General features: G+C 46.0%; 3 protein-coding genes across 3 annotated transcripts; all 3 read right to left on the bottom strand.

Moving 5' to 3' along the window:
* Positions 1-264: 264 nt before the first annotated feature.
* CHSY1 (chondroitin sulfate synthase 1) lies at positions 265-77,184 on the bottom strand. Its single transcript, XM_086620418.1, has 3 exons — positions 76,922-77,184; positions 67,422-67,917; positions 265-1,868 (listed from the first exon to the last, which is right to left on the bottom strand). Exons 1-3 carry the CDS (start codon positions 77,182-77,184, stop codon positions 276-278), a joined length of 2,352 nt encoding a protein of 783 aa, XP_086476544.1. The 3' UTR covers positions 265-275.
* Positions 77,185-86,767: 9,583 nt separating this feature from the next.
* On the bottom strand, positions 86,768-93,498 carry SELENOS (selenoprotein S). The gene is made up of 6 exons (XM_086620127.1): positions 93,414-93,498; positions 93,072-93,206; positions 91,433-91,539; positions 89,542-89,631; positions 89,363-89,441; positions 86,768-87,375 (listed from the first exon to the last, which is right to left on the bottom strand). The coding sequence occupies exons 1-6, from the start codon at positions 93,496-93,498 to the stop codon at positions 87,290-87,292; spliced, it is 582 nt and encodes a 193-aa protein (XP_086476253.1). The 3' UTR covers positions 86,768-87,289.
* Positions 93,499-93,899: 401 nt separating this feature from the next.
* SNRPA1 (small nuclear ribonucleoprotein polypeptide A') lies at positions 93,900-100,402 on the bottom strand. Its single transcript, XM_086620126.1, has 9 exons — positions 100,313-100,402; positions 99,345-99,492; positions 98,420-98,498; positions 97,998-98,044; positions 97,189-97,291; positions 96,572-96,651; positions 95,235-95,310; positions 94,713-94,806; positions 93,900-94,097 (listed from the first exon to the last, which is right to left on the bottom strand). The coding sequence occupies exons 1-9, from the start codon at positions 100,392-100,394 to the stop codon at positions 94,039-94,041; spliced, it is 768 nt and encodes a 255-aa protein (XP_086476252.1). The 5' UTR covers positions 100,395-100,402; the 3' UTR covers positions 93,900-94,038.
* Between the last annotated feature and the right edge of the window lie 3,609 nt (positions 100,403-104,011).

The following is a 104,011-nucleotide window of genomic DNA, read 5'->3' as shown; positions in this document are numbered from 1 at the left end:
TCAAGTCAGATTTCTGCTGATCGGTCGGATAACTCTTAAAACAATTTTTTTTGTTTGAAGGCAAATATCGATCACAGTTTTGTTCAAAACCAAAAACACAACAACAACAAAAAAACAACGGCCTTGTTCTTCTTAAAACGAGTGCTTTGTAAGAAAACGACGATGATTTCTAAAATATATCCTGTGTGGCGTTTTAAAAGTGAATTATCAAAACACATTTTCCCAAAAATAAATTAGATAATTAAAAAAAAAGTCTTTTCCAGCATAGCTGGACATTAGGCTGTCCTCACTGAGCCATTAGTATTGCTGCTTTTCCCAAAACTTGGGTCATTTTTTTCAAACCATATTTCAGCCAGCTGTTGTGTGGACCCATAAGTTGAAGCTTTGGACCCCAAGCACATTTTATATTGTTTTGGATCAAGATTAGGGTCACAAAGAACAGGGTGATGCACATGGACTACTCCAATTTCTTGGCTTCGGAAAGTTTTTAAGCCAGCTTGAATGACTTTGTTAAACAGGTCTACGTCTTCAAGGCCCCAACCCTGGATGGAGACGTCAAAGCCACCTGATCGAAGAAGATCACCTTTGTAAATACAGGTAATACCAAAGCCATAGTTCCTCCAGAAACCTGTTTTCTGGGTGAAGGCAAAATGATTGTCACTAGGAACTTTTCCACTATAAACAATCTTTGGATCATACTGGCTAAAAATGATGGGAAAGTACACTTGTTGACCCAAAACTGTATTGGCTCTACACCGCTGGAGGAATTCTGTGGTAAACAGTAAGTCAACATCACAGAAGAAAAGTAAAGACTCGTTTTGGAACTGAGAAGATCCGACTTCCAGAGCCAGTGCCCTCGAGAACTCCCCCGACACCGGTAAAACCTGCATGTCAGCCTTGGGGTATTTGGCGTGGTAATCTCTCATCAGATCGATCTGCTTCGCTTTGTCAGGGTTGGAGTTGGAATTGAAAAGCAGGACAACCAGCTTGACATTCTGGTTTGGAATGAGGCACATCTTTTCAAAATTCCCCATGAACCTTGCAAACATGTCGAAACGTCCGGAGAGAGGAATCAGGATGTTGATCTTCTTGTCTCCGAGTTCCTTGCTCTCTGCTTTTGATCGGCTGAGCTGGAAGGGAACAAACATCTTCAGTGAGTTGGACAGGAAAGACAAGGATCCAGAATCCTGGTTGATTTTGTTGGCCAGCTCTTTGGCATCCATCTCTTCGTGCTCCATAAACTGGATCTTGCTGAAGGTCTGCTGCAAGTACGCGTGCCTCCTGACGGGGACGGTCATCTTCTTCCCCTTATGCTTTTTGTACAGAAGCAACAAGTCAAGAACGTACTCTGCCCCATACATCGGATTTACTCTGCGATAGCCGTACTGTATTTCCTTGAAATCGATGATCCTCCCCCGGGTCTTAGCGTTGGCATTGATCATCTCCATGACCTGCATAACAATGTCATCCAACGCTTCGCGCTGAGAAGAGTCCATTCCTCTCCGAGGGGGCTGCCCGTCGGCACCCGAGTACAAATACTTTCCTGTAAGAAACTCCCACTCCAAGATTTCTTCCCGGTGGCGGGGCTGGAATCGCATGAAGGAGGGTGGCATCCCCAGCTGCAGGTCATCTTTGTGGACTTCAGTATTGCTGTACTTGCTCATCAGGACAATTTCCCGGTGCAGCTGCACAGTGCGGTGGCGCAGCTCCGCTATCTTGCGGCTCAGCATGTAGCTGTGGAGTCTGTACTGGTACGGGGGGTTCTTATTGGGGTGCAGCGTTATAGCTCGGTGTATTTTGCTGTTCCTCAGGTCTCGGATGTAGCCTTTTTTGTTCTGCTCATAATTTTCATAAAACAGCTGCTGCATCTAGAAGAGAGAAAGGAGAAGTTAGTGTCTCAGCAGTGCTGTGCTTTTCAAAGTTAGCCCACGCTAACTTTTCTCCCGCTGGGAGAAAATTCCTCCTTGCTCGCAGGGCCAGAAGGCTCTCTGAATAAGCCGTTCTTGGGTTTAGGCACAGGTTGTAGCAATACCAGCTGCTGTTCAAGGAAATTAAGAGGATTATTCATTGTAAACTGGTAAAAGAAACATCTACCATGGATTTGGGATTACTACAGCCCGTTCTAGAGATATCACCATCAGCCAAACAACTGAGCAGTAAGTAGATTGTAAGCTCATTTTTTCACAATACAGCATCACCAGGAAGAAAAAACCATGAAGCGTTCACTACAAAACTCACTATTCTTCTGCCTCCCCTGGGCTTTAAGAACAATAATAGAAAAGAACAATAAATAAAAAAGGATGCCATATACATAGGAAGCAAGTGTGACGACACCTTTTTTGTTACACTCAAATACTGTTCAGGCATTAAAAATCCAGCTTGCCGAGTGTTTTAGTCAAGATGCTAAATACGTTATCTCAAGTGCTGCAATGCAAAGCTACAGTTCCCCAGTCATTTTAAAATACCAATAGAAAGTAAAATGCACCTGAGACTCCCAGCAGCAGTTCCAGAAGGCAGGTGACACAGGGTGCATACGTACACTAGAATAAAAAGCATCCTCAAGTGGCAATTGCTATTTCAAAACAAGAAGATGGCAAGCTAAGATTAGATTCAGAGCCTTCCGGAAAGCCACAACTTAAGAAAAGCAGGCAAAGCAGCTTTCCAGTTTTCAGTGGGCCAGGCAGTAGCTGATATAACTGAAAGGCAGGCGGAAAGCAGGATGATAAAATGGAAAATAAGCTGGGGAAAAACCAAAAACATCAAAAAAACCAAGAGAAAAAAACCCCAAACAAACGCCTCAAGGCCAAGGTTATATATCAGCCCAAATAATAGACATTTAAAAAGATCACGGGCTGATTCTGTGTCACAACACAAATGTCACCAACCTGCCAGAGGAGCTGACATGACAGTTTCATTTGACAGAGGATCCAATCTACCTTCTCGGCAGCAGGATTTGCCACAGGTAACACAGTCAATAAAGCACTTGTAAAAAGGCCACGAAGATTAGCAAAGCGCTAAAATCCGAAAGACAAACAGAAGAGAGGATGACTCAAATATGACAGCAAGTAAAGGGAGCACTGGGAGGAAAATCACAGGCACAGAGAGCCTCCCTTGAACAGACAGCACGAGTGATGCTTCTACCAGCTGTTCGGACTCAGCACAAGTCCTGTTTTATGAGGCCTTCACTTGCATTTTTCCCATTGTTGTGGACAGACGCTGAATCTAAGGGATAAACTCACCCCTGGATTTAATTGCCGCTATCTCAACACGCCAGATGTGCGCCCGGTGAAAAGCTGAAATTCAGCGTGTCGCTGCGGACAGCGCGGGAGCAAGCTGGAAACGGCTCGCACGGATTCAAATCCGAACAAACGAAATTCATTTCCAAGGAGGGAGGGAGGGAGGGAGGAATTTCAGCCCGACTGAGAAAGAAAGGCCATCTTTTTGACGGCTCATCACCAATCCCCCACTCCTCCATTGCTGCTCAAGTTCACCTTCTTGCCCCCTCTCCCCCAAAGTGATTCCTGCCGCTTTCGTGCTGCCTGTGAGCAATTCAGGCCAGAGGCTGCCTCTTATTATATAGATCCCATCCAGCAGCACAGCCAGCACAGCCAAAGGAGAACATCTTGGCGATGGCCTCTTGGCAAGGCACAGATGAGCTGCCTGTCAAGATATATATCCCTGCAGAAGTCATGCAAGATTTAAAAGAGTGCTACAGGCAGAGGTTAGTTGGTCTAATCCTGTGTTAGGAGAGCTAATCCAAACTGAATGAACCCCCTCCTTTCCTGAGCAGCATGTTTTCCCACTCACTCAAAGACTGTTCTTCATTTGTATCCCTGTATTGTTTCTTCTACTAATAACACTTTATTTTTATTGTCCACTGTGAACCTCGCTCCTTCTGTTAAGGGCTCTAGGAGACCTCAAATCATACCCACTTACAGTCAGTCCTGTAAGCACAATTTATTACAACAGAGAGCTCACACAGCAAGAACAAGATCAGTCCAACACTGCAAGACCCCCACACGTGTATTTCTACTGGCTCCATGGATCTACCCTCTCTAACACAACATATATATATATATATATATAACTAGAAGTATTGAATGCATATGGTACTGAGTTGGAGATTTCACTGACATTTTAACTACAATACAACTATAGGCACAGGCTTTCCCAAAAGTATTGTGACATTAGATAAAAAAATCTTAAGTTATGTCATTAGGCAACTATTATTTAAAGGAAAATTGACAATAGGACTTAATTTCAAATCTTGTTTTGAATTTATAACAAAACAAAATCAAGACCATGCAGCCATTTATTCCAAAATCACCATCTAAGGCATTCTGAACCAGCTATGAGAGGAAACCATGAGAAGCAGAAAGGCTTTTAGATTACACAACAAAGTTTTAATAGGATACCGATGGGTTGGAAATTGTTATGAAACTTCTCCATGGAAGTAAAGATTGAACCCCTAGCAAAAGGCCCCAAATAAAATTAACAAGCATATTTTAAAGCTCCAGCTTGCCATGCAGGAGGCTTGGCCAGGCTGGTTAACTTCTGAACTTTTAATACTACTTCTTGCCTCCCCCCAAAACTAGCTAACTTTGAAAACTGAACTGAAAAGAAAACGTAGCTCAGGGAGACTTCACTGGTGCTTAAACGCAAAGCAATTTACAACTGAAACATCTCTTAACGGCCACTTTGCTCCAGCCAAAAAGGTGACAACTGTAACAAACTCTGTGCTCCGGCCAACCCTGCAGAGCAACTAATGAGAAGCACTACAGTAGCCAGGCTTTTCTATAATCCTGTTTTTTCAGGAGAATGCCTTGCAAGGCTGGCACTTTCACTGTTTTTCCTATGAAGTCTGCTCCTCTGCAATTCCAGCATCCCTCTTGACTCCCCACATTTGGTGAGCTGCAGCAGGCACAGGACGTGTCGGCATCCCGCAGCCCCGATCCCCCCTCTAGGAACAGAGCTACAGCCCACACCTGTAGGAAACACACCAAAGGGTATCAGAAAGGGTTAATCAATTCCCTGCAGAGAGTAAAATGGCTTACAAACTATTCTTGCACAGTGGCATGAAGTGCTGTAAGTGAAGTCCAAGTGGCCAGCAGCCAACAGAGCCGTTTAACCCCTCCTGGGCCGAGGCACCTGTAGCCACTGACCCAACACTACAGAAGTGCTGCAATGCCCATGTGCTTTCCGTCACGATAAGGAGCCCCACGTGGACTGTGTTTTCTCACCCACATGTACACAACGTGAAAGAAGCGAGCAGTTCCCTCTGTGGAGTCTGACGGCTCCACCAACACCGATCCATTTCAATCACGATGGCAGCGCCAGCCCTTGGCACTGGGTTTGATCACTAACAAGGGCAACGCCCGACTATCGCCCATCGCTGCTAACGTAGTTTCTACCTCATCTGGGTCCAAAACACTGTGTTAAATATTACCTATTAGCACACACGAGCCTTCAACTCCACCCAATACTGGAAAGCCATAAGGAACACACAAAAAAAATCATCATTATCTCGTGTACATCATTAATAGGTGGGCGGGACAAGATGACAGAGAAAGTAATACCTGTAATTTATTTGTTCCTCTCACGTAGCAGCCATTAAACACACACATGGGGAGAGACACAAGCCCAGAACGAGCACGTCTCTAACAGACACTACGTGCAAACTCCCCCACGCCTGTTACCAGACTCTTGCGAGTTGAACTCTTGCAAACTCTTCACAGGTTTTTCTGTGATTCTTCGCAAAAAAAGAACCTTTCATGGATATTAATTTTGCAATGATTATATTCTAAGCATGCTTTATTCTAGTGCAGAGCACTGAGAGTGCAGGGATACAAAGAAGAGCCACTCTTTATTGACCACTATTTACTCTAGACCTGTTGAAGCCTTAAAAACCCTAATGTTCCCCAAACCATTAGAGACTGAATGTTTAAACTGTGGTACAGCTGTTGTGGGCACTGCTGGCCCGTGTCCAAAAAACCAACTGAAAGGAGAGAGTGTTACGTTCTTCATTTTAAATGAAGAAGTCTTTTGCAGGCCAAAAAAAGTGTACTGGAGAAAATGGACTTTAAAAATAAGACCAGTTTATGCAGAAACTGGCCCGCCGCCACGGATCGGCCCCCGAGGGCTTTCTCTCACAGCTCCAGATTGTACTACCACGGCCCAGAAAACGCAGCCCCACAAGTCTCATGAAAAGCAATCATGGACAAGACATGTTGCATGGCAGGCTTCGAAACGTCCAAGATGTGCTTTAAATACAAAGCCAAACTAATTAAAAGCTCGAAAGATGGGTGATGAGTGCATGAGCACCTCACTTAGGAGGAGACGAGTGTGCAGGTCCCTCTCCTCAGCTGGTGAGGGGCTGTTCTCCTATGGAATTAATGTGGATACCAGGGCAGCCTTTACCCTGCCCCACAGCTCTGCTGCCAAAACTACACGGGGTGCTCATCCCCATCTCCTCCTCGCTCCTCCTTCCAGAGACGCAGCCGTAGCGGTGCAAGGGGGCAGTTCCTGTTAGATGGCTGAAGTCAAATGAAAGACGTTTTGCACCCACATCCCAAGTAACTGTATGAAATAATTGTAGCTGCACTAACACAGCTTTGCCACTTCGGAGTGATTAACCAAAACAGAACACAAGATTTCTGGTTTTTAAATGTATGCAGACCCACACATTTAAAAGGAGTGGGGGGAAAGGAGCAGGGGGTCTTCGCCTGCTGCTGAGTTGCCTACAGTGGAGGAGGAGATGGCAGTGACCTCCCTGGATACACTCTGTGTATTCAGGGTTCTTATTAACGATGAGTTTTCCGTTTTAAATCCCGATGCTTTATGTGCAATCCCACGGTGAACCACTGCCATGACTGAAGTCAGTCCAGGGCAGAGTTATTATGGTGGAGACAAACACAGGGAAGTGATGGATAAACACTCATTTCCAGTCAACTTGGCCACTCGTTCATCTCTGTAACCTCCCCAGTTGTCACTACAGGAAAGGATGCAGGAAACACCACTCGGCACTGGGACATCAGACTTCTCTTTCTGTTGACAGGAGAAGCCCCGAGCTCCGGAGAACGATTAAATGATGTGATCCCTCAGACAAGGTACGTCTCACACAAATTTCATCATGTGCCACTGGTTCACATTTGCTTTGTTTCATAAATTTAAGAGGGGCAAGAAAATCAGCTGGACATCCTCAACAGCCAGTATTCAAAATTTCCGTAGCAGACTGCTAGAGAAGCAGAGGCAGATCCAGCTGTGATATACTGTGACCTCCGAATGCAATAACTCTGAAGCAAGAAGTTTATTTTGTACAACACAATTGCCTCTTCTTACACAATTCTAAGTGAAACAGCGCCTGTCTCACCCGAGAGCCTCGCAGTGCCTTCTGCACAGCGCTCCTCTCCAAAGTACTCGAGAAAGGAAGCCAAGTAGCTAAGGCAAGTTTCAAGCACAGCAAACTCAAGGTCATTGAATTCCCAAGGAATCTGTGAATTAGGAGAGTTACTGCTGGAGTTCAATCTTTTGTTAACAATACCAAGGAGCTATTTAATTATACAACTGTCCTTCTCCCAATCCTTTCTTGCTTAAGCAAGTTGAAGAGCTTAAAAATTACTTATTCATTTACACTTTCTCAAACCAACTAGCCTTTAAAGTATTCCCAGCTTGGCAACAGAAAGAAGAAAATCTACAAAAATGAATGTGTCTTCAAAACCGGCATCGTGCACTTCACCTCTGACCTTGAGCTTGACGATCTCATTACCCAAAACCTACACGTGGGAGCAATCCACAGCACTTGGGAGCTAACTGAGATCCTCCAGCTACGAAGCAGAGAATTTCCCTCCTCCTGGTCCTGCATTAAACTGAGCTTCCTCCTCTTGGTCTAAACGAGGATACAGGATCCGTGTCTCCTCTTAGTCATGAAGTAAGGATTCCTTCCTCGGGTCTCCCCTATTATAAGGGGGACAAGTTGAATCAGACCTTCTGTGTAAAGAAAAGAAACACTAGTGCAATCACATAACACTGTCAAAAGAAGATAGTTGCTCATTCAGTGAAACATCCCATCCCCTTGGGTGCATCTGACACACAAACTACCCAGGTGCCATCGTGCACTCCATAAAGTCTGGAACTGCTTCTCTACAGACACAGATTTATGGTTTTAAAGCATAAACCAGAATAGAACCTGAAAGCATTTTGTACCTTAGGAGTAACCGGCTAAACAGAATGTGCCAATTTAGGATATTTAGATTTAACTGTGCAAACCTTACGAGATCTGGATGCAATTGAAGGGTTTTCTTCCAAAAGGTTCTGATTTAACAGAAACAAAAACAAACACCGCTAAATATTAACAAATGTTCTATCCTACAGCTATTAAAGCAGCAGAACATCATAGGTGTTAATGACTAATTATCACTGCTATTGCTTGAGAAAGTGTCATCAAAATTTGTTCCTGGCATAATTTCCGAATTACGAGTCCTGGCGCAAACTGTTGTTCTGCACATGGTTCTCCCTTGCTCATGTTAAGGCTTTGACCCACAGGGCGAATGATTCAGCTCTCCCTCTCCAGCAGAGAGGGACTGCCTCTGTCCCAGATCCAAACAAAACCAGGAGTACAGCGACTCGCCGCTGATTTGTTCATTTAAAGGCCAGAGTTAGGGATGACGCCAAATTACTTGCCCACCAAATATACTGCGCCTCGGGATTTCTTCTCCTTGTTGTCAACTCCACACTTTTAGACTCTGCAGTACACGGAGAGCACAAGAAAAATTTGATTTTCATTATGACTTTCAACAGGCCCATGAAAAAAAAGAGCTGCAGTCTTGGAAGTCTGTATCTGCTGTTTCTCATGCAAAGCGTGAAGATTTCAGAGAAGCAGCACATGACTCTTGGAGAGAAGTTTCTTGGAGACAATGAGCAGAAAGCTTCTGACACCCTGGCAAATATTTTTTTTGATACCGGAAACAGAGGGATGCAGTCTCCTCTGAGCAGAGAATACAGAAGAGAAGACCTCCTCTGGACCGCTGTGCGATTTTCCACCATGTGTTCTCAAGAGGCTGTAATGTAATCATTTAGAAATACTTTTGCCCATGGAATTCAAAGATTCTTATTTGGGAGCTACTTTCCAAATCCAGTGGTTTTGTAGGAGCTGTGAGCCATGATGGATGATGAGCCTTTTTTGATTCCAAAACCCTTGGCAAGGCCACCACAAGCTGCTGCTCACAAGGGGGTGAAGAAACTCTCTGCTTGGAGAAACTTCAGCTGCAGCCTAGGCATCCACGCACCATCTCAACACCAGCCCAACATCAGAAATAAAGCTGGAGCAGTGCAGCCTCTGCCAGACTGGCTGGGGACAGCAGTCATTTTGTAGCACACACCAGACCATGTCTCCAGGTCTCTTCCAACCCCAGATCCTGAGAACTGTGGGGGAGGGCTTGATCCCAGTAGATCCAGCTGCAGGATCTGGCCCTTTCAGTCTTTCCCACATCACCAGCACCGCCTTCTTTCAATGCAAGACATTTTGGGAACCCCCACCCCTGAGCAGGTACGCGGTGCCCTACATAGAGACAATGTCACAGTCTGAAGGACAGGCAGTACTGAAGCAGTTGCACCAGCACAAAGCTCTAAATCTCTCTGATCATTGTCAATTTAATCAGGCAAAGACCTGGCCTCACAACAGCTACTGCTGCAGTTCTTTCCTGGGTGTAAAAAAGGTGTGGGTGCATTTTAAAAAATAGATTCATTTTCAGGACTTTTGGCACTTCCAGCACCGTTTTACTTGAGGAGGGACACCACTCGCTTTTTTATGGCAACAGGCCACACTTACTGTTTCTGATCCCTCGTGAAGACTCGTGGCAGCAATACATCTTTGGAAAAGGGTGAGAGGGGAGCTGGGAATGCCGAATAAAATCCCCAAGACAAGGCCAACTGCTGAACTGCCTGTGTCAAAGCTGCAGCCCTTCGAACCTGCAGTGCCAGTAACAGCCTCAAAGTGACAGAGCATCTTTCGTAACTGCATTTCGAAATTCATCTGCTTTACGCTTTCCTAAAAACCGATGGCAAAACCACTTCTCTGCCAGCAGCATCGAAATCAGCTAATGAGAATTGACAGAAAACTGGGAATATATTAGATTTCTGGTTTCTCTGCTGGCGAACCCTCCTCCAAGCTGCCACAACAGCTGCTCTTATGGGTGCTGCTGTGCTGTGCCTCTGCCAGGTGAGCAGCTGGAAAAAGGGACATTGTTCGGGACGCACTTTTGAAACCTTAGCCCCTTCCAAATCGGTGGTGACCTGTCCCAAGGAGGTGGCATCTGGCAGGGATGTCTGAAACACAGAGCAAGGCAGCATTTAAATAATCTCTGAGAGTGGGCTCATTCCACATGGACATGCTGGATCAGCGCTCGGCTCCTCTCTCATCCCACCAGTGTCACCCAGTTTGCCAAAGCACGAAGGACAAGGTGACAGCCGAATCGCTGTGGTGTTCACTGGATGACACAGCCACCTCTGTCCTCCAGGCCAGTTCAACGAGCGCTCCAACATGGTGCTCACTAGCTGCTTTTTCCTGGGTCATGCTGAAGACACCCAACGCTTAAGGTGATTTAACACCCACAGCCCTTTGGCAAAAAGGGCATGGAGCAGCTGTGAGCTTGCAGGTGATGGGGAGCTCCGCCGAGATTCAGCTGCCTTGTTACAGATGAAGAGGACCCCCATCTGACAACCAGCCCTCTTAGTAATTCAGCCCAGTTTGGAGGACACTGCCCACTCCTCCAGCTCAGCAAGCTTAGGAAATGCTGCTGTGGCTGAGCACAAGGCACCAGGGCCTGCAATTAACTACGTAACAGCCTCCCAAAAGCAGAAAGCCTCCCAGCGAGGACCATGATCTCCCCCTGCTCATGGCAGCAAGACTGCCTGCCTTTGCTGGCCACTGCCAAAGACTGGCCTGCTCCGAACGGGAGCGGAGCCGGCAGCGCCAGGCAGCGCTGGGTTTCCTGCCGGGGGCTGGTGTCAGCAGGACGCCCCTCCAAGGCATCCAGCAACAAAGTGGGAACTCACTCCACGATCCTCTGGTTGCTTCTCCTAAATTAAGCCGGATTTAAAAGAACATCAGCTTTTTTTTCCTGTTGGTGGAAAACAGGAACGAGCCGTACAGCTCGTTACAAACTCCCACAGTACCAGTGCCCAGTACAGACGTAACATTTGGGATGGAGGCGGATGGTTTCACTGCTCCTCTTTCACCACCCTGTGAGCTCGGATCGGTTCTTCATGTTCAGTCTGTTTTTTCAGCCAGAGTTACCATTTCTGGAGCTGGTTTGAAGACCGTCTACAGGGGCCTGGACTCAATCACCAGCTTGTTTCACACGGGGAGCAGTGCAGGATGACAGCTTCCAGGGTTCACTAAAGCTGCACGGCATTGTTCTGCAAGTGTGGGTTTTAAACGCGTGCGCTTTTTTTTTTTTGCCAAAAGAATTGTTCAGTAATTGCTCAGAGGAGGGAAGGGAAATAAAGCCACAAACCCTTGTTTTATGTGGAGAAGCCACATGTTTCAGCCAGCCCATGAGGATCCTACAGCTGAGCCTTGGCCCTGGGATAAGGCAGCTTTAGAAGGCTGCGATGGTGAAGAGCATCGTGTGGTAACGCTGCGGCTGCAGACAGAATTTCCACAGTGAGATGCCATGATTGCAAAAGTGTTTTTCTTGCGCTTGTATCATTACCACGCAGGACTCGAGGCCTGCCCACTATTCTATGCTGAGTTTAAAAGCAAAATCTGCCCTTTGTCTCATCGCTGGAAAACATACGGACACCGTTCAGCGTAGACGTGGCACTGCCAAAACCATAGGATGACAAGGTCTCTGACTCAAAGATTTCTATCTAAAATATGTGCAATACGTAGTAATTTGGTTATAAAAGATACAGCTCCTCAATCAACAGGAGGATCAGCAGAGGAAGTTTTCCTGTTCAGAGGGCTGATGATCTCACAAGAATTTGACTTTCACGCCCTGTATCTCAAAAGCCCCATAAATTGTGCAGTAATAGCTCCAACTACAAAGGTCAACTATTTTTATTACTTGCTTCGCTGAAGCACAAAGGATAATGCAGTCAAAGTAAGGCAGGTTTTAGGAGGAAGTAGCAATTTACTAACGTGAACTGGAGCCTCATTTGAATGGGGTTTGCCAGGTGGGTGCAGATTCAACACCCTGGAAAGAAGAGAAAAGCAGTGAAAGAAGGGAAAAGCACGGCTGCACGTGCACAGGTTTGGGACCAGCCCCTTCCTCTGCAGTTCCATGTATGCTCTGAACTAGAAGAAAGGCAACATCTTTCTACGCAGCCACAGCTTTTATTGTCCTTCTGTCAGTGGAACAACTTTCTCATTATTAAAACGAGCTGTCAGGCAGACTGGCATTTCCCTCTTGGCGGTGTCCAAGTTAGCCTGTTCGTTCAAATATGGTTAAAGATTTCACATAGTGTCGCTGGCTAACTGTATATGGTCTGAGGTTTTCTGGAAGTTTGCTGTCTGGCACAGTTTGGAAAAGTAACAAGCAGCGTAACTCCGCAGCGCTCTGTAACCAAGTGCCTCTTGCATTACACATGGTCTGTCAAACCAAGGGGCTCACCTCTGAGCGGGAGTGTTGAAGCTTTGCTGATGTACGTCATCCATCATCTAGCCTTGATAAAAAGAATATTCAACTGCTGCTTTTGTAATGCCCTAAATTAAAGCAAGAGATGTAGATACTGATAAAAGCGGTTATGCTGTGTAAATGCATTAGCCACTACCAGAAATGTAAAGGAAAAAAATACATTAAACTGCCTCAAATATTCCCCAGCTTGGTGAGGATTTGCTATTCACACAAGATACTGAACTTCCTTTTGAACATTCGCCACACACACGTGAAGAGCTTTTTGATCCTTTCCTAGGGTTTTCTTCATTCCTCTGCTTCCAGCTTGCAGGAGGACTCTTCATTCTGCTGGGCTGCAACCAAGCTGCCACAGGTACTGTTTTGGGAGAGCGGACCCAGCTCTAAAACTTGTGCCCATTACCTGTGGGCACTGCTGCTTGGTCCCTCCAACCCTCCAGCAGCCTGCAAGTCTCTGCTCACACCCAGCTAGTGCTTGCTTTCTCTTCCCTCCCCCTTGAAGGCTGCAGCTCCTCTGGATTTGGAAACTGGTCAGCTTGGAGGTATTTTAACACTTTCATTAATGACTTTCCCTTTTCCTATTGACACTTTTCACTCACGTGGGAGACAACAGTCGGTGGGAGGAGCAGGGAAACATGGTGATCTTCTGGGTGGGTTTGATCTCTGGTTCAAAGTCCTGTTGCTTCAGGAAACTTTGTCGGTGCTCGATGCTGCTGAGTACAATGGAGAACGGCAGGAAAGGAGGAAAAGCCATAGCTGAGAAAGCAGAAGGAGCTTTAGCCAATAGATGGAGAAGGCTGGTGGAGTTAGTAGCTTCGTTCACCAGACAGCAATGCCTTGTCTTCTTATGACCCATTTCTAGTTGTTGATTGAGGACATTTCAGGGATTTGACTCATGAATAGCAAATGACTTAGGCTGGGTTTGCCAAAAAGCCTTCTCCTTGCTGCAGGAAGGCAAGGCTGCTTTGAAGTAGCTCCTGAACCAAGACAATTTACAGCCTGACAGCTTAAAGGTGCATTGAAACGGGTACTCGTTTCCTTGGGGCGTTATAAATCACCGCGGTTCAGACGCAGGCGGGCCACCAGCCCAGGAGGGCAGGGTGCATGGATGGGGACTGTGTTCTTCTGCTGTCCCATGAAGGCACGTCCACGAGGGAGCCAGAGCCCTTCAATGGGGCTTTCAGAGGGACACACAGGACTACTTTCTGCTGCATTTTCCTTAGTACTCTTCTGAGATATACTTGTATCATCTGAACTGCAGGTTGTTCCCGAGTTCAGTGCGGTTTTGAGCTGGAGCTAATAAGGGCTCTGACGTGAACCCAATGAGCAAATAGGTGCGCTCCCAACTCACAGCTGACAGCCGGCTTTGAAACCGCTACTGGGAGCAAGTTTTGGCAAACAGGCTCAGCCGGCGGCAGAGGGACATGTTCCCCATTGCTGACTCAGCTGTGCGGGTAGCACTTCGTGTCAGAAAGCAAGGTGGGCACTGACACACTATTTGCATCTTAAAATAGCAGTACGGTTCCAGACAGCTCATCTGGCAGGGCCTGGAGGCACCCAGAGAGCTCATGGTGGGAGGAAGGCTCTCACTCCGCTCAAGGACATCTGTCAAGGACATACTCTATAGCAACAACCTGATTTGGGATGCCAAATCCAGCGTTATCAGGATTTTTCTCTAAAGCCTACAGAAAGAGCTTACCCAGAATGTGCGTACCCCAGGACTTGTACCCCTCACTTCACAGCTGTTTTGCCCATTGCTGTTTGGGTTTTTTTAAAGCCAAGAGCCAGCGGGGCAGGGGGCAGGGTGCTGGACCCCGCTTCTCACCAAGCCGTGCCTCTGCTGCCTTTGCCTCGCCTTGATGCGAACACCAAAGTCAAATACAATCCACCCACCCGAAACAGATGTTAGAAACCTGTCTGTCTCTCTTCAGCTGTCCTCTGAGGTCTGGCCTCCTGTCAAACGCCCAAGGGGATAGTTTTCTTTTTTATTTTTAAGGCAATGCTAATAAGTTCAAAGGCTTTTTTCTGTTTGGAGAAGGCAAATCTACACCTGGTCCAGAACTGCTTCAATACACACCAGCGAGTAACAACCCTCGATCTCAGGGAAGTTTGACCTCTTGACTTGCAAAATACTTGTTTTCTACCTTCACAGAAATTTTAACAGCTAATTCAGTAGTGCCACAGGAACACAGGTGACATATTGAGCCCAGTCTACTCAGTGTGTCACCTTTTTATTCAGCAAACTGTCAAATGAGAATTTTTTATTTTCCCCTCTGGTATGACATTTGTTTCTACAGGTCTTTAAGCCAGAAGAATACAGAGATGATCTCCTGGGCGTTTTGTTCTCCATGGAAACAGTGCATCATTATGATATTTCCCACAGATAAAAAAAAAAAAAAGAGAGGAGCAATGGATGGGCAAAGATGGAGAAGGGACAAGGCACAACGGCAGACCAGAAGAGGCAAGCTTACAGCACTGCTGCGTCGTCTTATAGTACTTTTTAAGAAAGATGCTCCTTTCGGGTATTTTATGACCTAAAAAAACTCCAAAACAAAACAGCAGTCTGCGTTGCGCAAAGATGAAAGATGGAAAGCATTATGCTAGCCTTAAAATGTAGCTCAGGGGCCTGGTGCATCACAGACTGTTTAGTATTAGCATTATCCAGAAAAGCACTGAAAAATGCATTGCAGGATATTGAAGAAATCTATATCCGGATATTAAAACTAGTATTCAGTAAACTGCTAGGAGTGACTATCGCAATACGGTCAGACCACAAGCTTAATGAAGACTAGGAAATAAAGCACCATGACTAATTTGAAGCACATTAGAAGAAATCACATACAAACTCCACTAAATCCATCAACTCAGAAAGGATTCTCCTTTGCCTTACTTAGGGCGGGCGGGGAGACAGACACATGCGATTTACACAACATGTTGTTGCATCGCTCATTGCTTTCTGTCCATTTTCAACAAAAGTACTGTCTGTTCTTGAGGGCTGGGATTTCACTCTCGGAGGATTTCTAAGAAAAAGGTTTTATGGCTGGAGCCGAAGCAACGTGGCCTGAACCTGAAGACCCGGCACACTCGGCGCCTGCCTGCTGCTGCCTTCCCGTTACGCAAAGCACTGTCCTCCTTGGCAGCAGGGATGAGTGTCCAGGTTTTGTGACCCACTAGCAGAGGAACAGCATCATCTTGGCAAATATAGCATGTTATTTGCAACGAGGCAAGAAGTAGGTCAAAGCAAGTCTTCCTGGCCCTGAAAGCCCAGCTTCCTGGGCTCCTCCTAGGTTGTTTTTTTTTCAGTGGTGTAGCCCTCCAGTCCACTTTGAGTGGGAGAGATGCCACTTTACTCATTAAATGTCAGCTTCTCCATTTTGTCAAAGAGCTAAAATACACTGGGAAAGCAAAATGACCCCACAACACCAAAAAGCAACCATATCCAAAACACCCTTCTCATCTTCATCCTTCAGACAACTCCCACTCTGTACTAATTGAGACTGCAAACTGTCCTGGAAGGACATTCACCTGAGCTGGTCTGCTCTGCTCTGGTTTTGCTTTACCTTCCATAGAAGAGCAACTACACAAGCATCAGATGAGAAAGCGTGTAGTTACAACAGCGGATGACTTGCTCAAGGGAGCAGTTGGAGCTTTACGAGCTGCAGGGGATCATACCGCAGTTCTGCACAGATACCATGTTAGATAGGGAGTTGTGTGGTAAATGCCATGCCAGCCTGGAAATTTCCTTACAAGAAAAGAGATATACTGAAGACTTGAAAAGAGCAGAAGACAGTACGGAGCCGTAGTTTATGAGAGTAGCTGGAACTACTGCTAATAGTTTGTGCCCCCAAAACGCCAGAAAAGGTGAACTATGTGAACTCACCAAGATGCAGGTTTGTAAGAGATGCACCGATTCATGTCATGTCAACTGTCAAATCCACTCCACTGCTGAGTTAACTGGCTCTACATTAAGTTTCTTTCTTCACTTGCAAGTTACAGAAACCACTACTCTGACATAATGCTTCGGGTTTTAATAGCATGAATCTTTTGGTCATAACCATGAAGAAAAAAATAATAATAATAATCTGTAAGCCTCAGTGGTGAACAAAAGAATGTAATCTTTATTCTCTTGCCCACTAAATAATTATGCTTACATCATGCTAAAATAAAAGTCCAGGTTGTGCCTTCTGTTATTAAAAAAACAAGAGATCAAACTGTCTATATATATGGAATTATAAATCCAAGTCATATATAACCCAGACCAAAGTATGTAATCAGGACATAACAAACGGAGTTTAACACTCAGAGGAAACCACAGCTCTGGAAGACATTTAAAGGAATATTTCCATTTTCCTAGGTACTATATCAGGTTCTTGGCCAGACATTTTTGATTGCACTGTACTAAAAATATAGTCCTAGTTTCAGAAGACAAAAATTTTAGAAGCATGACGAAATGTGAAAGGTAATTGCAATGCACCGCTGAGCTATTTTATTACATTATCTAACATCTTTAAAGAGCAGATTAGCTCACAGTGCAAACATTCTGGTTTCCCTGATGTTTAAGTCCTGGCACCGACACAAGCAGCAGAAACAACCGTGTCCGAAGACGGGGGAGCGGTGCTAGCGAGCTTCTGGAGCTGGTTTCCTCGGCAGAATGGGAAACACTTTCCATCCAAGAACTACGTGGAAGAGCTACAGTCTCTTTGTAAAAGCAGCCCAGGAAGATGGCTGGGAGAGGTGTGTGATCAATTGCCAAGGCCTCCTTAGCAAAACCGGAATAGCCAAATACTTACCGGCATCACGTGGGTCCCACTGCAGACATAAAACTGGGGAGAGCCAACACGAAAAGCTGTGGGAGGGCCTGCAGGAGCCCACAGAGCACACTTGCCAGTGGTCGAGAACTGCTTCCCCCCTGATCTTCCTTCATTTAATCCTACCTTCTTATCTTCCCAGAAGGAGAGGGCACAGCACTAATGTGATAACGTCTTAAGAACTAAGGTTTCCCCAAATTAGAGAGATTCAGCTCTCTAAGAAAAGGTAAAAAGCACAATTAGAAACAGCAACTGCGGATATAACAGAAGGGACTACCTACACCTGCAACAAATAACACACTGCAGTGGATGAGATTTGCACTACACAAATCCCTGTTTACCTAGGAAATCCGTATTTACAATGGCTGTGGCTATGTTTTCCTTCTGCTCTCTTTGCCCTCCCACCTGTTACAACACGAAGCAGCGGGAGCTCTCCTGCAGCCACTCCGTTATTCACTGCTACTTTCCTTTTCTCTTTGCTTTCTGGCTGATTAGTCCAAGAAATGGATCTAGTTATCGGACAAAGCGCAGGGAGATAGGTGTTAGTCTCTGTTTGTTGAGGGAAAGAATAATCACTAAACTAACTTCTGTTTCCTTTGTGCAGGCAGGCTCAAAAATTAAATAACTGCTCCCCTCCTCAAGCACAGGGTAAACCTCTAGGAAACCTGCATGCAGGTGGATCCAGCATGGCATGGGACGCAGGGAATAAGCAAACATTTATCAGGAAAGGAAAATGGAGGAGAAACACCAAGATCTTTAGTTAAAAGTACACAGTAGCTTTATGTTGCTACCATCTAGTACATAACGTTGCAGTTTATCGCTCTATAAAAGCCAGTTTTAATCCTGAAGGCTGTCTTCAAGCAGCAATCTGAATGTAGGGTTTCAAACGTGGTATCACAAAACTGAAGACTCATTTTAGACAACAGTGAATGAATTGTGTTTTGAATTTTATTTTTCTAAAAATGTACGGTCTGTCATAAAAATTAGTCAGAGAAACTGCATCCAGAATACGAGGTGTCAATGGTCAAGAGTATCCTCATTAGAGGGTGGCCAAGTGATATTTATTTAAAGTGTTATGCACTATGAATTAAACATTTATTTTGTATCACCCAGTAAAATACCTGAACCTCATTTTGGCAGCTGTGCAAATTCTACCCTGACTGCATTGATGACGAACTGTACTTCCTTTGACTTCCCTACAGTGTCTCTGCTGATTTGAAGAGAAAACCTAAAAATCAAGAATGCCAAAAATGCAAACATTCATGTATCGGCTCACAGTATGCAAAAGGAGGATGAAAGAAGATAACTCCTCAAGACATCGTCTTTATTAAGGTCGCAGATGGAATTACAGCGTGATAATTCAAGTCTTTCAAGACTTGGCAACCTTATCCTGTAAGAGTGACTCTTCTAAAAGATCTGGGAATGCAGACTTTCCGCTCCAGGATAGGTGGCTTAAACAGGGACCCTGTTAAAGATAATCTTGGAGATCTGACCAGTGGTTCCTTTATCCCCTAAGGAGAGAAGGAGCCGCTCAGATTTTGGCCAGATCCTCCTGCCCAAGGTGGCTAAAGCTAGAGATGACAGCCTGCGAGAAACTCATGTCAGCCTGCTATTAATATTTACCCAGTCTGAAAAGTGTTTTGGCATGGTTTTAACAGGATTGCAAGATTTATTCCATTTCAAACGCTCTTCGGACCATAAAGCAGAGCAGCGCTGCTGTGTGTCACTGTTTTGTTGAATCGGCAGTAGAAATGCCACTTTTTCTACCTCAGAAAAAGGTCTGCAGGGCAGAATTAGCCCCCACTTACCCCAGGAACCACAACAACAGATAAATTCGTTGATACAAAAAACTAACAATGAGAAATTGAAATAGGAGCTGTTGACACCTACTTCTCTTGGGCACAGCAAACTCAGAAGGCACGTTTTGACAGACCAACGTTACTTCAGTGCCTGGCGTGCAGAAGAATTGGCACCACACGCACTGCCCATTGTAGGCCAGTTTATGATGAGGCAGGAGTAATGGAGTGGGATGTTCTTAAAAAGCAAAGGAATGGGAAAGAGAGGGTTGCAAGCAAGACTGCTGGGATGTGCTTCGTTTTCTTTAATTGAATGGGCGTTAGCTTAAGAAGAAAAGGCATTTACAAAGGCCAAGCCACAATTTGAACACTAGGTGTGGGTAATTACTATCTGACAATAAGGAAATGAGGTTTCATTATTGATTTAAAGGTGTAACGAGATCCCAGAGCTGAAAACAAGGGCATCGCACTGTCAAAGTGGCTAAACTTTTCCACAGCTTCACCAAAATGCACGCAGTGGACAAGATAATACACTACTACCCAACTACTCCAACTTCAAAATTAGATGAAAAAGCATTTTTAAAAAAAAAAAAAAATATGCTTTATTAAAGTTTCTGGGAGCTGTTGCACAGCCTCTCTACACAGGACATCCCGACTGCTTAGATGTGACCATCCCATCTGGACCAGAACCTGCAAATTCTCCATTTAGTTCATTACTTTATGCAATTGCCTATGTCTCACTTAGCATGTTCCTACCACTCACAGCCCTGTGTTAATAAATCCTTATGACTAGATCTGACGTTTTGGAGCTTCAGCAGCAGTCTACCAGCATGAGGGAAGATTTGGTTTTGTTAAATGTATTTGTGGTAGCAAAAGATATCAGTGGAGGGGATCAGAGGGGCACAGGTGCTTTGCTCTTAAAAGTTGCTCAGTATCTCACACCAGACCAAGCCTGATGTAAGATAGAGTCCTTTTTTCTAAGAGGTCTGGCTAGTTAGCTATGCTGAAGGTCACTGTTGGTCACCAGAGCTGGTGTCAGGAACAATTCCTACCCCAGGACAGATGGGAGAATAAATCCTTCCCCTAGAGTGCTCTCCCTACTGCAACTTGGAATATGCTTCTCTCTCAGGACCACTTAAGTACCTCTCACTTAATCAATCATCTGTCTGCGGAGAAGCTCAGGAATTAACCTCTCTCTTGTCTCCCCTGAGCAAAATTGGATTAGGCTGATATTCTTGAGTTAATAGAGAGATTCCAGGGTGAAACTTAACAGTCGGTGGCACGCGCAAGATCAAATGAGCAAAGTCCAGGACAGGACATGGCTAATTGCTCTACAAGCTACGACTCTAAATGCAAGCACCACCTGCTTTTCCTATTGCTTGTGCTCCACGCAGAAAAAGTGGATTTAGAGCTGTGGCTTCCAGGCTGCAGCGTGGTGGATCTGTGTCAGCTGCAGTACTGCTCTGCCTCCCTCCCCGCCACGGGGAGCACGGCATGGCGGTGCCAACTGCCAGCATCCAATTTCGTAACGAGTAACGGCACGACAGCAGCCAGCTCCGGGCACTGCCGTGTGCTGCACCTCGTGGAAAAACCATTGTCAAACGCGGTGCAAAGCCAGTTAGTTAAACACAGCCAAGAACCAGCTGAAAGCAGGCGCAGTCTCTCCATCAACGTGGACGGGCGACTCCCATGAACCTGCAAGGACACAATATTCCTCCAGACACCAGCAAGTCCAGTGGCACATTTTATGCCGCTTCGGTAATGACACTGGTGTGAAGCCATCCAAACCTCAGCCCCAAAGGATAAGTATGTGAGAGCAGAACTCCAAGTTAAGCTGTGGGCACAAAAAACGATGTGGGATTAAGTAGAATTTCGCTTCGCTTAGACTGTTACCCTGGGTGGAGCACGGCAGCTGGTCCAGGCATCCCTGAAAGACACTTTGCTGTGCAGTACAGCTGTATCCTCCCAGCTTTGTCACTGCTGGAGACCAAAAAAATCCTAGTTTGATTTTAAAAGAGCAGCAGATAAGGAACGCTGACTCAGGATTTTAGCTTTCCCCAACACATCCCAGTAGCGCTAGAAAGGTTCCCACACCTAAAGCAAGAAGATAAGGCAAAAAAATAATTCTTTGGGCTCTTCCAACAGACAGCAGAAGACAATCCGTGAGAATGCACCAAAACTCAGCGAACTGTCATTAAAATACAGCCTGATTTGCATCCAGAGAAAAAGAGCGTTTTCTACATTTTTTTTCCCCTCTCACAAGACCTGCCAGCAGTGCACGATGCCTCAGCTGCACTGCGATGCAGGGAAGCTCGGCAGACAGCAGGATGAGCCTCAATAAATGAGAAGCAGCAGGTCCAGACCAGGGGGGAAGGGAAGGGATGAGAGAAGGAAGCAGATTACTGGCTGTGGCCAAGGATATACTCATTATATAGAAAGGAGATGAAAAGCTTTATTTAAAGTGCCAACGTCAGTTCAATGTATTTATAAGGATTCAAACAAGTCCCACTGGTGCAGAGCAGCCCGAGGGAGCTCTGCATTCATGTAATTTAATGGCTCTTTGTTCCCTGAAGTCAAAAAGCAGTGGTGGATTCCAGTGAGTCCCCGGCCAGGCCGTGCGTGGCTTCCAGGGCTAAAACAGGCATCGCTGGAGAGGGCACTGAACTATGGTGGGGCAGCTTGAATTAAAAGGCTGTTGTAAAATAAATCCTCTGATAAGAGCAATTAATGCTATCCTAACTATGTCTTTTCCCATACTCACCACTATTCGTGCTGGCTGCTGACTCGTGCAGCCACGAAGGCAACTCCTCCCAGGCGCAAATAAGAAACTACAAGCGAGGTGGGACTGTAAAAATGTACTTTTGCCAATTCCTTTTCAGTCCAGCGTACTGAATACAAGATATAAAAAAAACCCACCTCTGCAGCCTTTTGTTCTGTGATGTATGTTTATTACTGGCAAGACCATTAAGCTTGAGGTTTTCTTATTTTATCTTTGCATTCAGTTTTTTGGGATGGGGTTTTTTTTTTAGGTAATCAAAATGGCAATCGTTTATTATACGCTTTGAGGTTTCCTGCACACAAAGAAGAAAAAAAAGGCTGCGCTGCTATTCCTGTCTCTAATTCATCCCTTTTGCTTGCTCTGCTGTGGGCAAGACATCAAATCATAACCAGCAATTTCATCTGCCTCCTAGTTACCCAAAATTACTGCTGCACCCACCAGCGATTCGCAGACTGAGCGCGACACACGTGCACACACGTTTGGTACCAGGACATCCATCTGAACTAGCAGATGCCTGGCAGCTATATCTTCCCTTCATTAAAACATGAAAGCAAGCCAGCCTAAAAAGTCTCCCCGATAAACTAGTGGAAAATACACATGCACTTTCAAAGGGGTTTTAGGCTGATTAGCTGGAATAATATTTTGAAGCCAAGAGGATGAGACTGGAACATTATACATCCTTGAGATACGTTATCCGAAACGTACCATTCTTTGTCAAAAACGGATGTGTCCAAAGGCAAAATCAAGGCGCTTCTATGAGAAATGTATCTGCCAGAATATCTGGTTATTTCTAAGACAGACACAGAAAAGGAGAGAACCTCCCCCAGCATCATTGTATTTAAACAAAACTCCAGCTCCAGCCAGCCAGGATGTCCCTCAACCTGTCTGGAAGATGACTCTCCAGTAAGGCATGGTTCAGCATCCCCCTCAAACACACTCCAAGTATTGCTTAATACCAAGCTGTATCAAGCCATCTTCCATACAGTGTTTGTAGAAGAACACGCTCATTTGCATCCCCAGAACAATAGAGAAATTAATGGAGATGACTGCAATTCATACAGCCTTGTGTCTGCAGCAGTGGAAAGGTCAAACAAATTAAGGCTCTGAATTCTGGGCAGAGATTTCAAGCTGGCTCTCTAACATTTGCAACACAAGGGAATAATTAGAAAACATCCATCAGCTCCATTTCCGTTAGAAAGCCCGTTTCTGTTAGCACGGTGATGAGCTGTCTTCTGCATAGCTAGATCTGCTCTCAGATTATGGTCAATTATTTCTCCTCAAGTATTTCAACTCACAAACACAGATTTTACTTCCTTCAGCGCTCAGATCTCCAGACACCCCGACCACACACAACAACCCTCGTAGAAAGAGCACCGAAGCCCCTGCAGAAAACCACTGCAGCTCCCAAGGACATCAATGAGGAGGAAATGGTCCCTGCACTAAGAAAACCTCTAGGTACTTGAAAAAAAAATTAAAAATCACAGGATTTCCACGCTGAACACACAAACCCCGCAGCACCTCCCTCCTCATAATTGTGAAGCCTTATTCAAATGCTCAGTCCTCTTTTAAAAGGAAGCATCCTGCTGAGCCCATGGGATGTTTTTAGATCAGGGAACAGGAGAAATACAGGACACCGCAGCTTAAAGAGCACATTTTTTATGAGCTGTTCCACATGAGAGCTTGCACACCCAGACGTTTCGCTCCCCACGGAGCCAGCACGACCTTATTTTTAACAGACCAAACCAACCTGTCCCCCCTGGGACGCAGACGGCTGCTCAGAAGAGATCTGCTGTTTTGGCACGGCCTTGGGACTCCAGGATTTTGTACCTCATAGCAGAGAAGGTGACTGCCAATTTCTGGAAATCTGGGTAGGGATCCATAAACCTGAGCAATGTCTCCAGCTACGCTGCGGGGAAGGTGCCAGGAAAGATTCAATGCAGAAGTCTCATCAGCATGACCGAAACGGGACAAAATCCCTCGCCAGCCACCCTGGCAAGAAGAAAAACAAGATCTGAAGAGATGATTTAATATCAAAGCCTCTTCCGCCCCAGGAGAGCTCTCAGAGAGAGATCATGGGGGAAGAAGAGACAGGAGGGGCCCACGTGAACGATTTCCCCACTGTGCTGCCGTGCAGGCAGCGATGGGACACGCGTACCTGCTCATGACACGGCTGATCTGAGTGAGGAACAGAGCTGCTTTCTGCAGGGTGTTGATGGTGAGCTGGCACTGAACCAGCACCTCCTGTCATGCTCCTTATTCCTTCACGTACTAAACTTGTTTTCCAGCCCTTGACAGACACTGCCATCAGCAGCCTTCCCCTTCCCTGCTGGCTCCTCAAGTCCCACCTGGAGCATCAAGCAGCGGTCAGCTCCAGATCTCCTTGGATCCAGGATTCCCAAGAATGGGCACTTCCATTCAGCATCATCCCCATGCTGAAAGAGTCACTCTTACGCCCAATTTATTCCCTGGCACAGGAAAGCTCACAACTGACGCACATTTTTTTGTTGTAGCGTGGCTGCCAAGGCTAATACTGGTATTCGGACATAATCCTTCCTAACCCCACGGAGGGCTTTGGCAGATCAGCATGTTGCAGGAACAAGGTTTAGGGGTTAACGGGTGCTACATAAAAAACATGCCCTCAGAAGTTTTACAACATGTTTCTTCTCAAACGTTATGATGACATCTCCCACCGTGCCCTCCCCGTGCCGTCCGGCCAAGCTGCCAGCTGCAGCGCTGCCCTTATCCCACTTTCCTAGTTTGCATTTGTGTCCCTTTCCCCCCAATATTTTCTTTAATTTCATTTAAAATGTTTGTTAAGTGCTGGGTTAGCTGAAGCTCCATTACCTAGAAGTGGCACCAAAAGAAGAAAAACCCAGACTTTCCTGCCTTTGGAAATAAAAATGTTTTGGCTGCCAAAGAAAAGAAAGAGTTACACCCATGTAAAGCTTTCACTTAGGAAGAATTAATACAGCCAACTGTTTTTGGATGGACTGCCAGTTAACTGCAGGATTAAAAAAAATAAGAAGAAGAAAAGAAGAGGCCCAAGCCCTGTCCTCTCCCATTAGACTCACTCTAGATTCTAGCTTCTGCTGGGTTCCTGTTCCGAGGGAAATCCTCCGTCACCTCTGTCTAGACTACTCACCTGATTTTTTACTGGAAGAAGTAGTGCTGAAAATTTATACTCTCGAGAAGCTGAGATGCAGCTTCCAGGACCAGAAGCCTTTCAAAGCACACATGCTAGAACACACATGCAAGCTACGTTTTATACACTTATAGTATTTTACATACGTATCTCTGTAGCATCAACCCTAGTGAAATTCCCTGCTATGCTATCTCCTTGCTGACCATAAATTCAAACATTTCCATCCACAAAATGCTTCAGAAAAAGTCCCTTTAAATAGTTAGAAGTCACATTTGCAGTTCCTAGCATGACTTATTCTACAGGATTCTAGCTTGATCCTAGATGCCTCCCACAGAGCCAGTTAAGCTAAAGATCTGTCCAGAAGGACACGTAATCTCACATATAATCACTGCTGAATACGTAGCTGTACTATCACAGCTAAATTCCCAGCCCGGATAATTAGAGATTTTATTCCTCTGCTGCCCAACTGCAGATTTCATTGCAGACTCTGTGAATGCCTCTCCTTTAACCTCCCTGATAATCATTAGCAATAATTAAGCAATGATGATGCAGAAGACAGAAATAAGAGGTTAATCAGAAGCGAGTGATTTTTTTTTTTCCTTTTAAACAAGTCCAGTGCCAACTTTCATGTTCCTGAGCTGCATTTTCACAACTATCCAGCAAAAACATGTAGAAGAGGAAAAGAAACCCTGGAGAAATCAGGCTTTGCTGTCCCCCCTCGGTTTTAACGCCGCGAAGCAATGCTGAGTGCACATCTCATTAGCTTGCTGTAGCCTGTGCTACGTAAGGGGATCTGCTCCAACATCTCGCCTTATGTCGACTCACAGTGCAACAGGGACACTCTGTTTCCGACTTAAACGACTTGGATTACAACATGGTGCTGGACTGGCTGTCAGAGGGGCTGGCAGCGACTGGATTTACTGGAAATAACTCATTTCACCTACACGGAGCATCCCTCACCTTGGTGCTGCAAAGGATCTCGCTGCTGCTCTCTCAGCGTTCCGTGCTTTCTGCTGTCCACCTGCTCCTTCTTCAGAAAGCAAGCTAAGGGATTTTAACATGAACTAGATCAGCTACTCAACCCTTTCTTCTGGACAAAGCAGTGAGATAAAGAGGATTCTTTGTATCAGACATAATTCTCTTCAGCAACATGAGCTGAAGGAAGCACATTAAAATGCATCACTTGCAATTAAGAGCACGCCAAGTAGAATTTTCCCACTTAAAAATAATACAGAATTCAACTCCTGAGTACGTTTCCTTTCCTTCCTCCCTGATTTGGAAGCTTCAGATTCTGAATAATCACTATTCTGAATAACTTGCCCACAGGCACAGCCCTGAAACTCCTCACAAACTAGGACATCTCAACTATATTCAAAATTCCCAAGTGCTGCTCTAACTTGCTTATCAAATGTCTGATTAAGAAGGCGGTGGAGACAAGGTCTATGCACTGGTGGCTCAAGTATTGCACACTCTTGCTTAATTTCGTCTTGTTTATTCTTCTAGTTTCCTTCAAAAAAAGGGCAAGCAGCTGTTCCAGCAGACAGCTCCCGGATTTCCCTCGATGTGCGTCAGTGGTATGATGCATCCTACTTCTCAATCTGGCGGCCATCCTTCAGACAGAAGGAAGTAAGATTGTGGTCATATCTAAGCTACTGAAAATCTTGGACGTAATCTGTAAAGTAAGCCAGACAGACAGCTTTCCGTGCTTGCACTTTCTAAAAGTGAATCACAAAAAGCCACGACAGTAGATGGAACGGTTTAAGCCAACCAGTCGAAAAAAAAGCCAAAGCAGAACAGCACTGCCAACGTTGCTCCACTGTGTCATTTCATATTCAGAAAGGTCTTAGAAACATTTGCAGAGTCTTAAATTAAGCCATCAGTACCAAACCGGACAGCATGTAGACATGGACCAACACCGCTCAGTGAAGTAGCGTGGCAAGCCTCCAAGCTTTGCCTTCCTACAGCCATTTTCTCCTTAGAGCCTTTTAACAGTGTATTTTCAATCACAACTTCACCTTTAAGTAATGCAAGATGTACCAACTGCACAATAATTCTGCATCCTCTTCTCTCCCCAAAAATATTCAGCCTGAAGGTCGGCTTATTGGCTTCATACTGAAAACCCAAGACACAGCCAAGAGTCCAAGCAGCAACTGAGCTCAGACTTCCTACATAAGGGAATCAGGCTTTCCAGCCATGCAATGACACGGCTAAGGCCATGGCAAACAGTGGAAATGCTACAAAATAGAACTATGCATCCTTGCTGGAAAATTCCAAGAGGTGCAGTATCTGTTCTGGGCCCGCTTCTTCTCACAGGGTATGACAAACTCATGCTGAAGTCAACAAAATTCGTCACACCCTGCGAAGGAAGAATTTACTCCATGAGCCAAGTGGGGAGAAGTAGCTGTCGGTCTGCCCTGACAAGGTGCAGCTGACCCAGGAGAGAAGCCAGACCCCACAGATCCTGCCATCAGCTGATAAACTCTAAATGAAACTATTTTGCCCCAAGCATTATTCCGACAGGGCAAAACCCACATGCTTAGCACTTTCTTTACCACTTGCATTGCTGGCATGCTGAGAAACGTGCACGGGTGTAACCTAAAAACCTGCTGGGTGTCAACCTGACACACACAAGAGTTTCCATCTAATAGTAGTACAGAGGGTCAAGTTAAACATCGCTCACATGGCAGGAATTTTTGCCGGAACTGCAATGGAGTATCTACGTCGCATGTGAAAACAAGATCTGTTTTGCTTCCTCGTCACCTCCTGCCTAAAAATTCAACCCAGATAACAATATCCTAAAGCTGTCCCCACTGCAGGCAAGCCCAGAGAATGTGCCTTGCTTTAATCCCTCATGCACTGGTTCCTGCCGGACATTCATTCAGATCAGGGTTAAAACATCCTCCTGCCTACATACAGAAGCCTCACCACAATCTGAATTTCAATAAAATGCAACTTTAAACCCACCACAATCAGACTCATGTTAAAGAGGTGCAAGTGGCCAAAGAGAACGACGAAGTTGTAGGCGATTTGGCCATGCAGTGACAACCCAGATGTTCCCTGTCCATGCCTGCCTCCCACCTCCTCACGGCATTAGTCACTCGGAAGACGTAAGAACAAAGCCACATTCAGGCTCACCAGATCAGGTTTTGTTTGCTTCAGGACCACAGGGGTAGACAGCTGTTGCACATTTTACCCTAAGTTTGAGTGAGCTCTTCACAAGGTAACAGAAGCTTTGATTATGAAGGACCTCTCAAGGGCTCTAGCCCAACCTTCTGCTTGAAGCGGGGCTATTGGCACAGCTTTGAACCTCCAGAGCTGCATTATGTGGCCTTTGCTCCTTTTAACACCAGGCACTACCAAAGAGTTTGGTTTCCTCATCTTCACAACTGCCTTTTCAAGTGGTTCAAGGTGGCTGTGAGATGACGCCTCACGAGGGGAAACAGCTCCCTCAGCTTCTCTTTGGAGGACATCTGTGACTTATGGGTCTCTGGCCACCTCGGTGGCCTTCTGCTAAACTGTCTTCAGTTTCTCATTGACCCTTTTGAGCTGAGAAGATAATATTTTAGATGCTTCTCACCAGTGTCAAGCAGAGGGGGAATAAGAACTTCTCTCACCCTGCTGGCCAGGCTCCCAAGGTATTTAATAAACACTTTGCTTCATCTGTGATAATTGTATTCTGGGCTTGTACTCAACCTAATGCCCACCACAACCCCTGATCTTTCCAGCCGATACTGACACAGGCATTACTCCACTCCACGTGCAGAACTTTACATTTTTATCTTCCAAACTCCACAACATTTCTGTCTGCCCAGCCTTGAGCTAACCAAAGGCCTTACACTCCCTCGAGACAAAATGAGAACAGTTGCTTCAAAACATATTCTTTGTATGATTCCCCCCTCTATCCTTCCTTGGCGTGAAAGGATCCCCCCTCCCTCAAATCCCCTAGCAATATCCTACGAAACCAGATTGAAGCGTTTCTCCTCTGTGATTCCCTTCCCGCATTTAGAAGAGACAAATACAGACACACCGATAGATACAGGCATAAAGATCTGGGTAACACAGCACTTCCCTGCCTTGAAGGCACAGCCAATGTTCAGTTAATTGGTAGGCAGCCAAAAGTAACGTGACAATATTAACATGTGTGCCTCTCCCTAACCCTGTGTTGTTTCCTGCTTCAGACAAACTGTGAAGATATTAAACATATTCAAAGCATAAGGGTCATAAACAGTTCAATTTGGAACATTTTTACTTTTAGACTATATACCAATCAGCCTTTATGTAATCAGAGAAAAAACAGGGCAGTTTAGTCTGTAATGTTTTTCTCCCCTGTAAAGAGGCATTTAATCAACAGAAGACAAAACATGGCATCCTGGAAAACCACTTAAATGATCAGATTTGGCAAGCGAAGCCCTGGTCTTCCTTACACTCTTCATTACTTTAGAAAAAGAAAGGAAAGAAAGAGGCACTGGACTTCTTTTGAGAACAGCTGTTCACCTTCAGGGGGACGTAAAGAGCCCCTGTTCCACATCACACCCTCTTTTGTGCGGTTGCTGGAGGGCTTCACACTCGGCAGCACAGCCAGGACACGGGTAACACCTCAGCCTCTTTGGTCTCATGGGCTATTTCATCTGCTGAGAAAGGAGGGGTAAACCCCCAAAACTAAACCAGGGAGGGGTGTGAGCTGCCTCTGCACCCCACCGCGCAACCGCGGCCACATGCCACATCTTGCGTTCTCGGCTCGACACTTTCAGTTGATGTCCTACAAAGGGCTATGGAGGAGAGGAGCGGAGCCCAGATGTACACATGAATCAGCTCCCCCAAAAGCAGGAGAGCCCACAGTTACAGAATCATAGAACGGTTTGGGTTGGAAGAGACCTCAAAGATCATCTAGTTCCAACCCCCCTGCCATGGGCAGGGACATCCTCCACTACACCAAGCTGTTCAACGTCTCAGTTGCGGAGGAAAGATTAAAGAAGCAATGGAGGTGGGGACAACACATCTTTCTCTCTCCTCCACCGTGCGGATACGTCTGTATGTTTTTCTCTGCAGCTTCTCCTACGTTCTTCAAAGCAGGCTCATTTCTGACTCGTACAGACTGTGCTGGGACCTGCAGGCTGGAAGCTGGTGGCCCTGGAGGCCTGTAGCCATGTTAACACCCCAGCACACACCCTGCCTTCCAGGGAGGGGACACTGGGCTGGGGAGCCTCAAGCCACAGAAGGGAAAAATCCCTGTGTCAGCCCTGCACCGCCAGCCCCAGCCCAGGAACACCTCCCCGGGCAGTACAGTACATGTGGTGCTGGATCCATGCCCTAAAGGGACGGGTTTTGACTTAAAGCTCACCCGGGTGCCCTCAGGACATCACTGCTGAGGGCTCCCATGCACCGGGCCCAGGCACTAACTGCCACGTCTCACTGCAAGGGCTTTGTTCTGTTTATGGCCTCTTGGACCAGCAGCTGTTTAAAAGTTCTTCCCTCTCCCCGGCTTTTTTTTCTTTTAAGAGGAAAAAAAAAAAAAAAAGAAGATGCTGACACTGCAAGTGACCACCCAGGCTTTCAAAGCACTGCAGGAGGCCAAAAAGGAAAGTCACCCATCAAGCTGCTTGTTAATCCTGATGTGTCTTTACAGGAAAGGCAGTTCCCACAATCAGTCCTATTTCCCGCAGGCTGTAATTTTGCCTGGGTGGCAGGACGAACTCCTTGGGACTGCTCTAGTTGCATAGGAATGCTTTTGAGGCAATATTTAAAATTAATGAAGACAGGTTTGGGGTCTCTCCCCTGCAAACATTCAACGTCCACATGCTATCAGTTTCAATGGATTTGCATGACACTTGTCAGTGCAGAACACGCAAACACTCAGCCTGATGGGGAAAAATTTTATGTGTAATAGTGCTAAAAGGGTGACAGATCTGTAACTTTTAACACCTCTGCCTCTATCTTAAGACCCCGAGCCTCAAGAACAAGCGCAATTTTACTTGGCACAAACAGGGATGACTGAGCAAGACGACACATCCGAGGAAGCCAAAGGTTTCAATCTCTGCTGAAAATCTCTGCCGTAGTAAGCCAATGACAGGGAACATATGGCTCCCAGCCATATTATTTGTTTTAGTTTATTATGCATAGCACAATATGCACAGTAACAAGTGTGTGTCAAGATGTGGCCCGTCAAATGTGTTGAAAACATTTACTGGGCTATTAGCAATGAAAAGGTTCCCTGCCCTCATATTACCCAGATAGAGGTTTACCGCACGCAACCCAAATTTGAATGCATTGCCCAATTTGCAGCCAACAGCCCCAAGTCTCAAATGTTTTATGAGTGAGCAACTTGGACTTTTCTCTTAGATACACACGAGCAATTTCAATTGGAGTTGTGTTTGCACATCCAACAGGCAACCGCTGATTGCCAAAGGACTGCAAAAGGGTTGCATCTGCCAGTGGTTTACCAAATGATAAACTCCAGCCTGAAGGCCGTTTAAGAAGCTTGAGTAACTGTAACAGAATAAATGAGGCAGGGAGCGATCTCTAGGAATCATGTAGTCCCATCATTCTGCTCAAAAGAGGGCAGCTTAAGCAGGTCATTCAGGACCCTGCCCAGTTGGGTGTTGACTGTCTCCAAGGATGGAGACTCCACAGCCTCTGTAGGCACTCAGTTGCCATGTCTGACCACCCTTGCAGTAACGAAGTTTTATCTTACATTTACACGTAATTTCCTGTACACCAGTTTGGACCTGTTGCCTCTCAAGCAGTCACTGAGCCCCACTGAGAAGAGGCTGGCTCCATCTTCCTTACCACCCCACCAGGTATTTATACATGTTGAAGAGATCCCCCTGAGCCTCCTCTCTCCAGGCTGAACAGCCTCAGCTCTCTGCACCTCTCCCCACCCACCAGATGCTCCAGTCCTCAAACCCTTCTTGAGGCCTGTCACTGGACTCACTCCAGTATGTCTATGTCTCACTTGTACTGCAGAGCCCAGCACTGGACCCACCACTCCAGGTGTGCCTCACCAGGGTTGAGCACAGGGGAAGGACCACCTCCCTCGACCTGCTGGCAACGCTCTGCCCAACGCATCCCAGGATGCTGTTGTGCCCAATGCATCCCAGGATGCTGTTGGCCATCTTTGCCACAAGGGCATATTGATGTCTCACGTGCAACTTGCTGCCCACCTGGACCCTACATCCCTTTGTCTGCAATGCTGCTTGCCAGCCAGTTGGCCCCCCAGCTATTACCTGTATAAACTCGGTAAGCAACTAGATTTCTTTCAGAACAATCCCCCTCACCCAGTCCTTATTTGCGCTCAAATAGGCCAGAAAATCCAAACACAAACAGCTGACTCGCCAAACGGATGTGGCAAAACCCCCAGTCTGCCCAGAGCCTCACCTATTGCATTGAGTTGTTAGAAAACGCCACCAGTGCAGACACCTGAAAGGTCCTTTTCTTGGTGTGAGGAAAATAGAAAGCTCAGATCAGACACGGATCAGAAAAATCAGCCTAACGTTGTAATCAGTGTAATTAAATGGGCCTTGGACCACTGAAGGAAGAGCACGTGAGGAAATAACCCTGTAAAACAACACGTAATGTCAGTGTTAGCACAGCAATTACTGTCTTCAAACCTAAAAGGGAACAGCAAGGTAACAAAGAGTGGACCACTCCAATCAAAGCTCGAGATGGCATATTAAAAAAACCCTCAACCAATCTTAAAAATGTTTCTGTTTAAATATGCATTCTCTCTCTCTCCAAGAAGATGATTATAACCTCCTGATCTTTGCAAGCAAGACAAATTATATTATTGTGATTAAAAATTCAGGGCCTTCTGTTGCACCAGTAAGTAGGACACTGTTCTGGCCCCTGCTACAAAGGTGCTGGAGATGTAGAGAGCGGCACAGCAGCATTTCTTCCCTGAGTTATCTCAGCTTCTGGACACAAAAGAGTTAAAGTCAGAAGCTGCTACGACTTAAGGGATGCTCAGCTCCTTCACCCAGAGTGCAGAGCACCATGCTGACCAACAGAGGAAATCTAGAATCAGCTCTCCCAGAGGTGACATTGAATAGCTCACGCCTATTATTTGATTTCTAGCTGCATGGGTAACAAAATTAAAAGAGGAAGGGGGAAATCAAGTTAATTTTACCAAAATCTAATTGGCAAGGGAAGCCAAGAAAGCTACCACATCTCTCCTTTTCCTTTCAGTAAAAGCTCCCTCTGTCAAAGCCTTAACATCTTGTAAGTGCATGCCAGCAAATCCATTTAAACTCACACACAGAATTTTATTCTTCTGTGCCGGCACAGCAAAAGAGATCATTCTTCCTTTGTCGTGCTGGAAGGATTTGGGCTGAAAACTGGCAAGAACCAAATTTTAAAGCTGTGTCATTACTTCCCCCTGCATTTTCATCCTGGTAGGATCTTGGTAGCAACCTTCAGTTTCAGTCAAAGGAGATTAGGGAGAGGTTCAGGAGCAGCACAGTGAGAAAACCAGAAGTATTACCTTTAATAATTACCAAGAAAGATTTTCATGGTGTTACCATAGGAATTAATCCTTATATTAATATTTAAAGCATGAACAAAGCAAGGACTCTGGAAGAAATGGTGGGGAGAAAAGTGCTAGCAGTTTGCCACTGCAATGCACAAATTGTAACCTAAAAAAAAAGATTAAAAAAAAAAGATTGAGACCCTTAAGAAAATCGTGCTGTCTGGATGACAAGGTGAGCTCAAAACCAGAACCACTTTCTTCCCCTAGACATCTTCTCAAGTGAGTAGCAAAGCCTACCCAGATTTTCACAAGTTTCCAGCACTGTACTCCATTCAACGCAGCTTTTTGGAAATACATGCCGACGACACAGAGCACTCTTAAGCAAACCATACTGATTACGAGGCAACAAGATGCAAAGAAATTCCAAATTCTGCAGGGTTGTTTGAGTAAAGACAAAGTTTGGCACCATACCAAGTCCTAAAAAACCCCAAGAAGGTGTAGGACGGAATTTTACCCTGTATCTTAAAAAGATTAACAATATCAGACATCCCCCTCGGATCACTGTTTCACAGCAAGCCTGAACAGCACCTTCTAGAATGAAGCTGGGTAACGCTCCAACAGCCACAGAAGCCAGACCTTAAAGGGACTCTGTTCCCTCTGCAGCAAGGATGACGAAACAGCCGGGCGTGCGTGCGGAAAGAGCTGTACCACTGCTGCAGAGGGCTGCGTGCACATGGTTTTAGTCAGCTCTCTGTTTCCCAGCCCTCTCAAACCAAGAGGCAGGCAAAAGCAAGCAACAGATTTGGCTTGTAGGGGTGTTGTGTGAACCTGACTGCCTTCAACAGAACAAAATCCTACATAAGTGCTGCGACACAGCAAGCGTACTAAAAATACGGGTCATGCAAGATGCATAACCACCGGAAAGGTGTGGGTCTGGGGTTAAGTCTCCCTTTAAAACCCGTTATTTCAAGAGAGCTTGCAGATTTCAACACCACTCCACGCAGGAACTGTGACCTTCAGTCTCCTTTTCCCTGCCAATTTTCCTCAGTCTTTTGTGTTGGTTTTTTTTTAAAAGAAAACTGTACACCAAATGCTGTATTTCTAAACATTGCACATTTATTCCTTGCTCTACCAGTCTCTTAAAAGGCTCCTTCTAGAGTCATTCTCAAATCATCCTAAACATTTGGAATAATTCCCATGTGGGGGAAGAGAAAAGCACTCCTGGTCCCTTCACAGACAGCTCAGAAGTGGAAAAATCCTTTAAACAGCCATTCAGATATTGAAGAACAGGCCAGGGAACAGAACACCATATTCCCTTCAACTCACAACAGAAGGTGAATGGTTCGTTTTCCCTGGCATCCTTGAAACAATCTGAATTCTGGAGTTTGTATCGTAGCTTTGAGATGTGAAGTAGCTTGCTGAAGGAGAGCAGTAAGATTTTTAGCTCTTATGGAGGCATGGATTTAAATCAGTTGCTATGGTTCAAGTGAATAATCAAATGCTCAATCTTGTGTTACAGAATACTGTAAAGAAGTTTGGGGGTGTATGCATGGAAAGGACAGGAAGACTAATTGCTAAGAGAGGTCTCCAGTTCCAATTTCCTAAAGCTGATGCCCTGAGTACTGCTATGACAGCAAAAATAACAAGTCTCTCTTTTTTTTTTTGTCCTTTCCCTGTTAGCAACGGCTATAAATGTCATCAACAGTACCAGCAGGAAACCTCCACAGAGGGTAGGATGTGAAGAAATAAGATGCTTGCTTGTTTTAGAAACCATTAAATTTGCCATTTCCACTGAACTCCTACAATCACTTCTTTCTGAGAAGTTCCGGGACTCAAAAAATAAAAAAGCCATCCTAGGAGAAAGAGAAGCTGCCTCTGCAGCGGAGGAGTGAGCAGTGATGGTCCTAACCCATCTCCTGTAGAGTCTTCCAAGTCTGATGGGATCGTGACTGGCCACTGCAGGCAGTGGAAGAGGCCAAATTCCTCTGGGTCAAGAGGTTCAGAAACTAAAGACTAAGTCCTCTGTCCTCACCAAAAAAATACAAGATGATTTCACAAGAAAGACTTCACAGTCCAAAGGACCCTGCTCTCAAATTCCCTTGAAAAATCTCGCTGCTCTGTCTAGTTGCCTAAGAGGAAGGAGTACCTTTTTGGGAATCTGTTATTTTCTACCTTCGGATACTCAGCACCACTGAATTCAGTCTATTGACTTTCTGTTTTTCTCAGAGATATGAGATAAAGTTTACAAAACCCTTTACATTTCACTTGCAAGCTTGTGTGGAACTGGAAGTCGATGGGACACAGAAGCTAAGCAACAGAAGTGCCTGTGATGGTTTTAAGTGTGCTTCTTCAGGGTTTAGGGACTGAACAAATGAACTAAGTACAATTAAAACCAATTCTAGCGAATGCCTTTTTGGGGCCAAACCTACTGCTGAAAAACAACGAGCACTCAAAAGAGGCCTGTACAAGCAACACAAGAAAAAATCAAGATGCCTCCAGCTTCTTCAAATACAAACCCTTTTACATTGCAACTCGCTGCAGGCGTATGGAGTTTTACCCTGATGGTGGGACACAAGTCGAAGCCATGCAGAACAAATAGGAGAATTTACAGCCCAGCACAGCAACACCCAGACTGCCCCAAAATACCTGAGCTAAGGCACCAGGCGCAGTTTTCCTCCGGGAAGAAAGCTTACTGCAAACGTATGCAACTGCCACAGCCCGTTTCTTTCTCATACCTTCCTACTCAGGCCCCTGCGCTACAGACGCACCCACAGGAGCTGTTATTTGTGAGCCTCTAACTACCCACTTGAAGGAAAAAAATTACAACTGTCAATGGGCTGCCAAAGATTCAAGATAATTTTAAGAGACAGTAATGTCAGTCGTGCCACTGAAAAGCAGACCACTGCATGCTCGAAAGGCAGATCTTCACAAATGCCAGGTAGCCAGATCCAGCTAATACATGGCTTCAACCCAGCAGGTTAAAAAAATTAGTTTAAAAAAGATCAGTTGAGCTGTCTCATACACCACAGATTCTGGTACACTGTCACTTTGACAAAGATTCCTTGTTCATAGAAAAAAAGCAGTGCAGCAAGAGCAGGAACCAGCTCCTCGCAGGGTGTTTAATTCTCCTGCAGCACAGTTATGGAAAGGAACAAAGCGAGGGCAGCGCTAACCTTTCCACGTTCTCCCTTCCCTGCACGTTGTGAACATGAACAAATGCATTTTGTTTTAAAGATCAGAATTTGTCACGAGAACGTTAACGGCTTCACGATCCTTAAAGCGGCACTTCTAGGCTCACCTGCTGAACGTATTTGAGAAACAGTGGTCAAGAACATAATTTCTCAGGTAATACTAAAAACCCAAGAGCAAAGAACCTGAACATTCCACAGTATCTGTGTGTTTGGAAGAAGGGGACGCTGTCCCCAGAACAACACAGCACAACCCTTCTCCCCACCACCAAGAGGGCCAGAGCAGCCCCAGGCCTGGTGGAGGCTGGATTTGCATCCCTTGCAACATGCCCACGGTATTCTGGGAGATGTGTTATTGATGTGTCTGTTCTGGAGGGATTATCAAGTCTGCTGGCAGCAAATGCTCATCAAGGCACACCACCTCGTAAAGCAGGTGAGCAACTGCTGCTATGTTACATTAGGAGCTGCTGTCCAAGACCATGTTTCAGTGCTTTCAAAAAGACAGGAAAATGCAGCTATCTATTGGAAAATAAAGAGTTTGGTGGACAACAGCACTAAATAAAGCAAAGATTCTGCAGAAACACGTAACAAGAGCTGCAGGTAACATTAGATGATGATGCAGCAGAAGCTCCAGTAACGGAAAAGCCCAGCTGCATTAAAAGGGAAAAAAGCAAAGCAAACATCTGCTGCAGGACTAGCGTTTAAACAGACTCCACCTAGACTTCAAAATGAGAGAAGTTTCCAATAACTGAAACATTAAAGGCCTCTGTATTGTCCATACTACTTTACCACCCACTTAAAAAAAGTTGGACAGCATTTCCAAACCCATCTTCATGATTTAAACGCTGTTCAGGAGTGTTATGGAAACCTGCTGAATTTGCCTAGACAGTTTTGACAAATCCAAAGCAGTGTGTTTAAATGTTTAGTGAGGAAACATTTTTCAGGAGATGTAATACCTTTTATTAGACCAACAGATACAAACAAGGAGCCTGGAGGGCTGGGAGGGCAAAGAGACTGACAAGCTTTCAGCATCTAAGTCGTCTTTTCTAGCCTGAAGAAGGGCTGTTGGCCTCAAAACCTTCCTGCTCAGACTAAATAATAGAAAAAAAATTAGAAAACTTGGCTCCTCCTCTAAACATCACTTCATTTGCACAGCCTTAAACAGTCAAGGCTTCAACATTACTTTGTTAAATGATGAATACACCTTTGGCCAGTGTATGTGAATACACCAAAAGGTCTGCAAATCCCTTCTTTATACAATGAGAAAACTTAAAACCACATCTGGGAAGTGTACAGTGTCATCTCTCACCAAGCTTTGCTTCCCTGTCCCACAACATAATGTCAGCCCTAATGCCCTTCACCAGCACATACTAGACTAGATGTGTTGAAGCCCAAGCTGTCAACGTGCTGGACTGCCAACCACTGCTCAGCTAAGCAGCCACTGAACACCAAGAAGATGCATATTCCTCCAGACTCTCTCTTTGAAAGCTTCCCAGAAAGAGCCCTTTTTTGGTTGCCTAGTAGCTAGGTTGGGCTGGGGGGAAGCAGTGCTTACAAAAGCTTGTCACCACATGCATGACATACTGGGACATGCTGCTATCCCCCAAAGAGGATGAAAGAGGGAATGCACAAAAAGTCATTTATGGAGTTCTGCTGGGATAAACACGACCTCAGTGTAACATACTCCAAGTCCGGAATTTCCTTTCTGCACCTGGAGACTGCAGCGTGCAGGAGCAGACGCTGGCCACGTGCCCTTCCCGCAGCAAGCGCTGCAGGACCAGGAGGTGTGCTCAAGGCAAGAAAGATCTCAGCTGGCTTTCTGAATGGGCCAGTCTGTATAGATCACACAAGGAGATAGATGTCTGGTCATAGGAGACATTGGAATTGCTGTAATCTAATCACCACCAAGGACAGCTACTGGTTATTTTACAAACTGTACTAAGGATATTGCTAGATATGAGGAGCTCACAAGGATCTTGACCGAAGGTCACTTTTAATGGTTTGATATGTTCCAGTAGGGTTTCACATTACGGCCTCCACCACTACTGACATTCTCTACTGGCAGGAATACAGATATATACTCCTGGCCAGTGACTCCTAGGATTTGGTCACCTTACCCAAGCAAAGCAAATTATGATACTGCCAGGAGATCCTCTCCAACAGTTAGGCATGGTTGGACAGTTCAAGCAGCAAGAAGGAGAGAAAGCAACATCAGCTTCTGCGATTTCTCAAATGAAGGAGCACAGACCACAGCAAGCTACAGCTGAGGGACAGAGAAGGAAACCCAGAACTGTGTCCATCCTGTGTCTGGTCTCACACCCAGGCAGTTCTCAGAAAAGAGTTTGATCTCCCTGCCAAGCAGGAGCCTCTGCTTCCAAGCCCAGACACAGAGAGGCTGCCCAACGTTTCGGAGACGGCTGGGCACTCAGCCTGACTGCGTGCCACACAAAGCCAGCAAGGAGGACGGCAGCGCTCCGGTCCTTGCAAGAAGGCAACGCTGCAGCAAACGGTGCTCTAAGAAACATCTGAGTCCTTGCTAGTATATTCACGTGCACCTTTTAGAAGGACCTGAAGAGTGAGAGCCAGTAACACTAGAAACACGTGCTAGGCAAAGAGTCTGCAGCAAAACTTACCAGTGTTAAACGCTTGGAAGCCAGCCATAAATAAAAGAAACCGAGATATTTTAAACACCAGCTTCTCCCACTCCTCCCTTAAAAAATGAAGCAAAACCAAGTCCAAACATCAGGACCTAATGGCTAATCCAGTGCCTTAAGAAAGGTCAATTTTACATTTGACTAGATTTTTAATATTGCATTAAAGTATATTAGATATACTTTTTTTTTGCTGTACCCCATAGTAAAAAACCTTTAAATAGATGCCTGAGGTCTTTTGGGCTGTTATTAACAACAGAGATAGAAGTCTTTGAAACACACACCCTGCAGAGATCTCTGCACACGTATCCAATTACATACATTTCTATTTCCAACATTTTTTCCTGATAAGTGTCTGGAATAATCTAAAATTTCTGCAGCACGCAAAACTTCTGGGATGAATTTAAATGAGCATCTCCAGCATTTTATGAACAATCCCTTACAAAGAGAAAAACTAAAGACAAGGCCCATAGTCCACAACAGGTTCTAGACAAGGTTTTGCCATAAAATTCTTGTATGACTTTTAGGAAATGTCCACTCCATAGCATGGATATTGGAAATGGAAATCGGACAGGTATAAGAAATTGCTCTCCCATGCATCTAATAAGCCAGATGAAAGACCATCTAAGCAGTGTTAAGGGTTGGGCAGAGCCATCTGTAACCAGGCATGCTCTGCCTGCCCCTGGGAGAGCAGGGGGTTTGGGGAGCAGAAATGCCCTACATTGTCATGTAGGCAAGACCTGAGATCACGTGCTGGAGTCAGAGAAGGGTGAAACAAATAAAAAAAAAAAGAACAAAAAGAAAAAAACAAAAGTAAAAAGTACTTGTCAAAAGATGCTTTATTACCGTGGAGCCAGAGCCAACTGTACAACAAGGATTTGCAGGAAGCAGACAGCTCTGCCAGACAGCTGTGAGAACTTCACACTCATCAACCAACCTCGGCTCTAATCACCACCTCCAGCGCTACTCCAATAAAGATCTGCTCAAAATGTGCAAGTTAAAGACAATTCTGTTTATAATTTATAGTCTTGGGATGGCCAAAGGCTCTCTTTTACCCAGATGAGAACCCATCAGGCTTGGTAACAATATGAGAAGAACAAGAAAACACAAATACCAAAAAAACCCCAACCTCTCTCTGACCTCCAAGCTTAACAACACAAAAGTAAGGTGACACACAATGGGCAAGTACAGGCAGAGCAGAGAGCACAAGGCAAAAGGTGAGGTAAAACCTCAGCATCACAGGGCAGTGGTGTCAATAAACCAAACACGTACAATTGGAAAGGACAGAGGAAATGGGGCTACGGACTGGCAATAAACAGATGAAATCTAATCAAGAAAACACAGCTCCTTCCATCTTCCACCACCCTTTAATGTGGTGGTCTTGCAGACTGAATAGGTTAAGCACACACCCTACCCACAACACTGCTGTTCACAAATACGGAGGCCAGGAAAAGACCAAAGTGATTTTCCTAAGCTTGACCCTAGAGAGATCTTTTTGTGCACCTGCTTTGACCAAACCACCCATTGGAACAATTATTTACAGCAGTGGAAGTCCAAAGGTGAAAAGGTAAAAAAGTTCCTACCAGAAAACACCCTTCAGTGTTTATTGCTCTGAGCAGCATTATCATCCTTTATTGCCCCAAACGCTGCGTTTCAGCTGTGGCAAAAATTAAGGACAGAGGTAAGATACCACCTCACGTGGGTGCACACACTTAAGAGAGTTTTGTATGCTGACAGTTTAGCAATCCTACCGTTTTTAATCACAACTGTGGTGAAAGGTAATGTAGTTGCCCATTATAGCTTACAACTGGGAAATATTTATGGAATGAGCAGCATGTTAGCATGTCTTTATTTCCAGCAGTTAAACGAGGCTTCTGAGAGTCCTCCCTAACATTGTGGACATTTGTTTCATTGCATGAGACTTCGTGCTCCAGTTTAGGATTAAACTGTCATAGGAGGATTTACTGATTTAACTGAATACTTGCTTTCTGAGAGAGAAATTCCAGTTGTCTGCTTCTCAGCTCTATCTAGCCACCAATACAAGCCAATTGCAATTTCAGGTTTCCTGAATGCCTGGATTAAAAGAAAAAAGAGGTGAAAATAAAAATCCATTTTTTCATGAAAAAAAAAAAAAAAATCATCCAAGACAACAATAACAGAACCAACAAAATAATCAAGCAACATTTAAAAAGGCATACGGATCTTCCTAAAGATAATAAGAAGTCCCCAACATAAGAAGGACATGGACCAGTTGGAGAGGGTCCAGAGGAGGGCCACGAAGATGATAAGAGGGCTGGAGCACCTTTCCTATGAGGACAGGCTGAAAGAGTTGGGGCTGTTCAGCCTGGAGAAGAGGAGGCTCCGGGGTGACCTCATAGCGGTCTTCCAGTACCTCAAGGGGGCCTACAGGAAAGATGGGGAGAGGCTGTTCAGGAGGGCCTGTTGTGATAGGACAAGGGGTAATGGTTTTAAAATAGAGGGAGGTAGATTCAGATTGGATATTAGGAAAAAATTTTTTACCATGAGAGTTGTAGAACACTGGAACAGGTTGCCCAGAGAGGTGGTGGATGCTCCATCCCTGGAGACGTTCAAGGCCCGGTTGGACGAGGCCCTGAGCAACCTGATCTAGTTGGAGATATCCCTGTTCCTTGCAGGGGGGTTGGACTAGATGACCTTTGAAGGTCCCTTCCAGCCCTAACCATTCTATGATTCTATGATTCTATGATTCTTCTGCTCAGCCTTTATTACTTCCAGCTCCCTCAAACACACAAACTTGTCAAAGTCTGACATGCAGAAGGGACTGTTGCAGGCCTGCCTTTTGTCTGCTGTCCAAACTTGTTGGATCCTCTGAGTAGCTGTAGAATGGAAATGTGGCAGAAGCTTTAGTAGCGCAGCCTTGGCTGCCTGGGGCAGATGAACACCCATAAAGCACAGGAAGGCAAGCTCCGTCTCAATAGAGCTAATCAGATCAGCAATTACTTTCCATACTGTCATGTTCAAGCATAAACATGCTTATCTTTGTGCTTAAGATACAGAAAAGGCAAAAAATCCCTTTTTCAGGTCTGATTCTGTTGCGGGAGCTATGATCCTCAATAGGAAAAAGGATTAATGACAAGGAGTAGCTTCACTCTGTGCTTAAAACTCCAGCATTTCGAAAAGTCTATGGGATTGCAAGTGTTAGTAAAATTTGGGGCTTTTTTTGCTATTTGCCTTTTCATAAGGTAAAGCAACACTATTCATTTTAAAGGTTGCAGACAAAGGAAAAAGGACATTATTATCAAGCCAATACTATAAAAATACCATGTTCCAACTACAAAAATCATTATTAACAACAATTTTTTAGGAAACAACTCCTAAGCGGTTCGCTTTTCAAAACCATTTTTCACCAAAAAAAGCCTTCGATTTACATACTCACTTCCATGACACCAGTTTAACAGACATGATGAACTACCAAATCCTCCTTCCCTTATTCCACACGAGAAACAGAACAAAACCCACAACACAAACAGAACGAGCAGCACACAGCTGGGCTGAACACCTGCCTTCTTCAGAAACACCTAGAGCTTTAAAGCCAAGATAAGATGTTTTGAATGGCATCAGAGGTAGAAAGGACTCCACAAAGGACTCTCTATCTTCTGAAGTAAGTGACACCCAAGTGTCTACAAAATTCTTGGAAAATCAGTAACTACTACAGGACTGTTCAAATCACAAAAGCCTTTGCCCTCTTTCAAAAGCCTAATTAAATTTAAGCTCTTGGTTTAAAACTAAATACTATTACAGACTGGCACCAAAGAAGGCACTTTCTGAACAAACAAATATTTCAGGCAGCCAAGGTGACAATGCCCTACCTTTCTGGCCATGCCAGCACTTAAGGGGTACCTAGTTTTCCATGAGCCATCATTTCAAGTTAGATCGGTTGGTTCAGCAGGTCAGGTCCTTCTCTGCTTTGGGGGAAGTGAGGCAGTGGGGAAAGGCCACTCCGACAGGTTCAGGAGCAGCCTGAGCCTATTTAAGATGCAGCTCACGCTGCTGGAAGAGGTCCATCTTCCTTCTCCTAGCACTGGCACATGAAGCTGTGGGACTAGCCAGCTTGGAGAGCTGATCCACCTGAAAACTAATCACTTGGTGTGGTAACTACCGACCACTTTCTCTGAGACACTGGATATTCTTTCCACTCCTTGCATGTGTCTTCTATTTCAGAAGTGCCTTAACCTGCTGTCACATCACCCTCACACAAAAGGGAGGCCAGTTTTTATGCAAGCAGGTTTCCAAGGGGTGATGGGACCGAGAGGGTGGCTCTTCCCCTGGCAGGGCCAAGCCAGCAAACGTTCCGTGCCGTCCTTGCACACCCACCTTCCTGGCATTGACACCAGCTGGGGTGTTCTGACTGACTGCAGGGCTCAAAAACCAGCACTGTAGGTTAGGCACAGTTTAACCAGCCCTGTGACTCTATTCAAAACATAGAAAGCTTTCCTGCAGGAGAGAGAAGGAACACAAATCTGACAAAAACTCTAAGAGCCGGAACCCTGATTCATCACTATTATTGATCACCATAAAACCAAACAATCTAGGCGCTGTTCTTAAATCATTAGACATCAGTAGAAAGAGCAGATGTGTCTTTCTGTCATCCCCACCTGCACACATCTAGCCTCAGGCCAAATTTCTTTAAGAAATGATATTAACTCAATGATTTCCTGGCTTCACATTGCATTGTTCAGATGTTCCTTTTCTGCTGCAGTGCCCTTTGGAGTGCTGTAAAGGACAGGGCAGATTTAAAGAGAAGGAAGAGGAAAGAAACCAGATAAGGCGTTCTAATTAAAAGCAACCCAGCCCCATCTATAAATTGAAAGTTCAACTAACAAGATTTAGAATTGCAGTCTGGTCAAGGAAGTTTTCCACCAAACACTTTGGGTTCCCATGGCACAAAGGAGGAAAGTTCAAGATTTGTTGGTGAAAACCAGGAGACAGCACGCACTCCAACAACCCAGTACTGGGTCTGGGCAATCATGCAGACCACTGAGCAGTTAAGAAACTCGAAGCCACTGACTCACCATTTCTTAATATTTCCTAAGATAGGAGGGTTCCTTTGGTCTGTTGTGTCCAAGTAATCTTTTCTCTTAAAGCAAAGACTCAATTGCCAACATCTCAGAAGTGCTTGCATAAGATTAAGATGGATATTACCGAAATACACACATTTGGATGCCCATTTCTTTTCCTAATACTGAAAATAATCCTACACCATGAAGCTTCATTAATGACTACCTTCAAATACAAAGCACCAACTTTTATTAAAGTGTTTTCACATACCAGCAGGAATGGCAATACCTGAACCAGCATTAAGCAAAGGGTAAGGAAACACTACAGATATAACCCTCTCCCACCAGCAATTAAAGAGGCTCTTCATGGAAAAGTTGCCCTTTACAATGTTTGCCCTACTTAGCATTAGCTCTCAGTTAGTAAGAGGTAATGCTCCAGAGGATGGTAGGAATCCAAAGAAAAATATTAACAGGTAGAGAGTAGAGGTTGAAGGCTGTTAAATGAGCTCACAAGATCTTCCAGGTGGCAATAAGAGAAGGAAAATGGGTTGCCGTAAACTGAACGCCACTTCTGAGTGCAAAGCACGGAGGTGAAGCAGTGCGAATCCACTACACAAAAAAAGAAAATGGCATTGAATTGCAGAGGAAGATTAAAAAGCACCAGAAATTAAAGGCTGTGGAGAAATAGGTACATGGGAGAAGATGGCCCCAAGATGCAGGGTAGCAGGACAATTTTTAAAAATCAATGCTCTTTAAGACAACATTACAAACAGAGTTTAAGCAGCAGCAGTGACACAAACCCATTGGGGGAAGGGCAAGCTCTGGAGATGGGCCCATATACTTAAACATGGAGGAAGAAACCAAAAAGTGACACCGAGCCGGTGAAAGCCTTCACTCGCATTTCTCGTGAAACAGAGAAGCTCACAGTGCTGGAAAAAAAGGGTCAGAGGAAGAGTTAATGTGTTTCATCTCGTTGCATCCCACTGACGCAGCGAAACCAGATGACACGCATCCAGAGTTTACAAGCCAGCTGGCAAACAATTTGGACAACTCAGTAAGACAGAGGCGGCACCAGAAGGAGCTTAAGAATATAAACATATAGCAGCCACGCTGCCGGACTCAAGGCCCACCTGGCTAACGTCTTGTCTGACAGCGGGCAGTTGTGAATTCCTCCAGGAAGCGTCCAAGCAGCAGGACAGACACAGGATGGTCCCTGCCCTCGTACTGCTTTCCAGCTTGCAGCAGTCGAAGAGTTTCCTCAACTGGAGATTGTATTTGGACCATTATGTTTAATAGCCCCTGACAGACCGTCCCACTAAAGGAGAGCTGTAGCGTTTTTATATCTTACAGCGTAAGCTGGAAAGCAATTTAAATCACCAGGGCACTAAAAAGGCTATTGCTTTGGGATATATTAATGGTATCCCCAAGTTCAGGGCTGGGGAACTAAAATCATACATTTACTCCAATACTGCACCTTCTGCAGATGATCCTGCCAGAAAGCCGCCGGCAAAACTAGAAGAGTTAGGGAAAAACCCAACACAGCAACAACTTGTCCAAGGATATGGCAGACCGTAGACAGATGGAAAAAGGAAAGAATAATGTCATTAGTTTGAAAGGAGCCAAGGTATGATCTACTAAAATGTTTACAAATATTAGTAAATAATAAGCAATAATCTAAATGTGAAGGGATCAATTAACAGTGTAAATAAGGTATTATTCTCTGATCCTAAGACAAAAAACTATTTGGCTATAACTTAAAGGGAAAAAACAGATCTCCCAAGTGATTAATGAAAAAGTCTCTTAAAAAGTGGCCGAGATGCACAGAAATGTCTAGAACACAGCACTTACAGGACTGGCAAGGTGGAAGCCTTGGGCTCTCCCTTGAGATTTCAAGGGAAAGAAAAGATAAAGATTACAGACATCATCTCCTGCCTCATTCCATTTCGGAAATTTCAATTTTACTGCATAATTATTTTTTCCTGTTACTTTTCCCATCTGTAGGTCAAAGCCCACACCAGATGCCCAATGCTTTACACACGCTTCAGCCTGAAATTTATGCATCCAATTAGTGCATACTTACAACTCTGGCGATTTACATCTCAATTTACCTGACAATGTGCACCAGACACCTGTTAATTTCCTATCGTCTAAGTACCAAACCAGTCAGTTGTAGAGAACGACTGCATGAACCACAGCTGTGTTTTCATTCACACCTGCCTTGTAACATCTGATACACTCAAAAAACGACAATTCTCAAAACCCATTACACTCGTATTCGCTCTGCTCAACTGCTGTACGAATAATGGGAAAATGATCAATGGGCTGCAGTTCTCAGAGTATTAACATTTACCAAAAAATAAATGCAAAAATAATTAAAATTGAGTAGAACTAGAAGATTTGTGGTTGGAGCCAGTTTAACCAGCAAAAAAAAAGGATTTTCAAAGGATGGGTCCATGTTCAATCAGCAATACAATGCTGATACAAATCAGCGTTGCTTGTACTTCAGAAAACACTTCCTGCCCTACGGAAATAAGGTTCTTCACTCATTATTTGCATGTCTGAATTAACACATGGCAAACAATGCACAAAAACTCAATGTAGTTATCTAAGGGTTGGAGGAAAGTATTTCTTCAAGTTACAGTAATCTTGGAGACTTTAATGTTACATGTGCGTTTTATAAGAAATGTAATTTATCAAGGGTTTTATCTGTGTAATAACATTTTTCACATCTGTAATTTCTCTTTTCTTTCCCTCACTTAATTTAACTCCCAAACAGCAAATCTAACATCCTAATATCACGACGACAGTGCTATCTCTCCACCTGCCAATGGAGACAGCAGGCAAAACAGGTAACAACCCGTAATAAAATTGCTCCTCCTACCTCTCCAAACACAATATTTACTAAATTCCCTTTTCTTCCCAAGTCACAGTATATGCAAGATGTTACTGACATCTCCTACCAACAGCAGATCTTACATAGTCAATAAAAATCAGACATCTTACAGCTCGACACCCCACCCCACCCTCATTTATAAAGCGCTTTCTGCATTTCAAAGGGAGATTCCCAGCTAGATAATGGAAGAGTCATTACTGGAGCCCAGTCCTGCAAAAGCCCAAGACACTGAGCTTTAAAGTCTTGCCAATCTTATGTACAGAATAGCTATTTTGGGTAATTACAGAAGTTGTAATAATGCCTTTGGAGTTCCATGAAGTTGAGCTCACTAAGACATGCAGTCTTGCAGGCAGAAGCTTTTTCAAAAGGGACTCAAATTTGTTTTAATAAAATCCTGAACAAAAACATCCTTTAGATCTTACTATTTTCTTGTAGTACTCGTACGTGGTAGTACGTGTATGTAGACACACACAAGACGCCTAAGCCTCATCCGTAGCTGATGTAAATCAGCACAACCTTGCTACCTGATCAAGTTACACCCATTTACATCAGAGGAAAATCCAACCTTATGCCAGGTCTTATTTATAAGTAGCTCTTGTAACTCACTTGCGTTTCACTTTTAGTATAAATAATATTTTTAAAAAATAATGTTAAATACTATCCAATGCAGCGCCTGCTGGTTTGAACTGAGCTCTTTATTATACTAGAATTAATTTCCTTTTGTGGATACAGTAAAGAAAGTTCAATCCAAATGGATTGAGGCATGTCTGTACAAAGTGCAAGACAAACATTTATAACTAGGAAGCTGTTTTTTAAGCACAAGGAACCAGAGTGCCAAACCACTCCTTTTGCTACAGGACAGGTGAAGGACAAAGGCCTCTGTACAGCCAGTGAGCACTGGGGCTGTAAGAAGTGGATCAGAGCTCTTCCTCCTGGTCATTCATGTACCAGCTCATGGAATACGTCTTTGCTCTCCAAATCTGTAGGGAGGTTGTGCACCACATTTTTAGTTTCTGAAAAGCTGCACACGGGTGTGGAACACACCCCCATGCCTTCGTCCGTGGGTACATTTTGTGCTGGTACGTGAATTTTCGGGTGTTCACTCGAAAGCCCAGAGGCTTCAGCCTTAGAGCCAGTTAGGGCTCTCCAGAGATGAGAAGACTTTGCTCTCTCCTTGGGAGGGAACGGTCTGTTCTTTGAGCAAGCAAAAAGTAGTGAAAGCCAGCAAGAAAGCAAAAAAAACGTCTTAAGTATGATAAAATACTAAAAGCTTGTCAGCTACTGTGCACCTTGATTTTCACTGACGTCTTTAGTGCAGCCTCCACGTTTTCAAGTCCCTTCTGTTAAGCGGGCATGATTAATTCCCCTTCAGTTTTCCAAGCCTGCTTCTGCTTGGGAGCCAATTTAGCAATTAAATTAATCGTCAAATATTTCTTGCCAGAGAATAAAAACGGAGTTCCACCTCGCCTGGGCAAAACACAATTCCCAAAGGATTTGAGAAGCTAATGAGCAGAACAGTTACAAAAAAATGTAAAAACTGGCAAATCAGACAGCCAAGAAAGAGACAGGAAGTGACAGACCTAAGAAAATACCTCTAAAGTAGAGGAAATGAGTCGTCCTTTAAGAAGAAATCATACACATAAAGCACATAAAACAGAGTAGTCTTTGTAAACTTGACTGAAGGAAAGAAAAAAAAATATTTTTTTTAAAAAAAAAGAAGAGAGACACATCCTGAATAGCATTAAAAGCAAGACAGCTTCAGTGGTTAGCCTCATCTAGTTAAGATGGAAATTTGAACAATTTTACAAGCAGTGGCCAAAACCTATCCATTAAACAAAAAAAGAGGGGAAAAAAAAGAGGAAAAAAAACCAACTAAACACACAGAGAGAAGTGACTCGAGCCAGCAAGCGGACACACAGCTGCTCCCCTTAAGCAAAGAGAGCACCACTGCGCTGTGCCTGCTCTGTGCACGGCAGGTAAAGTCCTACGGGTCATACTCCCAAATGGATAAAAGGAATTTTTTCAAAAATACAATACGCATATAGGCTCCTCGTGGGAGACACGCGCTGAGAACAGCCTTGTGTTGAGTTTCTACTCAGATGAAGTTCTTCTCCACTGAAAGGCTTCTTCAATGAGTTACAAACTGGAGAGCTTGGCTGTAGCAAAGGGGCACGATGCACAGCTTGGGGAGTACATAAAGATACACCTTTATCACACACAACAGGCAGTTCCCCAAACTCACAACACTGCCTGGATGCATCCACCAAGCTCACGGATATCCCACACACCAGGTCTGGCAGCAATGCTGAGGAAGGCATTAAGGGCTTGTTAAGTGACAGCAACATTTTAAAAAGGAAGCTCAAGCTAAGTACAGCCTTGTTTATGTGAAGCTAAGTCTTCCTTAAACACTTCTATATTTTTTTTTAAAAGCTAGTTGCTATAATGCAGGAAATATCATGTATAAAAAGAGCTTTATCTGAGTGCAAACACCTTACAGGGCAAGTTTAACCTCAGAGATTGTGTGTTCATCCCTACAAAAGAACATTCATTGTCCAGACATGTCCAGCAAGGTTTTGCTGGGAGAGAGAAGAGGGGAAGAAAATGCAGAAGGAGAAAAAAAAAATCTTGCTCAATTTTACGACTGTAAAAGGCATTTCTAAGACATTTCTGCATAGCTACAGAAATTTTCTGTGTATAATACGTAATATTGTCTCTCATAATAATGTTGTCTCATTAAATATAAATTTACCTGGATCCGATTCTTTATTTTTGGAAAGACTTTAGACTTTTTTCACTATGTAGAGAAATTAGACCAATTAATAAACCTGAAAGCCTTTGGCCACAAGGATTTCCCCTGAAAGGGCTTTAAGAGCAAATTTAGCACCGAACTGCTCCAAGCAAGCTCACCGCCCGGTTTTCCCTGGCTATAAAGGCAGCAGCAGTTTCACTGTGTAACAAGCCTGCTACTGTAATACATCACCCATCACAGCCTAACTGGCATGATAAAGTGTTTGCTCGTGAGGGGATTGTGCGGCCAGTCCAAACAAAGACCGCTTCATCTTGCATTTCCTAGAAATCTTTTTTTTTTTTTTAAAAAAAAAAAAAAGCTCACATCCTGAGCTGTGCCTATGGAGAGCACTGAGAAGCCTGAGCCACTCCCCAGCCTTTTTTCTTCCTCCACAAAGCAGAGAGCTGCCTGGCTGCCCTTTCATACAACTGCTCTGTTGCAGCCATCCCCTATGTATTTCATTCAGTTATAAATGAAACAATATTATAATCATTTGCGTTTTTATTACTGTTACCTGGAAACATTGCCAGCAGTTTCCTCCAGCAGCTTGCTGAGTGGATGAGATTTGCAGCAAACCTAAATCAATCAAGCCAGCAAGGTCATCTTTATTGCAGAACGGGAAATAAAGCCGGGATGAGCCTCACACATTATTCCACCCCTCGCCCTCCTCATTTCCCCGCTCCTCCCGACAGCTCCAGTTCTGGAGAGCTCCCAGGGAGAAAACGTAGGGGAACCACTGGGAGAGCATCACCCCACCACTGATGGTGGTGCACCTTCTCCCTTCAGGGGTGCATCTCTCTCTCAATATATGTATCTCTCGTGCACATGTGCAAATTTCTAATTGTTCCAGCATTTCCCCACAAATAGAAGACAGAGAAACAACTAGAGTGATCTACCATCTCTGCAAACCATTATTCTGTTAAATTTGCTGTGGTTTGGGCAAGCGGGGATTTACCCACCGGATGAAGCCCTGCGCAGTGGTAACTCTGTTTTGAAATGTACGACCCAGAGATGAACATGCCCCAGTGCTCTCTGTGCCCTTACGTTTCAATTCCCCTTCAGATCTCATGAATTCCTACTTCCACTGACATTACATGGCAGTGAGTTTCCCCAGCTATCCTGGCTGGAAAAGCAGCCCTCTCAGCCCTCACCTACAACTGCTGGAGGGCAAGAGAGAAGGTGTGTTTGGCCACCCAACACGGATCCTTCCTCTTGCCCTTTCGGGAAGCCGGTGTGACATTTGCTTTACCTTACACCTGGGAGGGTTGCCATCCCAGCCTGGTTAACCAGTATGTTTGAGCCCTCAATCTCAAAGACTAAAGGACAACTGCCAAAAGCTGGCAACTTAGAGCAAAGGCATGGGACAGAAGGTGCCAGCCTTCCCCATGCTACATGCCTTGTTCAAGTATCTTCTTACATCCAAGAGCCACAGGATAACTTATCCCCAACCTCTGAGAGCCTGCAGGCCCACTGGCCTGCCTCCTTCTGTGGCTGGGTTTCCAGTGAGCCCAGGCTCACTCCCAGCAGAGCTCCTACAGAGAACTCACCCCAGATCCCATGGAAGACCCAAGGTAGCCACTCCACAGCAGCACACATGGGAGGTGACAAGACAAACGGGGCAGATGAGAGTTAAGGGGGACCCAAAGCACCCAGCTCGACCAAGAGGGCAGCCAGGGAGCTCTCCTAAAGCACAGACAAGAAGTTCCCTCTTTACCAAACTGCTTGTCTAAATTGAATTTGGTTTAACTTAAAACATCATTAACGATATCTGCATCTATTCTTGCTCACTTAATACTGCCCACGGTACTGTGTGGTGTCCTGCCATTTCCTGCACCTCTCTTAAATCTCTTGGCATGTGAGCTTTCCAAGGCTAAGGCTGCAGCACACAGCCCTCTGCACTTTCTGCACAACACAGACTACCAGCAGGGACGCAGCAACCTTTACGGGACTACAGACTCCACATGGCAGCAGATCAGACATAGAAGGAACTCTCCACACCACCAGTCTGTCACCTTCAGCCCAGGACCACTCTCAGGGAATGAAAAATAACCCAAATTGGATCATACATATAACCACAGAACCACGGGCCAACGTGGATACTGCCCTAACAGGATACGGCGCCAGCAACTTCTCTGGCAGGATGGGCTCAAATCCACCGGGCAACTGGATCTAAGAAGAACGGACAATCCCATGGTTTGTTTGAAATGTTATAGAAGACACAGGTTGAATGTTAATCAGAAAGAAAAAAGTACTGATCATCAACATATCAATGGGCTCAGTTTAGCTTTCAGTGCTCATTATTGTCTGGTGTGAGATGCAGGACTGAGTCTGTACGGCTATTTCCAAGTTTCAAAGTTATAGCTATGGTTTATTCCCAAAGGCTGATGTAGAAAGGACTGCAGCAACTCTACAAAACACTTCAGGATTTAAAAATTAAAAAGAAACCACACCTGCAATAGCATCATCCAAGTGACAATGCTCAGGAACAGGGTCTGGAATATTTTACAGTGATGCTGTTACATTCCAGCACACACAAGGATGTGAACGTTTACTTCAGCTGACCACAGTGCACACGAGCACACACAGTGACACGAAAAGTGGTGCTTTGCAATGTATGGCCATTGGGGCAGCCTAACCAGAATATTAAGAGATAGCCATATTTTACTATTATTTACCATCGAGGCACCACAAGAACCATTGCAGCTCCTTTCTTCTGCACATAATCATCATATTGATAAAACTGGCACCAACCCCAAACTGGACACGGCTTTTTTTGTCCCACCACACAAAGAGAGGCAGACACAAAGACAACCAGTGACGTTATATTGGCTACCAAAGAAAACAAAATCCAAGCCACTGTTCTTCACTGCACACCCTCTGTTTGGACAGGAAGAAAACATACTCTGAGAAGTCACTTTCAAACCTCGTTTTTGGATGAAGAGTTGGCTGTTTTGCATGGTAACCAGGCATGAAATTATACCAGCTACAATGCAGGCAGCTCAGTGTTTTTTCTATGTTGGCCATCAGTCAGGTGCATGAGTGCTCCCACTCAGATTTAACTCGGATGCCGTGCCACAACACGTCCCATCAGCATCACACTTGTCACTTCAGCACAGGATGGTTTTGCTGGCATGCCAAAGCAGCTGAGTCTCAGAGTGCATTGCTTTCTTGGCAGGTATTCCTCCTTGCCTAGGGGAGACAGACATCGGGGAGTTCTACATCTAGAAAGAATAAGATTATTGTAGCCCATCAGATATGATTTCCGGCTTTAAGGATTACAGCGAGAGCCAGGGCAAACAGCAGGTTGTTCCTTAGCTTGCACCTTGCAACATTTTACTGTTTACTTGCACTTATTTTAGACTGATTTCCTTTCTGAAAGCGTATCTCAGTCCTTCTCTGCCTACCCCCACCACACACCCAGCTTCCATACTCTCACTAGAGAGCCTGCCTGCAACTAAGGTTAAGCAAATTTAAGGTTCACGTTGCCCTCACACTCTTCAAGGAGAGGGTTTCTTCAGCAACTGCCAAGTGACTGCTTCTCCTCCACTCCCACCTCTTCCGACCTCAACTTTTCTCACTGTGCTGACCCTCTGGAAAGGTGAGCACCTGCGAAACAGCTCCCTGATTTACACAGGCAGCTGGACTTTCCCTCATGGCAAGAAACTTTGAGCAGCACTTACAAAAGGAGCAACATCTGCTCCATAACCACTCAGTAGAGCATTGCACAAGAGCAGTTACTTTAGCCAGCCTGATATTGCAAATGCCAAAGGAATTTGGTTCCCTCGTATCTCTACTCACAGGACCTCTGTTTAGAATATTTGAAATTACTTGGACTCCACTACACTACTTAAGACCCCCCCGGGCTTCACTCCAGCTCTCCTGCTATTGCTGCCTTTCACCTTTCAGAGGTTCTACCCCATTCCTCCACTTTGCTCCCCAGTGCCGGCAAAGAGTCTCATCTGCACCCCTGCTTGCTCGGCTCCCCTCAGCTTTTTTAAGAAATCATCTTCAATGAGTGCTCTGGGCCACGGTTCAGAAAGGCTGATGGAGAACTGCAGGTTTGTCTCTGCAGGGCTCTTCGCTTCCGGCTCAATTCATTCACTCTTTGATGCCCTCTGGGAACTGAAGCAGAAAATGCTGATTATTTTTGCAATTTGTGCCTTTGACTTTTCTGCACCTAACTGGTAGGGAGGGGATGTTTCCCGAGCCCGCTCTGGGAAAAGGCCCATTCCAGCAGAAAATTCGGTTCTCCCTCTCCCTCCTGAAAACAAGTCTGCTCCTGCCTCCCCTCACTTCAGCCCTGACGGTGGAATTTTAATTGAAGTGACTGGCGAAGGAGAGGAGGGAAGGTGTGGTTTGGCTGCAGGACACAGAGTCGGGACAGGACCTCTTACACTCTACTCCTTGCCCTGACGGTACCTCCTCCTGTGCCCTGGGGATAACCCCATGCCATGCTGGGAGAGCTGTCGTTCCACGGGGTGGAGGGAGCATGGGAAAGGTTTGCAAAGCACTTTGATGCTGAAGCACAAAAATTCCAGACCCGAGGTAACAGTTCCCTCAATGTACTGGGAAATCAGGTTCCTCCAAGTTTCCCTGCAAGCAAGGTCAAAACCACATTTCTTCAAGCTTGCTCGAGAATGACAGCCAGTCTAAAATTAGGTTGAATAGTAACTTCTCACCCTCTTGTGAAAGAGGCCACAAAAAGTCTAAATGCATCTTCAAAGTCTAAGCAGATCTTCAACGAGAAATACTCCCCAGAGAGGAGAGCAAGTACGGCCACGTGTTCACAAGCCAGAGCTGGGTGCTGACGCCAGGGCCTGGGCAGGGCAGAGCTGCTGCTCTCGAGGGACAGGGACTCAGTGGTGGAACATACCATGGACCTGCCCCAAGTCTCCTTTTGCCACACTCAGCTACCAGATTTCAATATTTATCTACACTAATGGAGCAGAAGAGAACATCAATGTCAAAGCAGAAGAGCTTAACGTGAAACGAGGCACATCCTCTTGTGCTCTTCCTTTACTCCATGAGATCTATCTCATGATATTTGATGAGAAGTTGTTTTTCCACCCAAGCTCTACTTTGAGTCAAGAAGCCAGCAGTGACAGCATCAGAATGCTATTTGGGAACGGAACTGAAGAGCCGTTACATAGCTTTGTGGGGTTAAAAAAAAAAAACAAAACCCACAACATAGAAAACCAAACACAGGAGCCAGGAGATGGCAAACCTTAAGATGTCTGAAATCCAAAGGTGACAGAGATTCAGAACTCACTGGGACTTTGTCAGCTTACACAGCTCCCTCTCACTCCCTTCCCTACATTTCAAAAGATGAGTGCGCATTTCTGGGTAGGACTGGTTTCAGCAAAGTCTCTCTGTGAAATGAGCACGAGGACATACACAGGAGACAAAAAATAATCAGTGGGGTGGGGAGGTGGGCAGAGAAGATGGTGAAACTAATCCAGAGGCTGCAATACAGTACAAAAACTTCAGGAAGTCAGGGGGTTTTCTCAGCTGTTAAGTGCCCTGTGAAGGACAGGAGTGTCTCTGTGCTGGGGCACGTACTGTCTTTCAAGCCAAGTCTGTCTCTGGAGCACAAATTCAACACACTTTTCCCCAAAGTTCTATTGTCCTGCGGCCACATTGCCAAATTCAGACATCTAATTCCAAGTGTGAAGCAGAAGGATTCCAGTCCTGCTTTTAAAGGGAAGAATCTCTAGGCTACCACTCCATCACATAACTAACCCCAACTTTGTTCCGGCAGGACACAGCACAGCTCCCTATCCTCAAAAGGAAAAGGAGGCAACATATAAACAACATATCCCTGTACATCACAGCCTCAGAGCCTGCATACCTCAACCAGTAACCAGTGCTAACAGTCTGAGGCACCTCAGCAGACGTATAGCCAAGCAGCTATAAAAGAGCCTTTGTGCTGGCTGCACAGGAACAAGGCATTTCTGTAAGGGCAGACGGCCTTGACCACCTAGCAGAATAAACGGGGTTACACATTTCACACTTCCTCTGCACCAGGAACTGCGAGGGCAGATGGCACAAAGCAGACGCCGTGGGCTGGAGAAATGATCTGTTCGCTCTGCGGGGCCACACCAGGGATGTGGAGGAGCCACGTTACAACCCGAAGGAAGATGACATTGCCCTCACCTTCCATCTTCCTCGGCTGCAGTTCCCGTATCAGAACTAAACCACTTGATTTAAACTTCAGCAGACCTGTGATTCAGCAGAGACCTGTCCCTGCAGTAGTGTCCATGCAAAAGATCATCACAACTACTTGATTCACCACCCTCCAGACAAAGGCTTTTCTTCCTAATGCTTAGGCACCCAGCTCCTACTTTACACATTTTGAAATATCCTTTCACCTTCACTCTAGTTTCCAGTTCTGCAATTAGGCTAATTCTTTAAGGCTGCAGGAGCTATGGTGTTATTTTTGGCCTAGAAAAAAACTAAGAAACTATGTAGATGGTTTCTCCTCAGAACAAGCACATGCAGCAGCAATGATACCATTCCCAGACTTCAGGATTCAGCCAAATACATTATTCCACAGGACTGAAGGTGGCTTCCAGTTGGGCCCAGTAAAATGCAGCAACAAGGCAAAGTGCAACGGCAAAAGGCTCTCACATGTTTCAACTCTAAAGCGTCAGAGAGGGAAAAATAAAAGGATGATCTGAAAAAGTCAAAGAAAAATTGCTCTGTCCAAGACCTGGAAAAGCCACAGCTCACAAACATTCCCAGGGAAGCAAAAGCCCTGATGATTTATGAAGATTAAATCTGCTATTGTCTCTCAGTTGTTGGTTGGTTGTTCTTTTTAAATGAAGTTCCCAACATCTTTGGCCAAGGGGAAGTGTCTTCAATAGAGGAGGATATAGAACCAAGTATGTCAGTTAAGCAATCTGTGATAAGGTTAAACAAACAAGGTAAGGTAAGGTTTCTTGACAAATCATCTGTGATAAGGTTAAGCAAATTTCTCTTTTCTCAGGACAGCAAAGATACGCATGCAATGGAACAGTATTTTTGCTAACCTGGTCAAGGAACGTGAGATGTACATTCTGGAGCCACTCTAGTCAAACGAGACTGGTTTTAGTGAAGCATCTGGTCTGAAGGCTATATGAAACCATTAAAAAAACCTGGGTCAGGCACTTAACCCACTCTGCACCCATACATCGAGGGGGACTGGAAGAAAAACGATTTATAAAAACCTCTGACCTAAGATACAGACAGTTCCCCCATCAAGTATTTATGCAGATTTAGACAAAATACTAATTCTCAACACCCACTTACTAAGAACTTTCTTACTCCTTATTAAGGACAAAGAACATTGCCCTTATGTAGAGATGCTGATGAGTGAATTCTGCTGTCCCTTGGGCAAATGTTTTCTCTCTCTGTAAAACAGTAACACGTATTAAAAAGTATGGTTATAAGGGATTAAGGCAGCTCAGTTAATGCAAACTAGCACTCTCTCCTGCATTCCTCACTAATACAGTGGTGACATAACCAGCCAAAACATGTAGCTTTAATTCAAATAAGGTTTAAAGAAGTTACTGCCAAGTAATTACACCCATTGAAGGCCTATCAGCAGAGGAACCTTCATTCATACTCCGCTGCTATTCTCAGAGCACTTTTCTAACCAGTTGCACCAATCTGAAGTGGCAACCATGAACATGAGCAGGCAGCAAGTTTTCATGAACACACACGTGCCTGCCTTTCAGAAAGCACACCAACACAAGGTCTGAGCATGGCCAAGAGGACAGTGGGCAAGAATGCAGCACCCAAATATCGGCTGCCTCTTCAGAGAGGCTGGAGAAAGTTGAAGGTAGATGAGCTTTCTGGTAAGGTGCTTCTATTTGCAGCAGAAAGAAGGTGACAGTACCACTTCTGGAATCGCAAGCAGCTTTCTACTGCCCTTTTCCTGCTTTCTAATGAACTGCTGGCTGAGTCCAAACTATGGGTTCCCATTTATTTCATTGCTAATACTAGCCTCTGTCTAAGAACCTGTGCTTAATCCACAAAGAGTGTCGGATGCTTCTGAAGACTGCTTCCAAGAACAAAAATATAGCACTCAGCTGGAGCTCCCTAAAGCCATTCAGTAGGAAGGATTAAACTCAGAGACTTGGATGGAGCTTAGATCCAGTGGGCACGACCCTACCTGTGCTCCCTTCATTACACAAGAGCATGTCGTGCCTTTTCCTAAACCACTAGAGCCAGTGCTTTAGAATCTCACAGCTCTGCATAAACATTTCGGCCTCCCATCCTGTACCGACATGTGCTCTCAGCTACAAACCAGCACAGATGCTAAATGAAACAGTTTGCTTTACCCTAGCAATGCTCCCGGGACATCAGATCACCAAGCACAGAAGGTGGTTGCTGGAGCTTCATCTACGCTGCAGCCCTGGGAACAAGTCACTGTCGTTACGCAGGCTGCAACGCTTGCCATGAAGCAGAAAAACTGCTGGAGTGCTTACTTGGAAAAGAGAGCTTGCAGTAGTGGCTTTCCTCTTATCAGCAATACTCCACATCAAGGTACAACACTGCAGTGTGGACAAATATAAAGGAATAAACAGACATTTCCAACTCAAAGAGTCTTAAAAACCACTTTGGGTTCCTAATAGCTATTTAAATTACATGCAGACTTTGACTCTTTTACTGAAGTAGCTGTTACCACACAAGCTACAAGTAACTGGTGTGAAGTTCAATTGGTTCTCAAGAATCCCCCTGATAAAAACCAGTCACAACTTTTACTTTTGCTTCATTATTGTAATAGTATTTTTAACTTGCTCAAAACACATCTGAAAGAACCACTGACAACTAACTTGCTTCCACTGAGGACACAAGCAGAAATTCACTTTTATGTAAGAAACTAACCAGAAACAACCAGAGTTCAACTTTCAGTTCTGCAAGGACCCCCAAATAAATCCTGAAGTTTCAGATGGAAGCGTAAGAAAACAAAACCAGTGAGTTCCCCAAACCCTTCCAATTATGTTCCCAATTATGTTTGTGACACATAAAGGTCATTTTGGTCTAGGCACACAGGAAGATAATCCCCACCCTTCAGGCAATCAGGATTTCTGGCAAGATTTTAAGAGGTCTCCAGCTGATAACCATGAAAGTTCACACCAACAGGAGTCCAGATAAGCTTTTAACACAGGAAATTAGTGCTAAAATGTTTTAAGCATTTTAAGGATCAATTAAAGATGGTGCAACAATCCAGCAAAGTAGAACTAAGTTCTCTGCTTCAAATCAGATGGTTTTAGAACAGAAAACAGCAGCAGCAACTCTTCAGCCAGGAGGTGTCTACAGGAAATGAGGCTAGACAAATCCCGACAATTAATCCTCTGTGCAGGCAGATTACATACTCACATCATCCGCAGAGCCTTGAGTTAAACTGCTACCTGCCTGCTGCAAGGACTGGGTGTTGCAGGTTGTCATCTTGCATCTTCCCTGTTCATCCATGAACCAATGGTTCTCCCATCGCAGCTTAAAAAGCCAAGCTCCTTACTGATCTATGTTAAGTGCACTTGGGTACAAGGCAACTGGGAAGGCTCAAAATAAGCAGTTCTCATTAGTAATCGCACCTGCAAGCTATAAAAAAAGAAACATGGCAGCATGCTGAAGGCCATCTTTCACCTTGTCAGCACTGGGGCAGCACGAAGTTCATCGAGGACAGTGACTTCAGGAGTAGGTAACTGGGAAGTAAATGAATTGGCGGTTCCTGGGCTGAGGTGAGGACTCACCTGGTGTGTTAACAGCTCTTTTCAATAGATCTCCCAGCACCAGCAGCAGACCAGTGACTGCTGACATGGTGAACTGTCAAAACCTAATTGTACAGATCACAAAAGCACCCTGAGAGACTGCCCTCGTACGCTGCCAGCCCAGAGAGCACAGGGGGATGCTCACAGAGCAGCCGCTCAGGGCCGTGTCAAGGCAGAGTTTGCCTACTACGTACTGTCTTCTCCAAGAGCATTAGAAAAGCCTTCACAGCAAGTTAGTGCTACACACCCGTGCATCTGGCTATAACCACCTGTCTGTATTCATTCTCTCAAAGTTCAAAAGAAAATGATGTTTTATATTAAATTGGTTTTGTAAAAGTAAAAATAGATACTACAGCAAAACCCATCACCCATTTAAAAGATCCACTTTTTGTTTCTTCTCTATATTAACTCAATTGTTTCTATTAAAAAAAATCCAATTATTTCTCAAAACACCATACTCCAAGTATAATACAGCTAACACCAAAAGCATTTGAGCTGAATGTGTTTCTACCATTCCTTCAGTGACCTCAGCTAGTTTATATTAAGCCCCTTCCTCACATCAGCACTTCATTTCTATTTCCCATCACCAAACAAGTCTGGCTTTTCTCTCCCATGCTTACAGGCTCTGACACCTCCACGCTGCTGGTGCTTTAAGCTGCTCACAGAACTTGGCTCTACCAGACTGAAGGAAGAAAAGCAAATATTCTCTCCAAATTTACACAATCAACACCACCCCCCTGCAAACATCCAGGTGACAGTTACCCTCTACATATAGAGGACCTAAAAACTTCCAAACTGAGAGCCTCAGCTGAAGACACTTCATGTCCACTTCAGCTGAGAGAGACAATTATTTTTTTTTACTGTCTAGTCACATGGGATATTTCACAGAGATTCTGTTTATACAGAGGTAGCCATGGAGTGGTTTACTCTCCCACCCTCATCTTTTACACACAGAGATAAGCACTATAAAATGGAAAAGGAAACTTGCCAACTCAAGAGTTGAGTCAGACATAATTGACCCATAAGAGATAACTGACTACACAGGTAATTACTGGGCTGTATAATGATTAGGTTTGGAATTTAACTGCATCCTTCCAAGGTCTCCAGTCAGGTAGGAGTCACATACAAGAGGCAGGGCAGTGTGCAGCTCTGATCACAGCACATCATCTTCTCCAAGTACCAAGCCTCACAGCTCCAGCAAGCCGTAGAGCAAGAATCTACCCTGCAAAAGAGAGATGGCCTTCCCATCAGCTCAGAGGAGAAAAATAGATTAGAAAGCTTCTGGTCTCAGACTTACCTCCCTCTGTCTATCCCCATTGCTGCTCAACAGAACAAACTCAAATCCTCCAGTATCTTCTGTGTGCCTTAATTAAGCAACTGGGATGATGAGCTATTTTATTAGAGCTCTTTGTCCTGTCATGCTATGAAGGATTAGCCTTTCCTGACTTGTCCTCAAGATAACAACTAATCCTGCTGGCTCCCTAAACTCCTGCTGCACAGATCCTAATTTCTCATCAAACCACTGCACCTCAAGAAGACAGTAATGGAGAAAAAAAGCAATACTTTTGTTTGCTGGATTCATGGCTGGAGCTTCCTTAGAGTCTGCATGACATCATCAAAGTTCCCATTTCAGCAACCCTCAGCTTAGGCATTAGATCAAGTCATCCAGCTAACTAGGGACAGATTAACTGTGTGCTCACAAAAACTGGGTCAGCCTCTAACAGTCTCTATAGCCTGGAAAGGCATCTATGTGTAAGCACGAATCACACAGCCTCCCTCTTTTAAAATGATGGCGAGCAGAAACCAGCGAGATCCAGACTCAACTAACTTTGGTACAACACTTGGCACTATATACAAAGTGGTTCTTGATTTCTACAAGAAACCTTTACCAACTTGAGTTCAGAAGTCACTAAGAAATGACTTAGTGATGTCGAGTTTTCCCTCTCTGAAGTATCTGGTTCTCAAATATTTCATTATTTTCTGAAGTGAAAGAGCTAGGTCAGGACTTGGGTGCAGATCAGAGATCTGTCTCCTATTCCGAACCCTCCTAACCCACACCTTGGTTTCACAAATGTAAACTGCAGCCTTTGCTCTCTCCTTTGACCTCTCTGCCCTCCTCCTCAGCAAACATCACTACTAAAATTAGACCACAGTGGTCATACCACACTGCCTCCCCCACTGTCGCCACAGACTCCCTGTCACACCAGTCATGTATTTTAGTCTCACACTGAGCCCCATGTATCACCTTCCCTGCCCAGATAATGCTCTTCTCTAGTCTTACCTGTCTGTCCTCTCACAAAATGCCATTCCTCATCACCTTCAAGAAGCTCAATCGCCATCCATCCCCCGAACGGATGGCCACCCACTTCCAAGTTACTCTGAAGCCAAAAGACATCTCCAAAGTGTTTCAAAGATAAAATTGAGTGCTTAAGAAAACACAATTTATAAACATCCACCTTAAAACACTGGGCATGCTTGTATCCTCCCTCTCACGCACACACACAATTCGTATCGTACGTTTCTTGAATGAAGAGATGCAATGGGCTACGCATATGGTGAGATAAGTTATCTATTGCTGTCAGGGTTTGCCAAGTTCCTATGCTCTGACTTTGAAAAAAACATACAAGCTTTGAAGCCAGGACAAGATATAAGCATTACAGCGTCTGATTTCAGAAGTACTGCTGGATGCTCCCACCACAAAGACAAGTTGAGTCTGTCTATCTGGAGTCCAAGGCAAGGGTTGACAGTGCAAGAGCAACCAAATACCACAGTTCAACCCCACTGCCCCGCACAGACTGTGGTGAACCGAGGAACTTCAGAGCACCCTGCCCAAAGCACCTCCTCACAGATCCCATCCTGTCCTGCTGGAAACGTACAGCTCTTGCTGCTGAAGTCACTGTGTGCTGCATGCCACACATCAGCCAGCTACAAACAGACTGAATCTTCTTTTTCGTTAATGAAGGTTCTTTCTCAGAGAACAACAGCTACCCGTTGGTTCCATTGCTGTTAACAGTTGCATCTGTCTCCTGTCTTTCAGTTCTGATCAATTGCCGCAGGACTTTTATCTTTTTCTGACTTCTGGCTATCATACAGAAAACCATCAAGTTCAGTTTTGCCCATGAGAAAGTCCATTCCAGAAACAGTATGTTCTCGCACTGCCAATGTACTTGGCAGATATAACATGCACTTTAAGGGCTTTCCTAACTTTAGTGCGTTTCAGAGAAGCAATTATCTTCAATTACTCCAGACGAAAGATCACACAAAACGTTAATTCAAATCCCCCTTCTCCCAGAAGCCCCCCGCTATTCCTAGTCACCACTGCCCTACTTTTTCCCCTCGCCAAAAGGTTGGACCTGCTCTTCCTTGATGCTCATGTTTCCTTTGTCACAGCTTCTTTTCCAGGTATATTGTTAAAAATCCTGTCTCACTTCAGGACATTTAAGAGTACTTGTTGCTAGTTTGGAGGAAAACTGCCCTGTTCAAACAGACACGCTTGCTGCTTCTTACCTAACTTCTCCCACTACCTCAACCAGAACAGAAGGAAAAACAGACAAAACATCTGGGCATTTGCACCAGCGGTTAAAGGTGGCGTAAGCTGCTCCGTTGGATCCAGCTGTTTCTATTGCACTGCAGGACACAAAGCGGTTAGTATCATCTGAAAGTAATGTGTGTCAGAAAGGTTTTATTACTGAAGAAATTAATGGGCTGTGTATCAGCACTGCCTTGATTTCTAGCAGCTACAAAGATCTTGAATGAAAGTTACCAGTGCTCTTAAGGTGAGGATCTTACACACAAATTAGAACAATACTCCACAGCACCTACGAAAAAACATTGAAACAACACTAAGCTACAGAGCAATGGCTTCCTAATTCAGATGTGTTTAAAGGAAACATTAGACTCAAAACGAAAGCTGAGATCAACAATGTGTTGGGATTGTTTAAATGACAAATGAGACAGCTTGTCATCAAAGCTGAAACCTGTTCTCAGGTTGAGTAGCCAAGATCCCACACGGCACCACACAGCAGTGGATGAGAAAACAAAACTAAAACAAGCTTGCCTCTGTGACCCACCAGAACAACTACTGGCGGGAGGAAACGAGAGAAATAAGATGACTTAAATATGTGAAGTTTTTCTGAGAAAAACACTCAGCAGTGTGTTAGAAGTCCAGAATACCAATATTCATTAGAAAAGCAGAATCACCTCCTAGCAAGTTCAGTACAAGCCTTTTGTCCTCTTTAAGAGAATGGACTGTGCTCTATATCACTTCATAAATCATCAAGCTCCCACCTGTAAGCATCAGAGATTTCACAGCTCCATTCTTTTAATGATTGTTTTTTTATTCCAGTTTGCTGCATAAAATCTGTACCTTTGACTGCTCCACCCTATAGAGGGCTGAATTTTACAGCTATTTGTCAAACAGCAGTAATAATCTCAGTTTTGTTTTTACAGTGATGATAATCCTTGCCATAAAGAACTTACATTTTAAGAGGCATGTCTCATCTGTGACTCACTCGACCTCACAACTTACATGCCTGGTCACAGAAGCCTAAAATCCCTCATGGGCTCCAAACTGCTCCTGAAACTGCAGCCTGGGTGCATGAGATGAAGCTCCTCGGAGCCCAGGGAGCTTCAGTTCTCCTCAAGCTTGCACATACTGTTGTCTCTTTTCTGGGGTGAGATGAAACAGGAAGTCCAAAGAACCGTGGTGTCAATTACTTTACTGTATTTGCTGAAAAGCTCCTGACAGCAGGAAGAGCATGAACAAATCTTTTACAAGTCCTGAAACGGGCAATAACCGGGTGCCACTAATGACGTGGTCTAAGAGGCATCGCAGAGAGCAGCAAAGCGACAGAAACACAGGAAGGGAGGCAAAAAAAAGGGTTTTGAGACAGACTGCTGCGAGCCGAAAAAAAACACAGAGCCAGGCCTGGAGACGCGTTTGGGCACACCACCAGAGCCAGAGACAGGGAAGATGAGCAGTACAGTAAAGACATTGTGGGATCTAAAATCAGAGAAAGGGGGCAGTGACAGTCATGGAGATGAGTAAAATGACTCTGGGCATAGAGCCCACTGCAAGAACAGTGCAGGGAAGAAAACCACCCACACTGAGGTCCAGCAGGGCATTCCATGTCTGAGATGTTAAGAACGAAAACCAAAGAGCTGAGGGGTAACCGTAAAGACCTGAGCTCTTCGTTCGTGCTGCCGCTTCAGACCCTCCAGAATAGGAAGTGCAGGAAGTGAAGAAGTTTGAGGTTTGGGTTTTCTGAGGCCAATGCCGTTTTGTTTGCTGAGCCTCGTGCTGTCGCTGCTTCCCTTTCGACGGAAATTGTGAAGAATGTGGTGGCTGTGCCCCAGCAGAGCAGGCACAGATAAACTTTTCGCTCCATCAGAAGCTCACTGAAATACAATGCTTTGCAATTCACTTACAGTGGCCTGTTACTTGATGTTCATGAACATACAAGACATTGAAAATGTCACTTTTACACCAAGCTTTCCTAACACAGCTGTTACGACAGCTGTGTTATTTCACACAGCTATTGCTTTATCTTAAATAAAATACCAGGCACGTTTAATGTAGTTGTCTGGGCAATATGAGAAACAGAGATCAAAAAAGGAAAAGATGACAGGTTTTTAAATTGAAAAGCCTCAACTAAATGAGAGTGGATCTATTCCTTGCAGAAGCAGCGGGCTTTCATCCCCAAAACTCTTCCCTCTCTCCAAAACAGCTGAGCCTTAACATCTCTCACTCACAGGTTACTTCTGAACATCTTACAGTTTATACACTTCACACAAACCAATTTTAAGTAACTTATAGCACTCAGGAGAATCCAGCACTATGGATAATTTAACAAGAAGCTGATCAAACAAAACTGATTTTGAGAAAAGCCCAATCTAATTCTGTCAGCATTCCTAGTACAGTTGTGTGCTATCGTTAGCTATTTCAAGTCAAAATTTGATCATACTGAATTTAGGAGGTCTTTGCCAGTTTCAATAGGACCAAAATGCTGACCTTTGGTAAGTTATCAAATGCCACATTCACACCAGAAGTTATTTCAACTCAGAATGTCTAGAGTAAAAATTTTATGCTGCTAAAAACTGTGGAAAAAGTTACTGACTCCTTATGGCTAACCACGATGCTGGCAATACATAAACTAGTTCCAGGTCTGTAAGCAGGGAACGTGGAGAGCCACTGTTAGTCCAGAAAGTCTTTATGCACAAAAGACATCAATGAACTACTGCAGCTGGAAACCTCCTTCCCCTTCCTCAGAGACTCTCCTGTCACTGAACTGCGAACTGAAACAAAACAACAACATCTGGGGGCAGAAATTCAGTGTCAAAAGTTTAACCCAAGTCTTTGCGAGTGAAAGAGCAGGTCAACAGCAGTATTTGTCGTCATCCGCGACCACAGCTCCCATGTCAAGCGGGCAAAAGAATCCCCCTCTTCACCACATCTCATAAAAGGACGAAGCAATAGTTGCGAACAAGTCGTAAATGTTTGTATAAAAAGAGAAACTGTTCACCCTCTCTTCTGTTCTCAACTTCTCCCTTATTTCTGAAAGAGACTCACCAACATTTTCCCTGGTACTAGAGGAGAAACTGCAGTTCAAGCCCAGCAGGTGTTTTCAATCAGACAGTCTGTAACCACCCAGGACTCACCTCAAAGAGCCCAGTGCACCCGGGCAGGAGAAGCCCCCTTGGCCCCTGGGAGGAGCCACAAGCCCCCAGCATCCAGCAGGAAAGGCAGCAGGAAACTGCCACAAGCAGGCTGGGGACTCTCTTTGGTTTTTGCCCCGGGGTGCCAAATCTGCAGCCACATCAGCGTGGGCGGTTTTGATTTAAGAGCGATGGCTTGTCTCTGCTGGCATCAAGGACCTGCTCAGTGGGCGTCTGCAGGATGGGGCTGCCAGCAAATCCCCTGAGCAGCAGCGGATCTGGGCTGTGGGCAGGGTGATAGTGCCAGCCACCATGAGCCATCTCTGCCACGGCTGTAGTTTGGGAAAAAACTGTCACTGTCATGCCAAACATCTGTCAGCCTTGCACATGTCAACTGCAGCAAGTTGCAAGGCAATTGTATCGTCTGTTTTCTTCACTGCCACCATAACACATCCAGCTAAAGAAGATAAAAGAGGCTTGGACAGTCAAGACTGCAAGGACCTGTGGCCATTTTGATTTAAGCTTATTCCTTTTCTGCCTAAATAAAAATATCTAACTGATGAATGTTTTTCCCCTCACTCTGATGTGTCTAATGTCAGGCCCCATTTCCCTCCTCGTTGTTGCACTTCCATATTTGCGTAGGTCACTCCCAGGGTGACACTCGTAGGAAACAGAGTGTAGCAACTGTACAGTTGGATGGTCAAGTTGCAAAGAGAGGTGAGCTCTGGAGGAACTGCTGCACAGCTGTACAACAGCAATGCCCCACTGCCAGCCTCTCCCACCCTCTCCTCCACCTCCCCCAAAACACACAACTCGCCCTCCATGCCCTCGTCCTTACCTCGTAGGACCACACACACTGCACTCCCGCAAACCTCCGTACGCATCTTCCCACTTCTACATCCTCGTGGGTGGTGTACATCTCTCGCAGGCACTCGCCAATGTGGGGCACCATTCTCCGCAGCACTTCCCGGCTCATGATCACTCCTGGTCCCCCCATGCAGAAGTTCTCGCCTGGTTCCAGCGCCAGCTTCCCCATCTCGTCCGTGGTCCCGAGACCAGTCTGCCCAAGAAAGAGGGGCTCGCTGCTGTTCAGACTCCTGAGGAAGTTCTCCAGTTTGTCCCCTTTGATGTAAACGTCATCGTCAGCTCTCATAAACCATTCGTATTTGTCCAAGTAGTGGTCATGCATGTATTTGAGCATCATGAAAGATTTCTTCTGGGGTGGATAAGAGTCATCTACACCTTGAAGCGGCACGACGGGGATGGGAATAGAGGTGTCTGAACCCTGGCTGGAGAAGAATTCAACCCTGCCAGGAATGGTTTTGGACCACGTTCTAGATTGAAAAAGACAATAAAGACTAATTAATTATGCAAACCAAGGCAGGCAGAGAGTGCTAGCAGAGACCGCTCAAAGAGACTATACCTTATCTGCTTTACAAATTTTCTTTTTAAACACCTTGAAGGTTTATTTTTTTCCATGCAAACAGGGATGTTCACATGGCACACAGAAAAACTCGGGTAACACACAAAAAATTCTGACATGACAAGCATTTGAATATCATTTTTGCAGCTGTATCTGACCGAAATAATTCAAGAGTAGTAGTTGACCAGTGGCAGGCAGGCTTTCTTAAGCTCGCTTAGTATTGGTCTAACAGCTACGGGTCACAAGATACACAGCAAAGCCAAAGGGAGCCAAAATGGGCAAACAATTCACATACAACTGGATTTAATGCCTCCAAAGCTTCCCTGCAAGTCATCCAGTATCATATCCACCTCCCAATCCCCTTAGGCCTCCCAAAAGCTTGAAAGCCCGTTCAGAAGTACTGACTTCCAAAGAATAAATAGATGCAAATTTCACACGAACTTGTGAGGAATTAGTATCCTGCGGGAAACACAGAAGCAGGTAGGGCCTTGATGGAAGTAAAACGCTCCTGCCTGTTTGCGACAGCCAGAGAAGCGCAGATCATGGCAGCAACACTAACCTCAAACGGGTCTGCCCACACCAGCATAGGACTACTAGAAAAGTACTCCAAAGAGATGCATGCAAAACATGGAATCTCAAAAGATGATCTGCTGCTACCAGCACCGGCACCTCCGGCAGCTTTCCACACGCTTCAGAGCACGTTTTAGCAGAGAGGAACATCACAAAAGAGGAGCCTTTTCTGGGCGAAGCAGCACAGCGACATCTGCTCCACACCTTTTGTGCTCCCCTCTGCCAAATCCAACCCATCTGCGTGGGCAAACTGGGTCACTTGTATCGCAGGAAGAGATGTAGGATGATTCCTCAAGGCAGACTGCAGAACACTTAACCTCCTCCAGACAGGATTTGCAATCATGTAACTCTTACAGCCTTGCCCTAAAAACTATGAATTTTAAGCTTTCAGTACCATTTTCTCAAATTCTACCTGGGAAAAAGCAGAGCTCACTTATCTTTCACAGAAAACTATTTTCATTGGTAAAGCAACGCGTTTTGCCCCTTTTTGTATAGCAGGAGAATATTTCCTAATTATGTTTGGTGACCACGCTCAGAATATAACCTATATTCAAAGCAGGATGTGAAAACATTCTCAAGGAAAAGGACACAGTATTTCCTCAATTCATCACTGTCACTTTTACCAAATGCCTCTCAGCACAGGTTTCTCATCAAAAGCAGAGCAGATTTTTGGGCAGTACAGACCACCTGAAATTTGAAATCTCCAGAATTAGCTATCATCTAAAGTCTGAAATGTAAAAATATTTCAGAAGAATTATTCCTCAAGTTCCATCAGGAAACGCAGAGGTATTTAATTAGTACTAACTAAACATCAACTTGCACACCTTAACAGTTGCACACTAATTCAGCTTTGTGTCACCCAATTACTTTAAAAGCTTTGTCTTCTGGAGTTCTTACTGCTATGGGTAGTGCTCCACAGGAAGAGTTTAGATCCCAGTTTCCCAGAAGAGCACCAAGTGAAGCCAATGGAAACATTCCCGTTGACTTCACAACAGAGGTGATGAGGACTTTAATCATCAGTGATGCAATTAATGCATGGTACTACTGGTTATAAAGTCACAACCTGTTAAAGCACTGAAAACTGCCTGTTTTAAAACACAACGTGCTTATACCTTCAACTTTCACTGAGTGTTAAGGAAGTTCTGCTGTTTATTTTCTGACACCCACACTCCACATACAAATCATCTGGTCTTGCATGAAAAGACAACACGGTAAACTGCTCTTCCCATACCAACTCCCAATCTAAGTTTAAAAGATTTCTTTAATAAAGGTACTTGATGCATTCAAATTTTAATCTCACAGCATGAAAAGGCAGAAGAAGCTACTGAGAAATGCAGCTCATCTCATTCACTGTGACCAGTTCCCGAGGCAGCTTTAAGTGAACCCAGGCCACTTTCCAGACAATCATGAGGTGAAGTTATAAGCTAAAGCCTCGTGGAAATTTCTGCTTATTGACTTTTTTATTCAAAAGCAAGCAACGAATTTTCAGACTTGCTCTCGATATCCTGAAAGATCTGCCTTTGTAATGATTACGAACTCTGGACAACGCGGGATGTCTTCTGTTACTCCAAGCTTTAGCTCCTATCTGGACTCCTCAGGAGCAGTCTTCATCGTGGGGTTTTTTTGTTTTGTTTTGGGTTTGGGGGTTGTGGGTTTTTTTACACCACCACCCCTTCTGTTGGTTCCCAGTTTAAATTTGCTTCCTGCTCTCCAACCAGGTTCCCTCACCTCAGGACACCCTTAAGTATCATCAAGATAAGAGTTTCAATTCAGTGAAGGTGGAATAAAATGCATGTATATTCACGAACCCTGGCAGGTTTGATTTCCAGTCCTCATATGGCATTAAGCCTCTCAGCTCAAAGCCAGTCTGGCCTCATCTTTTCTTGGATGTGGGCCATATTTAAGTTTCATACTAAAACAGGAGTAAACCAGAGAAATGTCCCCATGAACAAGGGACATGAAACGTTACTTCAGCCTTGGGATCTCACATCGGCCGTGCCCCAGCACAGCTTGACTAAGTCTTTGTGAGTTTCCTGTGACGAGGCAATGTCTAGGAGGAGACGACTCGCCATGTAATTTGTGACTGTGGCTTTGAGCATTTGTTCAAACTCAGACAGACGAAATATGCTCCCACACTGAAAAATCGCCTGAGCGCCTGCGTCAACGCAAGTGCTGCTCAGCAGAGGCTGAAACAATGGGAGTTGCCATGTGCTGCTCCTTATGGCAAAGCCACAGCTCGCTGCTCTACGCAGCCCCTTTTAGGGCAGAGAATACACAACAGTTTGCTCAGGAAACATGTTGTTGCACCCAGCCAAAGAAGCCAAACTACGGATTGTGAGATGAACTGGAAGCACACCTTTCTGCCCACAGCTATCAGCAGAACCGAGGACTGGTAAATGCAGGGATGAATCCTGATCAAAGCTACTTTCAATTTTTTTCTCTGACACTGCAAAGAATCAGACCTGGCTCAGTCACAAGCGATCCTGCAGATTAGTGTGTTAACGGCTATGTCTCCTGCCAGTCTTCTCACCACCAGTCCAGTTTACTGGGTCTGCTCTCAGGTTATGGGCAGCAACCTGACCCCTTCAGCTCCTGAGGCACAGAGCTCTTGTCTCAACACCTTCCTACTCCTGTGGGCCCACCAGCACTCACTCCCACCAGCTGACACTGCTTTCCTGGTCAAGGCTTCTCTAACATAAGACATGTAGATTGTATCTGCAAATGAATCACACATTCGATAATAAAAAAGACCCAGGAAATTAATTTTAGCAAAACCTGACACCTTCCTTCCCCATCACCCTCAGCTGTTTAAAGGAAATGCAGTCACAACATTTCTGCCACCAGGCTCCTGCATCTACACCTGCAGAGACCACCTCCCTCCCCTGTGGAGATCGCTGACGACCTCAGCCAGCTTAAGGCCATCTCGACTCTGTCTAGAGAGAAATATCAGGTTCTGAATACAACCGATACGTGTACTGAACTGGTCATTTAAAAACCCAGCAACTGAACTGCTGTGACAGATCCCAACCTTATCTCCTCCGTGTAATCTGAATCTGCTTGGTTAAACAGGAGGATGTGCATGAATCAGGACAGCAAGGATCTCTATTACCTTTCCCTGGAGCAGCGCTGAAAGCATGCACGAGGGTGTGCGACCTGGTTTCTCTCACTGCACAGGACACAACTCCAGCAAACTAGAAGTTAGCGTTGACAAGGGAATCAAAGTGCAATTTAAACAAACATACATATAGCAAAATTTGGTAATGCTTCCTTAGAAGAAACCTTTTAGTTAGGACTGCTCCAGTATTGGTGGGTAACGAGTCAATGTTAGCGTCCCTTAACTTGTTCTGCACTTGGGGTATTCCATGTGCACCCTAATCTGAACGAAGCACAAGCAAACTGGGTGCAAAGATTTTGTCACAGCTGTCATGCAATATAGAAAAGTTTGCAGAAAAAGAGTGCTAAAAAAAGCCAGTCTTTGCCAAAAAGTGACCACTACTATAGATGTCAAATGTCATCATAAGTAATTTCTTCACTTAAAAAGAAGTTTAAAAAGCATAGCTTGGAGTAGGAGGAGCAAAGATCTGGAATGTTTTATCTTCAGTTTCCAGTGTTGATTATTTATTTGTATTACCTTGTTCTGTATCAGCTCTGCAGACCCAGCAGAAGCACAGTCAGCAACTATACGCAGACAGTGCCCCCTTTGTAGAGATCCATATTGGAAATGATTACAAAAAATGTACTTGGTTTTTGTCTGAAGCTTGAGAACCTCCTTCAGAGGAGATCAGAGAAACCATTTAAAGTTTTGAGAAACAGTCATCTTGATAATTACACTGAAGAAAATCATAATTTACAAAGAATTCAGCAAGATAATGGACTTAAAAGACTGATTTCTTGAATACATGGTCCGGATAAATTTCATGTTGAATTAGGGCCAGTTTCGCCCAAGCATTCTTCAAGATCCAATCTTTCCAGCAACACACACCAGCGATCCACAGCTTAGCCAGAAAACTGAGCACAGAAACCAGCACGCTGCTCCTGCATGTGGTACTGCAGATGACCATCATGTGAGGTCAGAAAAACAAGCTGGTTTTCAAAACTTCCAGATATGTTTAAAAGAGCTTGTCATTTAAGATCTGCATTACAGAATTCGGATTATGAGGGGGAGTTCCCTTCAAATTTTTACAGGAGGGCAAAACCAAACCCAACCAGCTTCCACAGCTCCTTTAAGTCATTTGAATTAAACTCCTCCAATTTAAAGCGATGCCGGTTTTCTGTTTGTGGACATCCATTCACGTTCCTCGTGGAAACTGAGACAAACCGATCCATTATCCACAGGCACACAAGATACTCAGTGGCCATGTGGTAATTCTGGGGTATGTAGGTGACTTCATTTCTCTTTATCCCCCCCCAAGCACCAACGCCAGTTGCTCTCGGTGCATTTGTTTCACACTGTTCTGTAAACATTCCTGCAAATTTTAGGCAACTGCTTACTGCAAGGAAAGCCCAAGCGTGTCATACTTCTGCTAAACAATACAGGAGCAGGACACACCGAGTTCTCACTAATGCAATACTGTGATATGGCCAATATGTTGGGCAAAACGTGTATCGTGCTGTCACGATGTTCAAAGTCACTTCACATGACCTCCTCCTCCCAAGTCATAAACGTGCACAGTCTGCAACCCATCATACTACCTCACTGGCAACCAGGAAGGACAAAAACTGAATACCACCCAACAGCCTCGACCTAGGCTCTGAATCTAAAAGAAGCACAAAAATGTGTTTTGTGTTACACTTCTGCAGCAGCTAGTGCAGGCTTAGACAGATAATACAAACTCCTTTAGACCCCAAATCCTTCTGGCTGCCTTTCACTTAAGCTCTTCCAAGCACTCAGGTATTTAGATTCCAGTACAGTCTGTTTCCTATAAGCCACCACGAACAGTGTGGCAGCACGTTCCAAACGGAGCCTCTCGAAGGGCATCCTTCTGCTGCAGGAGTGGGACAGCTGAGCACGAGCCCTGGCACCACAGCCTGGTACTGCAAAACGGCACCTCTCGTGCTCCTCGTGCGCATGGCCTCATGGCACGTCAAGGTGCCGTGGGGACTGTCCCAAAATGAGACTGCGTTCCTGCAGAGATACTGCCACGGGCCAGCCTTTGACATCTCACCATTAAATGTATTCATTATAGTCTCCTGCCACGTTTCCTGGGAAATGTAGTTGCTATGGAAAAAAAAAAAAAAAAAAAAAAAAAATGGGGTTAACTGCCTGATATTTCTGTTCCTGAGACAGCAGAAGACTTAAATCTTCTGGGAGACTGCTTATTCCCATCCGCTCCTTTCCGCAGTTCTTTTAGGACAACACCCCTCAACTGCAAAACCATTAGCACATACTGCTGCACTTTCCCTGAACCCCAGCCATACCTTAACTCCTTCCTGCACAGCTCTTTTCCTGACTATTTCTTGTCCTTTGATGTGACACCACAGTTGCTGCTGCTGCACTTCACTGGCCTCCTGGAAGGGAAACTCTGCTAACCTGGCTGTCACATGCAATAACTGCCGAAGCTACAAATCTGCCCTCCAGAAACCTGTAGATCTAAAGCTTATTCTCTGCCTCGCGGACTACAAAAGCATGACTGTTTCAAAGAGCCAGCATCTCCCGAAAAAACGGCCGGCCTGTTTCGCCTTGCAGTGGTCATTTTGCTCATGATTGATGTTCAGGAAGTGGATTGCTTCCCCTCTTGTTAGACCCTCGCAGCAGCAAGGATCAGCCAATGCTTTCCGCTCCACTCCCTTTTCGCTGTGTCTGTAAATGGCCTTTGAGCCACAGCAATTCGGAGGTATTCAGCCTCTGAATCCCTAATTCCTTTCAGCGCTCTGGCTAGTGTAGTATCAAGGCTCTGCACATGCTGCCACCCCGGGAATGCCTTGCTAGCAGCTTCCCATTTCACTGCTGTGCCAGCGATTCAGCTCACCAGGATGCTTTGTCAATGTAGTAATCCCAGCAATTGTCTGCTTGAGCACTTCATGGCAATCAAAGGCCATTTAAGATTTCAGGTCTGTCTTCCTCTTCCTCCCCCTCCCCACCTTCCCTCAAAGATGTCTTCCTGTCACCAGGACATTAGCTCGTTTCTTTCACCGGCGGAGGTGAGAAAAATGCATTTAGCCCTACCGCAACGTTAAGAAGTCTCTTTATTCATCCCTTCTGAGAGCGCTCATCATCTCTAGAGGTTAAATCAAAATAGCAGTGCAGTAAAAAGCGATACTCAGATCTCCTTCTGCGGGCTGAAGGAGCTTGATTCCATTAGCTGGATTTGTTAAGTTGCATCTTTAGCCATTTTTGTGTGTGTGTGAGCAGATGTTGCAGATCTGGTTCTGTAAACCCAGCTCTCTCACAGCACGGGACTGTTCAGCAAGCACGGGCAAAGCCAGGGACAAGAATCCTTCCCACACCAGCAAAGTGAAATGCTCCACAACTAACACCCATCTTGGGCAATATTGTGACAAATTTCCCTTTCATGAATTCTTGATGCAAAATCTGATGGATCCTAGACAAACTATTCTGCCATAAAACCTGTTACATGATGTCCCAACGTGACTGCAGCCTTTGTGTATGTAAATGTAAATTACACAGCTCGTGAGATTTGCAAGCCAAAATGCTGCATCCCACACGTGAAGAATACTCAACCCTGAAGAAACAGATTCTTTCACCCATTTCAAAGCATCAATCATGCACTCTCTGTAACTTAATTACAGGTCTACTGCTGAAAGAAGGAATTAAGTTTCCATTAAAACCGTTGTTGGCGGACAATATGCTTCGGATTGCCCAAATTAAGCAATCTTATTGCATCTGATGCTGATATAAAGAGAGCTACCATCTCCCAAAACTGGGGCTGGGCAGAGGGAGGAGAAGATGGTCTGTTATACACGGGTTTGCCATACTGTTCTTACTGGCCAACAGGGCCAAGTACTTTTCAACCTGGGCAGGCAGGAAACGGAGAAGGGTTTGTTCTAGTACAAGACTAAAGGGGATGTTTTATTAGAGAAAGATCCGCCCCAGAGCTCCTGGCTGCTCCTCTGACGGAACAGCAATCGGAGCCGGGGTATACCCGAGCTGACATTTTAGCTCTTAACTCTTTCAGATTTCCCAAGCAGGCTTCCCGCGCAGCCTCCCAGCCCTGCCTGCTGGCACGAACGCCGGAGTAATAAGCATATTTCAGCAGAGCGGAGAGTTTCTCCAAAGCCACAGACACGTCTCTCACAGAAGAGATGATTATTCTGATGCTGCCGAGGATTTGGACTGAAGTCCCATTAGCACGTGGCGCTTGCAGCGATACTCAGCTGTGGCTGGAGACTACGTCGTGGGCCACGGTGGCACACGGTGCAAAGCTCAAAGATGGTCCCTGCTCCAAAAACGGGTGTACTCAGGTAATAAACACACGGCTCAGAGCCCCTGGTTCCTGTGCTAGCTTCACCAGCCCAAAGCTAGGAGCGATTCACCAAAGCCGCCTTTCCCCATTCGAGCTGTTTCGCTACCTGGTCCAGCCTCAGCAGCAGCAACTACAGCAACTGGAGGCTGATTTTACTCTTTGTTCCCAGATGTGTTTTCTGGGTCTCGTTCCTAAGCACATGCTCGGCTTGGCGCAGTGGTCTCTCCTTTCCTACCCAGGTCACAGTGGTCTCCAACTTTATCACTCTTAGGCTGTCGGCTCTCTTCAGAAGCAGCAGCCAAGGACTGCACCAGTGTGCTGTGGCCGTGCCCGAGGCAGAAGCACTGAGGGACGGACGGGAGGTGCTCCCTCACTGCCGTGGGGCTGCCTGACCCACGTACCGGCTCAACCAGGCCGTGTGAGAGCATCAACGCGACTCAGCTCGACCCCTCACGTCTCTGCCGACCCGTCCGGGCAGCGGGGGAGCGCTCGGGGCACCGCTCTGCCTTCACCCCACACCCCGACCCGGCCGCCCGGCGAGTGCCCCAGCGCTGCCCGCTCTGCACCCGAGCTGGTGCGAGGAGAGCCGGGTCTGAGCGTGCCCTGAGGAGCCCCCTTCAGCTCGCTCATACCTGCTCCGGGGAAGGGCGACCGGTCCCGGGACCGGTGAGGGCATCCCGACCGCAAGGGCCCCGCCGCGGGAGACCTCCCGCCCGGCAGGGGAAACGGCCGCGCCGAGCGCAGCCGAACGTGGCCGAACCGAGCCGAGCCCGACCGAGCCCAGCCGAACCGAGCCGAGCCCGACCGAGCCCACCCTAGCCTCACCAAGCCCAGCCGAACAGAACCCAGCCGACCCGACCCGAGCTCCGCCGAACGCAGCCGAGCGGAGCCTACCCCCCCCGCCCCGCCCCGCCCGCTCACCGGTGGGCGGCCACGGCGCGGGTCCGCAGGTACTTCTGCGCCGTCATGACCCCCACGAAGAGGAAGCTCTGTGCCGGCGAGCCGGGGCGGCGCGGCGGGGCGGCGGCGGGCGCCGGGCGACAGCCCAGCGGGCGGGCTCGGCGGGGCCGCGCCGCCGCCGCCAGCTCGGAGGCGCGGGGCAGGACGAGGCGCGAGGCGAGCACGAAGCCCAGCACCAGCCCCAGCAGGACGCTGAGCCAGGCGCGGCGGCCGCGGCCCGCCATGCCCGCCCGCCCGGCGCCGCGCCGCGCAGGCCCCGCGCGGCTCCTCACAGCGCCGCCGCCGCCGCCCCGCGCTGCGCCGCCGCCGCCAGCCGCGCCGTGTCGCCCAGCGCCGCCATGGGGGAAGGGGCAGGGACGGGAAGCGAAGGGGAGGGAGGGAGGGGAAGGGAAGGGAAGGGGCGCCCGCCTCCCCGGCCCTGCCCCTCGGCACAGGCGCCGTGTGCGGCCCGCGCCGCGCTGCCCGCCGCCCGTGGCCCCGCCCGGCGGCGGCGGGGCCGGCGCGGAGCAGCCCCCGTGGCTGGCGGGGGGAGGGAGGCGGCTCGGCCCGGTCCCCTCGCAGCCGCCGGTCTCGTCCTCTCCCGCCGCGCTGGCGCACCGGGGGGCGGCCGCCGCCCGGGACGGGGACCGCGGTGGGGAGCTGGACCCTGCGGTAGGGAGAGGGACCGAGAGCCGGGATGGGACCCCGGGGCGGGGACCGGCTCCCAGAGCACCACCCTGGAGCGGGACCACAGCACAGGGACCGGCACCTTGACCCAGCTCCCCTCCCAGGGGACAGGGAGCCTGGCCCAGCATCCCACCCGGGGGACCCCAGAACCTCAGCCCGGCTGCCCAGATCAAGAGGCTGAGACAGGAGCTCAAGAGAACCTGGGGGTGCGCGGGTCCAGGGATGGTGACTGGGACCCTGGACATAACCCCAGGACAGGGACCCCAGCCCAGCACCCTGCACCGACACCCCAGAACAGGACCCTGGCTCAGGAGCCCTTCAGACCAGGGTAGGAGGGCACTGGGAGCTGGCACCTTGACCCAGGACAGGCACCTGGTGCCCGTGTCCAGTGGCAGAGGTGCATCGCCCATCCCCGCAGAGACCCAGCACGGCTCATGCTGAGCCCACATGGTCAGAAAGGCACCATTCCCATCTCTGCACGGCCGCGTCCCTGCTGCCCAGACCTGCCCTGCCTCGGCCCACAGCGCAGGCAGAGCCGGAGGGGAGGCACAGTGATGACGGGCAGCCCTCCAGCCCTGGTTTCGCCTGGTGCTGATGCATTTGTGCCAGGGCCAGCTAAAGGACGGGCAGCTCTGTTTTTTCCCACCTTGCTAATTAAACCGACCAGAAATAGGTCAGTCTATTTCCATCCCAAGGCTATAATGACTGCTCAACAGAGCAAAGACATTAGCTGTACCAGGTGAAGATTTCTTTTCTTCTTTGTCCTCACTAACTCTTCATGTGCGTTTCATCTACAGAGTGCTTCAGCTTCAAAACCCTTCACAGAAGAAACATACCTAGCACAACCCACTGACCTCCAGCTTATCATTGTGGTTTCTTCCATTCCCTACCCACTTTCGCATCTCCAATTGCCAGGCTTTCCCTTTTTAAAATTTATTTATATTGTGGCGTCATCCACAACGAGCACGGAAGAAGAAAGCCTCAGCATAACGGCAGCCTGCTCTTGAGCAAGAACCATTGTGAAAGAGGACTCTGTACCAAATTAATACTGTACTTGAAGTCAAGGAGAGCCGTACTTAACGATCCTTCTACAGTAACTGTCACATTTCTGGGAACTAGCAGATAATATCACAATCTGCTTATCTAACGAATTCGATGGTGTGTTTTGGAAGAAATGCTTTTGTGTGGGTTTTATTGCTCTCGTGATGGTACGATCCTCATACAGAGGTCAGCACCCATGAGCTCTTGTGCTGTCAGGAGCAAAGAGTTAACACACGGAAAGTGCCACCACAAGGTATGGTATTAAACAAAAATAAAATTAAATAGAAACAGAAACTAGAGAAGAAATACAAGCAATTAACAGGAAAGAAGAGCAGAAGGTCTCTTCGATTGCCCATGGGCAGAACACAGAAGTATTCAGCGAGATGTGTGTTTGTGGGAAGAGGAAGAGAAGAGCTAAATGGCAAAAGAGAGGGAAAGGAAGAAAAATCCAAGCTGAAACAGCTGGGAGGCGGGTAAAGCCAGGGAAGGACAGGAGCACCATCGCTTGGCAAAAGCCTGCTGGAACGCCGGAGAGAGGTGCTGAGGCCGAGGCTGTGTGCCATCGAGAGCTGCAGAACACCAGGGAAAGGTTAAAGATGGGAAGTAGTTCAGGTATGGTGAATGTTAAGAGCTTCCCAACAGCTTCGTGGGTGCCACCAGGCAGAGGCAAGGTTGATGAAGATCCGCAAAAGGGCTCCTCAGAGGTTGACCATGCACGAGGCGTGGAGGCATTCCCACCCCAGACAGGCATTGGACAGACCCAGGGCTGTGCCTGGATGCTGGGGCTGGCTGGAAGCCCCACGTTTGCTCTGATAAAGCCAGCACAAAGTTGCCTTTCTGGGACCTTCCTCTGGGGAACAGGGAATGGGCCCATGATCCACCTCAGTCCACCCTATTAAAATAATCCCAGACTGCTCTTCATACCAAGAAAACCTTTGCTGCTGTACTGTCCTTTCCATCCCTTCCATATGGGGAAATCCTCCCCCAACCACTACTGTAATTCCCTTCTACTTCCCAGTGTTTGCAATGCTTGACTATTATTTCTAACTACTGGTGCCCTGATCCTTTTCTACGGAGCCTGGGGTTATCCTCAGCCTGTGCCACTCTGCGCTTGTGGATCTTTTACTCCACTTTCAAAAGCTTCTTCAAAAGGGACCTCATCAAATTCTGCTTCTCCCCTAAAGCCTGATCATCACATCCTGAAATACAGGACACCAACAGACATCGAAGTAAAATAAAAAGTAAGGCCACTCCTTTCCAAATGAGGGAGATGTGGCAAGTCCGTGAGCAGGAACGGGATTACTCTCAGTGTGCTCCAAATCAGCAATAAAAATCTCCTGATTCAAGGGAAAGCCACTGTGGCCTATGAATTACAGGAAAAGGCAGAGCTAACGTGGTTAAAAGGCAATAAAAAAAGAGAAGGGTTGGGGCTGAGGATCTGTTAGTTGGCTTCTTCCCATAAAGAAAAGAAGTTAGTCATGAGAATTGAAAACTCCATGCGACTTCAGCACACATGGAAACGATGAAGCGGAGCAGCACACTCCCGTGCTGGGTCTCTGCTGCCCCAAGTTCTCGTTTGGCATGTTCCCACCTCCCTGCACCTCCACAGCAATTATGGTCCTGGACCTGGCTGTGGGCAGGGGGTGAGCAGAGAGCGCTTGGGGAAGGGGCGGGAGAAGGAAGGGGTGCTTTCTTGGTGCCAGGATTTAACCCCAAAAGGGGTAACGCCTGGGAATGCTGCGATGCTCACACCACCTCCCTACGCACATGAAAGTGCCTCCCTTTATTTCATTTATTGCGCCAAACTCACGCTGAAAAGCATTAGGTGGGCAAATACCCCTTTTACTGCTCCTGCCCCCTCCCCTGTTCTTGCACAGACCAGCTGCTGTTTCCACTATAGGAAAAAAAAGAGGAAAAAAAGGCAAATTAAGGGAAAAATTGAAGAGCACGGCTTATTTCTTCCAGCTGAATTATAACCCTGCCATTACCTGCCTAGAGTATGTTTTTAATCTGGTTGGCAGAGAAAGGTCATACTGCATAATCACATTTAAATCCCTTCCCCTATTACTACAGCTCTTAGTCTCAATAAATAGTTGACACTATATATTATGGCTACTCTATATTAAAAGGGCACGGCATTTTTCTCGTAGAACACCGCATAAACACATTTTTATGCAGTGTGTTTTCTGTTCTGCGTGGGATCGCTTGAGGAAATATTCTGAGGGCTCTCCAAAACCTGAAGAGGATGCACGTCATGCGTGCTCCATCTCCGTGCTCCCGTCCCACTCACTCGAGTGAGATTAGCACCCGGACCAGCCGGCGAGAGCCCACTTGACCGGCCCACGCTGTGTAGATTCATAATCAGATTAACAAAACAGTGATCTTGTTTTCAGACGATGAAAAAGCCAAATCCTCAAAGCGATGAGCTGTGCACCCAGAATAAATGTCGTCCTTTTGGAATAAAGTAGCTTGATACCAAAAGAAAAATGTTTCTTCCACATAAGGGACTTCCCTATAGAGGAAAAAGGGACTATCCTGCATTATAACCACTTCTTTTTCCCATTGGTTTTAATCTCCGATTTTTCCACAGTGATGAGCCCACTCTAATACTTACAGGATGTGCCTTCTACATTATATATTCCTTAGCGTGTTTTAAAATAATAGTTAAAGAAGTGAATGACTTCCCAAGTGCTCCAGAGAATTTAATTATGAATGTTCCAGTACTTAAACTGATACTTTAAAAGCTACCCAGACGCTGGAAAATGAGCATACTTCATATATTCAAGGTAACAGACTCACGGTGGAAAAAATCTAGCTGGGCAACCAGCAGCATTTGTCTCTGTCGCAGTATTTCCAGCACCGTTGCATTTTCCCAAATGATGCAGAAACTCCTTTCCCAGCTCCAGCACCCACTTTTCTTTTTTTCTATCCCCTCCCCGCCCCCCCCCCCCCCCATCCCCTTCTGGTCTTGCCACGGACCAGTCCCGACCTTTCCTCTCGGCTGAATCGCTCGGAAGATGCCAGTTCAAGGGACGTAACGCTGGAAAGCCGGACCAACATCGCCATCCCACGGCCCGGCCCCGCAGCGCAGCGGCTGCCCTGGCTCTCCTCCGCCCTTCCCAGCCAGGGAAGCCCATCTAGGGCTTTGGAGGTGTGGGAAAGGCTGGAAATCCCTCCTGCTCCCCACACAGCTCCCCTAGTTGCCTGTTCAAGCCTCCTGTTCTCATCGGCTGGGCAGTGGGGCCAGCGCTGGCGTGGTGCATCAAAGTCTTTGAGGTTTGCGTCGCGGGGGGAAGGTGATGATGAATTTTTAACGTGCTACCACCGGACAGGAGTCAACAAACTGTTAAAAAAGTCTAGAACATGTATTTAAAAAGCAAGCATCGAGACGCAACATACCTAAGAAGCAGAACAGCTAACAGAGGCAATTACATTACCTAAGAAGCAGTAGGCTAAATTTATGGGGAACGTTTCTCTCTCTAGTACGTGATAAAGTAAAGCTTTAGGACCCAGGTTTGGGCTTTGTTGGGTTTTTTAAGTGCATCTTGTAGGCCAGCTTAACAGTATCTCCCCATTTTAATGCACACAACAGAGCAGCAGAACTCGGCTGAAAGGCCAGGTATTTCGGTGTATCCATTTTCCTTCCATTCCCTTTAAGTAGAATTTTCTAAGTTCTTTTCCCTGCCAGCCCTACCTTAACTTACCCACAGTAGCAGCTCTGAAACTGAGCTCAGTAAGCAGCACACAGAAAGAATCTTAATTAGTAAACTATAGTGGGCACAGAGGGAGGAATGAAATTATTAATTTATCAATGGAGATCTTGCTCCGTGCTGAAAGCGCTTTTTAGCAGGTGTGCACTTCAAAACACAAATGATCACAGAAAAAAAAAATATACATCAGAGCAGCGTCTGCACATCTGCCAGCCCCTTCTGAGAGAAATCTGCAATGAAAATGTATCCACCACCAAAACTGAGCTGAGGAGACCTATTGCATGGCAGCCATTGGTTGCTTCATAAAAACTGATAGAAGTTTTTGAAGCCGCTGGCTCTGGAGCTGGGAATATGGGCAGGGCGTGTGTCAGGCTTGGAACAGCTGGCTTGGACGCTCACACAAAATCAGCTACAACGGTGCAACCGGGCCAGGACACCACCCAGCCAGCAGCCGTATGCTCTTCCTTTGTGGTTGCAGAGCTGTTCCAAAAGCTAAGCTTTCATTCCAAAAAGGGGGAAAAAAAACCCAAAACCACCAAACAACCCAAGTCTTCAACCTATCCAAGTCTAGACCGGCTTTTTCTACAGTTGGAAATTATATAGTTTCAGTGTTCAGTGACAGCGTGGACAGAAACATGCTGTGCCCCACTCTGGGTTAACTTGACCCCTGAAAAGGTGTCAATTTTGCAGTCTCTACAAGGACAAAAATTATCCAAAGGGTGGATCTGACCTGCTGTAGAGATGTGTGCTGATGTGCAGCCAGGCTTGAAAAAACACAGCGGCCAGAGATGGGAACTGGGAATGGCCTCCTTGAGCACAGGAGGCAGAAAGGACAGCGCTGGGATGCTTTAAATGCAGTCGTTAACCGTGGCACTGCTGGCAAAACTGCTGGCAAAAGACTGTCACGCTGGATGCCATCCTCGTTCAGAGAACTCTCTGGATGCAAGCGCTCTCTTTAGTCATCTTCCTCGGGAGGTGGAAAAAAAAAAGACACAAAACCCAAGAAAAACCAACTCAATCCAAACACCTGAGCTGAGCATCATCAGCACAGTCTAAGGAGGAAACCAGACCAGGCATAGACCAAGAGCAGAACAGCTGAATTCCTTGAGTTTTGAGTCAAAATAGTCCAGAACTGTATAAACCACAGTAGATTAGATTTGTTAGTACTAACATTTCCCACCTGCATTCAGGCTCGGCTAGGAGAGCAGTTATGGGGGTAATTATCGTTTTCATTCACACTGAGCTTTGATTAACACACAGGTAATTCTGGAACACCCCGGAACAGCTCTGCTGACAGATTCCCCATTTGCCCTCACTCCCCCAAGTCCGTCTTCTGTTGTTTATTATTAAAATTTTCCAGTATAAAAAACATTAATTTTTTTTAAACAACTAAGCGTGCAATGCAGTATCACTCTTAAAAGCCTTCCCTCATTTCACAACGTTTTTGAAAAGCATAAATAAAGCCACATAAATTTTATGAGAGTGACAACATGGGGTTTTGTTCAGTTTTGGTTCCAGTGCTCAGTATCTCCTGATGAATACTTCAGAGAACTATGCATAAACTAGACCTCATGTGCAATTTAAAGAAAATTAAAAACTTTTTTCCTCTAGCATATAAATAATCTCAAAGGTAATGAAAAATACTTAGCTGCATTTCATGTGCTACTACAATTTTCAGGATATTTTTGTGCCTCTGAACGTTTCCTTGACTTAGGATTTTTCAATACCCAAATAGATTACTCTTCAGTGGCTAAGTAACATTATACAGCAGTTTAATAGCATTGCATTAACCCTAGGTTTGTTCGTAGCTTCTTCCAGATAAAGATATTTCCAGAACATCTGCATCAGTAGAGTAAGAGGCTTCTTGCATAACTGCTCTAAGTGGAAGGGAAAAAAAAAAATCTCCTGAAGGCTTTTTAATATGATCTTTCATAATTCAAGTTCTTGGGAATTCATACCAAAGTAGGAACAATGGATTCACTAAATAGTTCACTTTCACCTAATGCCTTCTGCATGCTTTGCTCTTAAGCTATAAAGCAACAAGTAACCACCTTTCCATACTTGTTCGTGGCCAAGGGAAAGCTTTCTGTTTGAAGTCTGAGGAAAAACCCTTCCATCTGCTTGCGTGGGTCGTGAGCCAAAAGAGAAGTTTTACAAACTGAGGTTCTTCCTCCTACCCTGTTCAATAGCTTGGAAGTATCTGATCAAGAAAAACTTATGGGCTTGAGGATTAAAATAAAAAAAAATTAAGGGAGAGGGAAGGCTGAAATTTCCAAAAAAATGTAAATCTCTTCATTCTCACTGGATAAGTCTTAATAAATCTTAGAATTGGGCAAAAATCCATATCCCCAGCCCCAGACAGAAGCAAATCTTGAGACACAGAGAAAGATTAGCATATGCTCAGTTCAGACCTGCTTATTTATTTCTTAAAATGTTTTTACTGAATTACATCAACCCAACCTTACCATTTTATCAACACAAGGAATTCTGCTTCTTTAAGACAACAACCTCCTCCAGTTGTTTTTCTGAAGACACCACCTCAGTCTGTTGCCTGTTTCCCCAACACAAGGGGAAAATGTTACCCACAGGCATGAGTAAGATAACAACTTGGTCCTCTTTACTGATGGAGAATCTTCAGATCTTGAAAATACCCTTCCCCACCTCTTTTTTTTTTTTTTTTTTGCCTTATTAAAGATTAAAATCTGAAGTTACATACACTGGTCTATGCTACAGCTACAGAAATTTAAGTTTACATACCAAAATGCACAGAAGCCAGGAAATAAAAACTAGTTTCCATAGGAACATTAATAGCCTTCTCACTTCATCTTCTATATGCACTTGAACACACAAAGTAAAAGGTCCTTCACCTTTCCATTTCATGAGCTGGCAACTTCAAAACTCACTAGTAACATGCTCCTATTACCTGCATAGTCAAGAGAAAATCAGGGATCACCTGACGTACAGAGCAGTATCTATACAAACAGTGTATTCCAAGTTGGCACTCTCACTATAGATGAACACAAATGTTCTAAGCATGAGTATTTAGAAAGAAGTGTTCATGCCAATGAAACACTGATACGTACTTCAACACCTATATACAAGCTCAATAACAGGAACTGGAGACAGGGATGCTCATCGTACACTGACAGAAACCATTTCACTCTTTATCAAGGACAGTCTGGATTTTATTCATCTGCTGTATTTTGTGCTAGAGAGCATTTGAAGGGGATTGGATATTTGAAAAGCTCAGTTTTGATGACCAGCTCTAACTTCCTTTTCTATCCACAGTGCTGGGCATACACCAGAAGGTTGAAGACCACACACACTTCAGACACTTACTCCTTACAGTCCCTCACTTGCAAGTTTTACACATTTGCCAGCCAGAGGCTCCTTTCAGCACAAACCACCCTCAGCTTTTGCGCCGCAGGAGCTGGCAGCAGGGTGAGAACACACCTCAGCATCTAGCTGGGCTACTCAGGACAGCCGTGCACAGTCCTCACCCCGAGACACGTTCAGAACAGAAGGGAGTACGAAGTAAACTTCACATCCCTGAGGTGTAACCCCGACACTGCACTGCCAATGCTGCACGCAGTCCTTGCTGCCCACAACACACGGATCTCGGCGCAGTTTGCGGCTGGTCTTTTCCCTTGGAACATCTTGCAGAGTTTGAGTTGACCGTGCCTACGTACCCCCTGCTCCTCAAACCATTATTCGTCAACAGTAATTTGTAAAGAAACCCTCTCTGCTCTGTTAGAGCCAAGGCCTTTGTTCCATGTTTTCTTGATTTAGATCCAAATACAGCTGGAGCGTTTAACAACCAGTAACGCACTCTATCCAATTCCAGAATCACTTCCTGGGGGTGGGGATGAGAATGGGGAGATTCACTTTTTAAACTTGGGAAAACTTGATTTGGTCTCAACTTGAAGGTCACTCTTCTAAAATCGTTATTTGGAACACAGAAGATCCAAATAAACCAAAAAAAAAACCTGTTAAAACCCCAAAAGAACAGCTGAAAACCCCCTTTTATTTATGGAGGTAGTCAAATTAAAACTATTTCATTTGATCTCTTATCTTGCTTCATACACATTTATTGCACTAGAACATATGCCTTCTATATAAAAAGATGCTGTAGAAAACCACAAGAGTGTAAATACTAGGATTCATGACTTGTTTGCAATTATATTTAATATTAATAGTATTTTGGTTTTACAAAGCAGTTGAAATTAAAAAAAAAAAAAAGAAAAGAAAAGGAATAGCAAGAAACCCCCCATCTGCTGTCTAGCATCAGTAATCCTCACTGGTTTGTTTACCATTTATAAGGAAAACATCATTCAAGGTAGCTTGTCACAGAGACTCTTCTGCAATAACTGGCCTTCTGTGCAAATCCGTGGCGTTTGTCAGCTCGTTTGTTTTTTCTGAAAGTCCCTCCTCCTCCAACTCAAAGTACCTGCTAATGATAATGTTCTTCCCCTTTAAAGTACCTTCCAGCCAAAGACTGTAAATCTGGTAACACATGTCTGAGGATGGTAAATATCCTCATTTTACAGAGGTAAACGGGGTGTAGATAATTAAATTTGCCTGAGGCCCGTCTTTTGACTAGCCAGCCACAGAGCCCAGACCTCACAATCCCAGGTGACTCACCGTGGCTGGAGACTACGCTTCCTCTTCTATAGAGAATGAAAATTAACTGATTACACCAAAATTGTTTCCTTCTTCATCCTCTCTAAGAGGACCAGATATTTTGTAGTGTAGTGTCAGCTTCTGTGTCAATATTTGGATGTCGTGCAAATCTGTTCTCCAGTTAACGCCTGCACTAAACCCAGTCCCAAAGGAGTCACTGTGACATGCAAACTGTAGGCAGCTAGACAGTGGGTAAGATCAAGCTTGCTAGTGACATGAGACACTAGGGAGGTTAGCCTCATCCGCCTGCCGACGGGCCTCTCCGGCCTGGTCTCCAGGAACAAGTTCCACCTCCTTCTCCAGATAGGGGGTTATAGCCTAGAAGCACAGAGGAGAAATCCATGGTATTAATACTCATCCTCAATGGGCCTTCACCAACACACGAGGAACACGAAAAATAAATCTCACGATTATTTGCACCTTCTTCATACTTACTACATAGGCAGAATTTTTAAGGAAAATGAAAGCAGAGGAAAATATCCAGACTTGAGATGGTTTGTTTTTGTTGTGCTAACAGTAAACCCCATTGCAACACACATGTTTTAATTTGATCAATTTGGGTTAAATTAAATTGAAATTAATTACCATTTAATGTCTCTTAAGTCTGCATTAAAGTTTTAATGCAGCTCTGTAAACAGAGCAGTAATTCTTACAGTAAACTCTGTAAGAATGTATCTGTTCTCCAAGAGCCCTAATAGGGACTTAGCAGAATCTTCTTTCAGTCCTGCAAGAAGTACTCTGAAGGTCAAGAGGTGGATCCACTCATTACTACTGTAAGATTTTTAAAAAATAATTTCAAAAGGCAAGTGTAGGCAGTGATGCAGAGACTTTAGCTAAACCTCCTGATGTCGTAACTACAGGTGACTTCATTTCACGAGTATGTACTCGGAAAGATACAACCTGGCACACGTCCTCAATTTGTTCCATACACGGCAAAAAAAGGAGAAAACCGAAAACCCAGCAGCCTTGCTACCCGAGCAGGTTTCAAAGCAACCTGTTCCACTGAAGCTTCAAGCAACACCTCCAACTTTGAAGTTTGTTTTCCTCACACTAGCCAAGTTCTGCTTTCTAGCTTGATTCAGCAGCTGAACAGTGCAGATGGTTCTTTCACTTCGCGCCGACCTACCTCATGAGAAGATCAGAGACCTCTAATTCTATCATCTGTTACTCAAGCCAAGATTAGGATGAAACTAGGACAGGTAGCAGCTGGAAAGGTGCCTCAGCCCAGCTGCCCTGATCCTGCTTCTGAGCACTTCTCATCCCCCACAGCAGTGAGCATTCTCTGCAAGAGCTATAAAAGGTATTTGACAGTATCGAGACATTAGACTGCACTCACGTTAAACAACGTTAAGATGAATCAATTGGTCAGCTCCTTCAGATGTTGCCAACAGCTGTCAGTAAAAGTATTCAAAGCAGAAATTTCAGCACTGAACTATCACTGAGGTTTAATATGTTTAAACAAGAATCTTCAGGTTTCACACATTTAATTAAGTGACTTAATCAGCCCTGCACCCTAAGTGAGTTTCCTTTTTAGTCTGATATGATTGAGGCTGTCTAGATGAAACCCTCCACCATAGAAAACTGTAATTAAAATATTATACCCAAATTAGCACTTGCAGGTATGGCACAGGCTGTGTGGCCAAGAGGAGAGAAAGAAGAGTGGCTGCATGGCTGATATACACAGTGATCCTAACGTGGGCTTTGTAAGACCACAGAAAGCAGTTAATCATCAAGATGATTTCAGCAGTTGACAGCTTAATGATAAGACCCTCTGGCGGTTTGCAAGAGTTGATAAGAGTTTATACATGTGCAGGATTTATGTATTCAATAGGTGATTATTGTGATATCTGATAAACAAGGTCACGTTTTGCTTAATGAAGTCTTTTATCTTCCTGAATCTACATAATACAAAGTAAAATATCCTTTTCCTGCCTTTAGTCAGCACTACAGGTGATTGAAAGACAGATCAGATATTAAAATACTGGACTTTTACAATAGTGGAGGAGGGATCCCAGAAGTATTGAAAGAATCTATAATTACGAGTCACAAAAATCTCAGTAAATTACAGCAGAAGCATTTAGAAGAAAACTGAAACACTGTTTCCCTGAGGAAAATCACCACAGAATCTTCCTGCTGGGTTTTGCAAAGCAGACTACACTGGTTAGAGGTAAAGAGCTCGTTAGTCAGACACATTTTGCTTCCTCCTTGAAGGACAGAAAAACTATGTGTAGTTATGCAACAACTATGTGCACAGCTGGATAAATGCTGTTTCAAGCTCAGAATACCTTAAGGTTTTCATACTTACCACCTCCTCGCAAGGGCTTTTTGTTTGGTTTAGATTTTGGGACTGCTGATGAGGTGGAGGCACCAGATTCTGCTTCTTGCTGTTCACAAAAGCAAAAGTTACTCAGAATCCAATCAATGTGAATTTCAGCTACTCTAATCACACAAACATAATTGTAACCTGATTAACACAGTTGTTACCTGATTCAGTTTCAGGTTTCCTTTATAGCTTTTTCCTTCTTGCATGCTTTCCCACATTGCTATCTTCTGCCTTCGCTTCTCTTCTTCAAGCTAGGGAACAAACCCAGGATATGCAAGACTAAGACTTCAGGACTAACAGAATCACCAGGGCTACAAAAACAGCTGCAAAAGATGCATCAAAACCCAAGGGATCTATCTTTATCTAATGCAATATCTCTGAGTTTATGGAAGTATTTACTTTTTTAAACACCCACGTCTTCACAACCACCTCTGCTCAATATATACAGACTGCATCTGCAGCTTCTTTTGACCACTTGATCCTTTAAAACATTTTGAAAGTAAAGCAGAACCAAGTGGCAAGCTTAAATCCTGAGTAAAGAATATTGCACATGGCAGCAATTTAATGCACCATGTAGGGTTCTGCAGAAGAAAGTGTCTTTTTCAAATGAACAAGACAGCCAGCCACATATTTACATCCTAATACACATTATCAATAGTTCTCCCAGCTCTCTTCTAAGGCAATTTATCCACAAAACCAAATAAATTAATGGTTAAGACTGACTGCTGCCTTCTCAGCAAACAGAAAGGAAATGAAGTAGCTACTCCATCCAGTCAAATAAAGCAAAGCTCCCCGAGTCCAAGCACATTAGACCTACATTTTCTACACAGTGCCTCTTTTCTTCCACAATATGACTCTACATTCATTTTTAACTGCCAATATTTCTGGCAGCATCAGCTATAAACTGAGGTCTGAGCGTAGCCGACTGCAAAAGCCAAAACGGAAGAGCTGGGATTAATGAGCAGTATTGTTGTTAGACTGATCACATCCACTCTTCTACGCTGCCCCACACAGCAGCATGCTGCTCCTCATTGCCTCAAGCTGTAGTTGGAACTATGAAGTTACAGCAACGCTAAGCTACGTTTCTAAGAACTTCCTCCAGCCCCTGACTGCGTACACAACTAAGTCTCTGCAGGTACAGATTTACCTGTGAAAGAAAAAGAGATCAGGCCCACAGTGTCCCACACACTCAATTACTGGTGGAGAAGCAAGTGCCACAGAGATTAGTTACTTCAGGAAGGAGCAGAACACTACACGTATCAATCATGCTCATCAAGGAAGAGCACCAAGACATCAGATCAGCACAACGTATGAGTATGTTGTGCTCATATGTGAGTACGTTGTGCCCCAACACAAGAAGGACATGGAGCTGCTGGAGCGGGTCCAGAGGAGGCCACGAAGATGATCTGAGGGCTGGAGCACCTCTGCTATGAAGACAGGCTGAAAGAGTTGGCGCTGTTCAGCCTGGAGAAGAGAACGCTCTGGGGTGATCTTATAGCAGCCTTCCAGTACCTAAAGAGGCTATAGGAAAGCTGGAGAGGAGCTTTTTACAAGGGCGTGTAGTGACAGGACAAGGGGCAATGGCTTTAAACTGAAAGAGGGGAGATTTCGATTGGATATAAGGAAGAAATTCTTCACTCTGAGGGTGGTGAGGCACTAGAACAGGTTGCCCAGAGAAGCTGTGGCTGCCCCATCCCTGGCAGTGTTCAAGGCCAGGTTGGATGAGGCTTTGGGCAACCTGGTGTAGTGGAGGGTGTCCCTGTCCATGGCAGGGGGGTTGGAACTAGATGATCTTTGAGGTCCCTTCCAACCCAAACCATTCTATATTCTATGTGCTTCCATCACCAGAGGTCCATCATGATACCTACTGCTCATTACTCCTCTGGATCAAACCCTACCAAAAGTGGTTCAGGTAATGAAGGGAGGAAAAAAAAACACCACCCACATTCCAGCAGAGAGAGCGAGTCTCCTGTTCCAGTATCTAGCACGGAACAAACCTTTCTATAACAGCAGCAAAGTACATGATGACAAATCTATGAGTTAGAGAGTCACCTGTCTTTGTCTTTCTTTGTATCTTTCTGCTTGTGCGTTCAACTCCTCTTGCATCCTGAGACGAGCTGCTGCCAGCGCTTCCTGCCTTCTGACCACCATGTCGGGTTCTAGGAAATTGGGAAAGAGTTTGCAAAGCTATTCAAAATAAATTCTATACGGTCTCCTCGAGGAATCGTATTAAGGAAAGGCTCACATCTCTCCCTGCAGCTGTTCTGCAAAAAAATCACAGCTCCGGTTCAGTTTCCAGCTAATCTTTTACAGTAATTTATATGCTGATTTAAATTTCATAACATTTTAACATTTTAAATGTTAATATTAAATGTTAATTTATGTTAATAATTAAATATTTTAATAAGATTTTAATGAATAAGGACACTGATGTAATGAACCCGTAAAAAAAATTAAAATTCACACTTCTAGGATACTTGCTTCTACTTCTGAAGAATTTGTTTGTTCCAAATAATCTCTGAAATATCACCCATGATTTGCAGGGGATTCCATTTTTACCCAAAGAACTTCTTTTACGCAGAAGCATGAGGCAACCGGCCCACATTCACTCCTACTCCTCCTGGCAACTGGTCCTGCTTGTTTCCTTATGGCAGTGAAGCAGTGGCAGATTTAACACGCTCCATCAGTGGACAAATTCCTTACAAATATCACACATATCTCAAAAGAAAACTAGCAGTCTCTGAAAATCTGCACTGAGTAACCACTTCTCTTCATGGTCGGCCTTTAGGAGAAATCAAAATAAAAATTATTTCCAAACAAAGGCAAATATTGCTCTCTTTTCTTCCAGTAGCTGAAGTATCTCCACATTTGTCTGCCTCCTTACATGTTTGCTACTGCCCAATGACAAATATGTAAAAGAAATCTCAGTACTTTCAGTAATTTCGTTTTACAAGCAGTTAAATCAAGATTTAATTAGCATTACAAAAGACCACCAGTAGGAGAAGGGAACATGAGTAATATTTTCCAGAGCCCCACGTACTGCCACGCCAACGTGCCAATGGAATTGATGCCAAGCACTTATTGCTTTGGCAGATACGTAGTAGAGTCTGTGCTTTACGGCAGCAGGAGGGAGGATGAGGACTGTGTGAGATGAACAACCTGTGCCACGCTCTAAAAGATAACACAGACGGGAGGCAGTTACATCCCAAAAGTATCCAACCCTGCCAGAGCAGGAGCTGCGAAGGAATCGCTGAAAAGGAGAGAGACAACAAATGTTGATCAAAAATGAATACTGATCAAAAGTGGTTCCCCCAGTGTTTAGATTTCAGTGTTTTGTTTTATTTTGATGAACCTGAGAGTTATTTGATAACCGACCCCAACTCATTTGGGACCAGATGGTTCTCTCAGCTTCTGCACCATCCAAGACCAGTCATTCCCTTGTTCTGCAACGCCCTGCTCCTTCTCTCCCAACCACAGCACTCTGGGACACAATCCTTCCCCAGCACCACCTTTTATAACCCTTCTCTTGCTCTCAGAACCTCTTTTTGGCTGATATTAAATAACGCCGCCGCGTGCGCGGATCCGAGCAGCTCCGGACACCCCATGGCGGCTGCGGACCGCTCGCAGGAGCCTAGAGGAGACACAAGCACCACCCGAGACAGCTCCGAGGAACACGCGAAGCTTTACTCACCCACGGCCGCGCCAGCTGCTCCCGGGCGGCTGCTCGGCCGGGCCGCCAGGCTCTGGGACACCTTCTGGATGAGGAGATAGATGGCGACGGCAGCCAGGAGGATGTACCAGCCATAGCTGGACAGCAGAGAGCCCACTGCGACGGGGACAAGCCGTGGGTCAGAGCGGGCAGCCCGAGGGGGAGAAGGAGGAGGACGCCCGGGCCGTACCCGGCTTCTCCTCAACGGGCGGGCGGCTCCGCCGGGCCCTCCTCAGCCCCGCCCGCCCTCCCTCCCGCCCTCCCTCCCTCCCTCCCTCCCTCCCTCCCGCCGGCCGGGACACCCCCGCCCCGGCGGCCGCTCACCCGTGTGCTGCAGGAAGTCGAGGCCGCCCCGGCCCAGCGCCGCCTGCCCGGGGCCCGGCGCCGGCCCGCCGCCCCCCAGCTCCATCGCCCGCCGCCGCCGCCACCGCCTCACGTCCGGGAGCCGCCCGGCGCGCTGCGCCAATCACAGCCCTCCTCGTCCTCCAGCACACCGGGGCCAGAGAACCAATCAGGAAGCGACACTTCCCCTCGCGGGCCAATGGGAAAGCGGTAACGAGTAGAGAGGGTGACATAATGGCTACGCTGGCCAATGAGAGAAGAGGAGAGGGGCCCAAGGCAGCCAATTAGGGCGTGCACGAAAGACCCCCTCCCCCTCGCGCCGCCGTGGCCGTCCCGGCCCCTTTCGCGGGCCCCGCCCCCTTCGCGGGCCCCGCCCCCTTCGCGGGCCCCGCCCCCTTCGCGGGCCCCGCCCCCTTCGCGGGCCCCGCCCCCTTCGCGGGCCCGGAACGCGACACCGGACCGAGGGGAGAAAAAGGAAACGTTCGTTTATTGGACGCCGAAATGCGCAAGGGCAGGGTACGGGGGCCGCTGCCCCCCTGCAGGGACAGCAGAGTGGCGGCAGGACGGGGCTCCGGGAGAAGCGATGGACCTCGGGCACGGTCCGGGCTCAGGACCCGTTGGGAACCGTGTCTTCCTCCATCTCTTCCTCAGCATCCTCCGATGGGCCTGGAAAGGGCACGGCAGAGTGTCAGGGCACGTACTGCAAACGTCACTGCTCTTTCCCACAGGGGCAATGTTAATTTTCGTCCCTCGGAAGAGGGGCAGTAATGAGGTGAATTAAAAACCACTACAGGAAAAAAAAAAATCCAAATAGCTCCAATATACAGGAAAGAAGCAATATTGCCAGGCTGCAGTTCAGATTCAGAGACCTCGCGGAGATCGCAGAGGCACTCCTGCACCTGCCCCGAGCCACTGATGTCCAGAACAAGAGTTCACTTTGTAATTAATCCCATTTTTTTTAAATAACTGCGATGAACTGTTCGGGGTTAGCCAAGAAAACGGAGCACTGAGGGCTGACGTTTGGCACCTTGCTCTCAAGAGTCCAGGCGAACAGCCCTGGTCTGTTCCCTAGAGGCCAGGCAGGTAATATGCCAAATTGGAGCCCCTCACGGATGCCATCCTCAATTACACCAACCATAAAGTCACGCTCGTTTTAAACAGTTCTTTCAGCTTCCTGTTGGACTCTTCCAATGTCACTCCCTACTGAGACCACACAAAGCACCAGGAAGCAGTGAAGAGCTGCGGATTTGGGAAACAAAAGTAATAAAAGCATAGAGTGACCTGATTTTCGCTCTCTGCCAGGAATCTGGCCAGCCTGTAGTAAGCCTTTCAGCCGCTCCACTTCAGCCAAAGTCGTGGCGTTCGCTATAGCGGTCTGAAAAACACACAAAAGGACACGATGAACCTTAACACGCAGATGTCAGTCTGTTTAGAACAAACACAACAACAAGATATTTTCCAGTTAAGTGATGCTAAGCTTCTATAGAAAGCTCTACAAAATTCCAGCTCCAGAAAATTCTACAGATGACAAAGCACAAGCGTAGTTCACCCCTTATTAAACAACCTGCTCTATCCCAGGAGAACTCTAAGCTCAGACCAACGTTTCATTTAAGTTCCCAAAAACCAGGTATGTCGTAACAGAAGAAAAATTACAGAAAAAACACCTAGAACAAAGTTAGGACACACTGTTCTATTCGTCTGAAGAGTCAGGGGTTGCCAGGAGAAAGGAAACATTTGTTCAATTCAGATCCACGACAGTTTTTCTCCTGGTTTTGCCTACGTGTGCTGTCCTGACATTTTTACCTTAATTGCCTCAACGTCCCCGGGGGAGGGCCCAGCTTTCTTTTTGTCAGTTGGCAGACCAGCACCTGGATTGAAGCTTCAAAGGAAAAATAAAGACCCATTACACCTGTTGAAGTGTACGTGCTTCTCTAACTTCCAAACCAGGTTTGGAAGCATTCCATTCAATCAAGTGTAGTATCTTATCTTTGTTAACAAACTGATACAGTGAAGAATTGCCTCCTTCAGAAACACCAGCAGCTTGTCCTTGCTGTCCCATTCCCCACCACCACCTTTTTCACCTCCTCAGAAAGAGAGGCAGACCTTAACTTTATAAGTTAAGCAGTTGACAAAAGCTGTTCGATTTGGATGTTGTTGAACACTCAGGTGATCTGTCGCCACTACAAAAGCAGGGTGGATAACGAAAGAGTAGCTGAAATTGGGTTTCCTGTTCTTTTATGTCCAATATGATATTACATTAGCTTATATTAAAGCCTACGCTAGACTGGGTGCAATCTTAACACTCAAAAGAAAAAGGTTATCTGATGCTGCTTTAAGAAAAAAAAAAAAAAGAAAAATCTGTAGTCTGTGAAAATGGCTGTAATCGGCTGAAAAGAATTTCCTGAAGTGCTGACTCTGCATTAGAGCACCGCAACCCTTTTCACACCTACTGGAAGATTTTCTTCACATCTCTTCATTGAGCTATTTAGTTCAGTCACCTACTAGTTCTATCGCAGGCCTGAATCTCTTCCCACTCATAAACTAGAGCTAGAGTCCCTCTGTTACAGTTTTAAATGCTAAACATGTTCAAGATATTCTTTTATTTAACTAGGAATTTGGAAATGCTGTTGTCATACCTGATCCCAATTCTGATTTCCAAATAGGATGATGAAAGATTACATAAAACAGATGACATACCACTTCAGAATTAAACTAAATAAGCATATACTTGTAATAGCTTAACTAAAGATTTTCACCTGCATTTAGCCTCCTAATTACAGTTTGTATTCCCTGGCAAAACAAAAAATTTTAGTTACAATTATTTAGGGTGAAAAAACCCAAAATAAACAGTGGCCAACCTCTCTGCAGTGAAATAACAAAAAGAAAAAATAAAATTAAGGTTTCCTGCTTGTTGACTTAAATGAATCCACTCTGACCAAACATCTCTTTCAAAAACATTTCTGAGATCTATTCACCACCATCCAAAAATTGGGATGCTTGGACAAGGCGCTTCTGGCTACCAAAGCTCTGAAGGCGCCCTGCCAGCAGCTGGTATTTCAGTTTACTGCCTGATACTGCACACAAAGCAAGTGGTGTTTCTGAAGGAGAATGCCAGTGTAAATTTGGGGTTTTTATCTTACGTTTTTGTTCTCCTGGCAATATCCTTTGCAAGCTGTGCACCCCGTTTGCCCTTGAACATTTTCTCTGCCTCCTGTCGCTCCTACAGCGATACCACACACACAAAATTAATTTCAGAACAATGCATTTTGCAAAGCTTCTGTCCTTGCAAAGAAAGATGCTTTGGCTCATCCTCACCAGTGAACATGGGTAGGTGGAAACCAGGAGTAAGAACAAGCACATAAACATTGCCCACACGTTCAAGGCACGTCAGCCCAATGCTCTTAAAGGTAAGAGCTCTTTCCCACACATCTCCATCGAAAGCAGAGGGCTCTGCTGCCATTGCTCACTTCTTTGTCTACAAGTCTTTCGACCAACAACACCAGAGGGCCAGAAAAGAATCACACTAAACAAACAAAGGTAGTAAAAAATAATTGCACACAATTAAACAGACTATACCCTGAACGGAATGAAATCATGAAAGAAAACAAAGAGTGTGTTTGAGAGCCACTTATGGTAACATAGTTTTGATAAAATTTACAACTATGGCAAAAAGCTTTCTGTTACCGCTGAATTTCCAAGAGTGTAACAAGCAAAAAAGGTGTTTGTCTTGTGCTGAATCAGAAGACAGTAGACTTACTTTCAGTTTCACTTTTTGAAAATCCAGCACTCTGACCTGGGGAACTTTGTGGATTACATACAATCTGTAATGCTTCTTATTTGTTACAGGGTTCCTTAAAATGCTACAAAGTAAATAAAGGTTATGAAGAGATTCTTAATGTGAAATATTTTAAAATACACTTCTTTGAAATACATTAATATACTTCAAACGTATTCATGTACCCTCTGCTAAAACAGACAACAAATAACACCATGCAATAAGCCTGGTGACAGTGCTCTTTCATATTATGAAAACTATAGTAAAAACTTGCACTTTAACTTATCAATTAAGTAGATTTTACTAAAGAATAACACAAAGAACAACCTCAAAATATAAAACAAACAACTAAACCATCACATTTCCTACCTGGACACCGAACAACTGAAAAAATCACGGGACAAACTGCTTTTCTATGTCCCTCACACTGAACGTAACGTTACTACAAAATTATTCTTTATGTGCATTTTAAAATATTTTGTAACAACAGTTTAAACCTTTAGTTTTTCAGGTTTTAAAGGTCAAGGTTACTTCAACACTTGCATATTGCTTTAGAGAGATGTTACATTTCACTGGTCCAACAGTCTGTCAGTAGTATAAAGCCTCACCCACTAAATACCCGTTACTACTGGACCATACTGGAAACACCGTTTATCGATTCCATTTTTAAGCATAAAGAATCTGCCGCAGCTCTTCAAAAGGAGAGCATTCCAGATGAGAGCAAACAGCCAGGCCAGCAGCAGAGCTCCACCAGCAGAGGAAGAGCAGCTTTTCTTTTCAAGACTACATACCTCAGGTAAGTCAGCGATTTAATAGTTGCTAACGGATCCAGTTCACCCTGCACAATGGGAACACAGTAAGAAATCGTAAGTCTGGTTACTGAGAATCAAGCATTTGAAAACAAAGCTCCTGAACTTCCACCTATTTTAGAGATCATTTAGAATTACTAATTGGTACTAATTAGAACTACTGCAATTAATTTAACAGGAAACCCACTATGACTTTGTGACTGCTGTCCCACTGCATGCTGCACATTCTGTTCATTAAGACACGCACACCATTAACCACTGCCAAAACCACACGATACCACCCCAAAAGAGAAAGAACCAATTATTGCCAAAAGCACGTGACGCTACTCTCAGGGAAAAGGTTAATTACAACAACAAACACAAAATCTAAGCTTGTTTCGATTTCTCCCGTGTCAATAGCTTACCAACTCAGCAATGTTGTTGTTGGTAAGAATGAGCTCCGTCAAGCTGGGCAGAGCCTGTTCCAGGTTTTCACCAATTCGACTGAAGAAGAACAAAAATCGAAGGGTTAACTAAGACCAGAAATTAGCAATCATAGAATCACAGAATCACACAATGGTTTGGGTTGGAAGGGACCTCAAAGGTCATCTAGTTCCAACCCCTCTGCCATGGGCAGGGAAACCCTCCACTACACCAGGTTGCCCAAAGCCTCATCCAGCCTGGCCTTGAACACTGCCAGGGATGGGGCATCTACAACTTCTCTGGGCAACCTGTTCCAGTGCCTCACCACCCTCAGAGTGAAAAATTTCTTCCTTAGATCTAATCTAAATCTCCCCTCTTTCAGTTTAAATCCATTACCCCTTGTCCCATCACTACACACCCTTGGAAAAAGTCCCTCTCCAATGGTGAAAAGACACGCAGAAACACGGTAACATAGAGGATCTCCCTACAAAACAACCCAGTCTGGCACTGGCAGAAGTTTGGGTCAGCATCCACTGCGATGCTTTTTCTGATAAAGCTGGCAACAAATTCCAGCTGTCACTGTCAGAGCATTAGATACAGCGTGAGATTTATGTTCATTCCCTTGCAGGTATCCCCATTTTCTTGTCTTTATGGGGACGGTTTCTGACATCCCAAGTTCCAAACAAATTCCAAACTCTGCATCTCATCATCCTGTCTGAAAAATGAAAACTGACCTGAGACAGACTTTTGCAGTGAAAAGTCGGGCAACTTGAAAAGGGCCTAAACAACAGTCAGTGATGATTTTCTTTTTTCCATAAAACAAACACTTCTACACCTCCCCAGCACTGAAAGACACACGCACACTTCTCTCCCAAGAGCATCTTCCTCTGCCCTAGGGTCCTATCTGGCCAAAATATGACTGCTTACCAAATCCTGTTGTTATTCATCAGCAGAGTTTTCAGCCTTCTCAACAGAGGGAATCCGTCCAGTTTACGGATCTCATTGTCAGAGAAATCGATTGCATCAAACTGGTCCAGGGTGGCACCCAAGTTCTCAATAACAGGGATTTTATAGCCTGGGGAGAGAGAGCAAGACAGGAATTAGACGGTGTCTACAAGAGAGCAGAACAAAGCGAGACAGTGCGTAGGGAGCATATCTGGATGTACTGAGGATGCAGATAGTCTCAGCCAAAACACCTCCGGAATGTCCCTCCTCCACATCCCACACAGACCAAACTCTCCCCCTCCCTCAAAGCCAACAGCCCCCACAGTCTATTCAAAGCACCCCCCTTCCTCCCCCTCAGCAAACACCCCAAGACCCTCCCTGTGTGTGTCCCCTCTGCGCAAATCCACCTTTCCGGCACATCCCTCGTGTGTCCCACCCCCACCACTGCAGGTTCCTTTGACGTTTCCCTCCAAATCCCCCCTCCCAGGTTCCCCTGCCACTGGATCCCCTTTAACCACCCCTCCCCAAGGCTTCCTGCAGCCCCTCTAACCCCCCAGCCACTGCAGGCCCCATCCCAGACCTCCCAGGCCCCATCCCAGACCCCTCGGGCTCCATCCCAGACCCCCCGGGCTCCATCCCAGACCCCCCCGGCCCCACCACAGACCCCCCAGGCCCCTCTAGGCCCCATCACAGACCCCCTCAGACCCCACCACAGACCCCCCCAGACCCCACCACAGACCCCCGGGCCCCATCCCAGACTCCCGGATCCTATCGCAGACCCCCCAGGCCCCAGCCCAGGCCGCAGCCCAGACTCCCCCGGGCCCCACCACAGACCCCCCAGCCCTCCCCGCCCCCGCAGGCCCCTTCCCGGCACAGGCCGCATCGCCTCCCCGCGCCCCCCCCCCCCCGACACAGGCCCCGCCGGTCAGAGCCCCGCCGCGCCGGCGCACCGCGCAGGTCGAGCTCGCGGTCGCGCACGGCGTTGGTGTACTGCGCCGCCTGCTCGATCAGCTCCGCCGTGAGTTTCACCATCCCGCCGGGCCGGGCCCCGCCGCGCCGCTCTGCTCCGCTCCGCCGCCAGGCCGCGCCGCGCCAGGCCAACCCGCCGAGCGCCGAGCGCGGCCAGGCCGAGCAGCCGAGCGCCGACGCAGCGAAGGGCGGGCACCGCCCCCCGGCCCGCCCGCTCCTCCCCGAGCCCGGAGCGGGGCGGCCGCGGGTGCCGCCGCTCCCCTGCGCTCCGGCGGCAGCAGCCGGGCCGTTCTCCGCCGTCCGTGGTCCCCTCTCAGCCTCACCCCCTTAGCGGTCTTTTGACGGCAGTTTCCGTGCAGCCGGAGGGCCGGGGCCGTGCGCCGCGGGCAGCAGCTCTCCCCCCGCAATGGCCGCACAGCGCTGCGGCGGCTCGTCAGCAGAGGGACCCGGTGTCCTGCGAACGCCGCTGCCCTCGGCGAAAGCGGCCCCGAGCGGCCTGGGGTGCTCCCCGGGCCCCGCACCCCCGCAGCGGGCTGGGGTGGCCGCAGCAGCGCTGTGCGGAGGGCGGCCATCCCTGCGGGGGGGCTGCTGGCAGCAGGACCTCTCCTGGCCGGCGTGAGGTTCCTCCGTGCTGCCCTCCCGGGGAGACGTGCTGCCCTCGGCCAGCCCGGGCCGCCCCGCAGCTGGGCCAGGGCAGCGGGCAGGGCGGCAGCCAGCCCGGTGTGTGAGCGCAGCGAGCGGCAAACCGAGCAGGGCCTGGCTTTGCTCTCAGTGGTGCCCTAAAACAGCGTAAGATCGTAGAATCATGGAATGGTTTGGGTTGGAGGGGACCTCAAAGATCATCTAGTTCCAACCCCCCTGCCATGGGCAGGGAAACCCTCCACTACACCAGGTTGCCCGAAGCCTCATCCAACCTGGCCTTGAACACTTCTAGGGATGGGGCAGCCACAACTTCTCTGGGCAACCTGTTCTAGTGCCTCACCACCCTCAGAGTGAAGAATTTCTTCCTTAGATCCAATCGAAATCTCCCCTCTTTCAGTTTAAAGCCGTTGCCCCTTGTCCTATCACTACACGCCCTTGTAAAAAAGTCCCTCTCCAGCTTTCCTGTAGGCCCCCTTTAGGTACTGGAAGGCTGCAGTAAGATCACCCCGGAGCCTTCTCTTCTCCAGGCTGAACAGCCCCAGCTGCCTCAGCCTGTCTCCAGAGCAGAGGTGCTCCAGCCCTCGGATCATCTTCGTGGCCTCCTCTGGACTCGCTCCAGCAGCTCCATGTCACCAGAGGTTCCCTCGAAGCTTCTGGTGTTCAGAAGCGCAGACTAAATCCGCAGAAATGGAGGCAGAGCAAGCTGGGAACCTGCTTCATGCAGACCGCTGGCAGCAAGCAGGCTGCTTTCCTTCGGACAGAGTTGGCTCCTGTGCACTCAGCTGGTGGGACCGTGCTTGTTCAAACACATGCTGCTGCCTTCCTGCTACACAGCCAGGACAGCCGCCCGCAGCAATTACAGCTCTTGGTGCTTTCTCTCCTCCAACCAAGCAGCAGCTCAGACTTTGCTCCTGGACATAGGGTGGCCCATAAACACCTTCCCCCTGCAGCACTTGAGCCAGTTACTCTGGCGCTTCCACATGGGTTCCTGGTCTCAGAGAAGCCATGAAGGGCTGGGAACGCGCCGCAGGCTGCGGTATGACATTCGCCCTTTGCCTGCAAGAGAAAACGCGCTTTCAAGTGTCACTACATCCCCTCTTACCCACTTTAGGGATTTGGAGAACAGCAAGGAAGAGCTGGTGGTAGTGCTGGGGTTGCTGAGATGGCTCAGGCTGCTGTGGCTGGCCAGGCAACTCCACTTCAACGTAAAGCAGGTCACTAGGTCCAAGGCTGGCACCCTGCCCGCTGTCACTGTTGGGGTGCTGCGGCCGAGGCGCTTGGCCTGGCTGGCAGGGCTCGACTGGTGGCAGTAGAACTTTGCAGATGAGTGAAGCACAGTGCAGACATGGTCTGATGACATGGACTGAAGGTGGCATGCAAAGGGAAGTGATGGACCACCCCCAGGTCCCAAATCCTCCTGAATATCACCGAGCCACCACTTCTTTGGCGCTGGAGAAATACTTCTCCAGCCCTCAAGGCCTCCCGAGTGAGATGAGGCAGAATAATTCCTGGTTCCACTGCTATTGAGGGAAGGATTTTTTTGTGAGCCGTGACATTTCTGTGAACCCAGAGGATGCGATAATAGGTTAAACGCTGCAGCCATGTTTGGCACTGCATGATGATGGCTCATGCTTTTCTTTTGGGAGCATCTAGCAGCAACACCCCGAGAGTGCTGCCTGGCTCCTTCCCCAGGACTACAGCGTCAGAGCTGGCTCTGTTCTGGCTGGCAATCCCTGCAGAGGCCTCAGCTGGGGTCAGGCAGCTCCTGTGCTGCCTACCTTGAAAAACACCCTCACCAAAGTACACAGTCAAGTTTTTATAACATCTGCATCTGTCTTAGAGCAGTTAGGAGAGAGCAAGAAAAAGAGAGCGAGCTGTCATAAGCAGAAAGTACGTGACTCAGGAATCACGAGGTGGGAAAGACAACAGAGTCTTTAGTCATTTCAGGCAGTTGTTAAAAGGAAACCCTCTTCAGCCTCCTGAAAAGCAGGTCCTGCCTCTGGCAAGGCCAAATAAAGGGTGGACCTTTCTCCCTCAGCACAATACAGCTGTATGCCTCAGTTCTACAGCCGTAATAGAATTGTAATCGAGAGCAGACAGATTCTTGGTCTCCAATGCTGTACACGAGCTCTTAAAAGCCCTTTCTTTGTAATGGAAAGTCAAAGCAATGATTTTTAAGATCTGTGTTCCCCACCTGCCAACTACAAAATGGCAGATGGCCGTGGATGCAACCTCACAGCCAAAGAGCACACGAGGAGTCAGGCTGCACTGAGAAGATTTTCCAGAAAACAGCTATTTTAGATTTGTCTTTGGTGCCAAGAGACAATAGAGCAATAGGCTTTAATAAATTGCCTAAATATGTGTTTATCTTGAAGACACAGCCACTTTGATCCTCTGAGCATACCAGTGTCAGAGAGACATTAATAGCTCCAAGCAAGTATTGCAATAGCTTGGATAAATAATCTGAATTTTATTACTTTACAGGAATGATTTCTGAGGGAGTTAGTGCCCTGGGAACCACTGGAAGCTGATGTTGTGGCATGAGCTTGAAATGTAGAATTTGTTTCTCTTTCCCTGGCAGGCTGGAGGGCAGCAGAAAGCGGGATAAAGCTGGGACTGCTGGGGGATTGGTCATCTTAAATTGCATTGCTTCACCCAGCGTGTATTTTAAGTTATGCCAAGGATGTAAGGGTAAACATCTTTCTTTTTTTTTAGCATTTCAGTACATCTAAATATACCAGTGAGCAGTATTTAGAGGCAAGCTGCTGTGAGCCAGGGAACTGAGATGCAGAGCTGACGCAGTACTCCTGATTCGCAGCTCCCAGTTTTTGTCGGTGTGACACAGCAACACAAGTGAAAGTTTTGTTATTTTACAAGGGGCAGAAGCCAGGAGAATTTCACCCCAGTTCTGACCTCTGGTTTGGCCCGAGACCGAAAGGGGAATCCTGGAGCAACAGAAGGAACCACTATATGTGATAAATCATCTGATTAATTCACATTTATCATCTGATAAATGTGAAGACCTGTAACATGCAGGA

This window comes from Tauraco erythrolophus, chromosome 14 (genome assembly GCF_009769465.1).
Source record: "Tauraco erythrolophus isolate bTauEry1 chromosome 14, bTauEry1.pri, whole genome shotgun sequence".
NCBI classification, from domain to species: Eukaryota; Metazoa; Chordata; class Aves; order Musophagiformes; family Musophagidae; genus Tauraco; species Tauraco erythrolophus.
The sequence above is the reverse complement of the archived record's forward strand: the minus strand, read 5'-3'. Positions and strand labels throughout refer to the sequence as shown.

What these genes read in the sequence shown, in the direction of transcription:
- CHSY1 (XM_086620418.1), bottom strand. Translation starts at nt 77,184, where the DNA reads ATGGCGGGCCGCGGCCGCCGCGCCTGGCTCAGCGTCCTGCTGGGGCTG. An exon ending in CGCGCCGTGGCCGCCCACCG is followed by an intron (nt 67,918 to 76,921) that starts GTGAGCGGGCGG and finishes TTTTCAATCTAG; the next exon opens with AACGTGGTCCAAAACCATTC. An exon ending in AGTGTGTGTGGTCCTACGAG is followed by an intron (nt 1,869 to 67,421) that starts GTAAGGACGAGG and finishes TCTCTCTTCTAG; the next exon opens with ATGCAGCAGCTGTTTTATGA.
- SNRPA1 (XM_086620126.1), bottom strand. Translation starts at nt 100,394, where the DNA reads ATGGTGAAACTCACGGCGGAGCTGATCGAGCAGGCGGCGCAGTACACC. An exon ending in ACAACAACATTGCTGAGTTG is followed by an intron (nt 98,045 to 98,419) that starts GTAAGCTATTGA and finishes CCCATTGTGCAG; the next exon opens with GGTGAACTGGATCCGTTAGC. An exon ending in TTCAAAAAGTGAAACTGAAA is followed by an intron (nt 96,652 to 97,188) that starts GTAAGTCTACTG and finishes GTATCGCTGTAG; the next exon opens with GAGCGACAGGAGGCAGAGAA.